Source organism: Enoplosus armatus, chromosome 7 (genome assembly GCF_043641665.1).
Source record: "Enoplosus armatus isolate fEnoArm2 chromosome 7, fEnoArm2.hap1, whole genome shotgun sequence".
NCBI lineage: Eukaryota > Metazoa > Chordata > Actinopteri > Centrarchiformes > Enoplosidae > Enoplosus > Enoplosus armatus.
The window spans coordinates 21,129,688-21,259,782 of NC_092186.1; the positions used below are offsets into that span (position 1 = coordinate 21,129,688).

At 41.7% G+C, this 130,095-nt stretch overlaps 1 protein-coding gene across 2 annotated transcripts; it reads left to right on the forward strand.

Annotated features, from left to right (window-relative positions):
• The first annotated feature begins 1,903 nt into the window (after window positions 1-1,903).
• On the forward strand, window positions 1,904-117,837 carry pde4ba (phosphodiesterase 4B, cAMP-specific a). Of its 2 annotated transcripts, XM_070908242.1 has the most exons (15): window positions 1,904-2,001; window positions 2,155-2,442; window positions 62,743-62,937; window positions 64,484-64,520; window positions 64,803-64,873; window positions 67,927-67,979; window positions 99,658-99,770; window positions 110,448-110,541; window positions 113,976-114,259; window positions 114,396-114,560; window positions 114,908-115,007; window positions 115,124-115,278; window positions 115,403-115,525; window positions 116,231-116,413; window positions 116,543-117,837. In XM_070908242.1, the coding sequence occupies exons 2-15, from the start codon at window positions 2,219-2,221 to the stop codon at window positions 116,966-116,968; spliced, it is 2,223 nt and encodes a 740-aa protein (XP_070764343.1). In that variant the 5' UTR covers window positions 1,904-2,001; window positions 2,155-2,218; the 3' UTR covers window positions 116,969-117,837. The 2 variants fall into 2 exon arrangements, with proteins under 2 accessions (XP_070764343.1, XP_070764344.1); XM_070908243.1 differs by lacking the exons at window positions 1,904-2,001; window positions 2,155-2,442; window positions 62,743-62,937; ... (2 more) ...; window positions 67,927-67,979; window positions 99,658-99,770 and adding an exon at window positions 109,540-109,587.
• The last annotated feature ends 12,258 nt before the right edge of the window (window positions 117,838-130,095 follow it).

The following is a 130,095-nucleotide window of genomic DNA, read 5'->3' on the forward strand; positions in this document are numbered from 1 at the left end:
TTCACCTTGACAACAAGCAAGTTACTCATAAAAGGGCCAAATTGTGGGCAAGTTAACCTTAACACAGTGAGTCCTGTGCCCCAGTGGAAAAGTGCAAGACAGAAAAAAAGACTAGAGAGAGACGTGAGTTTGACTTTTTATTTGTTTTTGTTTTCAATTCTTATGTAATTATTGTATGATTAGAAATTATATAGTATAATGGTTGATTATTTGTCAGTGTTTTGCATAGCCAGTTCACCTATCAGTATTGGATGTTACAGGTCCATCATATTCAATTCTGTGTCTGGTGTTATTTTAACCTCTTTGCTGGAGAAATTATGACTATACGTACTGAGATATAAAATAGGGGAGTGACGAAGGAAAAAGAGCCAGGGAATGCCATGCATCACTGGCTGATTTTAAAACCACTAACAAATGATACACACTCTGGCCTGCTGTGCTCCTATGACGCCTCATATTACTACAAGTGTTTTCTTATTCATATACAAGCTTGGAAAGACTATTTTCAAAGGGTTCATTGGCAAGCTTTTAGTGAGAAAGCGCTCCATGGTTCGCTGGCTCAAAAGCATCAGTGACTCACAACCAAAACAAATCAGTCCACAGAGCAGACGAGCAAGTGCTCACATCACTAATACTCGTCACGCTGCCATTCTGCCTCTTCTGATGTTCCTTTTGGATTTTTCTCCCTCATCTTCTCTGTCTCTCTACCTTCAGGGCATTGCCCCTCTTTTTCTCTCTCGTCTTTTCATCAGTCAGAGTAGCCCTTTGTGTGTGTGGAGATGTATCTGGAATGACTGTATCTATCAATTCTTTCTTTCTTTTTCTTTACATACTGTGGCTACAATCTCATGGTTGGATTGCTTCCATTCAGACAGAATTAGGGATGGCTATAAGTGTGTGTGTGTGTGTGTGTGTGTGTGTGCGTGTTTGTGTTTGAGAGAGAAAATGTCAGATAGATTGTGATGGAATAGACTTTGTATGGTAAGTTAACATGTGCTTGCCTTCTTACAGCAGAAGGACTTTTGTGTGCAGGTATAAATGCATGCGTTAGAGTGTTTATTTGAATCAGTTGACCTTTGAGCAGTGTGTATGTTTCTCCTCACTGATGCCCATTAAGCTGTTTGCTTTCATCCCCATTCCAAATTGCCATTTTTTTTCTTAGCCTGGACTCACCAGTTGCCTGCCTCAATAAAGGTCACAACATCATCAGCAACATTACCACAAATCCTGGCTAAACAAGAAATAAATAAAAAAATCTGACAACCTGTTACTGTGCCTGCCTGCCTGTCGTCACAACAACCACCAGCCAATCCTTAACAAGGGAGGCGTGGCTTACACTCGCTGCGTGCCAGCTCTCAGCTCCTTGTGTATATTCTGAATGAAACAGCAAGTGAAGCGTTTGCCTGCGTGCTGTGCTGTGCTCCGCTCACCGCTCTGACTGTGCGAGTGAAGGGAAATCTGACTTGAGGCTCGGCATAGTGGGAGTCACTCCGTGCCACACCGGGAGTGCCTTTGGGAGAGGTGGGGGGGTTGTTTGCAGAGAGAGGAGGTCAGTCAGGCAGTGGTTGATGGAGGGAGAGCCAGACAGGAGGAGGCAGAGAGCAGTTTTCAACCCTTCTGAATCTTTTATAAGGGAGATCCTCCAACATCAAGCTGCCTGGAAGGACTGAGAGAAAGAGTTGGTACAGAGGTGTGCATTCAGCAGACACCAACAGTGTCAGAGGGACAGAGGAAAGGAGGGAGTGGGGTGTGCACTTTACAGTCAGCAAGACCAGGAGGGAGATGGGAGAGAAGCAGCGTTGAGAGGAGGAATTCTTCTCTCCTGGAAGGAGCTGTATGTGACCCGGCTGTGTGTAAAGCTCCTCTAAAGCACGGTGCATGAGCCAAAGGAAAGAGAGAGGGAGAGGGCACGACTGCTGGCCGGCTAATCCCTGAACGCGTGAAGAACGGGGAAAAAGGGGGTAGGATCGAAAGCACAGAGGCAACACAAACAACAAAAAGGTATGTGTGAGCTGGCCTTCTCGTGGGTGAATGTTTGTGTGTGAGCTCCGCTACACCATTTCAACCCTGTGTAAACTTCTCTGTGTCTGGATAAGGCAAGAGGAGGACAAAATCTGCTATACATGACCAGCTGATGTGACTGAATTTGGACAGAAAGGGGCAGAATTTGAAAGAGGAAGGAAAGCCGGCCATACACGACTCAACCCAGCCTGCAGGGATGTCATCCAATGAGCTGAGCGTTGAGATGGACTCCTGCATCCGCACATTCAAGGAGCACATGCACCTGGAGCTGGAGCCTCCCAAAATCCCAGGTGTGGTGGGAGGGAAGAGGGGCGCCACGTCCCCCAAACTCTCCCCCAGAAGCTCCCCGCGCCTCTTCCGCAAGCTGATGGTCAACAAGAGCATCCGACAGAGGCGACGCTTCACTGTTGCCCATACCTGGTAAGACCTGTGGTTGAGACATATAGAAGAGGGAGGTGGGAGGGGGCTGGAGAAAACATGGAGTGGTCCAGGGATGTGACAGAGGATTAGAGTAAAGAGATAAGATGGAGAGCGAAGGAAACCCTTAATGGGGGTTGAATTGGTGGGGAATTGGGAGAGAGGAGGAGATCGAGAGAGAGAGAGAGAGCAAGTAAGAGTGGGTGGTTGGGAAAATAAAGGCAAGAAGAGGAAGGAAACCGAGTGAGAACTGAGAGATAGACGGAGGAATCATGTGTGAAAAGAGTTAGGGGCGTTAAACAGACAGCCAGCAAGGGGGAGAAAGAGGAGATGTGGAGAAAGGAATATCTCAGAGAATACCTTCTTTGGTACATAAAATGAAAGCGCGATCTTCAAAAGGAAAGTGTTGTGCGGCAAGAGTTTTGACACAATGAGTGGGGTCAAAAATGAATGATGGGGCTGCTGTCTGATGATGTGTCACTGGGTTAGAGGATTACATAATGGAATAAAATCCCATTCAGCAGACTCCCCTGTCCTCCATTTTGATGTGCCCTGTACCTAGGTGAAGTTTGTGTGTGTGTGTTTGCGTGCGGATCAGTCCTTATTTTGGATGGCTGCAGTGATGTGGAGGGAGTGTTAGTTGCGTTATGCAACCTGGTGGTTCTTAACCTTTTTTGGTTCACAACCCCAATGAACAAATGGATGTCTACGTAACACAACGCAAGATCAAAACAAAATGTCAAACACACTGCAGCATCACACAATACGCAATCTGGTTCCATTCACATTTTGTTGTGTCATTCACACTGATGTTATTTCTCTTGGTACATTTCCTAGAAGAAGCCCAGAGGCTGCGAGTCTGACGTTCTCTATTTAAAAAGATCACAGGGTCAACAAAAAGATGACTTCTCATGTTTACTTCTCATGATCCTCATACTCTACTGTCTTATTATTTGCAGCATTTTGCGCCCCATCCCCCACCCGCTCCCCGAGTCTACCTCTTCATTTTGCAGCAGTTAGGCACTATAGTAGATGTGAAGGGAGGGCTTGCTATGTTATGCAATGTATGGATTAGAGGCGAGGAAAAGAGCTGCTGTGATTTGACTACAAAGGCTCAAGGTGACTCTTGTCCCTCAAAAAAACAAACAAAAACAGCAGTGACAGTACAGTTCAGATTAGGCAGTGGCAGACAGAGGTGCTTTGTTTTCTTCATTTCATGGGGTTTGTGAAGGTGAAAACCCTCGACTGCCAAAGAAGGAATTAGCATATACCCACAAACACATGCTGCGCTTCTCTGAGATGTTACATGTATACAAATTTGTGGTAACATGATAAAGCGGGCTTGTCACTGCTTGCGTGGGGTGGGTCGAAAAATAATCAGTCTCTGTTGTGGGATAGGGAGGGGAAGGAAATGGGTCCAGATATGAATCTGCTCCGCTATGTTGTCTCTACATGCTGTGCTGCTGTGATGGAAAATGGATAATATGTTGTGTTGTTCTATGTATGTGTGTCATGTTAGTTCAGTCATAATTGTGTGTGTTTTTTGACACTGTGTGTGTGTCTGTGTGTGTTTTTGGATGCCCATTTGCAAATGTAATAGATGTTTATTCTCTCTTTTCGTCGTATACGTCTGGCTCTCTCCTCCCTCCACAGCAGCAGTCAGAACGGGGACTCATGTCTGTTTATCTCTTCTCTCTCTCATTGTATAGCCTATTTCTGAGCAGAGAGAGATTTGTGGGGGTTGGGAAGGGGAGATACAAGAAAAAGACAAACAAGGAAAATGGCTTAATTTAGAAATCATTAAAGATGTCAGTAGCGTCCTTTGCCGTGTTTATTCACAGCCCACAGTATATGGGCTCGATCCAGGGACGTGACAACACCCATTACGGCCATTAACCGGCAGTCCAGCCCATTAACAGCCACCTTCATGATAAAGTGTCCTTGAGCGAGACACTGAGGTCTACCTGCTCACTCACTGTAATGCTCTAACAGTGACAGATACAAAGTTAAAAATGGAAACGGGGGGGTGGGGGTGGGGGGGAGTCAGTCATCTCCAGAGGGGGAGGTGTGGCAATCAGCACGGCGAGGAGAAAATTAAGGAGATAATGGCACTTGCCAGCCAGCAGCAGGTGTTTTTAACTTGTTTTTCATGCTTGTGTTTTATCAGGCACACAGTACCTGTTAGGTTATAGTTAGATAATAATAAAATAAGTCAGGATTACAAGATTAATCACTGCACTCTGTGCTCTATCCCATGTCATTAAATACACCGTGTACTGCCCCAAAATATCACTATCCCCTTTGCCTTAAAAGAATCACCTGTCCTGGGAATCCTTCAGGGTATTACCGTCCACACACTCTTTCTGGCCTAATTGTCTCCTCACCAGTGCCAGACCTGGGAAAGTTACAAAAAAAGGATGATGAATTACTAATATGTGTTGGCCAGGCCTTTCTACTGTTGGACAAATGAGAATAAAGCTTAATTATGTAATCAAGTTTTTAGCACTGCTTTGATTATTATTGATTATCCTTAGATTTTTTTTTTAACAATTAGAGAGTTCTTGTAACAATGTAAGTATATGATAAAATCAGAAGAATCTTATTTACTGTTGTAATACCAGATGTTAGTTGCTTTTCTAAATATATTACAGTATGTAGCTCTATTACTTTCCTCAATACTAAACTCGAAGAATATTGAAGTCGTAATTTTAAGAATGCAGCTTTATGAAGTTCTTTGATACTATTTTATATTGGTAATTTGATAGTGAAGCCAAAGACAGTTTCCCACATCAAACAATGAAGTTTACTATACCCTGATTGGCACAATCCTTACAGTCGTTGTATTTAAAGTGCCTACAATCAATATTTTCTCAAAAACAACCAAACCATACCATTACATGATTACATCACAAAACAAATGTATTTTTCAACAATAATTTGGTACAATTTTGAAAGAAAATGCTTCTGTATCTCGTTTTAGAGGGCAGAACAAACAACATGTTTTGTCGTTTAAGTTGGAGAACCTGTTGTAACAGCTCCACCAGTGATTTTCAGATGGTTACATTTGAATATTTTTTAGTGGCCTGAAGAGGTAAAACTTTATTAGTATTTCACAAGAAAAAGCAAAAGTCAGAAAGGTCAGAAAAAGCATGTAGCAGAACTATGTTTTGTCGTCTCCTCTATACTGTTAATCATCACCTTAGATGTGTCTTGTATCCCCTTCATGGGGTCCCAAAGCCCAGGTTTGGAACCACTGGCTTACTTCCCACTGGATTATTTTTTGTTATCATATACTGACAAACCTGTATTTGTCTAGATCCGGGCTCAGATTAAGAGTCAACATATACAAGCTGATTTTGTCATGGGGTTTAATCACAGACATACAGAGAAATGTATTATCTGATTCATCATCTGCTCTCAAACCTCAAACATTTTCACTTCACTTCACTTGAAGTGCGTCACACACATGAACTCAATATTATTATCTAGCCAGACAGACTACCTCTCTCCACACACTCACTATTCTCTCTCTCGCTTCTTTTCTCTCCGTCTGTTCAAGGCCTGGACATTGTTTTCAAGCATTGTCTGGAGCTTTCAATGAAAATCTGTTGCCAATCTTGAATCCAAAACATGCGAGTAAGTTGTCCAAACTCTTGTGTGTTCAATTATACATTTCATCCTGGCTAGCATTATTTGGCCCTGTCTTGGACTAGTGTCTGGTGAACTCCTGACCTACTGGCACTCATACAATGACTCTTCTGTTTGAGCTGTTCAGCTGTTGCCTTGTGTCTTTCTCTGTCTGTCTCTATCTTTTACAGTCTCTTTGTCTGTCTGTGTCTGTGTGTCTTTCCTAAGTTTCACTCTCTTTCTGTCTGCTCTTTTCTTTGTATGACTTCCTCACTGCCCCCCCCCCCCCAGTTTTCTCGTGTTTTTCCATGTCTGTCTTTGTTTCTTTTGTAGACATCCCTCTCCCTTTCTATCAGTGTCTTTCTCCTCTGTCTTTCTCTCTTTTGCACTCCAAAGCATCACATGATGTAAATGTTTGATGGCTGGCTGAGGCGTACGATCGCTCGGTTTTCCACTCACACAAAAAGCACATTAAGGAGAGAGAGAGGGAGATTGGAGGGAAGGAAACTACCTTGGGAATAGGACGAAGGGAGAGGAGGGAAAAATGGGACAGAAGAGAGGGAAAACCTCTCTTTCCTTTGCAAAAAATGTGATGTCGAATAAATCTAACTAAATATACTGCATGTAACTGCTAAACATTACTTTACACCCAACTAAAGATAATCACACCTACATATCTGTGAAATGCAAAACACTTAAAGCTGTTTTTATCTCCAGCTACAATAGAAAAGAGTGCTCACTTTGATTACATTGAACCTGGTCTCCTCCTGTGTGCTGACGTCCATCAGATGCTTTCTTGTGGGATGAAGAGATATCAGGGAAGGCAAGAGGGACAGATAAAGCGGTGGAGGGAAGGAAATGCACACGTTGTATATATTGAAAGCGGAAGACGGATAAACAGAAAAACAGACCTCATTTCCCACAGAGGAGGCAGCCCCGGCAAAAACAAACAGAGGTCGCTCTACACAGAGGGTTATTTACCTCAGCTTAAATGTCAACCTAAATATCCATCTCACCACACTATTCCAGCTCTCCGTCTGCTATTGATTTGTTTCTTTCTCCACTCGCCTCTGTGACTCACCCAAAATCATCTTTAGATGGACGTCAGGGAAGGCTTGACGTGATTATTGTTACTGCTGCAGCCAGTGTGTTTATGCCAACTGCTCAGTTGAGTAAGAGACAGGGAGACAGACAGAGAGACAAAGGAGAGATCATTTCATCACAGAGCAAATGGCTAAAACATCTACCATAAAATTGAAATATATTGCAAGTACGTAATGCTCTGCAGCTCTGTGGGAATGTTTTGTTGCTGTGTCATGTATTGCCCCTCTGAACTGTTTTCGTATCCATGAACAGATTTGGAGTTTTGGGCATATATATATATATATATATATGTATATATATGTATATAAAATGTCCTTTTTAATAGTTATCTCTACTGACTCTATTGTTATGCTGTTTTAAGACACCTAAGGATGCAGTGTCATAACAGCTGTCAGAGAAACAAAGGAGAGGCTGTGTTTAATTAACTCAAGACAGATAAGAAATAGGATTTATTGAATACTGAACCTGTTTGACTTGGCTACTAGCTAATATGTGGCTGACGTTTGATGCTACCTAGACATGTTAGCTAACTTATTACCTAATGTTAGACAACTTATTAGCTAATGTTAGCCTTGCTCCCACTTTAAGTCAGCTATTTTCTCATGTTTTATTTGTTTGTTGTTTTTTTTTCCCAAAGACACTAACAAATTAGAAGCCAGTCGCAAAGTCTCTAGTTGGCATACAGAAGGGACCTTTCTTACATGTCATTTCCCATCTCTCTTTTCCCTCATTTTCCGTCATTTCTCTGCTGTCAAACTATCAAAGCCCTCTCTTGTTCTTAGAAAACACAGAATCATCGTGATTGGGTTAAAACCCTGAGCCACCAGGACGCCCGGATGACGTCTGCTGCTATTGTCAGTGATCTAGTAATAGTGTTCATAAGATTTAAGCCAGAATTATACTTCTCCAGGCTGCACATAGGTGAACGTGCACGGCGGTTGCTTGGATACTGTAGCGTGGGGTATCAACCAATCAACTTGCTTGAAGTGCAGGTCCGCACGACTCATTGTGGAGATTTGGGAGGTGTGCATGTCGGCTCCACTGCAAGCCTCATGCGACCTACAGTTACCAACACCCTTCTCTGTGTAGGTCCGCTGAGACGTTTACGTACATCTTTAAGAAGCGTATTTCCAGCAATAAAACACAAAGACCAAGCATATCCTGCACTGGACTTTGTATGTCAAGAATACGAAAGATTTTCTCTTGGCAAAAATAAAATTGCTGAACCATTTGGTAGTTGGCTTGGTAAATGGTGAAGCTCCAGGTCTAAATGTGTCACAGCATTGTAACGTCACCTACATTTGTCCCGCCCACAAAGGTTCTGATTGGCTCGGTTGTTTTTCCAACCACAAAACAGCCATTCACAAGAGCCGCATCAGTCCTGTTTGAGTCACTGATAAATTTGGTCATGCGGGTGGTGATTCAGAGGTCTGGAACCAGGCTACCTCCTCCCGTCTCCTCCTCCTCCGCCTCTTCGTTCTCTCACACTGCATGACTCGGTTCAGCGCCCTCCATCTCCCTCTCCTGTCTCCCTGTACTGAACCAGCCAAGCAGAAAGTTAACTATTACGGATGGGTGAAGGCGTATGATGGCTCAGGGTTGTGTATGTGCGTGCATGCCTCTGTGCACGATAACATGTCTGTATGTGATTATCTTGGCCGGGATTGGGATTTAATGGATGAAAACTTGTGGCCAGTTACGGGTGACATGTTTTGTCTCCCTTTTACATGTTGACGGTGAATGACACACATGGCATAATAGATTCTCATGTTGCTCATGTTGATTTCATAACTGCTCAGTAATTACATTATTTGTCCTGACTGTAGGTTTACATCTACATCCACTCTTAATAAAGCAACGTAAGGGATTCATGAATTCACATTAAGTGACATATTTACAAGGAACAACTCCATGATTTTGACACCATGTGTTAGCAACTTGACTATTTAATTAGCTTGAGCGGTCTTCAAGTTTTCATGCATGCAGTGGTAAAGGGCTGATGGGAAGGTAAGTGCTTGTTCCCTTGGGATGTCCTAGTGGTTGCTTAAAGCTACTGTAAAGAACATACTGTACTATGTACTTACACTGCTGTCAGTTTGAATTTGACTGATGAGGTGTATTGCTTGTCACCCCACCATTACCCCTTTTGTACTTTGCTACATATGGTCTACCAAAGCAGCAATGCAATTCTACCCTAGAGTGTATTGGTCATGATGAAGATGTAAAATACTGTATTTTTCCCTTTGTTCTCTGGTAAAGCCTAAAGCATGAATAGATTGTTAGACTGTTAACGGTCCTCTTGCAGCTACTGGAAAGGGCAAGTCCAAATTGATGCCTTTGACCAACTGGTCCTACAGCAATGCTTTGCATGAATATGTTTTTGTTTGTTTCACTTATTTTCCGTATTCATTACAAATGTTTGAACCAGCTGTAGTGAAAACACACATCAGAATACACATCATCGCACATCAAAACCGTGAGAGAGAGAGAGAGAGAGAGAGCGAGAGAGAGAGAGAGAGCAAAAATGAGAGACTGCAATAAAAAGAGGAGTGAACACAGGGATAGTAATTGCACTGCATGATGCATGAAAGCATCACTATAATGCTTTAATTCTCTGTAAAGGTTACTTTTTAGACATGGTGATAATGATGCGGCAGCAATTTGCAAGTAAACATAAGATTCCCATTGTCCCTCCATAAAAGACCTCAGGATTTGTTTTCGGTTTTCTCTGAATATTCAAAATAGAAAAAATGTGTCAAGAGAAACAGGATTATTATTGTGGCCTGGACATTTATGCAACACGTAAAAGGCTTAAACAATCAGTCAGACAGTCAAGGGATTACTGATGAACCCAAGTATGACTAAATTAATGGAAATGTTCAGTTATTACCTACACAATGCCAAAATCATGCCAAATATTACATGTTTGATGTTTGTACGGCTCCAATACAATTTCAACTCAGAATCAGGCTAATTTCAGCTAATTTCAGCTTTTATACATTGTCAAAACATAGGCTGATGCAAAACAGTGATTAGAGTATATGTAATGGAATTACATGGCTCTATGAATCAGCATTTGTTGTCATTGTAGTGCTGCAGGCACTTGTCCTTGGGTCTCTGGAAAACATGTGGCCTTTAGCACTAGCATTCAGGAAACATCGGAAAACCTATTTGTCTTCATTATATTCTATGCTCTTCCCCTTTTCTCCTACTCTTCCTCTTCCGTCTACAACCCCCATCCCCCATCTCTCTTGCCATCTAGCCTCGATGATAATGTGACATTTGTAAAGAAGTTTGGGATTCTGCAGAAGCCACGTCTTTCTTTCTTGGCCTTATTTAAACAAATAATTTACGACTGACATTCTCAACCATTTTCATGTTTATAATCGAGCCCAAATCATTTTGTTAGGGTGGTTGGTTAGGGTGCTAGTAGTCTAGGCCATAATACATTTCTCTTTCATAGAGACACATAACATTCCCTGTTAGACTGAGGGAAGAGAAACAGAGAGAAACAGCAGGAGTGAATGAGACACAAAGAATGAGAGCAATTAGTTGCCATTTCAGTTCAGAGGTGGAGAATGGCGTTATGTGCTGTGTGGAAAGACTGTGCATCGATTCATACTGTGCTTCGTAGGGCAGCCACAACTGTGAATTTTGTCATTAATATATCCCTCACTGTGTGATTGAGCGAGCATGTGTGTGTTAGCAACATGCACATACTTCTTGGTCTGCGTGCATACCGTCATCCTCCTTACGGGGAATACACCTGTGTCATTGACGTATTACTCCTGATGGTGTGTGTCTTTGTCTTTGTGCATTGTGTGTGTGTGTGTGTGTGTGTGTGTGTGTGTGTGTGTGTGTGTGTGTGTGTGTGTGTGTGTGTGTGTGTGTGTGTGTGTGTGTGTGTGTGTGTGTGTGTGTGTGTGTGTGTGTGAAGTACCAGCTGTATATTCTTTTCAGCCCATTCACAAGCGCACAAGCATTCATTAATGACAAGAGCTCTAAAGCACCATTCGTATGAAGCTGAAGTAAGCGGAACGCAACAGTACACTTCCTCTCTGCCTTTCCTCTTCTGTCTTCTCCGAAAAAGACGTAGCGATTATTCTCCACTTGAGTGCTGTCTGTCACACTGACTGAGGAATTGCGGCAGCATCCTATTTTTTTTCAGCCGGGAACTTTGTGCAACAATGCAGAAGCGAGGCAGAGCTGTATTGTGCTTTATCTTATCGAATGAGCGCAGACCGGCTGCATTGGGAAACTGAAGTTATTGTAGCTGAAGTTATTCAGAAGTTGTTTCAGCTGAGCATGAATTAACAAAGAAAGAACATTTGTCCTCACATAGACGTGGTGACGCATTGAAATGTTCATTTTGTCAACAAAATGGATGCGCAAAACCAAAAACTTTTCATCTTCAACCTGGTGAAACAGATTAAAATGGTTTTGCATCAGGAAAACTGAATTTACTACATTCAGCTAGTACATCTAATGTGTTTTTAAATTTTGTGTTGTCTTTCATTTTCTGACACACACAGTGCATCTGCCTTCAAGTGCAGAGAAGCTCTGAGAAGTGAGCTGTGTCCTATTTAAATGAATAATTAGAAATAAAATATACAAATAAGGGACAGAGAAACACAGAGGCGATTCAAAGTGCTTTACATAAGGTGAAGATATGCATTAGAACAACATTTAAAAACACAATCAAAGCAATATAAGACCAATAAGAATAGAATAAAATTAGGTATTTAAAAAAATGATAAAATGGGATAAAATACAGATAAACAAAATAATAATGGACTCAGTGTACAGTTTATCAAGCTGTCTCTGACAATTCTGCAGTTTTCCTGACGTGACGATCCAGTGTTCATGCCCAGTTCACACAGGGATTGGCCTGGAGTTCTGATTTCGGTTTCAAAATGATTGGGAGGACTGGCGTACATGAAGCTTGTAATGTTGAGTTGCTGGGTTGGTTTCAGAGGTGTTGATTCAACTGAATGATTGTTTTGGAGGCTGTAGACTGGGTTGCTGTTGAACTGCGTTGTGTTATACCCAGGGGAGTTTGTAATAATTAGTCTACCCTCATTGAAGCTGAAATCTTGGTGGTTGATCCCTGAGTGGTTAAGTCTTTTATCTAGCAATTATTCAGTGAAAAGGCAATTAGCTTCTTCCTCACTTGCATTTGTGTCACCAAAAATCACCAAAACAGCACCCCATGTGTCTGTGGCAACCAGCCAGTGTATAGCTGGGCTGTTTGTTTAAAAGCTTTTAAAAGCTATTAAATGACGCCTCAGAGCTCCAGCCATGTGAAAAAGAGTCTGCGTTTACCTAACAGCCGCAAAGCACACAGCTTGAGGAATGAGCTGGAGATGGATTTTGGTGAAAATCCCTTTTAGAAATATCAATATTGTTTGAAAACCTGAAGATGAAAGATGTCACAATAAAAGAAATTTCTTGGTGAAATATTTTTTAGCGAGGGGAAGCTGTGACACAAAACGTCTTTACACTGTAAAACTCTGTAATTATGAGTACAATCATCTGATTCCTAAAAAAAAAAACCATGATTATTGATTGTAGGATTACCCATAACACTGTTAGTTGTGGGATTTGAATGTGAGCTTAACTGTACAAATTTCCACAAAGTTCATCAAACCAACAGGGAAACAGTGTCTGCTGACTGTCTGGCTCTGAGGCGCCCAGTCTGAATCACAGTTGGTACAATAAGATTCGCTGTGCTGCTATCTGATAAACGAGATTCTAGCAACGCATTCACACGTTGTCACATTTTAATCATCATCATCGTTGGCGTCACCTCCTCTTTTGCCCGGTTGTCAATGTTGTCATTATCGTCACTGCTCGTTCCATACTGCCGCTCGGTGTTCTTTGTGTACATCAGTGCAGAGTGAGTGTAGGAATGTGTGTATGTGTGAGTCTGCGACTTGGTGCATGTACAGTATGTCCATCTGTGCCTATGACTTCTATGTGTGTATGTGTGTGTGTGTGTGTGTGTGTGCGCGCACGCCCCCTGTCTCCTTGACTCATTGTCACCACAAGCCTATGGGGAAACCACCACCCACGCACTTTGATATGCAGAGTGTGTGTGTGTGTGTGCGTGTCTGTCTGTGTGTGCATGCACTGATGTGAATAAAATTGGACTTGTAGAGAGGCTGAATGGTTTAGTGTTAGTTTGTGCTCAGGGATAAAAGGATTTGTGCGCATTGTTTGTGTGTGAGAGAGACCCAGTAAACCAGGGAGATTATATGGAGGAAGAATGTGTATATTGGAGTTTGTGCAGTATTCTTTTGATAATTTTAGTTGAAATGGTGAGATTGATTTGACCAAGTTCCAATCCTTTACACTGGCTTACTTTATTAAGAACATGCATATAGTTCAACACAATAGTTTTGTGAAACAAAACACTGTCTGAGAAAGGTTTCCATTCACATCCATGGAAACTTTTGACTCCAAAGTTAGAGATGGTGTTGTTGTACTGAGCTGTATTGTGCTAAGGTGTTATTTTAAACCACCAGCAGTTAGTTTCAGTTAAACATTTAGTTGCCAGTAGCAACCACAACAGTTACCAGTTCTATAGGAGTTTAACTGACATTGTTAAATCCACCATTTTGTCAGATCTGTTACCATGAAAATATTAACTATTAAAGATTTATCTACTCCTCAAATGCCTTTGTTGCCCCATTCTACTACTCTTTTTATTATAGCTGTTTAGTGATTACTGATTTATGATTCAGTAGAATTGAGTTTTTTCTGCGATCAGTTAACTGCTTACCGAACGAGGCATTGTACTAGCTGTTGAGGCAAATGTGTTACTAATGCAACAGTCAGTTTACTGGTGGGCTAACTGATATGTATATTACTCTTTTTACTTTTACTCCTGTGGACTGTTTACTAGATTAATCACAATGTTGTACTTCCTAGAGACTTATTGTTATTCTTCTCACTGGCAGTTTCCTTGTTACTGTACTGATTTTTACAATACGTTTGCTCTAATTCTAGTTCATGTTATCTTTTTCTTTTTGTAATCGCTATCTTTGAATTTGTTGTATAGTCCTTTTTGTGGTATTTTTTTTTTTCTGTGCTGGTTTTACAGTAATTCTTAGTACCCTGTTGTAGTGTATGCCACCTGTGAGATAAGGTACATCCTTTTACTCACCTTGCTTTATGTTAACCTGGTTTACAACTGGAATATTGTAGAAGTGTCCCTTGTCTACTTATTTAAAAAAAAGAAATCTATCTGCAAACAGTTTTAGCAATCAGCCTAAACATTTTTCAGCAGGTTTTCCTTTTATTTCCCCCCGAGCCCCAACAGTATGTGCCCAGCTATTTATATATTAAATGTTATTGAACTAAACATGGCTGTCTTTTCTTTGTCCTGCGCTATTTGTGTGCTGTGTGCACCAATTCAGTATTGTCAGATGACCACAAACAGTACATTTTGGAGCATTTTGGAGAGCTTAGTGGCTGTCTGCCCGTTCGTCTCTTTGCCCTGCCTGCAGGGGTGTGTGTGTGTGTGTGTGTGTGTGTGTGTGTGTGTGTATGCATTAAGTCATGTTTTCCTTAGTTTGTTTATGAGCAATAGTCTTAAACATTGGGGTCAAGCTATGCTCTTAATCATTTGTCCCTGACTGCTCCTTTTTCTGCATGTGTGTGTTAAATAATGGAGACCTGAGGGTCACAGAGAGCCATGTGGCCAGTGTTTATCTATGCTGGGATGTTGGCAGTGAAATACTGGCACCACGTTCACATCCAAAAGTCACTCTCTCTCTCTCTCTCTCTCTCTCTCTCTCTCTCCTGTCTCCATGTGCAGACAGTTGCGCCCAGAGACTGAGTGGGTACCCATGGGTGTGATAATTTTGTCAGATCACCCTTGGCTACTCTCAAATTTGCAAGTGTCCCATTTTACGTTGATGCATCCGGGGTATTGTATCCCTACGGGCAACTGTTTGTTTGTCCTGATATTCATGTTTCAGTCAGGGATAAATGCTGTGAAGTCTTTCCCCCTCTGAATATGGATGTAATAAAGAGCCTCATGTGTCTTCTCGCAGCCTCCAAAGGCCAAAGACTTCTTAGATATTATTTAGCCGGTTATTGAGAACAAGTATGCTAGTTCACAGGGGTTTACCACTTGAGGCCAGTTGAAGTAATTTCAGTCTAATGTTTCATCACACAATAGTATTTCAAACTTTATAGGTCCTCAAAAACTGAAGCCCAGCTCTGCTCTCTCTAAGCTTTGTAACGGCATTCTCTTTCTTTCATGCCGCTTTCCACCTGCCTTCTCCCCTCTCTCCCCCTCTCCATCACGTCTGCCCCATGATTAAGACTCAGTTTGCCTTCAGTCCATTTCTGTTCATTATCCCTGCTCTCCAGCAGCGTTTGTTTAGTTAGTGTCACATTGATTTATACACACACACACACAAACTGTGAAAGGCCTTTTCATGGACTCGTCAGACCTCCTTAATGAGCCTGGTGTCTCACATCCCCAACGTGAATGGCTGGAATAGGTATTTGTGTTCAAGCCAATGCTGCTGGCACCCTCAAGATGGCCACTATTGACCCTTCCAGATGTTTTTTTTTTTAAGAGAATAGAGCAAAGAACAACAACCAGGTGAGCAAACCATAATTACATTCGTGTGCTTCACCGCCATGACCCTCCATCATTTTTTTTCCTTACCACAACCCTTTAGCCCCCAGCCATTTCTTCCTAATCACAATTATGGCTGCAAGATTCCCAATTAACAATTCTACACTTATTTAATATGTAATATACTTCCATGACAATACGATAGCAATATTTACATTTTGTATGTGACTTAACTTCATCCATAAGGATCCCATACAAGCGTTTCCTGAAAGGGATCATTTATAATTCAGCTATGATTCTATGAAAAGAAATCAGGCAGGCTCCATGGATAATATCTGAATATCTTACTAATAATGGCAGCATGATGCATGACAGTAGTTCACACATCCTCAGATCTGGTTCATCAGAAGTACAACCAGGGGGTGTTCTCTCTTTGCCTTTTTGTATTCACCATTATTAGAACTACTTGAATCTTGTAGGAAATGATAAGAAACACTGATTAAAAAGCTACAACAGGTGGTCAGTGTAATGATTCATTTCAATTTATTCTCGAAAGCTGCATTATCAATGTTTTAGCAGCATGGACCGAGACGTGGCTGTTGGGTGTTTGGTCGGTCGGTCCGCCACTTTGGCCAAGATTGAAATATCTTAAGAGAGACTTATTATATCATATGAACTGCAGTTTGTAGAGACCAAAATGAAGCTAAAAGGAAAGTGAATATTAGACTTTCATTCATCAGGTACGGGATCATAATGTTGGCTTGATGTGTTTGTAGGCAGCTGTTTACACTTTAGCCGTAACAACTTTATAAAGTGGTGATATGTCAGGGCTCTGCTCCTGTCAGGGAGTTCCTTATGCCCCCTAGTGGCCAAAATAGATGACTGTAATACAGTTTATACACTTGGACACTTAAACTCTGAGATGTCTTAATCAACTCAGCCAATGCTGCTATCACAGACATTATTTCTGACTTACAACACAAAACCGGACCATTGACCCACCTTATTCCCAGCCACCTTTTAGGGAGTGAAGCGAGTTATCACTCACAGTGGTTCTGTGAACTAAGTGGACTCACCGAGGCCAGCTCAAGACAGCGTGTAAGGGGGTAGTTCTCTACTTGATGGAAACATCATAACTCAGTGGCATGTGGGAGAGATATACATATAGGAAAACATTCCAGGGGAGCGGTGGAAACACACACACACACACAGATATGCAGTCATACATGCAGATAAACACGCTCACACAGAGGTATACTGTACACAGAGACAAACACATACACAAATACACACCCGACACCTATAGATTGATGTTAGGAAGGAAAAATGATAGATTTGGAAAATACATTTGCAACTTCATAGAGAGGTTAATGAGGAACAGATTCCAGTGGAGCAGTGAGATGTGAAGTGTTCACATTCGTTATTGACATCACATGCGGTGGTGTAATGAAAAAGTCACCCGTGTTATATAGATATATTTACCATGAAGTTGTGTTGATGTGAAATGTCTTAGCATGGTACAGTGGTTACCACTGACATGGCACACTGTTGGCCATTTGAGGTCAACATCATGATGCTAAATTTGGAACATTTTGACCCTTTGAAGTTAGTAGGTGTACCTAACATTAGTTTTGCCCTCTGTAAGGCTTGAGTAGATCTCCTTAGGGGTAGGAGCCCACACGTCTGCAGCCCTCCAAAGGCCACACCTTTGTAAGCTCAGTCTTTTGAAAGAGCCACCCTCTGAATTGGGCTATTGTCTCCTCCAGCAGAGATGTTAGCTGTAGGACAGTGGTGCCAGGACCATTTACTGAAGTACTGTACTTAAGTACAGTGTAGTGGGAAAATACAACACGTTCCTTTCTACCCTCTGAGATGCAGTACAGTCAGGCGGGCAGGAGCAACTGACTTGCTGCCGTCCGTCTGCAGGCGTGAATAAAACCACAAGAACTACTCCCTTGTTGCCAGTCTTCTGTTTTCCTGAAATTCCCACGACGATTTGAGTATTTCCACTTAATACTTCAACTCCACTACAACTCAGATTTTTTTTTTTACTTCACTACATTCATCTGACAGCTTTTGTTACTAGTTACTTTTCAGATTAAGATTGTATATACAAAATATTATATAGTTAAAATAAAATACCACACATTGTTAAAGATTAAACCAGTGGATCACAGCCTTTTTTGCTGGTCACCCCTTACAAACAGTGTCTACTTGAGGGCCCATATCACAAGTTTCACAAATCCATTAGTTGTTAGCAGTTCCAGTGATTTCAAACTTCTCAGGTGGTTTCACTTAAATAACTGTTTGTTGCCCAAAGGTGTAAAACTCTCCAATATTGTACAAAAAGCACACATTAGAGAAAGCAATTATTAACAAACTTTAATACAAATGTGTGCTGCAGAATTTTGTTCTTTCTTCTTTCCCCCGGACTTATCTTGTGACCCTTTGGAGGGGCCCGACCCCTAGGTTGGGAACCACCGAACAAAACTACCAAACGTAATGCTCCTTACACATTAATGCAACAGCGTCAACAATCTAACAATGTCATAAATGATAACATATCAGTTATAGCAGCAATTCTTTCTGCAAAACGAGAACTTTAATTACATTTTGTTTTTAATACTCATTTGCTTTTACTTAAGTAGGATTTTACACCTGATCTGACTACTTCTTTCGCGATGCCTGAGAACACAATTACCCCAAAGTTGCCATTGATGCAGCCATTGTTCCCAAATGGCCATTGGGACATCAATCATAGAAATGTATAATTTTATCATTGGCCTGTAATAGGCTATATGGCAGGAACATTTGAGGCTGCCTTATAAACACTAGCTACATTATTCCTAAAGTTTTATCAAATGTTGAATTATTGGTTAAATCATAGACACTGTAGATAACATGCTCTGTACATGAAGTCCTAGTTGTGTCTTTGTATGTTTTCAGCTTGAAGACCCACACTGGTCTCTCCTTCTTTGTGAGCCTCCCTGTGCTATTTCTGTATTGCTCTCCTTGTTCGGGTCCCCATTAGCTCATTGACTGCGAGTCTACCAGGAGTCCTCCCAATCTTTTTGTTTCCACTCTCATATGTAACCTTTCAGATTATTCCAGGAGTCACCGAGCTGTGAGCGAATGAGTCTGGCATTTGAAAGTCAGTCGTACGGACCCACAGAGGAGCCGTGAACCACTGTTCAGACCACGGGGCAGAGGATAATAGATATGAATGTAACACGCACGTACACACACAGGAAACGCATTAACATGTGTGTCTCAGTAATGCATGCAGTCAAACGCCAATATGAATATGCCCATATTGTTTACTTTTAAACTCCTTTTCTCAAGTCTTGGCTGGTGTAGTGATCTTCAGCCTCAGACAGACATTACAGGACACATTTTAATTCAGTCCCTCGTGGTCAGAAAGTTCCTGAAAAGACTTGTTGTACTCTCATCAGTCACAGCTCCACTGTGACCAGCGATAAGCCACAGTTTAGAGGCAAGGAATATTGTTTTGGAGACAAACGACTTGTATTTGTACGGCCTCGCAAAACCTTTGAATTATCGAAGTGAACACTATGTAGAAGAACACGTTTTTATCCTTTTCAAATGAAGCACAAAGCAGCTTGAGCTCCAGAAAGGTTCTGCTCTAATGGCAAAAATACAACAGTGTGTATTTACAATTGCTCAACAAACAAAATGTTGACAGAATAACACCAGTCATTCATCCCCAACCTTGTGTGTGTAAGCCTATTTTTTTCTGTTTACAATGCAAGAGGAAAGGCACAAGCTTTGTGTTGTGTATAATGTGTATTCTGCCGTCAGACACCATGGAAAGCCCTCAAAATCCCTAAATCTGTCGCTCAGTGACGTCTCAAGGTTGGCAACGAAGTGGCAAAACAACAGATCAATAGGTTGGGGAGAGAGGGAGCGTTGAAGGTGGCATGCCGTGATTCTGTTTCACAAAGTACAGCGATGTCACTTTCTCTTTTCTCGCCATCTACCATCCCTTCATTTTTTCATCATCGCCTCAGACTGTTCTGGAGTTTCTCAACTGAACTCGTTGCCAGGGAAAAAGTGACAGTCATAAGGAAGCTGTGGCATGTCCTGCTCGATGTGTATGTGTGTGTGTACCCGTAATTCAAAGATGATAATGTCAAAAGCTGTCAGTTTTACTAATAATCTGCTTTGACTCCGGTAATGTCCTCCTCTTACATCCCAGTTACCACCAAGCTGAGCTCGGACTTTAGATTGTACAGACTCTGCCAGAGTTCTGATGAATAAATATATGCACACAGCACAGGATTACACGGCAACATTTTGGCTTCTCTAAATTGTCAAGGCTTGATTTTACTGATTGCTTTTTCTGTTCAGCAGGATCTGGCTCCGAGCCACATTTCAGAGCTAAACCTCTTTGCTTTTCTGCTATCTCATATACAGACCGTACGTTCAATATTACGCAAACGCTAACAGCCAGTTAGCTTAGCTTTGAATAAAGACTGGAAATTATGGGAAACAGCTAGCTTGGCTCTGTCCAAAGCTAACAAAGTCCTCCTACCAGGATTTGACAGATTCACCATTTTCCCACGTTATACCTTGTTTGTTTAAAGTGTACAAAAACCGACAATTTGTGGCAACCTCACGGTGACGAGAAGTCTCCAGGAAGTCACTGTGCCGAGCCAGGTAATAGTCCCACACATAAGCCCCTGTAAAACCATAAAGTGTCATTTTTAGACTTTGTTTATTGTTGATTAAACAAACAGTATGGGACACTCTGGTGGGCTTTGGCCACGAACGGCAATATACCCGGTTCACGTCATTCATATTCTCTCTCTCTCTCTCTCCTCATTTCCTGCCATTTCTGTACTGTCGCTATCTAAGGCATAGAAAAATCCACTCCCCCTTCCAAAACAAACAAAAAAAAACACATTAAGAAACAAGGCAAGAAAGCGAAAAAGCGTATCTCCCAAAATGTCAAACTTTCCCTTTAAAACGACTTTCCCTCCCACTTCAGAATCCCCTGTCTGTTATTCTCGCTGTTGCTGGCACTGATATTGATGTTTAATTGTTTGTTAACACTTTGCAACAAAGCTAGCAATGTTTTTTTCACAAGCTGCTATTAACGTGCCACTTTCTGCGTGTGTGTATCCCTTGTGATCATGCCTGTGTGTGTCTGTCCGCTCAGACAGTGATCCAGGCCAGTTCGCTGTGCGCCCATGTGTTTACTCTGTGACAGTTGACTGGGATAATTAAATCCTTTCTTTCTGCTTTTCCTCTCCTTTCTGCTCCTTCTTTGCGACACTCCTCCGCTCCTGTCTGTTCTTGTTATGCACATTGCTCCCTTTTCTTCTCACCCCGGTGTTTTCTCGCGGTCGACTCCCCCCTTATTCCTCTGCTGTTCATGTGTCACATGCAGCAGAGTGGAGTCTGCATTGTAGTCATCACTAATTCAAAGCAACCATGGGCCGTTACTTTCCTCTCTGATGCACGATGCATCCATTATTCACACGTCTTTTAAGGTATTTCTAATTGCTGGCACAAACACACATGGGAAAAAAAACCCATACTGTACATATTGCTGTTATAAAGTAAAATTTCTCAAAAAGTGGCAACATCAAGAAAATCTGCTGTGGTTTTTAGATTGACAGTCATGTATTTTTTAATAGATCAAAAGATCTATAAAGGTGCCTTGAATCCTTCATTTTGTGCAAAAGCATGAAAATCTCTAAAATTGGAGTTATGAGTTTGACAGCGGTGATGCGTAAAACAAACACGTGCACAAATGCATAAAAGATAACTCCCTTCCTTTCTGAAAGAAAAACTAGAGCGACTTAAGGGGGAAACTCTTCTTCCACTTGGATCTTACATTTCACTACGAGAGAGTTTAGGGAACTGGTTAACGCATTACCTGCTGCTGCTTTGCGGTGGAGCTAAGAGGAGATTTCATGTAATCTCTCCCTTTCTCACTCTATTTCCTTCCATTTACACCTCCGGCCCTCTCAGCAACAATGGGCTCACTTCACTCTGCCGCACTACATTTGCTCAAGCGGATCATCGACTTTATGTCGTGCATGCTGCCTAATAACAGTTATCGTAATTGAAATCGATAGACGAATATAGAATTTACTGTGGCTGGAGGGACTGGGTGACAGCGGCTTATGTATTTCCTGTTCCTCCACTTCTCTCTTCCTGCTTGTCAGTCTCACAGTGAGTGTTATGCCCCAGAGATAAATGAATCTGAGAACAAACGCTCGTAATTGTAACGTTGATTGATGAACGTTGTTTGTGATATAACTGCAAGTCCTGCCTAGCTTAAAGCCTCCTTGCAGTTGTTTTTTCTCTCCGTGTTTCTGCTGTCTTTGGTGGTTGACAGTAGAGACAGACAGGAAAGATGGGAGGGAGGCGTGAAGACATGTGACAAAGGTTGCATGCCAGATTGGCGGGTACACAGTATGCGCCTGAGTCATCCGAGCCACCACAACGCCATCAAACCCCACGGTTTATAGCACTTGCTCCGGCTCCAAGAGGAATTATTCACATAATTCTGCAGAATAGATGCAGAATTGTGGCGTCTCTTTTATTGCTGCCATGGTGACTTTCCCTCTCCCATTGTTAAGGAAGATTACAACAATAGACCTGACGTAAAAGCCATTAAATTGCATTTTACTGTTTTCACTACTACTACTACTAACTGTTTTTTGTTTTTTGCTGCTGCCATCTGTTTACATGAGTGGTTGACTGATTGCTGGTTCACAGATAACTACAGGCTGCTATATAGTATTTTGCATGTATTCTATATGAATGACACTGTACAGTCCCTCGATGTCTTGAGTTGTTGCAAGTATCGGTGTCCACAAAGCTGAACTACGTTTTCAGTCAGTATAAACCTCGTCAGCAAGTCAATGCAGCAGAAGTGAAATGTCAATTGTTTCACAGCAACAAAGAGTGTATGTATTTGTAAAATTAAGAACATTAACATTATGCACTCTGATGTGTTATTAGATATTTCAATTCCAATATTTGTAAGATTCTGCGGTCAGTCCGTAGTTTATATTTATAAGTTTAGTGTCTTAAGAATTCTTGCAAAACTTGAAGACCAGGCTGAGTGCTTTGAATTTGAAAATCTAAACTTTGTCTTCTGTTTTGCTGATAGCCAAAACTGATGCATGGTTGGTCTCACTGAGCAACCGATGATAATGATAATCCCATGTACGAACATCTAATGGCAGGAATCAGCTTGCTTTCCTTTAATTTGCCTTGCAAAGGACTAAATGCCGTTGATGTCACTAGTGAGGAGTGTGAACCCTGATCATAGCCTCCATCCTTGTACATCTCTTTTAGCCCAGTAGTCTTTTCTCTTTGACTTTTTCTTCTATTATAGTCATTCTATTACGAGGAATCTCGAACCACTAAAACCACCTTTAAATGTCTCTTCATAGTCAACTCGTCCAAAGTTCATGTGTTACATTTTGTGGCACTACAATGCTGCTTGTCAACAGTCCAGTTTTTAAATCCTTCTCTGCATGATCAGTATGACACAACGTCAGCATGACGAGTAAGTGCATGAATAAATAGATCAGATGGATGTCAGGTCAAACTAATTAAACCTGTTTGTAGAAACAAACCTGTAAGTTAAACAGAGAGGACACGCGAGGTTGTGCGGAGGACTTTGCAGAGTCATTTAGTGTCTGCTGCTTTATAGAAGGTGTTAATGACTATGCAGGGTGGCAATGCCCTGGCAGCAAGCTGGAAGCGAGGCAAGCAGAGTGGTGATAACGGGCAGGAAAGGCTAACTAAGCAAGCACAGAATGAAAAATGTACCCTGCCTCGCATTCAAATAGTATGGTGCGTGTGTGTGTGTGTGTGTGTGTGTGTGTGTGTGTGTGTGTGTGTGTGTGTGTGGTAGAGCATTATTAATCTGGATCATTGCAGGAAAGAGCCCAATTGACATGTGTGAAATGAAGTATATAATCCCTCCCTGATAGGTATGACGGTGATGTTGATGGGATTTGTTTTTCTTGCATTCTCAACACGGTCTTAGACACCTAGATCCACGTTGAAACAGCATTCAATAAACGGTGATAGCTTCAGGAAAACAAGCTAGTCTAAGCTCTACGTCTTTCTTTTATTCTTTTATAGAATATACGCCGTGGCCGGAGGCATTATGTTTCTGAGTTTTCCGTCTGTCTGTCCGTCCAGTCGAAAGTCAAGAAAAAATACACTTTTTCAATTTCTTCCAAGTATTACATATATATTATATGAGCCTGGACAGACATGGATGTAAACTGCAACTTGACTGGTTGGTGGAAGCAGACAACCATGGGGCCATGATTTTTTGTCATTGAACTCATCTCAAGTATTGAAATTAGTTTTGAGTGTGTGTTCATCTTTTTATGTAAGCACCTTGCTCGTATGCTAGATTGTGTAAGCTCAATAAATGCAAAGAGCACAGCTGCCAGCTGTTGCTAAAAGGCCAGCGTCCTGTTTACATAATGAATGGAAATCATACAGTTCACTGTTTTACTAGAAACCTGGCTACAGCAGAGATTAGATGGGGGTGTTATGTGACAGCCGCCTGCTATTATCATATTATCTGCATAAATCTGCATTAGATGTACAGCGTGTGTATGTGTTAATGTACACACACACACATACACACACACATTCAAGGGTTATCATGTGTCCATAATGTTCTGGAATTACTTGTCAGTGTATTATTGTGTATATTATATTCACTTTCGTGTGTGTTTGACAAAGCAGCCTCTTGATTTTCCCTTCTGTTCGCATTATAATGTGATATGTTCCACAGTGTTACAATTACAATTGTAATTTTACAATTTTACAATTGTTACAATTTTACTTGTATGTTTCTTTGCTTTTGATGCACTGGTCTGATACACTGAATTGGTACCTACTCCAATACTGACCAAACGGATCAGGTGTTGGCTACACAAGACTGATCCACCAAAAAATAATGAATTTAATGCAGAATTCAATGTTAATTGTTTAATGATTCAGCAGGATCCTATCATAGTGACATGATCGTATCATGTTGAAGTTCCACAAGTTTTGATGTCCAAAGGAAAGAATCACACAAAGTTGTAGTATGACGAGTTTGTGACGCCAACAGTAATAGTGGAAAACAGTTTGTTGTGTACATGTGATTTGTTTTTGTCCAGCCCTATCAAATAGTATTGTATGTATTGTATAGTATGTCCACTTCTGGTAAAGAAATGACTTACAGGCTCATGTAACATTATGAAACGAAGATCCCGATCAGTTCAGTGAAGGAAACGGAATTAATTAAGAATAAAAAGTATTGGTATGAGATTTCTACTCAGTATCAGGATTTCAGGGATCAGAATCAGAGTCAAAAGATCTGTGTGCCCCGACCATGTTTACCACTTCATCTGCGAGCATATTCGGCCACATTTCGTGTACTGTGTGTGTGTGCGCGTGAAGGGGTAATGAGGCGTAAAATTGGACACGGCTGGTCCTGTGTGGTCTTATACGACGGCTTGGTTGTGACACACAGAGCCTATAGGCTGTTCAAACACTAAACACCCTGTGCCTCCCGGGGGTTGGGGTGGAGCGTAACGACATAAACTGAAGTCAGGGGGTCATTTTCTGTAACAAAAACATGAATATATGATAAAATATTTTGGGAGGAACCATTTTCTGAAACACGGCTGCATACAGACACACACACACACACACACACAGACACACCCTCCCTCTCTCCCTGTCTCTGGGTGTGACAGGTGACATGTAAGTGGCCAGGCAGTTACGTGTGGGATGAAGGTGAGGGGGACGGATGGTTTCCACACTGTTCACGGTCATCCTCTTGACTCCCTGAGGGAATAATCACTGCTCAGCATCATTGTGTGTGTCAGCTCTATGAGTGTTTTTGTGTTTGTCTGGACGACAGATTTGGATGTACTGACAGCGCATCGCCGATGCTATACGAGCTTGTTAAAAACGGGGGAAAACTTGTGTCAACATTGGTAGACATGTGGTATCACATGCTCCGGTTCATAGTGTACCATGGAAGTGGTTTCTCCTAGTAGAAGAAAAGCCTTCATTATAGTTTGTTTCCTTTCAGAAAAAGTGAGGAGGATTCAAAGTTCAGTTTGACTTTAATTTAGCTCAGTCCTGACAGAAAAATTGTGTTACGGGTCCTACCCTCAAATGGCACCAATTTGAATAAGTTTCATCCCATTAAACAGTCAGTAAGGATCACTCTGAGTCAATTCTTCCACACCGATCACACCATTACAATTAACTGAGCTTGGAATTACCATGATGATAATGTTACTGCTTCCTTTGTTTCCAATACCCATCAACCGTCACTTTAACCTTGAAGATCAATGAGGTTGATCTTAACTCAGTCTGCAGATGTAGCTAGCACACTACTTTTTACACTAGCCTGCTGCAGCTCATCTCCAAAGAGGAATCGTTGAAAATTGAAGTGACGCTTCAAAGCTTGAGCAACAAATCCAACAAATCCCAGCAAATCTCCACAGTGCAGAACTGAGCTTTTCTTTTGACAACAAACCCTCGGCTGCTAGAACTACAGTATTTTCAGTCAGTCAGTCAGTCAGTCATCTGAATCCTTTCTCTCAGTTTTCTGTATATGTTGGAGTTTTGTAAATCACTTTGTGTGAATGTACTCTGTTGAAAGGCAGGTTTAGTCTTATTGATTCAAAGTGTGCACGTGTTACGATTTTTAGTGTACAAAATATCTAGCTGTTATTTTGTCTTTCAGTAGCACGAGATGTCTTTAAGTTCAGTTAAGTGTGTGGAAGTATGAAGAAGTACATAAGCATTAACGACGCAAATTATCAACAGAGGTGCTGGTCAGTCGCACTGTCAGAAGAAAACGGATTTACAAATTTGCTGATACAAATCCAGGAAGCTAATTGAAAATTAATGGGATGTAATCCAAACACGGACTCTTATTCATTTTCTTCACAAAGCTGCGTGCATACACACACACACACACACACACACACACACACACACACACACACACACAAACACAAACATAATTTCCTGCCGCTCCTCAATAGCAATCTTCTGACCCTTTCATCATCAGCGGAAATTGAATTGGCTCTTGGTAGTTTGGCCCTTGTTCCTCGTGTCCAAACAAAGGGGCCCTAGTTACTGTTTCCAAAGCAACCAGATGATTGACTGGACATCATAGTGGGCCATTTTAAGTCAAAGTTTCAGGGAATTATTCATCGTTTTGCTCAAATATACCAAGTGCTCCTGTATAAATTGTGATTTTAAAGAGACGAATGAATGTAATGAGTATTTACATTTACTCTAATGTAAATGAGTTTAAGTACAATTTGAATGATTTCCATTTTATGCTACTTCATACTTTCACTCCACTACAGTTCAGAACTGAATACTATTTATTTTACATCAATAGTTGCTAGTTACTTTGCAGATTATGATTGCTAATACAAAACATATGATCAGTTTATAATATATGATGCATTGTCATAGATTAAATGACCCAACAATATATAAAGCAGTTAAAGTTAGCTCAGCCTTTTCTGATAATACTCACTACTACTACTACACTGGAAAAGACACTAATAACTCATATTCATTGCTGGAGTCATTTCCTAATATATCTGTTGTTTTAACTCCCATTTTGTTCCACTTGCATCATAAACAAACATGACATCATGTTGCAGAACTCTAAATAATCCGGTATCAGGACAGGACGTCCCACTTTTTAACCTCTTGGGGAGATTTGTGTTTGACTTGTGTGTTAGTGCTGGGGAAATATCTCACAATAACAAACAGTTCTTTCTTCACTCGAGATTTTCTAATGAATTAATGTATAAAAAGTAGAGTATTCCTCATTTTGTTGGAGCACCTCTCTCCCTCCATCTACCCCTGGGGAGTTTCAGACTCCACTTTTACAACCGCTGGCCTAGAAAAGTCACACCAGGGCCAAAATGAATTATAACACTGCAAGTCTTGTCCAAGTCACAATCTGGGCTACCGGTGTCCATGTGTGTAGTAATCAGTGTGCCTCCATGTGTTTATAAGTGCCCCTGCAGTGCGTTTAAGGTTGACCTGTCTGCCAGCACCTTGTGTCAAGTGTGTGTGGCCTAAAAAGCCTCCCTGTGGCTGTGTGCCGCTCTGCCTGCTGGCAGCCGGTGTGCAGCACCGGGGGCCGAGCCCCTGCCAGCACTCGCCATCTGCCAACGTCCTTGCAGTGCTCCTTGTGAGGAGGCCAGGCGGAGAGTGTCGCGCAAAAACAACAGACCACTCTGGAACACAGTAGCATGCACACGAATCTCACACACACGGACACACACGAGTTCCCACGAACACATTCATCTCACTGACTCTTCTCACACCTCTTGCTCATCAACATGCAGCAACTGTTGAGGGTGATGAAACTGGAGAGGACACAGATGATAAATGCCAGTGACTCTGTACAGCCTTGAAGGGTCCAATGAGGGTTAATAAAGACAACGGCAGTAATTATTTGAGGTCATCGGAAAGGGTCATGGTAGTGAGGATGATGACGGTGATGATGCCAACCATAGCAGGAATTAGATTAGTTACAATAAAAAGGCTTCAAATCAAACCCACTCTCTCAGGAAGTTCAAACCCAACTTGTGACACCATGTAGCCCACATCATGGTAACAGAACAAACACTAATCAGCAACTTAGAAGAATCGATCTGAGGCACAGAAGACACATTTTGCACAGCAGCTGATGTAATAAGAAACAAAGACTTCCTCTCATCTGCTATGAATAGATGGAAATGTTAGTGGCTTTGTAGCTCTTCGGGTAAATCATCCTGACTTGTGGAGAAAGCAATCCACTTCCTGCCACCGGGGAGACAAAAAGAGATGAGCTTTTAATTACAGACTTGTTTACTGTTGTCATTTTTATCACCTAAATATGTCCCAGAGGGGTTATCTGCCTCTCTCCGTGTCCCTCTGTCTAACTTCATCTGTCATCACAAACCACTCAACCGGGCTGGGTGCTGCATTTGGGGCAGCAGCAGCAGGCAGCAGTGTAGCCACTCGCCTCCGGCTTGTGTTTTCGAGTCTAGGTCGGCGCAGAAACATCACTGCTTAAAAAAAGTGACTGTAATGGGATCTGGTAAGCAGTGATGATGGCAGACTGTAAGACCCTCTGTGCCGGTGCCCATATTCCTAATGTGCTCCATTACCAGCGTGGAACATTTCAAGACCAAGTTTCTGTCTTGTCTGATTTACATGTGCACTAAGAAGCCTGCCAGCCACCTGTCGTAGCAATGAGTCATGCGATGTATTCTTGATATGACAGTCATGCCGTATGAAGACATGGCTGGCATAATATTCTGCTCATAAATATGCTTCTAAATGAAAGCATGCTGCTTTTACATTTCTTAATATTGACCTCACAAGAGCAGATTGGTTGATAACTTGTACATTGAAGGATAATTCCAGCTTACAAAATATATATCTTATTTTCATCGTTTCTGTTGGTCCTGATAACACTGACAACAAGTTTTATATACTTTTCACTGATAATCTTCCTCCACTCTCATCCAATTCTTCTACATTTTTCTCTTTTTGTGAGTTTTATTCTTTGATATAGCATGTAATTCACAACACAGAATTGACAAACATTTAGTTTGCTTTATTTTAGCCCAAGTGATGTTTTCTAACAGGCTAATCGGCCTGATTTACTCCAGTTTTTCCCCAACAAGCCACCATCCCGATATGGTTGTTATTACATTTGTTGCTGTTAAATCCAATAGAGTGTTGCTGGACCTGGCCTTTTTGGCCTCGTAAAAGCCATTCTTTCAGAGGTCCACATTTAGATAATCAAATCAAACACCCCCGCAGCAGATGAAGCCATTTTCAACCCACCGTCCTCATTCCCTTTACTCTCTGAAGTCATGGACACAGGTGCTGCTATCAGTTGGATAAATTGTGTTCAGCTTGCCAAACTTAGTACATTAGTCTTTTTTTTTTTTAAATACCTCCACTTTTGTCACTTCCTCTTGCAAATTTGATCCTTTACAGCTGCATAGTGGGATCAATTTAAACACAAAACAAGAGTTTTTAGAGATTTGAAAGATGTTCTAGAGTGACAAAACATGTTCTTGGTCCCTGCTGATCTGCATTAAAAGCAATTTTCTTTTCTGGTAGTGCCTCTTCCCTCTGCTTAAATGGAACAAACGAAGCATGAACAGGGCTTGATTTGTAGTGTTTAGGCATAGTAGGTAGTGCCACTGGAGTTGTGTGGTTATTAATGAGGAGTGTTGATTGTCTTACACACCGCGAGTCCCATGGCAGGAGTTTGGCTGTTTGGGTCGTTAATCTTGCGCTACTTTATCTCTGTGGCTCATTAAAGCTCTGAGGCTACAGAGAAAGGAGCACTTGCACAGTCACAGCCATTTAAATTGCTTTTAGTGTGATGGAGTCTGCTGCATCATGGCACAAAACGTGTCTGGGAATTACACAGTCTACCCCACTGCACTATGGATTTGAAGGGACAGGAAGTGCATAAATTCAACCTCGTTATGCAGTTGTTTTTGTGCTAAACTAAGTGCTGTCGTAGGTACTATACAGTCACTGAGTGTGGCTGTGCACACTCATTAGTGCCCATGGCATCATCAAATGAAGAGAGAAAGTCTGTTGTATCTATTAGCATGTGGACATTGTGTGTTATAAGTAGATTATGAGTGATAGGGATTTTTTTAATCTTCTACTACAGTCCATGTGCTTTGGAATAGTTTCAGAATCATCATACCCACCGAGCCAGCATTTGAAAAACTCGTTTAGTATGAATCACAAAAAAGCACCACTAGGAATATGCGTTTTGAATACCACTGAAGGCTTTTAGATGTGGGCTTGTACAGGAGGTGCTTAGGCTTACTGTTAATATTTTGTTAATGACAAATGATTCACTAGAAATAAACTTTACCAAAGTAAAACCCTGCAAAGTTTGTGTACAAGCTATGAAATCTGCCCCACTCAGCTCTGCGACATGCTGATGCAGTGTGTCGCATTAGCATGTGCCTGCTACTGTATCAATTTTGGCTTGTTACGCAGCGGTGTCAGTGCCAGCCTCACAGCTGCTGTAGTGACTGTGACTGTGCTTGTTTGATAATTTATCAGAGCCTGTGCTGTGAAATGAATGCAGGGCAGACCAGAGGTGGCTGAGCTCTGCGGTCCCTCTGCAGACAGTGACTCAGCTGGACGAGCTTTAAGGGAGAAGGTGTATGGTCCCCCCCCCACCCCCCCACCCCACACTTCTTTTTGATGTCTTCCTTTCCTTTCAGTCTATTTTGAATCCCTTTACTCTCTCTGCTTGTCTGGAGCTGCTTTTTCTATCTGGTGACTGTCACATTTCATCTCCCTGCATTCATTCTCTCTTGTCTCTCCTTTCCATTCTTTGCATTTCTCGCTCTGTCCTTCCCATCCCCTTTCTCTTTTCCCCCCAGACCACTGATTCCTTGTCATGTAGGGCTTAACACTTTGATGCAGGCTGTCTCAAAGTATACAGATTTAGAGGCGGCAGCAAATGATTGAAACAATCCTCTAACGCCTACATAGAGCCGCTCCACCACTGGGCTCATCTTCTCTCCCAGCCTCCCCTTGTCTTAAGGATGACTAGGTGTGAATGCCGGCCCGCCATATGGTTCGGACACCTGCGACGTGCCGCACTGTGAGCAAACCCTGATCAGGGCCAATGATTCAGTCGAGTGATTTTCAATAAGACGGGGCGGAGAAATGGTGAAATGCTTCCCTTGATCACATGTTGAAGGCTTTCTGCAGCCGTGTTGGCTAGAGGTGACCGCTGCGTCTGTAGCTCTCAACTTTTGGCCCTCAGTGGCGCATTTGCTCTTTCTTCCTGTAGTGTACAGTCACTGAAAAGTTGCTAAAGCGACAAGCACTCTCCCCTATTAAATAATACAGCAGGAGAAATCCTGGAGGGTAAGGTGAGAGGACAGAGTAGATGATTGAGTGACAGAGGGGAGCCATGAGAAAAGTGGAAGAGAGTGCAAGAAGAGCATGAGAAATGGAGAGGTGGAGGATGAGCGGAGCAGAGGAGGGGTGAAAGAAGAGAAAGAGGCCTGTTCTCCAGTGTGCTGATGCTGCTAAAAGACTGGCCTTTCTTTGTCATTTGTAAACCAGTATGACGTAGGTTTCTCTCTAGTCTGCTCCCATGTGGTGCTGGTGTCATATAAATTATATGGCTCTCTGTCAATGCTTCTCAGGCTTATTGTGAGATAGAGGCCTGTGTGTGTGTGTGTGTGTGTGTGTGTGTGTGTGTGTGTGTGTTTGATATAGAGAACTAGGTATGTGAGTGTTAGTGTGTGTTTGTAAAAAGGAGGCTGGAATCTGATTCCGAGACTCAGGTTGCAGACAGTACGGTTTGTGTGCGTGTGCACCTGCTGGGGGTGAGAATGTGAGTCTACCTTCATACCCTTAAGGCTCTGTGGGACCGAGCTACACAATGGCCACATAGAAAGAGGAGCCCCCCCCCACCCCCCTGCCCGCACACAGGAAGTACACACAAACACACATAGGTCTCTTTACATTGGTGTCACCAGTGACGTCACTGGTACATGATACAGGATAACCTGGCACCTCCAGGGGAGCCTGGCCTGGAACTTGGCCATAGCCCACAGCTTCTAATTGTATCCTCTGGCCTAGACTCTGGAGGTGATGTATGCTCCAGTCTTGTTTGCATTATTCTTATTACCCAACAGCACCATGGTGTGCAAAAACACTTCCTGGGCAATGTGAGTCTTTCTTATTTGGATGAAATAGTCCTCTCATGGCTGAGATAAAGAAACTTACTTTAAGTTTCTTTAATCTGTGCTGATTTCAGGAGGACTGAGGGACTGCAGCTTCTATACTTGAATAGAGATATTGTCAGGCAGTGGACGGAGGAATGCCTGTATCCTCCTTCAACTAAGCAGGAGGCCTTGCCCATTTCTCTAATGGAAGTCCCACATTGGTCTGAGCTTTTGGAACACTTCAGTGAGTGCAGACCCAATTGGTTTGGTTAGTGCAAAATAGTTGACACAAGGAGGTGGTGAAGCGCAGGGCAGCTCCTGCAGTGCCAGTGGTTCCTAACTTTTAAAAGAGGACTGGAGGGTGTACTCCAATTATCAGGGTATCACACCGCTCAGCCTCCCTGGAAGAGCTTATACCAAGGAGGCTCCAGCTGTTTGTCAAACCTCTGAATTGCCTTCAGGTCACACAGGCGTTGTTGTTTGTGTATTAGCCCTGTAAAAGACAGCAGCCTCCGGTTTGCGCGGTGCATGCTGGGATTGGCTCCAGCCCCCCTACACAGGATAAGCTGATGTGTAAAATTGATGGATGGATGGATGGATATGGATAGAGAACCATGAGAGAAGACCGAAAGCAATTAAAGAGAGACAGATGAGTCAGATGAGGTGAAAATAGCCAAGAATGCAATTTGAAGTATACATGCCATGCCGTCTCAGATCATTGTTACACTAAGTGCTGTTTCTCTGCTCAATTCAGACAGAATAAACAACACCTCAAAGAAAGAACTCAGGAGAAGGGAGCAAAATCCCAAGTGGCCCATTTAGTTGTTATTTGTGGGAGACAAACTCAGACAAGACAAAAATAGGCTAAGAGCCCTGGTTTGAAGTCATCACATGATACATTGTTCATCTCCGAGACAAAGATAGACAAAGGTAAGGAGCGGGGCAGCACACAAAAACAAACGTACAAATTGATACTAGAGATATAATGATGGAAAATGAGATAATAGCATGGCACCATAGCTTATATCATAACAAAGAAATGGAGGCTATAAAGCAGGAGGGAAACTGGATGAACAACATCGGTCTGAAGATCAGTCTGTAACCCAGAAATGGAAGATAATAGAAAACAGAACACAGGAGGATGAAAGATCAGCCCAATAAAAATGAAAAAAAATAAAAGCTGTCTCTAACACGAAGCACAAAGAGGGACAGAAGAGAGAAAAGGGGTGGGAAAAAACAAACAAATGACTTGAAGAAATAAAAAGGGAGGACAGAGATGGAAAGGAGATACAGGAAGCTATTTGAAGCTCGGCTTTGTTGAAACCGTCGGCCATGGCAACCAGGCAGAGATGTTTGCTTGTAACTATGTGCGTCAGACTGTCACACACTGACATATGCACACATGTCTACATGTGCACAGATACAGATGGACAGACACACACATGCACACATACACTTGGCCTCTAACGTGTGAAGACCCCGTACACACACACACACACACACACACACACACACACACACACACACACACACACACACACACACGTGCAGAGATGGTATATGTGGTGTGAGACAGGCATAGACCCACACAGGGCCCCGGTGATAATTACATCGTACATTGTTATGCGAGTTGTGCTGATGTCAGTGGTAACCTATGTGGCGTCAAGGATATAATGCATTGTAATTCTGGTTTAGAGCTACAGGAGACAATCCAGAACATTACATTTCTATGTGCTCAAATAATTAGACATATTGCTAATATTGAATTGCAGTTACAGCCAAATCCTTCTCGAACCAAACAGTTTCTTTATCTGCATCTCTTCCTCTGATCACATTGATGCAAATAAGGTAAATCGATAGGAGAGAGTGTCTTTTAGCTAGATTCACCCATCTGTGGTCCCATGCTTTGCACATTCAATGCACTGCGCTCAGCCATTTCACATATTGACTAAGGGCATTTTAATTGGGAAGGAATGGATTTTGTTTTGGTGTTGAGGCAAAAGGTTTCGCGTCCCTCCCCGCCAAGCATAATTTAAAGCCAGCGAAAGTGAGATCAATGCGGCCCCCTGTGGGGAACCATGAAGACATAGAGCCCACAGGTCGATGCTGGGCTGATGGTGGGCCGTGACATGCATTGGCAGCACCAGTGGTGATGGTAGGGGTGGGGAAAGCAGCTAATTTCCACATTAAAACATACTGCTGGTATGTAAATGCACACACTTGATTTACTCTACGATTACATTTGCTCAGATGTTAAAAAGGACCTCCATTACATTTCCTTCCCAAGCGTAATGCACTATTTATAGAAATAAGAATGTGAATGATTTTTCTGGCCTGAATGGTACATTAAATATTAGACAGTAAAATGAGATTTTTTCCCCCCAGACCAAATATGTTCACTCAATAAATACTGCCATCTAATAGTGACCCAAAGCACTGGCCCTCATTATGTTATGTGCTGGTGAATAGAGAATTTCTTTAATCCATCTCTTTGAGATGCTGAAACATGCTCTGGTTTTCTGTCCGTACAGAAAGTTAACAGGTATCTCTAATGTTCTACTAATGTAATTTGAATAAAAACATTGTAGAATAAAGACTCGTGGTACTTTGGTATTTGAGCTAGGAGTTAGCTCTCCTTTTCTCTTCTTTTCTTTTCTTGTTGTTTTCAGCCCTCGCCTGCTTTATCCAGCCAATTAGTCATTCATGCCAATGATCATTTCCACAGCTTTCTACCGTCTAATCCCTTATCACAACACTCTGCCTGGTTTATCTTCTACCTGACTAAATCCTCCGCTCTTTCACTTTCACATGGCCAGCCAACATGGACTCCTAAAATATGGCTTAATTTATATGTACAAGTAATCCAGCTTTGGGTGTTTTTTAAACCACTTTTCTGGGAATAGAATATCAAGCGCACTGTGGATCTTCAGTACCCTTTGCTTCATTGTTTTGCATGATATATATTTAGAGATATATTGTATATATGCAGTATATTTAGAGATGAGTCAGTCACAGCCAAGACTTCTGCTTCTACTATTTCCCATGCATGTTGCGGGGCTGATTTAGGCACCAGAGTGGTTCCGGTGTCTGAATTTTGTTGAATTGCCTGAGACTGAATGAGTTTGGACTGAATTTGGATTGTAAGAGAGTCCTATGACCACATAGGGGACTTTATTACTGACACCTCAGTAATAAGGAGAGTCTGCATTTATATGTGGGTTTTAGTAAGCCTGTGAAAAGGTTGAGAGGTCCATTCTGATCAACATATTCCTTTAGACTAATTCTGCATGGTATATTTGTGAGAGTAGAAAAGAAAATGCTAAATATATTACAAACACAATAAACCAGCATGTACAGTTATTAGATTAAAATGAAATCAAATGTTTAAAAAATATTTTACATCTTAAGTCAGTTGTAGTAATAAAAAACTATTCTTGTAACATTATCATGGCTTTAAAGCCAGACATGTGTAAAATGCTGTCAAGTCATTGCTTCAAGTGTATTATGAATTCTCGGGCTTACTATAAGGTCACAGCTCATTGGTGGAGTCAGGCTTACGAATGTGGTTGCCATGGAAATGTCTCTCACCTCAGTGCTTTTGTCTGTGTTTTTTCCTCTCTCTCATGTTGGTGTGTGTGAAGAATTTCCCAGCTGAGGGGTATTTTACGTCGGTGTGTGTTTTTGTCTACATACTGTATGGTTGTGGAATATTTAGGCTGAGTAATATTTTCTGTCATAGCTCGTTTTTGTTTCAGGATGAGTCGTTGCCTGGCTTTAAGTCTGTGTGTGTGTCTGTGTGTGTGTGTCTGTGTGTGTGTGTGTGTGTGTGTGTGTGTGTGTGTGTGTGTGTGTGTTGCATGTGTGCCTATGAGTTAGCTGAACTTTGAATCACACTCCATCTGTGAGTTTCTTCACCAATAAGCAGGAGGCACAGCAACAGGGAGGGGGACAGAAATACAGCATTTGGTTTACAGTTTTGGGGGTCTAGAGGCTGGATGAGGCCTCTAACGTTTGAATTACAAATCAAATGCCAATTAATGTAACTATTTCCTGCCTAAGAAGAGATTAGGGTAGACAGGATGTAGTCTGTGATAATGTTCTTACCTAAAGTCTTGCCATAAAACATATTAACTTAAATTCAAAGTTTGGATCAGGCAAATGGAGACAATATAGCTCCGAAAGAGATTTAATCCAGTTTGTCAGAGTAAAGATTGAAAATTCCTGTATATCAGATTTAGTAAGCAGACTTCCATTGGAGCTGCACTACTCTACTAATATTTTCACTTGGGGGCAGAAATCCTCCTCCTACTTGTTATTGCTAGAATGTTAACAATTGCCTACTTACATATCCAGTAGACACAAAACAACATTATTGGCCCACTGGAGTTGTGTTTCTGGCCACCTGTTGAATATAAATCCAATATTCACCAAGTTTAAGGTTTGGTTTGGCCACCAACTACTCAAATATCTGGGTCTTACACAGTTTACACAGGCTGCATAGTGAAAGCAGGACGTTAGCAGAGCAGCAGTTTCAATCCAGTTTCAGTTTTTCAGTCAGTGGTACTCGACATCTGACTGAAACGCCTCCTGTGTAGACAAGCGAGCTTTCTGCTCTTTATTGATGGGCAGGCAGCGTACAGTCAGTCTGTGGTTCTTTACTAGAAACAGATGCAATTTTATGTTGGAAGCTTATGTTACTGTGCAGGCTAGAAAACCAAAGCAATAAGCTAAAGAGACTAAAAGCTGCACAGAGCTGCAGTGTTGGATGTTGATTCTCAGTGGGTTTGGCATTACCAGCGACCTGTTCACATGACAGGAAGTCATTTGATTTAATGTTCTTGTGAAAAATTTGAAATACAGGTTAAATCAGGGCTGAAACCTCCTGTAGATGAGGTTTATTTTCCTAGTTCTGCTAGTTGTACTACTTTTTCACAAAATAATCCATTAAGGGTGTAAGGTGTCTGTTCACAGCGTATAGACGTCAGTCATTTCTCATCTTTCATGTTTCTCTCAGTCCCAGTTGTTTGAGTTTTGTGATGCTGCTTCAGCCAGCTCGTAAGTTGTTAGCAAAATTTACATCTGTAATTCAATTCACACATGGGACTGAATGCTATTCTCATTTATTTGGACTGTTAGAGTTTAAGAATCAAGGAGGTAAAACTGCTCACTCTCAAATAATACAACAAGCTTCAGTGCAAGCACTTGACTGTCAGTTGACCATTAAATGATTAATGACTTGTTTGACGCAGAGGTGTGAGATAAATGAGAGAGTGTATCTAAATCTACCTCTGCATTACGGGGCATTATTATCCAAAAACCAAAACTGTCAGTTTGTCCAATTTAAATTCTACTTGATCCATCAGTCAGTTCATCTAACAAATAGCTTTTCCTGGTCAGTCAATAGAAATTATATAAAAGAATAATTTCCTGAGCCCACCATACATGCAGTGAAAAAGTACCAGGTTTCAAAGCAAACAATGGGCGACCAACACAAAGCCATGAGTCAAGTGCTTTCGAACCCACTTGTCACAAGGCAGTTTCACATGCTGTTTTATAGAGGCACTTTGAATGGACTAGTAAAGTGGGCACCAGTGTAAAACAGATTTCGTATTCAGCTGCAGTTGTATGTGTTTGCTGAATGCTATTTGATACGCGCAGTCTCAAGTGTCAAGCGGCACATCGGCCAGTAGTGCCGGCGTTTTGAGACGCGCAGTTCTCGATGTGTGTTGCTTTCAAAAGCGGGGATTGTGTGTCTCGACGTGGGGTAGAGTCGTGGCTGTAGTCCTTATCGCCTCGTACCGTGTGCCGCTGCTCTGTGTAATCAGACCCCATGTAGGTACAATCAGCACGTACAGTGAGACAGACATGGCTGTTGTGACACAGAGAGTGCTATGAAGGAAGTGGTCGGGTAACACGAGAAGGGAAACCAACGAGAATGTGATTCTTCGTGCATGTTGTTGCCAAACGAGGTGATTACTTTACCGCTGGGCTGCTGGAAAGACCACAACTGATGTTAAAAGCATTTTAAATTGTGGCTGATGGTTGGTTGTTCAGTTTACTGTAGACTGAGGTGAGATAGGTACTGTAGATGAACGCCTGTACAGTTGTCGCCATTAAAAAACAGATAAGAAACGTCTTACAGTATCTTACAGCTATCAGCTATCCCATCTTGTTGTTTTTATTGTTCCAGATGAGATTGTAGTTGTTATTAATCATGTCTTGACTTGTAGTTGGAGTAGAGAAAGAAGGGGGATGGAGGCAGCCTACCAATATTTACAGACCGAGGTTCTGAGGAAACAAGACTATTAGCTGAATTAAAACTTTCTTTATTTTGAACCATATTAAATCAGTAAAAGGTCAATCGTTATAATTTGATGGACGAGAAAGCCAGATGGTTTAGCAGTTGTTGTCTTGGCCCATGCAAATATATACCTTGGTTACTCGGGGCTGGGGGATCAAAGATCATCCATGAAATGTGACCTGTATGTGGTCCAGCAGACCTGAACTGAGGCAGAGACTAGGAAGAGGAACAGCGTCAATTTCAGCAGGACAGGGACAGGCAGAGACGTGGCTCTGGGACGCTCAGAGGAAAACTGGCACGGAACAGATTCTGTGATCAACACAGTCGGAGGATTATAAGTGTTTTCATAAAGGAAACACATTTTTATTTTTCTATCTATGCTTTTTTCTGATCGTAGTATCTTGTCTGGTCTTGGTTTTTCAATGCTGGTATGTAATTGGGAGGAACAGGTTTCGGTTGTGCTGCAAATATTCTGCTCTTTCCTGAATGACAGAATGCGGATTGCTTCTAAATTGGCTGGAACTCCCTTTTTGTGTCGTCCTTTTTGCTGAAAACTGCTGACCTGCAGTAACTGAATGAACATGGAGGGTGATTTTCTGTGGCCAGTCTGAGCTACCACCTGCTGCTTTACTGGAAACCGAGAGCAGTTATCAAGTGACGGATGCTGAGATTAACCTGCTGAATTTCTGAAACTGTCCTCAGACGATCTACAGTGGGATTCCAGGATGCGACGCCTGTGTCTCGGCTACTTGTTAAGAAGATTAGTTCAATAACACCAGTGTTACACTTTCATCATCTATGAATCAAACCAAGTAAGTTATTGAGTTGAGACTTGCAGAGAACAATAAACAAGCAAGAAACAAATTGATTCTTGATCACAAGGGTAACCAAGACGATGACAACGACGTCATCCGGTCTGGAAGTTCCCATCAGCCCTTTCTGCTTCCGTCGTCACTCCTGGGTTTGGTATGTGAAGTTAAAGGAAAAGTGGGGTCCCAGCTTTGTTACTGTTGCCCCTCACTGTGTGGGTGTGGTTGTTGGTGAGTGTGGATGAGTTAGTTTGATTTTGTGTCAACTTGAGTGTTCACTATTGCAACCCAGATAATGGTTTTGGTTAACAGTTGATGAAACATATTGTGTTTTGTGCTTTAAGTCACTGCAGATCTTTTCTGTGTTAAACCAAGACACTTATCTGATGATTCCCCAACCCTAACCAAGTGCTGTGAGAGCCAGAACACAACTATAAAAAAACTGTAATAATGCAGTAATCACTACGAGCGCATGTTGTATTGCAAGATTTGATATTTCTGTGGAAAAACAAATTAAATATGTTGTCAATGAACAATATCTTTTGCGACTTGCCAGATACGTTAATTAACAATATTTCCTCATGTTAATAGGAAATATAATCTGGACGGCATTACGTTTCCTTCAAAACATAGTTGCTCTTGCAAATTAGGTGCATGTCAATGTCATTTTTGGATTGGATTGACTGTATGTATGTGCATGTGCTGTTGCATGTGAGCATAATTGCTATGTGAGGACACAGTGTGTCATTCTCATTAGACTCAGTCCTTTGTAGTGGAAGCTCAGCGGTGTACTTTGTGTAGATTGCTGCTGAAAATTGCTGATAACACTTTTCGCTGCAAGAAAATCACCTCAGTGCTTAGGAGGAGCACTGTGGAGTGAAAATGGCCCTTTATATTTTTCTCACCCTTTACTCGCCAGCTACACAGACACGTCCACCAATGTCAACTCACTAATGTACATCTGTACTTAAATCACACTCTCTGTTTGTCCGGCTATACTGTAAGCCAGACTAAACTCTACAGCAAGTGGGTTTTCTGCTTCTCAAGTTGTCTAAGTGAAATGTGATATTACAGGCTTTCATCGACAAGAAATACATTTCCTCTCAGGGGATTTCAGTGGCACCCGATCTAATTTTATGCAATAATGTAAAAGCTCATCCAGCAGAATTAACATGTTTTTGATAATTAATGTAAACCTGGCCTAAAGCAGGATTAGTCGAAATAGAACTGCAAAGTCATTGATGAGCAGTTAATCACTGTTTCACTCATGCAGCATTGATGTAATATAGTAGTATGACTTGAAAGTGTGTGCTTATGTTCAAAAATCAATTCCAAGCTTTACTTTATGTGCTGGTTCAAAACAGAACCTCTCGTGCATGTTCTGAACAGCTGAAGTGTGTGCCGGGCTGCCGGTTTAGTGATTTGGTGAACACTCCCTCATTCACTCTCCTTGATCTGTGAACCTGAAGTGAATCAGTGTTTTGAACCACTTTGCGGATTACACTCCTACGGATCCTGTAGCCTGACAGTTGGAGATGGAGCAGATAAAAAGGTGCTACGTTTAGAAGTAGGAAGGAAAGAGCCTGTGAGAGAAAACTTGGCAAATGTGGGGCCCTGTTACCCGATTCGCTGTTCTTGTGTGTCAGGATCAAGACCTCTCACCCTAAACACCATCCATCATGTTCTTAGCCTTAAATATCCTCACCACAACACACACATGCACGTCACTGATTGGACTTGGACTGCAAAAACGTTGTAAAAACACACCGCAGCATTGCACGAGGACATACATACACACACACTCCTAAATGATAGACTATAATGTAATGTGCGATGTGTCTTTGAAATACTCCAGTGACGTATGTGCTGGGTTTCCTTCGCAGTATATACGTAGTTGCTCTAAATAATTGAGTTTGACCACTGAGGAAGTGAGACAAGTGAATGTGAATTATCGAATCCGGGCATTGCTGCCAAGCATAAACATAACATAAAAAAATATTCATAGCCAGATAACACAACAATTTACTTTGCTTTAGTGTTTCTATTTAATGCAACTTTATACTTCTACTCCACTACACCTCAGAGGCAAGTATTGTTACTAGTTACTTTTCAGATTCCACATTTTCAAACCCTCCCTGCTCAGTGAAAACCATGTATCTCCAAATGTGGTGATTTTAAATGTTTATGTTAAACTGAAGGATAAAGTGTTCCTTTATGGGTTCCTATTTTTTCAGCTATTTAGATGAATTGGAGAATGCATCGTCACAATGCTGAAACAGGGCTGTTTTTCTCATGAGAAGTTGACTTTTTACAGATGTGTGGTTCTCACAGGACAACATATGATGATTTTATAGAATATGATGCATTGCTGTAGATTAAGCTCCCCAACAGTATATAAAGTAGTTAAAATTAGTACCATAAACATCTACAGCAGTAAAATGCAACATGCGCATTATTGCACCAGTAATATTCATCATATATAAAAGCAAAACACTAATAGGGAGCATTTTTATCAGCAAGTGTTGCTGATAACACTTACATACTTGGTAAGTAAGTAAAGTTTTAGTGGAGTATTTTCACACGTCACATATTCTGTATTTAACACATGTAGAAAAAAGCATTTGTTTTGGAGATTTTTGCTGACCATCTACAGCTGGCTTAACGTCAGCAAGGTTCACTCACAAGTCTTCTCATAGACCAGCTGTGTTGTGCTGCAGGTCCCTCTTTTGCTGGTAATACATGTTTAGTAGTGGAGTTACATTCTGCACTGCTTAAAATTCACTTCTTTTTTCGGAGTATGCCCCCTGGTTATCACAGCGTGAGTCCTGCTGACGTCAGATATGGTATGGTGTTGGCACTGAGAGGAGTGCTGCTCTATCAGGGGATTAGGTTAATCACAGGGGGACTGACTGCAGTGCCCTCTTTTTCAGAGAGGGGAATTAGATTTATACATAGAGGGAGAGTGAGGGTGGGGGAGTGAGGGAGAGCTACGCTGTGGTAAGACCAACAAGGCACCCGTTGATCTCAAATTGTTTTTTTGACCTCATCTCTTCCCTTTTCAAACATGCCCCCCTTCTCTCTACCCCTCAGTCAACCTCTCATTCTACTTTCCCACTTCTTCTCCTCTGTTACTGTGAATGGAGGCCACTGGACGCTCTGAGTGATGTGTCAAGTGCAAAGATTGGATGAGTGAAGTGTCTGGAGTGATGCTCATGCTACAGTCAGACCTCCGAGATCTGTGTGTCTTTTGCTCACCGTTTCCGTGGCAACTCAATAATTGCCTCACCTGCGATGTTGACGTGAACATAAATGAACGGAGACGGCTTCAGACTGTGCGGTGTAATCTAAGGAGCAGTAAAAAAAAAAAAAAAAAAGAAAGGGTTGACCTTGGCAATAACAAAAATACACCTGCTCTTAAACACATCAGGGTCCTTTTATCACTGGGCTGAAATCACTGTCAGCGACACTATGAAAGAGACTGGAGAGTTTTCCCAAACAGGGTCCTCCTCTAATCCACTCCACTACCAAGTGTCACTCCACATGAAGTCACACTCACGCATGTGGAGGACTCTCCTTATTAAGTGGAAGGAAGCAGTTGTCACTCGATAGATTCTTTATATATGTTTACAATCCATCTATAATTGTCATCCTGATTGTCCATGCTGTAATTTTACTATCTGCTCTGTACACACGACAGTATATTGCATGTCTGCCCGTGTCGAGGTTTTCCTCCTCTGTTGCTCTTCCTGAGGTGTCTTCCATTTTTTCCTCTGTGAAGTTTGTCCTTATCTGAATCGAGGGCCTAAGGATAGAGGATGTGGTATGCTGTACAGGTATGCAGTAAAGCCCCTAGAGGCAAATTTGTGATTTGTGATTTTGGGCTATATAGATAAAACTGACTTGACTTGACTACATGCTTAGCTTGCTAATCTGTGGTGTCGATTGCTGTTTTGCGATGTCTGCAAAATGGAAAAGTTCCCCAAACCAGTGATGAAATCGTGTGTGTGTGTCTGTGTGTGTGTGTGTTTGTCTATAATTATGAATGATAATAGACAAAGCAGCAAACAGGAGCTTGTGTGATGTATGATTTATATTTGTTTCTTCCATTGTCCTTCAGGTATGTGTCTGTTTAGGGATGGCAGTGTACCACAATTCAGCATGGATACACAATCATTGTCTCCAAGGATTATGTATTCAACTTTTGTTACCCACTAACTGATTTTGGATGGATTTCCATGTGGTGAAGCCCTCTCATGGATGTACTGAAGCAGCGGATAGGACACGGATATAGTGGCCGGAATGAAATTTGGGCCAAAGTTGAAACATCTTCATATAGAATATATACATGTCAAAGGCAATTAGACTTATTTGGTCTTGAAAATGTCTCTCTCGCATGGTGGACATTCACACCTTGATGTTTTGTGATTGTCGCCGAGGTCAAACATGATTTGGTAAGATTAGGGTTGCACTGATCTGACTTTTTCTCTCCTGATACCCTCCTGCAATAACCTCAACTCACGGTATCTGAGGATCCGGATGGCTAGAATTTTTTTTTTTCCGTGGCATCAAAGTTAGCAGCTCTTTTCTTTTTTAAAAAAAAAAATAGCATACTAAGCAAGGAGAATTTTGATTCTTATATGAATCTGTCTCGTAAAATCACTTTATGTCTTTCACACTGTCTAGCTTCCTTTGTCAGCCTCTGTCTTGTAAACGTGTCTTTCTGTCAGTCTGCCCCTCCCAACTCTGTCTGCCTCTCCCTTTTTAGAATTTATATTTAAATAGCTTTCAGGGATCATGCCTGTTGTTTCGATCCTGATTTAATGCGATTGCGTGTGTGTTTGTACAAGAGAGGCAGCTTTCGTGTCAGAGGTGATGTTGTGCCTGTCAGGTTCTGTCAAATACATCTGGGATTCTATTTGCAGCATTTCTTTTTGGTACACTGAGACAAAAGACGTTTCGCTAAAGTTTGTCTTTTTTTTTCCGGTCGCCTCATCTGCAGTGTGATATCGATTTGAATCACAAGGACAAGCCAGAGGAGCAGTCTGCCAGGGACTATTTGACAGGCTACTCTTAAGCTGTCAAATAGATGCCTGATCGATGTTTAATTATGGTCCTCTGCTTCTATGTGAAACCCTGTTGAAGCTGCAGATCAAAAAATGTGTTGCTCTGCATCTACCAGCTTTCTTTTTGTTTGTGTTTGCGCTCAGATTACAGACATACATTATCTCCCCAAACAGCGCTTTACAATCAGATGAATGATAAAAATGACAGACGTAAATCAAAAACAGGGTTGGTGTGTAATTAAGGGTTTACACAGATGTATTGAGTTCCCCAGCATCTACCCACCTATCATCCTAATTCACAAATATGGGTACAGGATGTTGGGGTCACAGGCTCTCATCACTTTGTCACAGTAACTGCTTTACAATCATCGCAACCGTTATCTCTGTCATTCTGATCCAGCATGAAATCATCTTTGAAGGAACTGTTTCCATCCTGTGTAAAGCCAGCTCTGAGTGCTTTCCACAGGGCATGGCTCATCTGGTGGCACATCTTGCACGCCACATCCTGTAAATGTGAGCTTCATGGCTCGGCCGCTGTAACGCACGGCTATATGATACAGTTACACACTGCCACCTTGTGGACGCATGCCTGAAAGACGAGTTTCCATTTTGGAATGAAATGGTGCCCTCTGATGTTCATAGAGGGGTCCTGCCTCATTTTACTTCAGTCTGTGGTTTACCCCTCAACACTGGTGGCTGTGAGCACAAGAGGACTGAAAAGGCCAGAATACAGATCTCTTTAATGTGCTGTTAGACTAGTTTGTGCTGGTGCCCTGTCCAAGAGTGAATAGTTTCACTGGGTGGCAGTGGCTTGGCTTCATCAACAGATTTTAAAACAACGCATACCTCTTGCGTACTATAATTAGAACTGGCGCTAAACACAGTAGTATTTGTTATGCTGCTGAGGTTTTGTTTATTCTAATGCCAGTGTGCCTTGGCATACTGTTTATTATAAAAGGATAGGAAGGACAGGAGCACCAAGCCTTATGAACACCATCAGTCTTTTTGACAGTTTACAGTGTTCACTATTTATTTATTCTCCTTGTAGAAGAAACTCTGGATAACAGTTACTGCATATGAATATTCATGTTGATTTTATCATTTTTGGGTATATTGGATAATATTATAGATCAAGTCAAATCAGAAGTCTCTCATTTTTAGCATGAATTAACTGTCTGATGCAGTTTTATGCCACAGAATGATGTAAGGCCACAGACTTAGATTAAATAGAGAGGGTTTTAAGGTTAACTTTGATGTCAGTATATTTTGCTATGATGACACACATCTGCTGTTTGCATGACATTTAAAAATCTGAACAACGTAAGGTAAAGAGATCCTCTGTACATTTCAGCAGCACTCACTAAATAGTCCATCTGTCTTTGTCTCCCTAAGCACTTACATTTACAGCCACGATCAATTAGTGTTTTCAGAATCTGCACCAGTTACCACTGGTGTGCCATAGAGCTCTTTCTATATGTTCTTCTTCGATGGTTAACCCCCGGGAGGTCATTAGGGGGGAATGCCGTTGTCATTGTTGTGCAGGATACATACAGCCCTGTGGCTACCACATCTTCCGCCACTCCCATTTCTCATCTTTGTGTGTGTGTTGTGAAGCAGTGGGGAGAGCTGCAGTGTGGGAACATAATAGTGATTCAGTTTTGGCCTCCGTGATCCTACTCCTCCCTTTATGTGTTTTTCTAAGTGCTTGTGTTATGTGTCATCTCTCTCAATCATGTCCAAATAAATGACAAGGGAGCTTGCTTGTCCTGTCATGAACGCATTTATTAGAAACTCCTTCAGATGTCAGTCAGGAAGGCTTTCCTTTGGAGTTGCATGACCACTGTTAGAGGAAGCTATGAGAAATAGGAGGGAATTACTCATGCATCCAGTGTCACATTGTCTTTCAAACATTTCATATTTGGATTGTAATTCTTCCGTCAGAGCACTGGAACAGCAAGTTGAAAGTGGTAACGGGTAACCAAGCTCCTTTTTGTCTAAAGGAAAAATGTTGTTGCAAGTAGGCTCTTGCTTACATCCTATAGCTGTAAACAGGATCTTTCTTCTCTGTGCCATTTGGGTTTTACTCTCACTAAAATGACTTTATTATATTTTCCAAAAGCTTTTTATAGTGAAAATGTTGTATAATCAAAAGCTGGACAACATGGTTAGCAATCACCCAGATTTGTCTTGTGCATTTCTCCAGAATGACATCCTACAGTAGCTTCAAATTCAATGTATTTCTAATTACAGGATCTTTTTCCCCACTCTCTTATGTTTCTCATTCATTGTACTGTATGTGCTGCAAGTTATCACAAATCTGTCATCACGGTTATTATAATATATGAGGGCTTGGGTATCAGTATTCTGTACTGTACTGTACTGTACTGTGTCATCAGGCACAGTGGCCCCCTGTGAGGGAGCCAGATGTCACCCCTCTCCACACAGACACTCACTGACAGTTAAGGTAGACCAGGTTGCCAGAATAACAGTGAATCAAAACATTATTTAGTAAGTGGGTTTCTGATCCAGTGAATGAATTATGAGTGAAGAAGTGAGAAGTTTACTTTAAGTCCTCCAATTTAGCATTAATGAGCAGTATTTTCCAGCTATGACAATTTTATATTATTACAACTGTAATAATACCAAAGGTACATTATGCTCATACATGCTAAATAAGGGGACTTACAGTAAAGTGTTACAGTTTTTGTTATTAAAAATAGTTTTAATAATCAAATCTTCACACCTTCATTGTCTACAACAAAATTCATGAATCACTGGGGGAAACATTTTCTATATGATACTGGGGAAAGAGAGTAAATCTAGTTCAAAATAGTTCATTGTGCCTTCTTTTACAGGCTTTTGAGACAAAGTTTTGTCAAGCCATTTGGTGGAAAACAAACTCCCTTAAATCATCATAGTTTGTACAACACAACAGTTATACATATACAGTGTAGTCTTTTGAGTAGCAGTGTGTGTAGCCAGTGTGCTTCTGTGTGTTTTCCCACAGATACACTGTTCATTAAAGCTAACAAGAGGATTGTGACTCCACTCCAGCGACTCCACTCCAGAACTTAGATGTTCCTCCTTACTCTGCCGGGCAGCGCTGAAGGGAACAGAGCTCCATACACACACATACTATATGCACACATGCACACACACCATGGGGAGGAAGTATAGCCTGTGACGAAGAGAAGAGTCCGCACAGAGAGTGTGTGCAGAGTGTCAGAGTGTGAACAAGGACTTAAAGAGTTCCGTGATGTGACGTATGGACGGCTGCTTATGTTGCTGGTGTGTGTGACGTGTGTGGAGAAGGTTTACCTGTATACCTGTTTGCTGCTTTTATTTGTGCTGAGGAGGGGATGGCTGATGGACAATCTGCTGAGCAACTTTTTAAAGGTTTTATAGGTAACAGTCATGTATATGTATGACTGTGTCGCTTGAGCAAGTGATGTATTGCTATTTATATGAGTGAATGTGTGCGATGGTGCTAGTAACTGGTAGATACATTTGATTTCATTTGAAGTGGCTTGTTTGTTTGATAAAGTGTGTGATCTCAGTGTAGTGTATGCATGCTATCGTGCAGTTATCACTACTGGTGCTGACTTGTCAGATGTGTGTATGACATTCATGTGTGTTGGGTGTGAGGTGCCGCGCTTGGGTGTGTTCTAGTTGATCTGTTTGTGTGTTTGTGGTTACGTGTGTGACAGTATGTGCCGGGCAGCGTGTGCATGAGTGCATGTGTGTGTCGGGGCGATGTACCGGCGTTCACCCTGTGCCAGAGGAAGGGTTCATTTTGACTTCAGTGAGGAAGTCATCAGGAAACTCCACGCCACCAACCATGGTCATCCTCACAGGTTAGGACACACGGCTAACCACACACACGTGTTATGCTGTCTCACACTTAAACTTTGAATCTGTCCTCGCAGCGTTTTATCTGGTGTCAGTTTTGAGGTTGTCATTTTCACCTCTGGCTCCAATTGCGGCTCCAAAAGTGTTTCTTCCATGTAAAGTTGTCTTAGTTCAAGAAACTCTTCACTAAGTTCGTTAAATCTTAGTGTTTCTCAGAGTCCTTTAACTCCTCCTCTTGCTGTGTGCGCATCCAGTATATGTGTAGTCTAACTTCCTATTTACATACATTAAGCAGTCCTCTCATGTGTTTCTCCTCATCATAGTAATCCCGAGCTGGAATGTGGTTTTATGCACTGTCACATGTGTGGGTGAGAAAATCCAACTTCAGTAGTTTTTATGGTTTCGGAGCAATGTTTTGAATAGGTTTGTGTGCTGTGTTTTTGCGGTTTAGAGAGCCAAGTAGTTTGCCATGCAAATAAGTCTGTAAGTGTTGAGATGAATTTGTTTATTGTCCCTAGTAGCCACAGTGTGAACATAGCCTGGTCTGTGAGACACAATGACAACCAGACGACCCGAAGGATGTATCTAAAAAAAACCAAAAACAAATCATGACATTGAAGGGTCTCCAATCGTCTCAGCCTTTAGCAACTCTGGTAAATTCCTCCCAGGATTCCTTGTCTGACCATATTAGTTGATGTTTTGAACCTCCAGTAACACCAGTGTCAAACTCTGTCTACATTGTCATCACTGGGGTATGCCTACCAGAGCCGACGCATAAACCTAAAACAGTGGTTTGCAACCTGGGGGTCAGGGGGTGCAAGATAAATCTGAGGAGTTGCAAGATGATTAACAAGCTAAGAGAGAAGAAAAAACTTTTCTGCTACGCAAAATTAAGTTTATTCTTTTTGAGAAAGCAACATCATTCTTTAGCTGAACTCAGACATACAGTGCGCAACCTGCGTAGAGTAGGCATGGACTGAAAACCCAGGAAGGCGCAAGTAGATCCTTAATGGAAATCTAACTCCTCCCCTCATGAAGGACTTTTATGCTTGAGGATGAGAATCAACCTCCAGCTATCTGATTTGCTCCTCAAGTGAGATATAAGCACTGTGGTGGATTATTTGTCTTATCTCACAGTTAAAGTCCCAGTAAGACACAGTACACATCTCTATCGTGACACACCGTCTTCCTTGATAGGCTGATTGTAGTAGAGGGTAGCTTGGATTCGCAAGATCACGAGGGATCATGAGTGGCGTCAGGTTGCCATTTCTAAGAATTTGGTTGAATTAAGTTTTGACCTTAGTTGAGAATGAAAATAAGCAGCAAAGATACCTAGAAATAACCAACACTGATGCTGACATTGATTGTAGGCGTATTCCTTTTTGAATGTTTGAGTTAAGGGAAAAAATAAACCAGGGTGAAGAACTAGGCTGGGTCTCACCCCAGGAGGACTGTGGGTATTCTGGCTCAGCTGGAGAGGCATCAGGCTTCTGGCCTGGACTGTTGCAAAGTGTAGGGAACATCATTCAATGAAACAGAGCAGAGCAAGGAAAACAATGAACAACGAACAGAAATCGAGAGCGGACGTCTGGAATGACCTGACACTACAACAGTAAAATACTACTATTAAAACTACTACTAAAAACATAAAGGTTGCTGAGCAGTTCTTGTGTCATGTGATCTGTCATTCACTAATAGTTTGCTCAGCATGCGTAAATGTAAGGCTAAATGTTTATTTCTTTAATCCTTTGAAACAAAGTAGCCCTGATGGCAGCATCTAATTTGTAATTATGGATGTGTGCAGACGTTGAGCTGTGGAGACGTCGGGCATCCACCTCTGGTTGGGTGGGTTCCACCTCTGTGACCGAGGGTTTCCTGTGGAAAGTACTGGACTATACAGAAGAAAGCAGAAGTGCACAGATGGTGTACTGTACTGTGCTGCATGTTTGAATCATTAGACAGGTAGACTCCATGACCGCTTCCTCACACTGGTGTGTGCATTGTAAATGCTTGTGCTTTTGTTGCAACAGACTTGCACACATGCAGCTGCCCTCTATGGTCTGTGGGTGTGCATGAATTAGCCTATATACTATATGTGTGCCAGAGAGTGTTTCTCACAGCTAGAACAGATAATCTCCTAGAGATGAGCTTAACCAAATATTTGGACAGTAACCCGGATTCCTATGGCATAATAACAAAGATCACCGCTCCTTTTATCTGTGCAGATGGTATTCCTGGGTGCTGGGTCCCTTTTTTATTTTCAAATCATCTCAGGCCAGAGTTACTTCTCAAGTGAGGACTTTTGGAGGAGGGACTTTGTCATAATTCTATCCTGAAAACAGTTTTTTTTATGCACCCAAAACAAACGTGCTCCATTTGAGACGCAGAGTGCAAATAAACAAATTAGACGCCACTCACAGCTATTCATGCTGAGTAGTACACTACATAGGCAGCCTTTTAGGGCAAAGGGGAAGAGCAGCGTTGCCTGTAACATGATTGTGATTGGTCACAACAATAACACACAAAAACAATGCGGTTTGAATAGAGTCTTTGAGTCACAGCTGTTGGCAAAATAACCATAAACCGCCTCAAAATATTATCCATATCTGTTTGAAGCTGCAAGAATTTCAATCCAACACGATGTGTAATTAAACCAAACAAAACTGACCCTGAGGCTGCTCCTTAGCTTCATCTTATATTTTGTTACATGTTAAATAGCTGTCAGCGCTTGAAACCAGATTTCTTTTCACTTTGGTGACCCATTTTTCTCTTCAGCGCAGGACTTTGAATAACAGTGTTTTGTGCTTGCTTGCCCATGGGTGGGGTGCAGCACTGTGTTGTAGAGTTTGTGGTTCAGCAGTATTTCATTTGCAGTGCACTTCTCTTAACAGTATAACAGGTTGTTATGGAGATGGATACACAGACAGATGTGGCGAAGACTTGTAAGTCTGCCGTGGGTTATGCGGTCAGGGTTTTTGATGTCTGAGTGACTGGCCAAAGTTGAATCTAGCCGCCGTAGCTGTGAAGTGGGTTTGATGATGATAATGGTGATTATTTCAATTGAGATAATGACAAGTGATAATGCAGATGGCTGGGAGGATCACAGGGATCCAGAAGGCGGTGACTCATGGAGATGATGATAATGATGATGGTTGGGAGCAGGATGGTAAGGGTTAAGATGATGGTGCCAAGCGTGAAAACAAAATGTAGTTATCTTCAGTGATGGAAGAAGTATTCAGACCCTTTACTTAATACTTGAATGTAAAAATACTCCATTACAAGTCCTGCATTTAAGTCCTATTTAAGTAAAAGTACGGAAGTATTAGCAACAAAATGTAAGTCAGGTATCAAAAGTAAAATGACCTCCTATGAATAATATATTATTATTCATAACAGTATTAGCTAGTTGCAGCTAATGCTGATGCATCAATGGGTGAGGAGCATTTGGAGCTATTTTCTATTAAGTATTTTATATGAAGTTAAGTAGTTTTGTCGTTCCCAATCTAGGGATCAGGTCCCTGCCACAATGTCGCAAGATAAATCTGAGGGGTTGTTAGATGATTCATTTTTTTTTTTTGTGAAATGTTGGATATCTTCACCTTTTTTGTCCTGGAATAATTTATTCAAATGAGATTAGGAGGCGAAATCACACTTTGGTGGAACTGCTGACAACTCATAGACATCTGAAACATGACAAGGAGCCTCACGTACAAACGGATTTATTGTCAGGGATCACAAGCCTAAAAGGGAAACCACTGGTTAAAGTATAATATAGTATAATAAGCTTACCACATATTTTTGTCAATGTAAAATCTTAATCTGAAAAGTAACCTGTAATTCAGATAGTCAGATAAATGTAGTTAAGTAAAAAGTACAACACCATCCTATGAAATGTAGTGAAGTGTCTCAAAACTGAAGCGAAGAACAGTATTTGATAATAAAGGTGCGTAGCTACTTTACACCACTGGTTATCTGTTCATCTTCCTAAAATAATTTGCTTTACTGAATAGAAAGTTGTAACTTCCAGCACACACAGCTGAATGAGAGCAATAGAGAGAAGTCCAGCGACTGTGACCACGAGTATCCTGACTCTGTGCAGACCAGGGAATGTAATGGAAAAGAGATGCCACACTGCAATTTGCCAGCCCAGGAATGTTTTTTTTTTCTCTGTCGTCTTCCTATTTTTCACTCCGTCTCTGCTGTCTGCCAGTTTTCACTCATATTCTCTTTGTCTTCCTCCCAGTTAAAAGTGCGTTTGAGTTCTTCTCTCTTAGTTCAAATACGTGTCTCACCCTCTGCTGTACATAATCTCTCACTTCACCCACCCACTTACACATACACACACTTATGGTTGCTTAGGTCACTTTTGGGGACATTACATTCATTTTCTGGAGACGTACCCTGACCTTAACCATAACCACTATTTGCCTAACCTTAACCACTGACCCAAAAATCAGCTTTTTCCAAATTGGGGACATGGCTTTTGTCCCCGATTGGACAAGCTGTCCCCAATTAACTGGGCTTTAGTCTGAAATGTGTTCCCGAAGGTAGCCTAAGTCAGAAACACACCCTCACACTAAGCCGCCCGTAGCCCCTGCTCCATCATCATCATCACACTTCTAGGCCATTCCTGCTTTGTGTTTCCTCAAATCATGTGAGGCTGTGTATTTAGACTGTAAATGATTTCTAAACGAGAGCATCTGCTAGATGACTTTGTTTCTAAATGTGCATGTATAATGACTTGGCACAAGTCCTGATTACATTAGTGGCCTAATTTCTATGGTTGGATTCCTGTGTTTTCTTCTGTTTTTGTTCGCAGATTACAACAGGCCACAATATTTGATTCTCAGCGTGGTTTTAGCTTTTTTTTAAAAAAACTTATTATAAATTAAAGGTTAGAGCCATCAGTGGTTTATGGGCATAATTCTGGAGGTTCATGTTTTCTTTAGTGTGGTTTGCAGGGCAGGAGAATAGATTCCTCATCTAAGAATACATGTTTCAATAAAACAGTTAATGCAATTTAGCAATAAATCTTGCCAATTTGGGGCAGTGGGAAACAAAATGCAGTATGGGCTGTGGCCAACAAGGTTTTACATAGCATGAGTATTTAAGTTGTATTTATAGTTGCAGTTAGATGTTAAGGGGTTACAGCGTAGCTTCGGAGCCCCCTCAAAAATGTAACCACACGTCAGGGCTGCAGAGAAATCACATGGGAACAGCAGAAACTGTGATTGGTCAGCTTCTTGTGTTTTCTCCCACGCGCTCCTGACGCTGGTAGAGATCGTTAATATCGAAGACGATGTTAAGTAAGTTGAAGAAAGACTTTTCAGTAACACACATCTAGCAAAGTCACTGCAAACCTTCTGCTCGTTATGAATGAATGAATGTAAACACGGCGACTGCACGGCGGTAGTTACCTGGATGTAACTCCAGTTCTATAACTAAATGCACAGCCCACCATCACTCTGTACCACAGTGTGAATGAAGGAATGTCAACACAGTTACTGGAATATAGTAATTAGAGGCCTGATCATGTACAACACATCTGTCTAGTGTTGTGGTGGTGCTAGCTATGGGTGAAATCTGACGCTGAACTCAATACATGAAAACCTAACGCGTACTGTAGGTGTCTATGGTGGGACTCCCCTTAACCCTCTGCATCAAGCAGAAATCCGGCTTTAGGTATCATATCCATCATTTCATACTGACGTGATCAATTTTCCAAGTCTGCAAACTGAGTTTTAGTACTGACGCAATATCTTCAGAGTTTTAAGCTTTTAACATTCCCATTGTGCGTGACAAGATAAATGTCCTGTAGCATTTAGATTTGATTGAGTCCTCGGTTGTTAAAGTTAAATCCCTTTTGTTCCAGTGGATTTCTTTTTTTTTTTTTATAAGTTCATGCGTTGGGAAAAGCCTGCTTCAGCATGTGCATGTTTAGACAAGCCCGGGTTATTAACCTATTTTTACATACTTCTGCTGCAGATTCTTGTAAGGAAATCTTACTGTGATCTTTTGGAGCATAAAATGTCGCTGCTATTTTTGCACGGTCTGATGGGATCACTTAATCAGCTCATCATCCTTGTGGGGCATTTCAGAGCTCTGGCACATTTCACCGAGCCAGCTGGTTACACAGAAAGGTCTTTTTAGGATCCACTCGTCATCTCTCCTTCTCTCCTTCCGTCCCAAACATTTGCAAGGATTGTTTTTAAAGTGTTTGTCTCCAAAACATTTTGAAAAGTTCTACTAGTGATGTAGTGGAACAGATGGTTTTTATCTATTGCATTTCAAGCTACAAGATTGTTAACATTAGTAGAATTGCTCATTTAATGATGGAACAAAATCAAATTCGAGTGTATGTTGAAGAAATAATATTTAAACCTTGGCTTACACAAGGACAAACAGGAGGTGTTGCCATGGCACCTCTGTTTGCACAACCCGACAGACAAATGGTCACTGGTTTCCCCTCACCATAACATGCAGGAAGGAAGAGATTAATTCAAACTATAAGAATGTTCTCTCTCTCTCTCTCTCTCCCTGTCTGTGACACTCTGTGGCCTAACCCTAACCTTTCTCTTCTCGAAGTGTCTGTTTCTTCCTCTCAGTCTGTGGCCAAATTTGAGTAGTTCTCTTTTTTTTGTGTGTTTTAGTTTAGGTTAGCAGTGAGTGGTATTCATGATGCAGGACAATTGAACAGTTAGGAAAAAAAAAAAGAAATCCCCAGTAAACACAGATTTTTGTGATTTGCAGGTCAAAAGACATCTTCATGTCATTTTTTGAAGCAAAACAGACCAACACTTGCTGGTTTCATCTTCTTAAATGTGAGAATTTGATGCTCTTCCTTGTCATACATGATAGTGAACCGAATAGTTTGGGATTTTTGGTCTGTTCGTCAGACAAATTACATTTGAAGACGTCAAAGAGGACGACTTAGGGTGTGGGAAATTATACAGGGCTTTTTTCTCCATTTTCTGACATTTTATAGACAAAGCAACCAAGGAGATGATCAGAAGATGAATGGATATTGAAAATAGTCATTAGTTGCGGCCCTAATATTGTCATATTTCACATCAGATTATGTCCCATGCCCCCAAATGCATCTCAGAAGTTTTTCACAGCCTGTGGGTTACAGTATTATTATCAATCCCCACACACCTACAGTACAGTCACATGACTCAACATGCAGTATACCAGTAAATGAGACTCTGGCCAGTGATTATGTGAACCTCAAACAACATCATTTTCTTATACCTGGGAAGTGGAGTCATTTCCCCTGGAAAAACAAGCACATCATGTTTGTCACAAACCTTTCCAGCCTCCTTTGTTATCTTCACTTTCCGGTACAGACTTTGAAATGATAACTCTTCATTTAAAAAAAGAGTGTTTATTCAGGACAGGGGTTAGTCTGTGTCAAAGAATGTGGCCCCTAATGTCTGCCTTGTCAAAAAATATATTAACTTTTAGAACTGCCGACTTAATGCCTTATTAGAAGGTGAAAGAGCGATGGTGTTGGATAACAAACCTCTACAATTGTGTTATTACCAATACATTTAAAAAAACAAAACACCAATGGGGTTTTCCACAACTTGACAGTTCAGATGTTGTTCTTATTAAACAGTCCATCGGAGGGGTTCTTCATGTAGACGATTTATAACAGACCAAAATTACTTATTAACCATTTATAAAGCCATCATAAAGGTTGCATTAGAAAGTGGCACCTAAATAAAAATGTAGGTAAGGCTTTATTTATATACAGGTCTGTAATTTGTTGATCATTTCCTTGGAAGTTTCCTGGAAAGAAAGAGTTATATGTAAAATACTAATAACACGTTGGTACACTTTCAATTAATTATTTCCAGTTGAATGAGTCTTTTAGTCAGCACACAGCATGTGTATGTGCAATTTGTCCTCATGCAAGCATATAATCCAACATACATGAAGAATAAAGTTTCTGCTGTTTTTACACACTACACAATAATAGACTAAATAACAGCCTCATAACTTTTACTCTGTTTTCCTTTCAATTACTATCAAATTACATCGGGGGGGTTTTCAGGAAATTCTTATGAAATTATAAGAAAAATAAATTACCTCTAAAGGAAAGCTTTACCAACATTGCCTTGATGCTGTATATCAGTCAAAATTAGGCAGCTCGACTTTTTTTTGTTCATCCTGTACTATACTATTACTGATATGCAGGAGCATGACAGACTGTCATGGCTCTCGGTTGAAGCCGGATTACATTACTAGTCTGCTTGTTTTCATGAGGAAAGCTATGTTCGTAGGTATACCTGAATGTTTTTCATCTTTATTGAAGTACTCCAGCCAAACACATACATATCCCTCCCACTCGGTTTGTGGATAAATGTCACAGCCAAGACTAATTTTTTAAAACATACAGTTATGTACAGGGCTTCTGTAGAAAGGAACAAGTTGCCAACCAATATTAGTGAATCAACAAGTGCTTTTATGTATGACTGTCCATGAAACACAGCACCGTAGTTGGTTTTATTGTTGTCATTTGAATGTACAGTGGCGACTGCTACAGCAGAAGCTAATGTGGATCCAATAAAATAAACACATTGAGAGACCCTCTCTACTTATTTATCAGGAGCCTGGCATCCTTTCGACAATCACGCAGTCAGTCTGCTCATCAGTCAGACAAATGCAGCTGGATCATGGGAAAGGAATGTCGTGTCATTATAGCAAATCATTTTAGGGTCAGAGGGAGCACTTCCTGATTACTCTAGTGGAACATAACACCAAAAACTTCAACTTTCAACAACTGATTCACCTTATACAGCACCATAATGATCATAATTCCTTGGAAAATATGTCTATCCCCAAGAAATTCCCAGGAATCTGCGTCCTCTGTAGGTCTTCCGAAGGTTGCAGATGTCGTGCCATCATGTAAAAACATATAAACACAAATGTGCGTCACGAAATCCGGAGACACTTTGATCCTTTTCAACCATTATTCACACTTTGTCAGGTTCCTTTAAGTCATGCTCGTTTGACTGGTTATTTTCAATTAAATTTAATTACATTTTCATTATTTTCCTTCTACCCAGGAAGCTCACAATTGCACTAAAGCATTTGGCCTCTGGTTGTCTTGATCTCTCAGAAGTGTGAATGAACAGTCCTCGTTCTCGTCCTGTCTCTGAACAGGTTCTGGTTGGCGGAGCAAGAACTCGAATTTTGCATTTTTACATTTGTATGTGTTTGCATGTCGAGTAGATGTGTGAGATCCATGTGCTGACGGTCATGTTGTTCTGTACATGAACTTCAAAGAGAAGGCATGGGAGACTGGTGTGAGTGAGAATGGGTTCCCAGACAAATGCACTAATCCACTAAACCACCAGGACACCCCCTTTCAGAGAAAAGGGTCTTTGTTCCCAAGGTCTGTCTTTGTGTTGTTTATCGACAGGCTAAATTCTTGGATATCCCTTCTTTGTCCTGCTAAGTAGACCAAAGTAAAAACACAGCCGTAAGATAAATGTTTTCACCTTTCAGTAATTACTTGAGACCATCACAGAGGAGTTAGACTGTTTTTATTTTGTTTAGCTTGTATGTGACAAAATGAGCAAAGCTCAGAGGTCTGCTGACTAGCTTTTTGGAGCTTTCAACTGCGTCTCACTGTCTTCATTTAGCAAATAGAGCTGTAGGAAGAGAAGCTATTAAGTGGACCTTTGATGGTTTTGACGTATTTTGATACGTATTTTGTTTCCAAAGGTCAAGAATGAACTTCAAATCAAAGATCAAATAGTTAAACATACTGAGCTGTTTTCTTCATGGTCTAATGGGATTTTACTAGTCAGTAGGGGTGCAGTCAGCGCTACCTGGGGACCAAACTACACACAAACATTGGCATCAGTCCGACAGTCACAAGAGAGTCATAAGACTGTCTGTGTTAAAATGTTTAAAATCCTCAAATGTTGGTGTTTTGAAGTGCAGTTCAGTGCAGTTGAGAGACGGCAGCTTTGTAGCCTGAATGTCAACTGAAGCGTTCTTGTTTGAAGTGGTTTTTATATGAGGAATAGTCATTGAAAAGCACTTGCATGTGTTGTTAATCAAGATGTGCCCATACTACACTACTGTACACCATAGTGTAATATAGTAAAGTTGTTCCCAAACCTTTTTAAACCGCAGCACCCTGAGTGATGGGGTTTTTTTTTCGTGGCACCACCTCCCTCTCTGCGGCGTATTTAGCAGGGTTTCTAATACAGTGATAGTGATACAGTGATTTATAGATCAACGGGTTTTCTAGTTAGTTGATGATAAAAATGATCATTAGTTTCACTGAGGCTATCCAGTCATCCAGCAGAGTCAGCCATTTAACCGCCTTTATGAATCAAAGCACAAAGTCCAGTATATCAAACTACACACCTCACTGGTGAAATGAAACTTAAAATTAAAACTAAACTGTACAGGTATTAGAGTAATACGTACTCTGAGTTACAAAAACGCAGTGGACCTGACACAGATAATGTCTCAGCGTGAAGTTATTCTTTTTTTTTAACCTTGACAACTCATTGTGTGTTATTGCTTGCATAACACAATAGTCATCACTCGTAACAGCATGAAGCACCATCATAACACCTGTACCCCGGCTGCTACCGTCTCACATGACACACTTGACTGTAAAGGCTTACTCATGAGGATGTGACTCAGCTGATGGTCTGCTCGGAGCTCAAGTGTTGGTTTAGCTGTACGCAAGAATAACATGAAGCATATGACAACACTGCAGCTTCCTGACAAGGTCCGCTCGCTAAAAACATGCCTCGTGCAGTTATGGAAAGTATCTCAGTGCACTTACTTTTTTTTTTGAATTGAATACGGTTTTGAATGTAGGAATTTTTTGTTGTATTTTCACACTGTGGTTTTACTACTTCTGCTTAAGCAAGGCGTCTGAATACTCCTTCCACCCCTGACCATGTGTGATTTAAAATTTTGAAAGTGGCTTGTAAACTTTGTTCTATATTATATCTTGAATCCCATCCATCTCACCAGTTTTAGCCTTTTGCATGGGGTCAAAAAAAGTAAATCTAAATTCTTGAGAGCAGTCTTGGCCAAAACATACAGACTATGGGTCTTTGCTTTCTTAATGGAAAGCCTTTTTGGGTCTTGGCGGCGGTCCTGTGAAAAGGTTAGCCTTTAGAATTTCCTTGACACTGTACTTCATCTTTATCTGGTTAATGTGAAGCTTTCTGTCGTTTATAGAAGATAAGAGAAAAGATGGCACTGTGGTGAGATGTGTGTGTTGTGGAGGACTACACTCGTCTGCACTGGCTCCAGAATTAGTCGTCTCTACACGTGATCGCTACACACAAAGCAGTAGATTGACCTGAGGGCAGAGCAGTGAAGCATTCAATGCATGGTGCATAGTGCAGGCATGCATGGATAAGGCACACACACACTTTTCATTACCTTTGATCTTTTGTGTTCATTCTTTTTTTCTTTTTTTTTAACTTAACAGTATTTCAGTGCATCATTGTGGCATGTTTAGAAGCAGAAAATTGAACAGGAAGTTATGCATAGAAAGTGCTTTGCACTAATCGTCGTACGACGTCATGAGTCACAGAAAAAAGCAGCTGAATTCTTCTTCCTTAGACAGCACGAGCACAAAGCTTGAAACACATTGCAATCCAGAGCAGCTACCGATCCAAGCCTTTTCTATTCTTTGCATGCCATTGAATTCCTGTAACTGTGCACATATTCAGCATATTAGATGTTGTCACTTGCCTGTATTTGACGGTTCCCCTCCTTTTTTCTTTGTTTTATTACTGACCTGTCTGGGAAGCCTTTTCACCATTTTCTTTGGATTCCACGTCCACGTAATTCAACATAAACATGTCACACTAAAATGTAGTCCTGCTGTGTCACGCAATATTTGCCTTGCAGTACAGATACTTTAACAAAAGAATACGCCTTACTGTGTCTGAATTTAAGTTGAATGTATGTTTTAGCTAAAACATCATTTTTATGGTTTTCTTAGTCAGCAGCAAAGCTTTCAACAAACACAAGACATGGATCACATATTACACAAATGTTAGCTGCTTTCCATCACTCCCTGAGGTTGTACCTCTCTCCACTGGGACCCTCAGCTTTTAGAGTAGGGCTGTCTGACTCAAAGTCAAGGCTGAAAACTAGAGGTGATCGTATTTTTGCTGTTGTTGCTCCAAAATGTGTGCATGTTTTCAAAAATCATATTAAAACTACTGTAACTTGTTATATTTTGCGTTAATCTTGGACTGATTAACTTTAGATTTTGTGGTTTTGTGCACTTTGAGACCGTCTTGTATTTATTATCTTGTCCGTCTTGTTTATTTCCTGTCTTTCTCCGTTCTGTAAGGCAATTTACTTACACTGCGTCAGCCTGTCTGTGTTTTTATTTGTATTACAGATTGAGCCTTTAGCTCTGATGTCATACATGTCGACCCAGATTCCCATCATTTGTATAATAAAAGACGCTCCTTCGCCTTTCACTCACTTTCTCACTTTCCCTGGTGTAAAAAAACATTCCCACCCGTCCACTCCCATATGTCCTACAAATGGTTCAGTGGCTGGTATTAATGAGTTGACACAAGGGCCTGTACTAAAGCGCACCATCTGTGTGCAGCGAATATAATATGTACAGTACATGAAGCAGTAAGTCAGTGACTTTTCAGAATAAAAGCAGGGGTGCATCAGCAGCCAGGTCATCAGAGCTTTTACACCTACACATTGTCTTGTAGGTCTTTCCTGTGGAATATCTGATGCGGGTAGGAGCAGTGATAAAAGAAAAATACACAATATAACTGAGCACTCAGCTGCAAAAAGATTTTTTTTCACCGAAAAACATCAAAAATAAATATTTTTTTCCCAGTAATTATTATGTATTTCTCTTGTTTAAAGATTCCCTCCAGACTTAATATAAAAATACTATGCTTTGAATAATAGTTTTAAGCTAAAAATCCAGAATCTATATAATATGCAAAAAATATTGTTGCAGAAAAAAGTCCATTCTTCGTGTACTGTACTGTCTGTGTGCTGGAAGTTTCAAGTTTTCCCGTCACACTTGTGTAAGTGACTTTAAAACTAGTTGTGATGTCACAAAATCCTGCTCCAAATCACGTTTTGATCTTTCCCCCCCAGCTGATGAATGTGAAAACAGCTTTTTAGTGTCGAGCTCTGCACGTACGTCACTCTGCGTAGTGAAGGTCGAACATCAAAATGAAGTAACAATAAGCAAAACAACTTTGTGAATGGAAAAGGGACTTAAAGTTTGCAGTGTAACCAGCACCCTCTCTGCTGGTGCGTGTTTACTATACAGGAGGGGAAGTGATGACCATCGAGGCAGAACAAAGTAATAAAAGAAAACTCAAACCGCAGTGGAAAATGCATGGAAACAAATGTCACAGGGAGATGCATCACGGGCACTCACTCCTCTTTGATGATGTCTTAATGAGATCCACCTCCACCTTCACCCATTCCTCCACTTCCTCCTCCTCATGAATGTAGGAGCCTTGGCCTCGCTAATTTCCATCAGTGAATGAACACTGTGCACCCTCGCATGTCACTCTGCCCCTTCTTGCCAGGTCATGTCAAGTCTATTCAAGTGAAATGTGTGTATGTGTGCGTCTACCGTACATAATTTTGTGTGAGGGCGTGTGACTGCGTCTTATCTCTTAAGGGTGTGTTGATGTACTGTACATGTGAAAGAAGAATTGCTCTTCCCCTTTTTCCTCTTGCTCAGTCGTTTAAAACCCAATCAAGTCCACGGAGTGCTCGATAATGAAAACGAAATGTTATCAGAAAAAGGGAGATTCAGGAAGATTTGATGGAGTTTTGATGATTTGTTCAAGGTCAGAATAGGAGTGTTTAATGGCAAAAGGCTTTTGATGAAATTACAGGAAACCCAAAATCTTAATCTCAAAGCGTAGTTTAGTTACTTATTTCCTTATGAGGATATATCGTGTAGCTCAGCAGCTGAGAGTCCATAATATTAATGGTATTAGTCTTATTTGAGTTTAATGCTACCAGAAAACGTACAGCAGGTTGTCTTGAATCTTAAAACCAGCTCCAGCCTTCTCCTATCTGGAAACAGTTTTATTTCTCTTTGCTGTATTATGCCGCGCTTCACATCACTAGACAAAAAGCCGCAATGAAAAATTAACGTCATAAAAACTGTGTGTTTGTCTGTTTTCAGTTTCGATGTGGAGAATGGCCCATCTGCCAGCTGCAGCCCTCTGGACCCCCAGGCCTCCCCCGGCTCTGGTCTGGTCCTTCACACCAACTTCCCCGGTCATAACCAGCGCCGAGAGTCCTTCCTCTACCGCTCGGACAGCGACTATGATCTGTCGCCCAAGTCCATGTCACGAAACTCCTCCATCGCCTCTGAACTGTAAATAGAAAACACATGCAAATACACACAGCATGCACACAAGTACTGTTTGTACACGCCAGTTAGACAGAGACATATACAAGAGAAGGTGGCAAGCAGGGTTGCATACACACATTTCTAAGAAGATGCACATTCCTACATACGTACATATGTACATACATTTAAATCAATCTAGCAAATAACAAATTAGGATAACATTCATTATTGTGCTTTCCATAATAGGAGTTTAACCACAAAGATGCACTAACCCTGCATAAAAACATGGATAATGTTGTATTGGCATCTTTACTACAAAGAGCTCTGAGCTGTACTGTCTTATCACTGCGTGTTCAGTTCAAACATCAGAGAGGAGAAAATGAACTATGAATAAAAAAGTGTTGTTTTTTTTGTTGTTTTTTTAACCCTCTGTGAGTGGTGCAGGTATCACTTTAAGGCTGCATACAGCCCAAACAACCTTATCAATGAGGCAGGGCAGCCTTTATAAAGCCTGAGAGGCATAACTGTGGGAAAAAAGACCACCCAGTATTTTTTATCTATTTCTATCTTTGTGTCTGAGACAACAGTGTTCAGAGAGACTTCAGAGAAAATCAACTTGTATGATTTTATCTCCTCAGTCGAGATTTTAGACTCTTAAGCATCACCCCAGTCAGGAGGAAGCTTAAATTTGTGAAGAATTTATAGTAAAATATATAATATAAGTTGCAGGCAGAGAAGTAAAAACCTTTTTCATTCATTCCTTCACTTTTCTCACTCGTGTTACTGTGAGTAGAAGTCATGAGTCAGTGTTTATAGATAACACACTGAACCAGGAGCAGTGGTTCGTCTCCTCTCCTCAGTACCGTTGAGCTGAGTCCATGTGTGTCGCAGCGCAGTCAGCTCAGTGTAATAAGAATGAGCCTAAAAAGAGGATAATGTATATTTGCTGTAAGACGCTGTAATATCGTGGCCGTCATTTTGCAGATGGTTTAAGGGATGATAGATACTTTAAATGAATGAATTAATTACTTGATTTTTACTCATTGTCGTGTCTTTGAATGCTCCGGCCGCACAGTCACAGTGCCCCTGTTGTTTTATTTACCATTATAGTACATCACTGGATGTACAGCAGGCTCTGCCCCCCCGCCCCAGAGGAAGATCTGACAATAGGTACTCTATAGTGGTTGGTGGGTTTAAGGACCCCAGATGTTGCATAACATGACAATGATATGAAACCCCACAAGAGTAATTCAGTATTTTGCCTCGTCTCAACTTACAAAAATAGGTCACTGTTAGTGCTAAGTGCCTTACAAGGTTACATCCCATCAGAACATAAGACTCCTGTTTTTGACCCATGACCGTCCTCCCATACTCCTGTCCCTCTTTGGACTCTTTCAGTTAATTATAGTAATGAGGCTGGCTGGGTCATGGTACTCGTTGCTTATTGTCTTGCTTACCATCTTTGCACTTAGCATATGAGCTTCGTGCAACAGCAAAACCTGATATTTGGTGTTTATCATGTTTGAGGATGTTTCTTACCAACTCTCTCTTTTTGTGTGTGTGTTTCCAGACATGGCGATGACCTGATCGTAACGCCTTTTGCTCAGGTAAATGTCTTACTGTGTATAACCCAAAATGAGTCTGACATTACCACTAATTAAGCAGTGAGGGCTGTTAAGACTACAGTTGCAAACAATGATAAACCAAATGTAAAGATATGCGTTCAAAGTGCAAAGTTCAGGTTTTTTCCAATTATTAACTCTGTATAATTACAATTGTACTCTTTGGTACAACCAAGTAGAAACTGGTTGTACTGAAAAAATACAAAAGCCTTTAAGTAAATATGGTACAAACGATCCTAATGATGACCTCTTCCTCTGCCTCTCTAGGTTCTGGCAAGCCTTCGAAGTGTGAGGAATAACTTCACTGTACTGACCAATGTCCAGTGTGCCTCCAGCAAGTAAGTGCTAATGAACCGACCAGTTTTACGTGGCTTTTTCTCTCTCAAATAGTTACTTCAGTGACCTGCTTTGAGTTCACATTTGATGCAGTTTGCAGACAACGGTAGGAAAATACTTCTGGCAGACTCTTAAATTCACAGGAGCAACTTGATGATAAAACATGAGATTTATATTTTATCATAAGCCATCATGGGAACCTCAAAAGACTATTATAAATCAAGTCAACGTCCACTTAGACTCTCTGGGGATTCATTTTTTTTAGATTCCCCAGTGGCACAGTGCAAAATGCATTTGAAAGTGTCTCTTATAAAGATCATGCAGTAAATCTTGTGGAAGTGAAAATATATCAAACTCCTCTGCTTCTCTAAAATAATTTCGCCTCTTCACAGCTTTTAAAAGCACACAAAAAGTCACGGGAAAAGGCCGATCACTCATTTAGTCGGCATGTGCACTCAGTCTGCAGTTCCGTGACTTTACCACAAGGTGGCGGTGTTGAGCTTCAAACAGACTGAGGTGTGACGTCTGACGCCACAGCTGTTTCCACCACTCACAGCTGAGCAGCTAAAGTAGTGCAGCAAACAAACACAGCACATGTCTTGTACACACTCACAGAAGTACACACAAACACACAAAATGCAGGTTTCCATCAGTGGAGTTTTAAACATTTTAGAGTTTGGATTTAATAACAAACGGAATGTAACTTGATATTACTGCGATGCCAAAATAAAAGCAGGACTGTCATTGTTGAACCATCATCCGCCTCTTTTATCTCTTGATAAATTAAAGAATAGTTTCCAACTATGTGTCAGACAATTAAAATGCTCTATAAGGAATTGCTCTGTTGTGGCGAGGCACAAACACAAAAACACACCCACAACGTCTCACACTGATGGAATGCCTCGTTGGTACAATATGCATTTAAAGTATTTGTTGTCCTCACGGCATTTATTCTGCACTGCTTCAGCGGCCAGTGTTTCACATTTGTGTCTCGCATACAATGAAGTAGAATTTTGAAATAAATGAACATCATGACACAAACACGTCGCACAGAAAACCCAACACTGTTATTACGTGTGTTTCTTTTTTTAAACCTTTCTGTACTTTCTCAAACCAGTGCATCTATTGTCCATGCTGTGCTTTAAGACATTTTATAAAAATCACTTTCTAACATGTTTGTCAGTGGCAAAGCTATTTCCCATTGACAGCTATGTTTGATGATCATTGTCAATTAATCTGCTGATTATTTTTGTCAATTAATCTGCTGATTATTTTCTCAATTAATCTGCTGATTATTTTCTCAATTAATCTGTCCATCGTTTGGTCTATAGAAAGTCACAGAATTTCCCAAAGCCAAAGATGACGTGCTTGTCTTGTCCGAGCAACTATTTAAAAACTCAAAGACGTTCAATTTGCAATAATATAAAACAGAGAAAAGCAGCAACTCTTCACAACCCAGAGGCTGAAACAGTGGAATGTTTTTTGTTTGAAAAATGACAGTAACGATTATTCCATTATCAAAATAGTTGCTGCTTAATTTTCTGCCAGTCGACTAATCGATTGATCGACCCATCCTCTCAGCTTTAGTGTAACGGAAGCAACGCGGTTCTTTAAAGCTGCAGCAGCATCACCTTCAGCATCACACCTCCTGGTGGAGGTAAAACGGCACTGGAAATATGTATGTAGGGCACCTTTCCCTCCACTCTTCATTATGAAGGCTTATGTGTGTTTATGTGTGTCAGTTTCTAAAGATGCTAACAGCGCTCTCCCCTTCCACAGGCTATATTAATGCTCAGTTTGCTCTATTGAATGCCTGAAGCCTGTCTGACCTACATTCAGCTCTGACACCCCCACATAGACAAGAGCAGAGACTCAAACACACACATCCGCACACAAGATCAAGCGAACGATCAATGAGTCCCTACTGAAAGGAAAATGATCAATACACTGTCAGCTGCCCACTCTCCAGCTGTCGCTCTCTCTCTCTCTCTCACACACACACACACACCCTTTTCTGTTCTTCTGACAAGTAATTTTACGTTTTTTATTTATTTCATTTTGTTTTTCATTTTCATATTTTTTGGGGGACATCACCCAGTACCACATATTTATAAGCTAGGCTACAACGCCTGTCCCTGAACTGGCCGTTATGAATGAGGACACTCACATTGAGGTTCTGACCTTTTATTATAACAATGACACACACTTTAGTGTGGCGGTGTGGCCCTGCTAATGTGATGCTTTGGTTAAATCTGAGCAGGCTTGACATAGACTGTCCCTGAGCTCACAACCCGTGAGGATGCCGAGCTCAGCGTCTGAGTATGCAGATAGAAGGATCAAATGTTTATGAGGACTGCCTACAGTCGTGTTACTGATGAGACGTGGACATATGATATGATTGGACTATGAAACAGCACATGTGGCTGCCTAAACTACCACAAGGCTCCATTACAATACAAATACCATAAAAACACAACTAAAAAATGCCACGTGATGAAGAATTACATGTCTGATCTCTCTTCAGGAGCTGAAGTGATCCCATTCATGATCCATTTCACGCCCTGAAGGGTGGGGGTGGGGGGGTGGGGGCACGGCACGGCACCCCATGTTAATTCCCTCAAACAGACAAAGAAGTCTGTCATACTTAAAGACTCAGTTAAAGGAATAGTTCCACATTGCGGGAAATGCGCTTATTCACATTCTTGCCTAGAGTTAGATGAGAGGATGTCTCATGTCTGTCCATGCAATATGAAGCGGGTGCTGGTACAGAGCCAGGCTAGCCGTTTCCCCCTGTTTTCAGTTTTTATGATAAGCTAAGCTAACTTGCTGTTGGCTGCTAGCTACATATTTACCGTACAGACATGAAAGTGGTATCAATCCTGTCATTTAACTCTTGGCAAAAAAACAGAATAACCCTATTTCCCAAAATGTGGAATTATTCCTTTCAGCTCTTCCTGTGAGAAAATGTCATTCCTTATTTGGATGAACCAACCCTTTAAAAATTTAAATTCTTTTTTAATATCTGTCTTTTTCTGTCTTTCTTTTCTTCTTTCAGGAGGTCTCCTGCAGCAACAACTCAGCCTCCAATCACCAGAGTTTGTCTCCCAGGTAAGATGCTGAGAGGAATGTCCTGCTACGTGTCTGACTTCTGTTTTTTTTTTGTTCTCATTATTCTGCCCCCCCCCCCCCCCCCCGCCTCTCTCCTTCGTCTCGTCCTTTGCTCCTGAACTGGCGTACGTGACGACTTTCACTTTTTTCGCCATCTGTCTCCAGCTCCAACTCTGTAGTCCAGACTATTTTGTCATCAAGCTCATTAACCTTGTTCCAACACAATTGAACTGGTAATTCAGACAAACGCTCATGTGCATGCAGACTCACACACACACACACACACACACACACACACACACACACACACACATACACACCCACACACACAGTATGGTCTATTAAAGCAGCTCACTCAAAGATAACAGCGAACCCTTTTTTTTCTTTCGTCACATCAGATGTTAAGCAGCTGTGTGTGTGTGTGTGTGTGTGTGTGTGTGTGTACACTATGTGTGTGCATGTACATGTCCACGCCGGTAAGAGGCAGTGTGTGAGTATGTGTGTACAAGCACAGATGAATTTATGAGCTCTCTACATGTGAGCGTGTGTGGTTTCTTGTGTGTGTTGCTTGAGAACCTTTTTCTGTTTGAGTTTCTCTGTGTGATTCTGGGATCTGTGTCTGCTCACCGGCTCAGCCAAGGCCGTTTGCTGCACACTCAAACTCGCAACACGTTTTACACACATTTTATATGCATCTAAAAGTGTGTTTACAGTTGCATATCCTGAGTTTGTGTGTGTGTGTGTGTGCAGTTGTATTGCTATCGTTTTAAAAAAAATTGTGAGGACATTTCTGCATTGTGAGGACCGGTCAAAGGACTGTTTGAAGGTTGGTTGAAGGACTTGGTATTGGTTAAGGTTGGGGTTAGGCGTTTACTTGTGATGGTTAAGGTTACAGTTAGGGGCTAGGGAATGCAAAACTAAAGGGTCCTTAAAAGTGTGGAAAGACAAACGTGTGTATGTGAGGAGTTGGTCTAACATCACTAGAGTAAGAATAATTCAACTGAATTTGATTTATATTGCACCAAATTCTAACAGAAGTAATCTCTGGGCACTTTTCATACAGAGCAGGAGTAGACCGTATTCTTTGTAATATAATAATGATAAAGTGGCTTTCTCTCTCACATTTAGCCACAGCAAAACTAAAACTAATTTAAAAAGAAACTAAATTGAATGCAGCTATAATCAATATTTTTATAGAAACAAGGTATCGAGTGATAATGTGAAAACAATGTGAGAGACGTCTCTTGTAATGAACCTGCAGGGAATGATCAGCCGGATCTGCAGCTCCCGTCTGCTTTATGGAGCTTTATAGTGACAACTTTACTGTTGTGGTTCACTCTCATGGCGTCGTGTTCTGTTGTCAGTGAAAAATGAAAAATAAAAACACTGTATAGCAGACAGACACACTTAGCGTCTAGCTGGTGAACATAGTGGAGCGTTTAGCAGCTAAAGAGACGGACATTTCAAAAGCTGGTAGAGACCAAAAACAGAGCGAGAAGAGCAAATTGCTTTTACTTCCACCAGATGGCCAGAAACACGACTCCAAATGAATGATAGTGTTGCTCCGTAACCGCTGGATGTGTAAAGAATGTAAAGGATGTGTTTTGCATTATCATATATTCAATCTGAGAGGCATTAATGAATGGTACCTTTAACCTCACGTCTGTAGGCAGATGTTCCCACACTCTAAGCACTAACAGTGCCAAGTGTTGTTGTATAAGGAGAGACAGAGATGAGCAACAATGAAACTGAGAGCAGTGAGCGTAGTTAACCATCAAATAACCAACACATTTCACATGAAACCAACGCTGGTCAGATATGACATCAAAGTAGAAGTAGTGAAAATGAAGCCTCTGCCAGTTCCGCACAAAATAACAATGTTTTCTTTTTCAAAAAACAAAACAAAAACAGGTGTGTATTTTTTATTTCAGCACATTTAATCTGTCCTAACCAAAATACTGCACGTGTCCCTTTACCGACCACATTCTTGTTTTATACATTTTTATTGGTTCGTAGGTGTTATTACTGAGTTCATGTTGTTGAAAAGGAAGCAACAAGCTACTTGGTATGTTTGTATTCTGTGTGTGTGTGTGTGTGTGTGTGTGTGTGTGTGTGTGTGTGTGTGTGTGTGTGTGTGTGTGTGGTGAGTATAAGCAACTATTACAACACTGACGTGTGTATAATGGAGTACTTCATTGTGTGATGGTATTTAATGTTTGAGATTTTGCAGTTGTGGATTGGTAAGGTGTTTGGTTCGAATGAGTGTTTAATGCATCATTGTGAGTAATGTGAGTAATGTGTGTGCGTGTGTGTGTGTGTGTGTGTGTGTGTGTGTGCTGTGGGGAGGTGTTCCTGTGGCTCTGATTGACGTCAGCATGCCTGTATGTGGCTTCTGTTGACTTCCTGTCAAAGCAGATGGACTGAGTTTTCACTTCCTTCTTCAAAACCACAGCTCATCAGGTGCTCTGCGTGTGTGTGTGTGTTTGTGTGTGTGTGTGTGTGTGTGTGTGTCTGTGTGTACTACAGAGTTTGGGAAAATGTGTGAGTGTGTATATCTGGTAAACCAGCTCCATAACGTGCATCGCAACCTTTCTGCCAGGGCAAACAAGGTTATTCAATTATGCGTCACAATCAACTTTTTTTTTTGCAACCCGTCACTAAGTTTAAGCACAATAGACTGCAGGGACTCTGCAAGTAAACACTCTGCTCTTCATCTATATGTAAATGCACAAAAATGAATTTTCTCCGTGTGCACTTCTGAACCTGGCTGAAGATTGACATGAAATTTGAGTGCGGTGTTTTAGGCTTAAAAGCTCATTAAAGGATCAGTCATTTAATCTTTTATTGTTATCAACAAATCCCATGAAAAGACCAAAACCAACACGCCACAAAACTTTTAAAAACACATGAAAGAGCCAAACTGTTCATTTCATTACTATAAACTCAACCAGTGCCGTTGTGTGTTCCCCTCAGCTTATTTAACGAAAAAAAGCAGCGTAAAGATGTAACCTGTGCTGAAGAGCTCCTTCAGAATACACTAAGAAAGAATGTCCAAAAATAATAATTGTATATTTCTCTGTAGCTTTTTATATTTCATAGCCTCACAGTTTGCTTATAGTTTGCAATCTTTAATTTTTCTTTTCTATTTCAGTATTGTTTTATTGTATTTGGTTACTATAAACAACACATGCCTTGCACTTGTTACTAATCTCAAATGGCAATTTGTATGATCTCGACAAGAGTTGAAACGATTCATTGATTAGTCGATTGACATGAAATGAATCGGCATTGGATTAATTGATCAATTCATTTCTAGCAAAAACATTAATTGTTTCCAGCTTCTATTATTTGTAATATGTGACATTAAATCAAAATATCTTTTGGTTTTGGAATGTTGGTTGGACAAAACAAGCACTTTGAAGACGTCTCCTTGGGCTTTAGGAAGTTGTGACTATTGACACAAACATCAACAGCCTCTCTCTCTCTCTCTTGTTCATTTTCAACCTCAGTCCAGTTTTCTTTTGACTCTTTATTTTTCCTTTTCATTCATCTGTTTGTCTCTTTCTCGCTCTTTATCGTCATCGGAGGAGGGGGAGGGCAGGAAGTGTGGGGCAGGAAGAGAAGATCAGATTGTTCCTGTTTTGCTGTCTCTAAACTGTTGTAACTTGACGGAAGCCAGGAGGAACTGTGTGTAGACGAGGTGTGTGTGTGTGTGTGTGTGTGTGTGTGTGTGTGTGTTGGTGTGCATGAATGTCTGTGTCAGCCCACAAGAGAAAAATAGGATGCAGGGAGACAAAGGCCTATTGTCTGTGCCCACACACTGCACAAACATGCACATGCTGACACAATGATATGATACGTAAATACCTGCAGCACTGCACAATCACTCTGCATTACATGTAGCTCAACCTGCTTCACCCTCTCTCAGGGCACACAATTCTGCATACGGACAGATAAATAATATAAAGCCAAAACTGCATATCATGAGAAGCAAGACAGGTGCACCTCCTCCTCCAAAGGCACAAGGACCTCAATATCCTGGCCTCAGTTTTCTACAATAATATCATATATAAGATGTTAGATTTACGTTATATCTAACATGTATTAATTAGTCTACCTTGTATATAATATTATGTAATATTTGATAACGTGATAAACTGAGACCAGGTCATTTTTTAAGTGCTTTAACGGTGCTGCTGTCCCTCATTATATTAATGTTCCTGCTCCTGTTTTTTCCCCTTACTCATACATAAGGACCAATTTGGGGTTAAGTGCCTTACATCTGCTCAAGGACACTGTGACAGCACTGTGACTGTTCAAACGTAGTCAATAAGGAGGAGCTGCCAAAGAAATGAAACATAGTCAGATAACATGTTTTGTGGCTTTCTTTGTACAGGATAGTGGATTTTACTGGTTAAGTTAGATGACTGAGGTTTTAATGCAAAACTAAGAGACATAAAAACTCTTTCATACACGCTGTAATGTTGCAGTGTTACTCTGTGAGAGCGCGGTGACATGTGTACCCATTCAGGACCCACATTTTAAATAAGATTTTATATTTTCGCTCATGATTTAACTTATTTTGATACGTCTTTTTGAATTGCTTAAACTCGTGTCCTTGTTTTTTGTCTCTATTTATATGATGTGCTGTCGGATTTTATCTTGTGTTTTTGTTGCTTCACAGCTGCACAACCTATTGCCCTTTGGGGACAAATAAAGTGATTGATTGATTGAGGCCGAATGAGCCATTTGGCATAAGTGGCACAGCGTAGCGAGCTCCAATGTATGTCAGTGTGTGATATTAAATTTTAATGTTCAAATAGGAAAAGTGTGTATCACATGAAAACAGAAATCATAAACAGGCTCTTTGTAACAATGGGGTTTAGCAACACCAGATTCTCCCAAATAACTAAAAGATCTCGCCCGGATAGGAATTTGTAATGACAACCGTCTGGTAGACGAGTATCATGTTTAGTTCGCATAGTGAATAATGGGGAAGAGTACTATTTAAATCAACCGTTATATGTAAATTAGGGGCCTTCTCTAAAAATGTTCTACCTTTGTTCAAGCAAGTATTGTTGCACTTCAGTCCTGCAGGGTGCAACTGTTGTTGTCAGTATTTTTGTTTGTTGTTTGTACTCCTTGTTAACATTGAGAGATAAACTAAGCAGTAATAAGTGTGTTATGCAACCTGGACCGACTCTATCAGTGAATCAGGTCCCTCCCGTTATTCTTGTCAGTGGTGAGTGGAAATAACCACAGCATGCTGTTAATTATATGTCTGCCAGCACCCGGTGTGCTATTGTTTTACTATTACAGCACAAAGCGCACACACTGTTAAGTTGTCCAGGCTACATGTTCAAATGTATTCTCAAGTGTTAATATCATGCCTCAACTGTGACCAGTGCCTTTTTCACCACACAGTACACCATGGCACCCTGGGTAGGAAAAATACTGTACACTTTATGAGATGGCACAGATAATGTAGATCAAATAAGACTGCAGATGATTTCAACATGATTTGTGTTGTAGGTCAGTCAATTAACAGGATTAAAAGATTAGGTAGTAAGGAATAAAAATAAAATATGATATGATATCCCCTGCAACTTATATTGACTACAACTCACGTTTTTCAGACAGGTTTCAGGCCCTCAGATTTCTGTGTCTTTCAACACTCCAGTTATTGAGTGTAATAATGAGAACCGTAAAGGCGGCTCATTGTTTTTACAGAGCCGTTATTGCGTCACAATCACAAACAGGTTAGTGAGGTCTGCTCGCACATGTGCCGATAATGTCCACATAATGGAGATCCACTGGCTCAAAGCAGCTGTTTTGTGTCATGGTGTCATAACAGAGCATGGAAATATTCTGTCCCATGTCTACGGCGTTTAGCTGTGAGAACCTCACAGAGGTAAGACCTGACTTCCTGGTCGAGTCGACCTCTGTGATGAAATGCTGTCATACAGGATATATGAGGCAAAGGGCTCTTGAACTCTCCCGACCTTATCCACATACGCACTGTGTGTGCGTGTATGTGTTTGGCTGCTCGGTAGTGTGGAAAGGTGTCAACGAGTTGGCTTTTTAAATCCCATTGTGCCTTTCCATTGTGTATGGGGCAAGCAGCCCCCCCCCCCAAAAAAAAAGCCCTACATGTTATTTCAAAGCTAGGAGCTGGTGTTTGGTCAACACTAAACAATAAGTATGAGTTTACTGTATAGGTGAAAGGTATTTGGACAATGTGGAACTGTTATGTAATAGGGTAAAACAACATTGCACATACATTTGCTGTATATGGTATGGTACACACACAGGGGCCAGACTTATGGGATGGACAGTATGGTATATCAACGGCTCTCTCTTTGTCTTAGTCTGGCCAGGAAATTCTTACTGAACTAGTGGGGTGTAAGAGCTTCTTATAAAAACACAAATACCTGCAAAATGACATTCCCATCAGTCTCAACTGTACTTTGTGTTTGGCGCCAATCGGCATGGAACACACTAAACTAAGATGGCGAACACGGTAAATATTAACTTTTCTCCAGGAGGATCCTCAATCTTGTGAGCTCTGGTTTTAGGGATCAGTAAAGAACCAGATCAGAAAATAAAACATGAACAGCGTAATTTTTTATGAGCCGCAAACCCAATCTGATGAATCTGAAAACAGCTGTAACCCCCAACTTTTAAGGTATAAGTTGAATTCTCAGTTGCATAACATCAATTAAGAAATCCAATATTTCTGTTTGTTGTTCTGGGCTGCAGTTAAGAACCAAGAAAAATAATCTTTCCTGCATAATTTCATCAAGTCACGGAAACACAGATTTGTTTCATCTAAGCTTCTCTTTGGGTTTCGCAGAGCAGAGCAAAGGGCAACGACTGCAGAGTACCTCATCTATCTCTTTATGAATGTTATTTAATACAGGCCTTATACAGTACATCCCTGCACCATACAGTGGCCCAGTGCGTGCAGGAATGCACTGTGGAGGTCACAGAGAGGAGGACAAGAGAGACAGACCAGGAGGAGGGATGAAAGGAGGAGATGAGGAGTGATGAGGTGAGAGGGCAGGAGAGATAAGGGTTGCCTTGAGAAGGGAGGGAGAATAAGCAAGAAGGTGCCAGAGAAGATATGATGCAGAGAAAACAGAAAAGAGAGCCGGAGATGAGGAGCTGGAGGATCTGAAACAAAAAACAAACTGAGAAATAAAACAAATTCTCTCTGTGATTCAAAACTCCTCGCAGTACCCCCGCACACCGGTCAGTAGTGTTTACGGTGTGGCTCATTGATGTGCAAGTTTAAAAGTTTAATTTTGTTTTGTGTGTTTGGAGTATGGAGAAGTGTGAATTTTGATCTGTATGCTCTGTATGCTTTTTTTGGGGAAACACTGTTGATATGTGTAGGCTGAGTAGCCAAATCACAGTAAATCTGTCTGTTAACTACTACACATATGTCAAATTTACAAAGACATAAACACATATCATTTAAAGAAATCATCAAAAACTGCTACTACTCAGATTTTTTTTGCGCAGCTCAGGTTGCAGCTTTTACAGGATGGATAGGGATGTAAGGTGCTGTGGCCTACATGTGGAGCCAGAAGTGCAAACCACCAGGGAGTCGTGACGCGCTGCACTCTATGTCTGACATGATAACTTTGGCCGTGCTCTGTGTTTCTTGAAAACAAAGTAAATTCGCATTTTTGTCCTAAAGCTACTACATGAAACAACTGCAGACATCAACCAAACCAATGGGTGATTGTTATACAGAGTTTCAATTGGTTTTTAGACTACCACACCCTAATGATCCATCTGAACAGTCGTCCTTGAGGGACTACGAGCTGTCAGTCAGTGTACTTTGTTGTTGGTCAAAACATGCACAACGCCTCATGTGGTGATCATGACGGTATGCTGCAGGAAATATGCACGTCGCTTCAGAGACTGCTTGATATATCTATTTGCAGTACTGCTGTTTTCTATGTGCTTTTACTCCACATACTACACACACACACACACACACACACACAGAAGCTATGTGCATGCAAGCATTTATATACCAGTATCTCATAATAGGTTGTCATGTGACACGCCCAGCTAAAGCCAGAGGCTTCAGTAGCAATAACTCCTCCACAGCGGTGCACCTGTCTGGGGCTTCTCACTGACGCAGCCCGCCGACTCCAAATAGAGACGAATATCTGCCAGGGTGACCAGTGTGTTCGTCTCACTAACACAAGTGTGTATGCACGCATGTTGACGATATGATTGATTGATTGTTGTTCAAGAGCAATGTATGTTAAAAACCGACCTTGGGTCTGCACTACCACTGCGTATAATCACGGCCTGTCTTGAGTCTTGGGAAGATGCTCTAACTTTATGCTCACTTTATACTTATTTCCAAGAGAAACTATCTTCATCATATCTTCATTTGTTAAGTATGGCATTGCTGGAATGTGGCTGCATCACCCATCAGTCATCAATCAAGTACCAAGATGGGAAAAAAAAAATTTGCCGTCCCTGGAGCTGCCATCTGGAAGCTGTTTACCGAATAAATGCTCGAGGACAGGATTGATAGGAATTTACTAATGCTTTCATTAGGACGCTGGAATCATGCGTCAGAAACAACATCGGCATTCCCTATGGGGCAACAAACCATGTTTGGTTGGTGAGGTAATGCTGGACCATCACCAGCCTCGTGGTCTTGATATGGCATCGGCTCAATAAGGGATATTATGGCAGGGCTAGCATGTCTAAATGTCACAGATACTGTATCTGCCAACCTATCATTCTGTCTCTCACCTCACACTCTGCTGTGCACGTACACAAAATGCCAACATGAGCAGTTGCCATGGCAGCGACTCCCTCCTTTTCCTCCAACCCTTACTCTACTCTGGTCAAAGCAGTGCTCTACCTCCATAACCCCCCTTTTCTCTTTCTTTCCTCTCCTCTGTGCTTTCTCCAGGTGTCCAGGTATTGAGAAACATAGTCTTGGCCCTGTTTCTCTCTGTGCTGGTAGCAAATAGGTCTCAGTATTTCTGTCCCCGGGTGTCTTGTGTTACCTGCCCTCTTAACTACTTCCCGCTCCTGGCTACTTTAACGGCCTCAGTGGGGCTCCCAGAGCAGTCTGGCTACTGTGCAGACCCCCCAAATATTATGTTACACAAGGGTACTGCAACCTCATCCTGCGTCATGAATGAAAGTTTGAGGCCAGGTTTTAGCCCCAAATTGGATTAACTTACATTAAATAAAGACACAAATCACTGGAGGTGTTACACATTTCTAAAGCCCACTCAAACTGCTTCAGGTGTCCAGGCAGAGTGTCCTGTCACCGGGCAGAGTTAGGAGGTGAAACCGTAGAAAAATAACTTATGTGATGGTGAGAAGGTTTGGGTTTCTCTGACTGGAACTGTTTAGACAGCTGACAGGAAAGGCTGTGATATCTGTAGAATAATTTTCAACTCTGATTTACTGTAACTACTCTCTGCAAGGTAAACAGGCAGCATGTAGCGTGTGTTTTGTTTGTCCATGCCTGACTGGCTGTGTGAAAGGTCTTCATGGTAGAGCCCTATGCAGGCAGCATGTGTATTTAATTGTGTGTGTGTGTGTGTTGTTATCGAATAGAGAGAGATAAAGAGAAATTCAAGAGTTTTTTCTCACGTGGCATCTCAGTGTTTTTTTTTGGTTGCACTTCCTGGAAGAAAAATATGGAACAAAACAGCTCCTATCATTGCCTAGCATCTACAGTAGTGTGTGTGTGTGTGTGTGTGTGTGTGTACAGTTGAACAGCCTGTGGGCCTTGGCCAAGATTGTGTGAGCTATACAGTAGGTGACAGGTACATTTGTTTATTGGAAACTAAGATGATTAGATCTTTTTATACACCTCTAGCTGTGTGCAGGTAGCGGCTGCTTACTGACAATAGCTTCAGCCCAGCGTATTTAAAACAAGGGTCTACAGCTGCTATTCATTCACTAATGATAGAGCATCCTTTTCCAATTATTTCACACAGAGGTTATAGTTTTACTACTCCAGCTGACCCAATTCAATCCTGTGTGGATGATTTTTTTTTTTTTTTTACCAATTTAAGGGACTGTACCAAAATGACTGGGGTGGGGAGGAGGGCTGAATTATATATTTCACTTTATAAAAAAGCAATGCCCTCCTCTGTTACTAATATTTAGTTTGAACCCCACCGTTTACTAAAAGCTGTAACACTACCCTCCAACAGTCCAACGGTCTGCACTACCAGTTTATTTAACAATTAATTAAAAAAATCTCCCTTCAGTGAAAAGAAGGATTGTTAAACTCTCCCTCTTATTATTTTTCATGTATTTATTCTTCAGTTTGTGAAGTTTCTGTGAACCTAGATTAACCGAAAAAATATTATCTATTTTACAGATATACACTCAGTTGGCAGTTTATTTGGTGCACCTATAGCTAAAAGTAATGCAGTCTAATACAACAGTCCTGTAATAAATCCTTCATGCTGGTTATAATGTTCAGTTTTTGTTGAAACTCTTTTAAAGAGGTGTTTATTAAACTGTTTGGTCATTTTGGAGGCTGTAGTTTGAGGTGCATTACATTCTACAGAGAGGTGTTTCTGCATGCAGCCTACTCTCATTGACATAAATGAGGTGGACAAAACAATAGAAACACCTGTCAGTGTAACACAGTTAATGTGATTTATGCGAGTCGGGCAGGGCGATGGCAGGTTTATATGAGATGATCGTCACCCTAAACCTGGTAAAGCTCCAGGACCTCCGTTAGTGTAGTGCTGACACTCCAGGGCGTCCCTGTTTTGACTGAGAGGCAGGATGAAGACTTCTACTAACAGAGGACAGATTTGTGTTCACAAATGCGTCAAACTCTGCTTGGCACGTGCATTCTGGATGCAGGTGTGTGTGTGTGTGTGTGTGTGTGTGTGTGTGTGTGTGTGTGTGTGTGTGTGTGTGTGCGCAGATGTGTACAGACGACATAACAGAACTTGTGAAGGCATGTAAAACAAGGGTGTGAGTATTATCTGAATGTGTATGGATCAAGTGTGTGTGTGTGTGTGACTGTCACACAGACACCTTTCTGTCCATGGAAGGAAGTCCACACTGAGCAGGATTGTGACACTAATGAGGAAACAGGCCAGTGGGACAACAGCGACTTCCTCCCACACACACACGTACAGACACACACACACACACACACACACACACACACACGTACAGACATACACACTCCCCCAGGTGTTTCGACACCCCCCACAGGCTCTTTTTCTACAACAGTTCATCTATCTTTCCCCGGAGACAAATGAGTTCCTTTGGCGTGACAGGGAGACAAAGAGCAGACAGGGCCTGACCTGCGTCACAAACCCCAGCATGAAAACCCCGTCATTACTCCATTCATCTGTGACCTTGCTGGCTGGTTTCACAGAGTGGTCTTAAACCTGGCTGTAACCAACTGTATCTCACTCAGCTATTTGACTGTTTTTTAAATTTAGATAAAATTCATTTTTAAAGTGTAGCCTTGATCAGAGACTCTAAAGCAAGTCCTAATTATAGTTTGTCCAGAGTCTTTTTAATAACAATTTTAGATTTGATTCATGACCAAATACCCACAAAACGAATGACATTCCCATCGGCCTCGGCCATTCTTTGTGTTCTGTGCTAATTAGCAAATGTTAGCATGCTAAAATGCTAAACTAAGATGGTGAGCATGGTAAACATTATACCTGCTAAACATCAGCATGTTATAATTGCCATTGTGAGCATGTTAACATGCTGATGTTAGCATCTAGCTCAAAGCACGTCACAGAGCCGCTAGCGTGGCTGTAGACACTTTGTCCTGTTAATGGAAGGTTTCAGTATGTTGTATGGAAAGTTGTTGAAATTAAGTTTTTACTTCTTAAATCGATCAGGCGGAGGTGTTTTCTGCTTGGGGGTCTCTCCCTTCAGCAGCTGTCTTGGTGACATGTATTGAACTTAATTTTAGACCTAAGGGGAAATCCAGTGATTGTTTAGGTTTTACTTCCTTTTTGCATAGAAATCATTGTACATGTGTCTTATTGACATAGTAAAACTACCTTTTTTTGTTTTACATGTTTTTACATGTGGGCGTTTGTTGTTTGTTGCTTAAAATAAGTTGAGACTCTCAGTTTCAGTGCTTGATGTAACATTTTTAAGGTGTACATTCAGTGAACTCAAACGTAACTCCAGTGTTAAGAGAACAATTTACATGACAGATGAGACATCAACAGTAATTACATAGAACGAGGAAACAGTGAAAGTACTAGTGTACTACCTGTCAGGTCTCTCTCTTATGACTCATTGTCAATCAGACATATAGTTCAAATCAGCACATACAGTACAGGACAAAATGTGCATGATGTTGACCAAGCCCAAGCCAACAGTGACTTTTTCATACCTGTGTAAACACTTCATAGCCACAGCTTAAACAGCTGAAGCGCTTAAGTGGCGTATCTTGTGCGGGGTTATGCAAGGCGTTCTCCTGGTCACATAGAAACTGCTTTTGTTCAGTGTATCGACAGAGAAATCGGTGTAGAGAGAAGAGTCTGTTCTCGGCGATTGCAGATAAGGCTGTTTACCTTCAGTCTCTCCCTCTGAGAAAAAGACAGACCTCCAGTGTTTGCTCCACACTGGAATGTGTATATTGTACCCATGAACCCGTTCTTAATGTCTGGCTGTGTGTATACAGTATGTGTCTGTAGATCTTCATCAGTAAAAGTCTCGCTTGCTCATGCTTTTCTCAACAGACAGAGCTCCACAAAGCTGCTTGCTATTGTAGGTCTCGCTTCTGTTTATAGTGTCCTGTGTGTGTGTGTGTGTGTGTGTGTGTGTGTGTGTAAAAGGTGACATAATGGCACAATGAGCCTATCGACCTGATTAAACAAAGCTTTGTGTTTGTTCATTTCTCCCTCCCTGATTGAAGGCGCCAACTAGCACAATAATGCACTTAACATATCCACAATCAGCAACACAAGTCTTTAAGCAGAACAAGTTTGTTGGGTTGACACTTGTGTTGTTACTGTTCATCCTGGAGCACATCAGTTGGGAGGGTTACTGTGACAAATACAATGTTGGTCATGTTCTGTTTTGATCATAACCACAACGTGTTTTCCCTTTTATGTTATTGATCACATAGTGACAGTATCATACTACTACTATAAGAATTTCTTATACGCCTTAAAGGGCCAGTTCACCCAAATCACAAACACATTTTTTTCCTACTTACCTCACTTGGTTTTAGTTTTAGTTTTATTCAGATTTTGAGATATATGTCCGAGATGTCGGCCTCCACCCCAGACATGACCACAGTTTTGCACTGACAAATTACATTTAAAAGATTCAACAGCAGTAAAGAACAGTTACTAGCGAAGTTGTGAGATTTTGCAGATGAATTAACTTTGAATGTCAAAGCCAACTGGGACGAGAAGTTCCTGTTGGCTCAGAAAATGCTAATTTGAAACATCTAAAGTTCCATGACAAGTGTGCAAACTTCATGTGTTGAGATTGCTTTTCCAACAATGACCCAGTTTGTCAGGATAATCTGTATTATTCTGGATAAACACTTTTCTACTTTCTTCTTCTGAAGTAGTTCATAAAACTGTGTTTTGTGTATTATCCAGAGTAACCTGGACATTGCTTCTGGAGTTTCTGGAAAGAAAGGCTGCTGTTGAAATGTTTTTATGAAAATGTTGTCATCACCACATATGACATTCTCGTAATCTGAGATGGATATCTCAAAACCTGGGCAAATTAAGTCTTGATACCAAAACAAGAAAGTGGGTTTGTTTTTTTGTATTTTGGGTGAACCAACCCTTAAACTTAAACTAAGCGAGATGTTATCTCATATTTTCAGTTTATAATTTGCAGTATAGTGGCGGCAAAACAAACAGACAAGCTTTTACTGTGTCATTTTTTGGTTTAAAATGTGCATGATGTTGTCTAAAACAGGGTTGAGTCCCTCCTCCGAACATTCATATTTTTAATGTATGGCTTGTTATCATTTCATTAAATGGTAGGTGACAGGTTTGCCCGCTTCTACACAGTGAACAGTGTACCACATTTAGGAAGGGGACAGTGTCAAGCCCATTATGAGGACCCTGCTGTTTCAGAGGCGCTTGACCTCGGGTCAGTCATTATCCTCTTCAGCCCTCCATTGAGTCCTCATCTCTCATTCTCACACTCTTGCTATAATGTGTGTTTCTGCTCAAATGGACTCTGTGTTTTGCGTGTTCCCCTCACAGATTAGACTTTTGATTCAGGACAATGATCCACTCATGGAAGTGTCCTCAGATAACTCCTCTATACACTGGGGCACAGGGCTGCAGAGAGCAGGACTAATGGGCCTGCAGCAGGTTGGACGGCACTTTGTGTAGTGTGCAGTGAACAGCACATTTCTTGGCTCTACAAGCGGCAGAAACACACTTGCAGATTCCTCTTGGCTCCAAAAGAATCTGGTGCAGGCTAAATGCCTTTATTACTTTCAATCTGACTCACGGCCTTTTCTGCACATTATTGCCACTGACCGCAGAACAGCCAACAACTTCAGGAAATCCAGACAATTCATACAATCTATGCTTCATGTCATCCAAGTTTGAGCTAACCTAAGCGGCTGCTGCTGGTTTATTTCTGAATATATCACTGTCCTTTCAGCATATGTTTGGAACACAGGAAGATTTTAACAGCCAAAAAACTGATGAAATGTCTACAAATGTAGCATATTCACTGCTCTCCATTTATAACAGAGATTGATTTTAGACTCAAAGGTACTGTAGGATTTCTGAATAACATTCCTAAAGAATGAGATCTAAAGTGTAAGCTGATGGTTTTATACAATAGTTAGATTTAAAAAGAGAACAACAGCTCATCATCTTCGTCAGAAGGATACTTAATTCTTCCGGCCACTTGACCTCGAGATAAGTGCATGAGGCTGTCATGCCAAACTGGGATGTGGTACACGCCCAGACAGTTCAGCCCACTGACAAACACTGTTGGATGTTTTAATAACTCAACATTTCCATTACATGGAATTGTTATGAAAGTGTTATGTCATGACATCCTCCATAAATCTAGCAGAGATAATCCAGACTTGTTTGTCAGGATAGTCGGACCACTCATTTATCCCTAAACCCTTGTTTTGTCACTATTCTTTGCTTTGGGAAGGCCAGAGCTGCAGCTTGGTTGAATTACTTTTGATAGATTGATTGTTTAGGTGTGAAGGTTTCTTCCTCAGGACAGCAGCCTGCTACTTTGCTCCACAGGGAGATCTAGATGAAGCATTTACCACAGTTACAAAACATTTGTATCGGGGAAACCTGATCACTAAAAAACAAACAATACTGCTGGCCATTTGCATAAATGCCTAAAACAACCCGTGTTTACCTGACAAGGACTTTATGTGGCAGCACAACTTGCGCAATGATGTTTATGTCTTAGAAGCAAAGAAGTACTCTAGCATCCATTACAATCCTTCCAGGCAGCCACACTGCCTGTCCAAACATTATTATCATCATCTCCACAGCACAGAGAAATACCCGGGAAGCATGAACAGAGTTCAGAAGAAGAGCGGGAACCACGGCCCAGTATTAAACCACAAGAGCCATCAAACTGCACCCCCCCCCCCCCGCTTTGACTATTCCCTGCCAATAACACTGACTCGCTACTTTGAAATGTGATGTGTACACAGTACAAGTCTGGCTGCTTGGACAAATGCACGTCCCACTGTGTGTTCACGTCCACAAGTGTGTGTGTGTGTGTGTGTGTGTGTGTGTGTGTTTACTGAATCCTTGTTTGCCCAAACGCCACCTTGCATCATCAGGTTGTGAGTCTACCTGTGTATGTAAGTGAGAGCCTGCCATCAGTGTGTGTGTGTGTGTGTGTGTGTGTGTGTGTGTGTGTGTGTGTGTGTGTGTGTGTGTGTGTGTGTGTGTGTGTGACAGATGTGGGCAGCTGTATGTTTGCCCTCTGAGAGGAGGTGAGGAATATCACGGCCCTCCTCCAAACCGCCTGCTCTCCCGCTCTGCTCAGATCTAACCGCTGTTTATATGATCCGACTCTTGGAGACAAGCTGATGTCATCAATAATATTTTCTACTGGAGCTTCGGTATCATACATGTTACAGTAAGCGCTTGTCTGTGAATGCGCAATACCAGTCCTCTTACTCACGCCTCACGGCCATATCAGCAGTCTGTCGGTGGAGATTAAAAAAAGCTTGTTATTGCTTGTTGTGGAGACCAGGCTCTAGTGAAAACGAAGGTTTCTGTTTTCCACACAGAGAACAAGCGAGCTGAGGGGGTTGCGGTCACGGCTCTAGACTTTTGTTTGACTCGTTCACATATGCTCTTAATTGCATCCCACCGTCTATCTTCTCCCTCTGTGTACACGAAGATGATGAAGATGAAGCCAGTGCAGAGAATTATCTGATTAGAAATGATGAAAGATTATATTTGTTGGACAGGTGTTTTGCATTGAGGCATATTATCTGTTGTATCAATTGAAGGTGTGTTGAAACCCACAGGATATATGTGAAAGAAATTTCGTTTTTAAGGGAGTCAACTAAATCAATGAAGATGTTTTGGCTCAGTTTGGAGACCAGGATGTTGATATTAAGATACTCCCAAGATGTTTGAGAGCCGGCACTAATGGCTGTCAGTAGACAGACACACAGTAACAGACAAAACGTGATGGGAGGAGTGTTGGTGACGATCTGTCTGTTCACCTGTCTCACACTTCAGAGTAAATTGGCTCCACATTATTGGATGAAATTCAGTACCGATATTCATCGTTCCGAACAGACCTAATGACTTTGGTCAACCACTAACTTTTTTTTTTAATCTAGCGCCACCAATGTAGCATCAGCAGATCAAAATTTCCATTTGTCAGTTTGTGACCGTATACCTCTACTGTATAACTAATGACTCCAGCCTTAGCTGTGTTGTGAGATAAATGCTACATTTACTGCATGCAAACATGATAAAAGTAGCACACCACCATTCAAAATCCTGTTATACTGCCATGCAAATACACGTTGACATCCCAGATAGCAAAACAGGATAAAATCAAATCAGGCAGAAATATTGAATCTACATTAATGCCTGGCTCTGAAACCCAATTGAAAGCGCTCGTTATGCTTGTATGTATGTAATCTGGAGACCAATTCCTCCACGAATCAATAAATCATTTAGTCTATAAAATGTCAGAAAATAGTGACAAGTCACATTTCCCCAGAGTCCTTGTTGTGCCCTTGTTTTGTCCAGAAAACTTGCAAATCCTCACACTGAAGAAGCTGCACGTTTTGGGGCATTTCTGCTCAAAAAATTGCTTAAATGATTAATCAAACATAGTTGCTGATTCATTTTCTGTGGATTGACTAATCCACTTATCGATTAATCGCTGCATCTCTAATGGAAATACTCTGTTGAACCTCTTCAACGTCAGTCCTGGAGGCAGAGATACAGAGATACAGAGGGAAAGTGGGAGACTGTTAGCAGATGTAGAATGTATATTCTAATTTAAGTAGAACCATTTCCCTTTTTGTCATTTCAGGACAATCTATTTGGGTTAGCTTGAATCTCATTTATAAATTCCAAACAAAGTCATTCACATTCATCAGTTTCCTTTTATTCTGACAGCTCAGCCCTGATAGGAAGAGTTACACAAGTACCTTGAAACTGATGTGCTCTTCTGTCCTTTTCTCCTTTCCAGGAATTTGGTGTTTTTGTCTTTTCTTTGTAGTTGGTGATTGATGAGTTGGCGGCCGCTCAGACCCTCAGAGGGAGAGAATGGTAGGGAGGGACGTGTAAGCCTATTTGAACACTGGAAATGTGTTGCATAAGAGCTTACCTCTTTACCACACAGTGATGGACAGACACGCTTATATGTCAGTGCCACTCCTGTACTCTCTTTGTCCTTTTTCCAGCTCTCTGTTAGTCTTGCTCTTATTGGTGGTTTGGGGCTTTGCTTTATTCATTTTAGTAGTTGCATTAGATTATTTGTTGTCAATAAGGTGATGGTACCGCATGCGTGTGATCAAAGAGAGTGCGAGAAAGTGTCTCTTGTGTTTAAGTTTCTTGTTGGCACCTCAGTTGTTGTGATTTACTAAATCGGGTTGCCCCAATAAAAGTTAAGAAATGTCTTGGCTAGTTAAAACTTAAGTAATGTGTAAATCTTTTGAATGATCCAAAGAAAAACATGAAGTTGCTGTAACATCACGAGCCGTAACAGAACTTACAAAATAACTAAGGTTTAAGGGGCGGAACAATATATTAAACTTAAACTTAAATCTTTGTTTCGTCCATATCTGCACATGCAGTTTAGACTGAGAGGATTTAACCTAACTGGCATCATTTGGTTATTTATTATAACGTTTTTTGGAATTGTTTCGTAATGTTTGTAAGTTAATTGAGATCCGGGGGAAAAACAAAACAAAAAGACATCCAACATGGTAAGAAACATGAGCAGTCAGACGATCATATGGGTTTTAAACAACCCACTGAGTTAGTCAAACTTATCTGGAAAACAAAGACCAATGATAAAATTGTTACCTAAAGTGACCATAAACAGCGATCATAGTTTACAGACTTTGTGGCTTTGACCTACCGTACTTGCTGCAGTTTAATGAGGGATTGTTACTGACATTACGAGTGCGCTCACTTTCGGTTTTACCTCACACTAAAGTGTTTTAGACGAATGTTATGTTAGCTAAACTGTTATTTACAGCCTGCCTGATTGTCTGACAGCTCAGACAACTGCTTGTTGTCTTGGACTTACTTATACCACTGTGTTCCTAGATCGTACAAATGACTTTGGTGACTAGGATGTTAGAACCAACTGGTACATACATTATCTCTGCACGTGTGCGTATGTTATGCATGTTGCTACAAACAGGGTTGTATTTGTGTGTGTCAACAGCCGTGTCGTCTCAAATAAGATATAGAAAGGTGCCAGCTGATGGCCATGACTTGTCTAGCATTAGGTCACATTACAGCGTCCCCCTGCCTTCAAACTCTCAAGTGTCAGTCAGGTGCCCTGAGAGGGTTAAAGAGGGTTGGAGCTTTCCATACAGAGTGACTGACATCTTGAGGGTTTTTCAGAATAGCTGGCACAGCCATGGGATCTACTGGGGTCTCACGAAACAAGAGGAAGGAATATATTGCCAAAAAAGAAATCGCTTTGTGTCTCTCTGTCTCCAAAGCATTTCGTAAAAGTCAGGCATACGCTTCTCTTGTGTTAGTGGTGAGTTCATGATTTTATTGAAAGTAATCCCAGCGTTGAGACGCGTCCAGAAACGGCCCGGCCTGGCCCCTGCTCTACAAGTCTCCAGTGTCATAAAAAAGCTGCAGTGCCAAGTATTTACCCTACTCAAAGCTCTCTATACCCGTTGGCACACACTCCCGCGGCTCCCGGCCAAGGGAGATCCAGAGCTGGGTTTTGGGAAAAGACCCACTTGCTTGTCTGGAGGTGTGTGTGTGTGTGTGTGCTTGTATATGTAGAGGCTTGATGAAAGGGTTGGTTGAGACATTACTGTGTTATCAGTTATTCCACTTCAAATTTGATTCTGCTCGTTGATGTTGTTCTTCATCAGTTCTCTACTAAGACAAAACACAAATACTAATTTCAAAATAGGATTAACATCATTCTTCATTCTAGTCTGATAGAACACCTTTTTGTCAACTTTTTCCCAAAATTGTTTTGGCCCTGAAATGCCAGGTCTGTTGCATTTTCCAGCGTGTAAACAAACCTTCCAGCAGTGTCTCTGTGTCCTCTCAGTGAGATTGGTTGACTAAACTCGAGGCCAACAAGCAACGTAAAGAGCACAAATGTCAGTTCAGGTCATGACTTTTATAAAAACCAGATCATAGTCGCTGATTATATTCGACTTCCTGCCTTTGTTTATACCTGCTCCAACAAATTAAACTGTCAGAAGAAAAGTGCTGTAATCGTCCTTCACGTGAAATTAAAATAGATTTATGTTAGCACTTCAGCATCAGCATCTTAATGGGGTAATTTTGGGGTAGCTAATTTTTAAACATGTCGTTAGTTTGTCACAAATGCTTTACCATGTGTGATGCAATAGCTACCTTGTTTTGACTCCAGGTATAAACTTTTTTTCAGTACAGTTAGATTTTTCTCACTCTCCTGAAAGCAAACAGACTTTTGTCTGCAGTCACCCACGGCTCCATCCAATTATGTCATCCTCACTTATCCCACAATGTAAGTCAAGAAGATGTAAGAGCACACAGTCTGAGGGATCCAAGTTGCCATCACCAGATTTGCCCTCAAATTAGCCATAATTTGTTCTTATTGTCATTATTTTTTCATTATGTGTAAGTGATTTAAGTTTTGCTTGTTTGTTTTGCTAGTTAGTTCATCTTGACCCTGTGTTTCTCTGACATTTGCAGTCACTTACTAAAGGAACTACACTTAGTGCCAATCCCACTGAATATATATGTGCCTGTATTGATTATTTTCACGATTAACTTGATTAATTACTTGGCCTACAAAATGTCTAAGAAACTGAAAAATGCTCATAACAGTGTCCTAAAGCCCAGTGTGACAACCTCGCATCTCACGTGATTTGTCCAACCAACAACCAAAACGCAAAACATTTAAACTCACAGCGTCATAAAAGAGAAAAAAAAATAGCAAATCTGTGTTTTTGAATACATTAATTAATCAACATGTGTCAGCTCTAAATACTGTAGATGTGTTTGAGTGTGTTCATTTGTAGGCAAGTCACTGAAAAGCAGGCATACTATTATGCCACCAACACACACATCACATCACGCAAAATCAGTGTCACTTCCCTCTTTCAGGAAAAGAGAATAGCTCTTCATAGACAGGAGTTTAATTGATGTCATTTTGGCTTTCTTCTTCCTTTTTCACTCATAAAAACTATTCACTTCTCGCTAATGGGACTTCTATTCCGTCGGATCAGTTCCATTTCGTTGTCCTGGATGTTGCTCCGCACCTTAGTAATATTTCTCTCTGTGTAAGCAAATATATAATGAAAACAAAAGACTTGCCAATCTGTCACTCGCCTTTATGACGACTGAAGGGCCAGCAAATGAATACCACGTGTTTTTGTGCGATTTCAGCCTGACATGACTCCACTCCTGTTGTTGTTTTGTTATTTTGTTTTACTGGAGTCCAATTCCACGTCGGGTTTTAGCTGCGGCCTGCCACAGAGAGAGAGAGAGCAGGTTCAGAAGGCTGGAAGCATGCACTCTGCAAGTATTTGAATTATGCCATTGACGTCAGCACAGTCATAAAGTAGACGGCTGCCCTTCCCCTGAAGTATTCCCTTGCCAGCAGGCCTGTTCAGCTCAGCACAGATGGATTCAAACGCTCTGTGCTCCACAGACCGGCTCTTTTGTTTGGGTATTTGGGAAGCATTTTCCCCTCCTCCTCCTCCTCCTCCAAAAAACCACCACCATCACTGCCCCCTCTTTGTGGAACAGGACAGAAAGCCGCCTTTTCAAAATAATTTCAACAATAAAATATCCCACTTCAATTAAAATCCTCCTGATTATTATCAACAAAGAAACAAAACATCCCAATCATGGCTTGTTTATCATTACTCTGCGGTAACGTGGCTGATTTTTTGGCAGAGATAGGATCCAGATATCTCTGAAACCACTGTTAGGCCATGAATGCCACATGCCTATTTAGTCGTTCCTTGGGGGGGGGGGTACTTGTATTTAATCTTGATTCAATCAGGAAGTTTAATTTAGCCAATATGGACAAACACAATCAATCTTGTTTTGCATGCTCACCAGGGCCAATAGTCTTTATTGGCTCAATTTGATTGTGTTATGTGGTCTGGGATACACACACAAACACACACACACATGTACACAGATACACTAACACACCATGCTTACCCATCAGAAGGAGGCATGCTGTGAGAGGTCATTTGAGGTTTGTCTCAGCTGGTCTTCATATGTTACTGGAGACACTGATCCTTCGTTGCACGCAAACCCCTTCGTCATAGAACCCCTCTGGTGCCTTTCCTCGCTCCACTCATCAAGTCTGCTGCGTCCCGACCTGGACCAGCCTGGCTTGGCTTCGTTTCAAGGCCTGCACACTAAATACACTCAAGATAATGTTAATAAGACAGCCATGTTTTTCTTGACAGCAGTTCAACAACAGCTGGAAGAGTGTTGGGACCGAGATGATTTCTTGCTTGGCCTCCATAAAATTGTTATTCAGATATCAGAGCCAAGACACAGAGGAAGCATGACACATGAACCGAGCCTGTCTAGTTGCACGTCAGCCCACTGAGGTTGTTTACTTCCTCATTATTGGAATTAAAACCTGTAAAAGTGATCTGAGCCCTGGTTTAGAAAGGTCTTAGAAGCTGCTGGGCCTTCCATGTTTTCAACACTGAACTGATCGCACCTACAGAGCAACATTTGGGAAGCCTAAATACCTGATTTGTCTCACTTTTAATGACAACAGGGACCACTTGAATTTAACAAAGGCTGGTTTTATGCTACTTCTTTCAACCAAACACTAAATGTAATGATCTTACTACCTAGGATGGCAGCTTTCTGTATCCATGAGGGACTCCTTGTTGGTATCTCCTTGGGCAAAACTGTTCTGTGTGTCTGAGGCGCCGCTCCTCCACCCCCCTCGGCTCTTTTGACCCTTCTCGTGACATGTGTATGACATGAGAGTAAATCACTGTGTCTCAAGGGAACATGTGAGGTAACGTGTTCCATCTAGCAATCAAGTACTCGAAACTGCTAAAATGACATAATTCGTACGTTACTTTCTGTGGCAAGCTAAGACCTCATCCTCTCAAGGGGCATAACAAATCACCTTATTACTGCACAATTGTATCCCATTGATTCATCTTAAATATCCCTAAGCCCTCTCTCTCTCCTCCAGCTGCATGCTGTCCCATTCTGATTATGCTAAAGTTTTCCTGACGGTTTTAGAAAGATGTCCTCACCCCTGACATCAGACCCACCCCTGCAACAGTAAGCCTCTGTAATCGGAACTCTAGACGCTACTTTGAAACCTAAAGAAAGAAAAAAAAAGCAGCACCAACAGCGACAGAAGTTTGGCTAACCGGGTTCATGGCTCCTCTGATCCATGCTAATCAACCCGAGGGGTAAATGCCAGTCAGCGTGACAATGAGGCCCATTCAGCCCAGTCAGTAGTGTTGCTCCCAATGTGGGAGTTCAGCTCAGGTAACACAGACAAAGCCTGGCCTGTTGCTGTGTGTTTGTGTGTGTGTTTCTACGTGTACACATGTTTGAGTATATAGAGGCTGAGTGCAAGAGAGCGAGAGACACTGGTGAGAAGGAGTGAATGGGGAGGGGGGGGGGGAGACGACATGTGAGAGTTTATGAGAGCAGGAGTCAAAACAGATGGAGAGAGTGAGGGAGAGTGCAGCTCAAGGACAGGACGGTGTTATACTCACAGGTCCTCTGAGTCGCTGATAGGACGGACAAACAGCCTCATTGACGTCTGTCGGTTTTATCAGAGGGAGCGAGAGAGTTGCAGAAACCAAACATTGAAGATTTTTTACACCGGAACATGATGACCAGTCAGATAGCAGTGAACGCTGCATGTAAGACTGAGGCAGACGCCTCGTGCCTCAGTGAGCCTTCAGGCCCTGTGATGTCAGACCGTCTCTGAGCTCAGTTCACTCCTCACGTTCTCCTCCCACATGCGTAAACCGCTCTGTATCTCTCTGTGTGGGAATAAATGTGTAAATCATGTGTATGCGTACAAGAAGTATCCGCAGTCTAATGTGCGAGGCATGAGTTGGTGGGACAAAAATGGATATGGTTTTTCTCCAGCCATTTCAAACGAGATAAGCCGATCACAGTTCAAATTAGACACAATAGGCCTCTGTGTTGCTCAGGAGTTACTGAAGCCCAATCTGGACTGGATTAATATCGGGTACTAAAATATTGCTACTCAGTAACTAAACGCATTATTACGCATTGCATTTTAGTCATTGCTGAATTACAGGAAGTTGTCTGCAAAATTCACAGTGTCACAAGATTTTCCAAGAAATATTACACAGAAGTCAGATTCTTCATCCTCAGTCACAGGAACAGGACTGCTCTTTGTGTTCAATTAATTAGTCAGTGGGCACAACATGAATCTGCAACCATTTTGGTAAACAATTAATCGTTTATGTCATATTTTTTCAATAATTAATTGGTTCTACTCTTTCAATGTTTAGAATTTTCTGCTTTTCTGTGTTTTTTTTTCTGTAAGCTGAATATCTAATATATCTTTGGACAAATCATGTGAAGATAATTAATCTATAATGAAAATAATAATGAAATATAATGAAAATGTCTTAATGGGACTTAAATTAAGACCAACAAGTACGCCAAAACACAGCAGCTATTTGGGACTGAAATTAATACTGGGGGAGAAAAATCACAACCTGAGAACTTTCAGTTTTCTCACTCCACCTGGGTTTAGACAGTTTGATTAACACGGCAGAGACTTTTACACTGTTATTCCAAGGATTCTGCAAGGGATCTGGTATCACGGTCCACCCTTTGGGAGTTGTTGTGTGCTACTCGGATTTATAACTTTCCGTGTTGCTTTCCCACTGAGTTCTATGGTAAAACAGACAGGAATGTGTACATGTGTATGTTACAGGGAGGACAGGGAACTCTGTGTCCAAGCAGAGTGGGGGGGTAAAAGCAAGCAATAACCATGAGGGGGTCTAACAGACACAGACGCACGCACATGCATGGTTGTTAGATGTGACCCAGTCAAAGCAGAGGTTTGTTAGAGGTTTTGTGGTCAGAACTGACTTTATTGCAGTATAAATGTAAGCAGAAGAGCCACAAGTCAGACTGGAAGTCGCATGAATGTGAATCTGCTTGATTGTTATTCTACCAAGTCAAATTGCAGCGTTCTACATGCCCCCTGTTGCTACACCAGATACAACAAGTTTAACAACACCAAGACCACAAGCTCACCTGCAAACAGACTGGCAAACATTTCCTGCTGCGTGCCCGTAAAAAAAGCTATTTCTGTCATCACAAGTTCAATTAATCTCCATTTTCAAATCTCATTTTTTTAAATGTATTTAACCTTAACGAATAGTTTGACATTTCTTTCTTGTTGAGTTAGACAAAGAAGTTGTTTAAAACGCACACAAACAGAAATGTCAAGTTGTTGTTTTCTTTTTGTGTTTGGATAAAACATGTGAAATACAATATGTTAATAATTAGTGAGCCTTATAGGTGCTGGTAGGCGTGTTTTATTTAAAACTTGAAACAGGGCCTGGCTAGCTGTTTCCCATCTCTGTCTTTGCGTTAGGGACAGACAGCAAATATACAAACGTGCAGCTTAGACATAACACAGACAAGTATGGAAACACGTACTTGAAGCAGTTCTGCTCAAGCTTAATCGCCACATTGCAACACATCAGAATTCTCAATCTGTGAGTCAGGGTCCAAAATGTGTCACAGTGCTGCTTCTGGAGGGCCACCACATGAAAAAGGCACCAGTGTGTGTTTACCGATACTGCATCTCAGAGCGATACATTTACCCATTAAGGCTCCATTGAAGTGGTGGTGAGGCGTGTGCAAATCCTCCATTGCAACAAAATGTCCAGTCATTATTTCTCTCCCTTCTGTTTATAATTCACAACCACAGGGCAACAAAATCCTGATGCCATCTCTAAAAACAGTATTTGTATTACGCCTCCCTGTAAATCAGATAAATGAACTCTAGCGAAACACGGACTCATGTCATTTTGTCATTTTGTCACTTCTCAGAAGCCGACTCACACAAGTGTTACAATCAACACACGTTTCAGGGCCACGTAACATGTTCTTCAGACCACAAACTCCACCACCACCCTTCTCCCCTCTTTTCACAATACTTGTCAATGATGGATTTTGCAATGCCGAGCAGCACTGCAACAGCCCACTCTTTGATAGGAAGTGTTGTGTAACCCCCCGTTTCAGATCAGCTCGATCTCTGTTTCTTGTAAAGCAAGTGATGCCACTAAAGAATGGATTCCTCTCTCTCTGTGTCTCTCTCGTTCAGCAACCTGACACTGCTGCCAATCGGACCTACGTCAAAGTTTGATTTCTTTTTATGTGTGTGGTCTGTTTACGCCACTTCACTGGAAATGTGGCACGTCACCCATTCAAAACCCAAATGTTTACATGACGACTGCTCGGTCAATAAATTAAAAGCGGAAATTAGTATGGGGGGGGGGGGGGGGGGGGGGGGGTTGTCCCCTTCTGACCTCTTATCCTGTTTGTTTATGAGTGTGTGTGTGTGTGTGTGTGTGTGTGTGTGTGTGTGTGTGTGTGTGTGTGCGTGCGTGTGCGCATGTGAGAGTGCCTGCAGGTAATCTCCGCTGATGATTTAACCTCCACAATGCCAAATAGATTTTGGCTGCTGATAATGCGCTGCAGCCCTCCTGCTCTGTTGCATCTAGCATCACATCACAGGAAACTGACTCCATCCCCATGAGAGGATGACAGATGCAGCTGTCTCACTCACACACACACACACACACACACACACACACACAGCTTCAACTCCCCAGCTCTGACATCCCCTGGGCACATTTGTCCTTAAATAATCTGATAGCAACATATGCCATGCCCTGTATATGCAGTAGGCTTTGGGTGTGTGTGTGTGTGTGTATGTGTGCACTCGCTGCTGCTGCAAAGAAGAAGACCATAAAGTCCCGTGTCAATAAATCGACAGATGTTTGAGAGACGAGGAAGAGCGATTGACAGAGAACGAGAGCAACAGCAACACATTTAGGAGCGCCATGAAAATGGGGGAATTTAAAAACAGTAAAAGTATTCCCTGAAATAAAACAAATATTGGAGGACTTCGAAATAGTTGGAAATAGAAAAAAAAATATGTGCCATCTTGGCTCAACCTGAAAGACAATCAAAGAACCATGGATGGAAACAATAAGAGGAACACCTGTGCAATACTGCAAACACAGCTCATTCAACACATAGTTAAGTATTGTAGATTAATCCTGGTTTTTTTTGTCCATCTTGTACATATTCACAGTCATATTCACAGAAAAATATGTATATTCATTTTTTTTTATGTTATTACAAAAGATTTTCAGATTGTTCGTTGTTTTTTTTTTCTTTTTGTACATGCTGGTACTGTTAACTTTGTGTAGGAAACACTGTATCTTAACATGCCAGTGAGGCTTACTGAACTGAACTAAACTGAATATTGAATCGAGAGAGAGAGAGAGAGACAGAGACGGAGAGACAGAGACAGAGACGGAGAGAGCTGATGTCCTTTCCCTCCTTGCCTCCCTCGGCTGGAAAGTACATGTTTGTGTGTGAGTGCAGTAATGTGACATTTAAGTTGGTGTATATGTACAGTACACTGGTGTGTGTGTGTGTGTGTGTGTGTGTCTGACTGGACTGTACATGTGTATCTGTGTGTTTTCCTGTCTGCTCCTGTGGGACAGACACTGTAGGTCTGAGCGCTGATCAGAAAGGTCCTTGTGTCGGGGTGGAGGCGGTGGAAATCCCCTCTTACATCGTGGTGTTAGTGTGTGTGTGTGTGTGTGTGTGTGTGTGTGTGTGTGTGTGTGTGTGTGTGCGTTTTAGTAGACATTTGGCTTTTGTGTGCTGTTTCCCTTCGTCCATCTGTGGCCACGAGAGTACGCAGTGCAGCCTGCTGTAACTAAAGAAATTGCTGGTATGCAGCTAACATGCATGCTTCTTCTCTTAAAACTAGTGAGAATATAAAAGTATGTTTGTTGGTTATAATCAGAGAGTTTGTAACTGTCATTCCTAAACACACGTCTTCTTTTATAAGCAGAAACATTGTGTGGATTATGCACAGGAAGTGTTGCAAGCCATAAAGCAACAGTATGAAAGCAATCTGCCTCTGGAATACAAAGCTGTAAGTTTAAAGAAAATAATGATATGCTTGGTAACAAAATTGTTTTTAACAATTAAAAGTATATAGATTAGCTAGGATAAAAAACAGACACACAAAAAAACAAAGAATCGAGGCAGAAATTCCTCATTGTGGTTTTCCAGCACCACAATCTAATTTGGCTCAGAAAGTTTTTGAGACAAATCTTTATCGTTTTTATTACCCTTTACGGGCATTTCTATTGTTTCAATAATTTTGTCTATAATACAACTTGTCTCACCCTTTAACCCTGCTGATGTTTACACATTGTCAGACTCTAGGATCCAGTCCGCTGCATTATCCTGTTCCCTTGTGCTCAATTAAACGAAAAAGACAAATCCACTTTAGTTTCCTTCTCTGCCTCACAGCAAGTTTATGTGTCAAGTTGCAACTGAAAACACTCACACAGCTAAAAATTAGTTTTTTTTTTATTTTATTTTCTATTTTCCATCACTCAGTTACAATTAAGGTGAACTCAGGAAGAGTGGCACGTGTTCATGTCTTGCACTGATTTCGGTTGAATATAAACAGGGACAGGGTTGTGTTTACTTTATGGCCATTTACGTCCCATTTTCCTCTGCAGGTAAGTATTTAAGACATTGACATTAGATTGGATGGTTGCTGTAACCATCATAATAGTATTGAGAAATACCAGAGTCAATGTCCAATGCCTCAATGCTCAGCACATAAATCTTTGTTTTTTTATTTGACTGGTGGTAAGCACTGGGGTAAACACTGGTATTGGCTTTGCTTGCCAGCAGGGCAGGGATCAGAGTGAAACTGTTATACAAGCGTCACAGTTAAGTGGCTCTGGCAACTACCTAGAGAATGGATTTAGTATGTGGGGACCCACAAGAAGTTGGCCCCGTGACCAGTTTGAGGTCCTGTCTCACTAAACCAGATTTTAAGGCTTTGTACCCATTTTTGTGTGTTTTTGAAATCAAAGCCATGAACGTGGCTAAGAGCTTGAGCAATCATTCCAGCAATTCAGTTTAAGCCCGGATACAGCCTCACTTCAACACACATCAGTATGTGTGCACCTTTTGTTGATCACATCAGCACCCCCCTGCCCTGAACTGTAACCCAGTCAAGTTTTGTAAAAACATTTGAATTAATTCATTTTATGAAGTCATTTTTGAGAAGTTTTTCTGTCAATCTAGTATGGCGACTGGTTCTAAATGCTACAGTGGAAGGAGAGGAATTATACGCGCGTCACGTAGGTGCAAGGCTATCAGGAAACAGTGCCAGCACCTGCACACTTACTCTATACCACAGAAGTTTAGTAATGACGTTTCAATCCTACTTTGATCTTCAACACATCAGAATGTTTGAAAAATGGAAACCACACCTGTATTTATACATCATGCACACCAATAGGCTGACGAGCTCTGTGACGGCAGGTGTGGTTAACCATCCAAACCGCCCAGGGTGACAAACATCCAAAAACAGTTCAATGGAGCACAAAGAGAATGGTACATAGAGAAAAACAGCATTACAAAAGCCATACTTCAACATATCAAACACACATCTTTTATATAAACATTAGATCAGATTCATCATTTCATATATATGAGTCTGCTTCACCTATGTTCAAAAATATATTGTATTACGTTTTTTTACTTTTACTTCTGAAACCCTGAACACTCGAAAAAAAACTCCCCCAACTTTACTCTAATAATAATTCTTCCCCATAAGTACAGAATGACAAAAACAACCTCACCATTCACACCTACCATTAAAAGTGTTGTTAGAATTATTTTATATCATTACTGCACAGGCTAACAATGTGGTTGTGTCATGATCTATTTTAAAGGATGACAATCATAGGAGGTCGACAGTAATCATAAACATGTCCACGCTGTAGGTTATTATACGACTTATCTGACACTTTCTGTCTACGCAGAGTTTAAAAGTTCAAATGAGACAACCGTTACGGGGAAAAGGACCTTTGTGCGCTCCTCAAAAACACAAACCGCCTCAAAAGTGTTGAGGATACACAGAAGACGAAGAGACATCTCGAATGAGTGTAAGCCCTTTTCACATCAGACGCTCGTGGAGTCAAACTAAACACACACACACACTCCCTCTCTTTCTCTCACTCCCCTCATCAGAGTGAGGGAAGGCTGTGGGCAGAGAGCCAGGTGCCTCTCATGTTTGGGAGAGCAAACAGGCTCGTGTCTTTGATGGCAAGGAGATCAGAGCAGGGGACACATTCTACGTGGCCACGCTAAGGTCGCCGCAGTGCACACCCTGCTGCCATGTTGTGCTCCGCAGCTAGGAGACCCGGAGTATACACAATGCAGGGGCAGCAGACAAGTGTGTGTGTGTGTGTGTGTGTGTGTGCGTCAGTCCAGCCCCACCAACCACCTCATCACACACCCCCTCTGCTTTCCACCAAGGCCTCACTGCAACCTTGACGTACAGTTGTAGTTGTCTGAAAAACAGTTCGACCACAGGAACAGGGTTGGAATACTGACTCTTAGTTCGTACAGGAATATTACGGCAGTGGTTACAACACACAACAACATTTCAGTTTTAAAGGAAAATGCCCTCACTTAATTGATAATCATGCTTACTGTAACACAAAAGGTTTCGACGAGTGTAAAATAAGGTTGCTGTGGCTCATCTTCCTGACAGATATTAGAGACTTGGACTTTTGTTTACTCTTTTATTAGAATCCATCTTTGTTTACATTTTACTGACTTTTTTTTTTATCCTGGCTTAAATACACTGGTTTTAGCCTGACATTTTGTCACACTCCTTTGATTTTATTCAGTAGGATTAGGTTATGTTTAAATGTTATGTCTATGTTTCTATGTTGCACTACAGTCACTTTATGGTGCATTTGTTTGCAGGGAAAGTGCCACACAAATAGTTATACATGATTTTAATTCATATTTAACATGGAGCTGAAATGATGAATCAATGAATCCATTAGTTGATCAAAATCAGAAAATGAATCTGCAACTATTTTGATAATCCATTCTTTTTTTTCCCCCTTGCAAAAATGACCATTTTCTGACATTGTATTGACTTATCAGTTCATCAGCAGATTGACAAAATAATTGGCACATTAATCGATATTGGAAATAATCAGTAGTTGCAGCCCAATAACTAAGTTCAGTAACTGTGATACTGATACATGTATGATGATACACTTTTTAAAAAACAGAGTTACCAAATGCTTTCCATTTGAAGAAAAGACAGAAAATGAGCCAATACAACAAAGAACAGCACAAGGCATGAGCACACCACAGCATACACTCACTGACTGTTGCCAAACTTTACTGAAATATTGTTCAGTTCTGGTAAAATTAATACCCAAACCAGTTCCTGTAATTTTGTCTCCAGGCTGCATTTGGGTTTGTTTTGTGGTTGTCTTTACATCTGGTTTCCTGCTCTCGGGGGCTGACTTTAAGTAAATGAGCCAAGCACCTCAGATTGGGGGGTCGAGGGGGGGGCCTGACAGGCACATGCACACAGAGCGAAAAGTTGAGTGCGTGACAGAGCGAGCTACAGTAGCTTAGCTCTACTCTGCTGACAGCTGCGAGTCCCAGCAGCTCACCACAGCTACACCTCCTTATGATGAAGGAGCGCTGCAGCCGGGTGCCACCTCTCGCCGTCCCCCCTCCTCAGCAGCAGCAGCAGCAGCAGCAGCAGGCGACCTGAGCGGGACCCGTGGGTGGATGTTGCCTGGGAGTGGCTGGGCAGCGCTCGGGCTCCATGTGCGCCTTCTGTTCTGACTGTGTGTCTCTGTGTGCCGGCTGCTTGTTGACAGATGAGGCGTACCAGAAGCTGGCCATGGAGACGATGGAGGAGTTGGACTGGTGTCTGGACCAACTGGAGACCATCCAGACCTACCGCTCTGTCAGCGACATGGCCTCCAACAAGGTAGGAGGAGAGAGGCTGCATCTTTTTCTCATATTTTTTCATGCTGTTCCATCATTTGTGCAGAAAATATTCAGGGGCAGAAGACTAAAGGTGCCTTTATTTTGTTTCAATCAATGTTCCATTTATTGCAGAAAAGGCTTTGCTCTTTGAGGGAGCTCTCAAATCTGAGCAGCAAGGGACTCTAAGCACTAATCCTCCAGCATAATAAACACATGAACGACAGTATAGACCCCAGAGATACTGTCGATGTAAACATACATGGACTTAGCATGGCCTTAGCAAAGTCAAAGTATTATCATGTCTGAACATGTACAGTAAGGAGGTGGTTGGTTTGGCAGAGGGGGGCTGCAGCAGTAAGCAGTGTTGGCATGAGCGCTGCCAGGTTTTAAAGGCCGCCTGTACACTTGTGTGCATATGACTGGATGTTACTCATCAGCTAATGGTCTGACAAAAGGAGGTGTTTTTTGTGTGTCTTGGCCTGCTGTGGCCCCCTTTTCATCTTTCCTGTTAAACAACTTTTCACCGTCCACTGGTTATTCTGTTTCTTCTGCGTCATTGATTTAGTGCGTGATGTGCACCAACGTTCAGTTCCTGGTTCTTTATTTAAGTAACCCCTTAACCACATAACTCACTGACAGAGCATGTTGCACTGTAACATATGGCTGTGCCTTTAAGCTTTATTCACTATTCGCTTTATTTATTTAATTGCTAAAAGGAAGTGGTTTGGTGTCTCATGTAGTGTTTGTTGCCCTCTTTCCATCTTTCCCATCAAGCAACTTTTCACTGTCCACTGGTTCTTCTATTTCTTCTGTGTCATTGATTGTGTGTGATGTGCATCAAGGTTTAGTTCCTGCTTCTTTATATAGGAACCAGGAACTTGACAGAGCATGACAGTGAATGGTACCAAGCAATATTTGACCTATCTTTTAGATCCCTTGATTTATTGAGCTTCTCTTGGCACTGACTCCTGATGTCTAAGAATGAATGAGTTGCACTCATGTTTTAACGTTAAGTGACTCCATCTATTTCTCGTGTATGACATTGTAACTTTTATCATTGGAATCATTGTTACTATTAACTTAACTGGTAATGATGTGATTATGGTCTGAGTAGCAGGTGGTCATATGATAAAATCAAATCTTCATGGTTTAAAAAGTCATAATACAAAGAGTAATAATTGTTTGCTGTTTGGTTTTTTTTTTGTCTTTGTTATAATGGGAGTCTATGGCGAAAACACTTTTTGGGACGCATACCATGCACCATTATACCATGGTAAAATGGCAAATGTATCCACGGGCTATAACCATGGATGTATTAAGAGACCTGGATACGGTGCTGCCACTCAACTTTGCTGTCAATTTGTCCCAGTGGACACACTGCAATGAAAAAAATCCTTTGTGGCCCAAAAAGCAATTTCCCATAAACGACCACTATAAGAGAGACATCTGTAAATATTACTCTTTGTATTATGAGTGTTTAATACGTGAAGGTTTTATATTTGTATATATTTAGATCTATAACAAAGATGGCCGAGCATCCACTCATGTTAACAGAACTCAACTGAAATTACGCTGCTGTAGACGGTGTCAGCTTATAGGAAGTTACAGATTTCAGCTTTTTGGTTGACTCAAAACTTTCAATGCTAAACACTTGTTTGTATGCTTTGCTTGTGGCAGTGAAATCCCAGGAAGCTGTTGCGTAGGTTGAGTAGCAGCTGCACGTAAGAGAGCCCCGAAAACAGTTTGTCAAGTGAGCCGAGAGGATAAGCTTGTTATTTCTCATAAAACTGGACAACAGGATGCGAGGGATCCCGCAGTGGGTCAAACACAATAAACTAGAGAGGAAGAGAGAGAACATTTGTGTGTGTGTGTGTGTGTGTGTGTGTGTGTGTGTGTGTGAGTGTGTGTGAGTGTGTGTGTGTGTGTGTGTGTGTGTGTGTGTGAGGGATCCATGCAGACCCCCAGGCAGAGTGACTCTCTCTTCCTGTCTCCTTCCTGATCCCCTGCTCTCTCTCCAGACGACAATAGACATCCCATCATGCCCGTTTGGATGGTTAACGGTCGTGTTTATTATCCCATTGCTGTCGTCATCTGGACACACATCCAACACTGACAGTCAGCTGGACTGGCTTCAGTTACGACAGATGAGGACGACTGAATCACAGAATAAATACTACTAAGCTTTTAAACAAACAGACATTTAGACGTAGACATAAGGCCACAGGATGACAGAATCACACAGGAGAGGCAGAGAGTAGAGAGAAGACACAGTGTGTCCGTTACAGCAGAATGAAACTGGATTTTCCTATTTTCCTAAATGTGGCAAAGCTGCTGGTTTACCCTCATTTGTGGACTTACAGGACGAATCAGCCTTATCTCACTCTCTGTAATTTTAGCACTTCTGCAATCACAGAAAACTTGGCAGGATTGAGCCAAAAGTTATCTGCGTGTGATGATCGAATTCAGGAGCCTCCCCAACTTGAGAAATGTCAAAATATCCCAGTTATTGAATAGTGAAAGCGATAGCTCTACCCTGCTTCTTCCAGAAAACACCGTATTAGACTGACTCCCTTCAGTTGCCAAAGTAATCAGACTGTAACACAATGCAACATAAACAGCAGACAGTAGTTTGACTTTAGAAGATTGATGTACTGTACATGGACAGAGATTTTAATTCATTGTGTCATCAATCAAAGCTAAATTTTACATTATCTCATGTTTAATTGCCTGTGATGAATGATTACCAATTACTGTGGGAGGTTGTATGTTTTTCTCAGTTATCAGAATCTCTCACAAAGTGAACCTTTTAAGTATAATGTAAATTCACATTTGTTTCTTTCAAAATTCTGCCAGTAATGTGAGTTTTTTGTGAAGAGAAATTAAGAGTACTGGACGTGACTGAGCACATCAGGTGGCACAATGTGCTCATAGTGTATTATGACCCTCTCTCATTGGTGTAGCTTTGGTGGGTGGGTGACTGTGTCCCGACACGTAACCGTCTGTGGATGAGATACAGATAAGGAATCCTCCGTCAAGCAGCTCTCTTGTATGCATGAACTGTTTGAGTCTACGTGTGTTATGTGGCTGTGTGTCCATATTAACAATGGGTTAATCCCTCTGATATCCAGGCTGTTTTACTCCTAACCTTGTTTTCACAGTAAACTAAAACATTACACAACTGCCGCCTCTTTGTCATGTGGGGCATTACACTCGACCTGGTTTTAAAACATGCCAGTCGGCTAATGTGACCCCCTGACTACCTGTTGTATTTAGGATGGAAAAACTGTTATTCAAGCTGCGTGAGTATGAAACATGAGTAACAGGGAGGCGAAATGCGAGAAGCTGCTGCTGTGCATCCAAGATGAAGTGCAGGGGTGCTGCTGCTGCTGCTGCTGTCTGACTGTCTTCGCTGTTACGTACGGCTGACGTAGACGGGTCAAGGCCTGTTATGTGTCTGGATATTCTTCTGTGTCAAGGCTGTAGACCCTCTGTTATTTGAAACTAGGGCTGAAACGATACGTCGGGTAATCCATCAGTCAATTGACAGAAACATTTTGGTAACCGACAGTATTAATTGTTTAAGTCATTTATTAAGCAAAAATGATGTTCACCGCTACAGATTTTTCTGCTGATCTATATCATTGCATAATGAATAGCTTTGAGGTTTGGACAGTTTGACAGACAGAACGATTAAACGATAGAGAAAGACTGGAACCAGAGAAGCTGATTTATCAACAGATCATTTCAGCTCTACAAAACTCCACTGTTTTACATCTTTAAGACTTGGACTGTTGGTTGGACAAAACATTTAGAACTGCAACTAATGATTCTGTTGTTTTTACTATCGATTACTCTTCAGATTATTTGCTCTATTCATTGTTTGATCTATTAAACATCAGAAAACTGAAACTGAAAAATTCCCTTCCCAATATCCTGGAGCACATGGTGACGCCAGCAGTTAACCCCCCCCCCCCCAAAAAAAAAAAAAAATTACATTTCCTATCATGTAAGACGGCAAATTCTCACATTAAAGAACCTGGAACCATCAAATGTTTGGCTTTTTTGCTTGAAGATATTCCCAAATTTCATTATTTTTGACATTTTATAGCCATAACGATGAATCAATCAATCAAGAAATGAATCAGCAGATTAAATCGATGATGAAATAATTGTTAGCTGTTTAGCTGTTTGAAACCTGTTGATTTAGCACAGTTGCTGATGGGCCTTTGCTCGGCACAACAGGTGTTCTTAAACACGAGACTCGTGTGCCTGTTGGTTCATTAGTGTGTTAAATGCTTCCTGCGGTGGTCAGTGGACAGTTTGCACTCTTACACTTGGTAGTGGTGGAGAAGTTAAATTAACAACTGGATTGTGGAGTGTTGTGTACAGCCATTCACCAAAGAGCAGCTTAGTGATTTTTGTTCTATTACTATTCTACCACAGCACTCTGGTGTAAACCTTTTCGTAAACTCAAGGACTCTTGAAAGATAGACTACTCCTCTGCCTCTGGCTGTTCTTCGTTGTAGTTCAAGTTCAAGTTCAAGGAAATCCACTGCGTTCATCAAAACAGGAAGTGCTCTAGTCATCGGAGTGATCAGCGTGATATTGGCAGTGTAAACCTCTGCTGGCTGCTGGCTGCAGGAGTAACTAAACAGCAAGCAAGAAGAGCAAGAGGCTAGAGGCGGGACTACCCCCATGAGGGAGTGTGTATGAGGCAGAGGTCTCACTCTCGCGCGCACACACACACACACACTCTCTCAGTCATTGCTCCACATACACAGGGTGTGAGGTAAAGCCGAGTCAGACCTCGCAGCCCAAAGTGAGTCACTAGAGCTGTGGCGTTTCCCGGCGTCAGAGAGCCAAGGCTTGGTCCTTTTACTCATGCTGTAGTCAGACCGAGACAGGCACTTTACCGGACGGCAGCCCCGCTCTGCTCTGCACTCCACACACAGCAACATGGGAGCCTGCTGCTTTGACAAGAAAGAGAGGAAATTAGGGAAGCTAAATGGTTGGAGAAAGGTGAGTTTTCTTGGTGTTTTTGTAGCTTGATATAAAGAGTTTGTAATCACTTTTACTTTTTGTGGGATCTTAATGGACTGTAGGATTCTCTGTCTTGTGTGCCAAACTTTTGTGGCTTGCTTAAGATAAATTTCACATGCTGTGGTTTAAGTCTTTTCAAAGACAAAGTTTCTGCTGATCCTTTTTGTCCTTTGGTGTTGTTAAAAGCGGTCATCTTTAAACACACTTCCTTGCTACGGATGCTGAATGCGTGCTTCGGGGTTTTCTTCCTTTTGAAAGCATGTGATATTTAGGTGCTGTAGCTGTACATTATCGAAATCTTTACTTGTTACTTTTCTATTTCTACACATCTTTTCAGAGGTCCATGCAAGAGGCAGAACCCTTGTGCATCCTTTCATATGACGCTGAATTGAAGCTAAAAAACACAGAGACACAGAGAGACCTCTCTACACCTACAGATCAGAGCTACATTCAGTGCTGATCATAGATGACATTTCTGTCTCTGGATTTTAAGGTTCTGTCCGTCGGTCCAGTTACAACTTTAGTTTGTAGGATTACTTAAACTTTTCCCGCAGGGTGTTGAGAGTGAAGGAATATATGGACATTCTAGAGACTTAAGTTCAGACTCTGTTTCGTTCCTCTCAAGTTATTAAGTGACCTATAGGTGATAGTAATCTGTACTTGGTTGAACTGTGTAGTTAACAGGCGAGGAGAGCAAAAAGCATCTTAGGAAAACTAGCATTGTGTGTTTGTCTTTCTCTAGTCTGGTGTGGTCTAAACAGAGGGAAGGGATTGAGTTAATGAGCAAATTGGATGTGGATTTAAGTCACCTGAGGTCCAGGCTGGTGATAAGTGGAGTTTTTCTTTCTTTTTCTGACTGAGGCCGAACAGTCAGGTCATCTTGGGAAGAAAGAGAGAGGCAGTAGCAATGTGGTTAGATGCTGCTCAGTGGTCAGTTTGTCCAAACAGGGGATGTAGAGATTAAAGGAAATCTCTCTGGGAAACTTTCCAAAAAGGTTATGGGGATGCATGCCGTTACTTTTGTAGTCATATAGAAAGCAACATTTTGAGTGATGTCTTGTTTGTTAGGCTTTCAGAATCATGTCTTGGTGTAATACTGCCTCTGTGGTATTTTACATGGGGGTGCTTTCTGCTTTCGAAGCAACCAGAGCTCAAGCGAGCGCAGTTGTGCAGCCTGTTAACTGCTCTCCTCCAGCCAAAAATGGTGTTGCACGCCACATCTGACTCCGCTGAGGCCTTGAACTGCCGGGAGTGATGGGAATGAATCACTCGGCTGAGAAATTGCTTCCTTACTTTCATCTCTCCCTCCGTTATTGTCTCCTGTTCTTACAGCTGACCGTTCTTTTTCAATACATCTTACCGCATAGGTTGAGAGACACATGAGCACACTCTTTCTCACACAGACAGACACACATTAGCGTGAGTGAGTCAGAGGAAGTGAGAGGTTGTCAGGCCGTCTGTCAGAGTTGCCTGTAGCTTTACCCAACATGCGCACGGTTCATACGTAGGCAGGATCTTTACAGAGTTATGTCACTGCGAGTCTTTGCCATAGCGCCGATGATACCTTCCTGCGTCATATTTTTGCTTAAGTGAGGGGGATATAAACCGCAAACACTGCAGGATTGCTGCTGAAGAAACACTTATTGCACAAGTCACGATCAGCGACGTTGCATGCTGTAAATATGAGATTATAAACTGATATAAATGAACTGAAAACATTCAGTCGGTCAGACGGTAAAGAAGAAGCAAGTTTCATAGTAATTATTATTCATTCTATTTGAAACTTCTAAGAGTTATTAAATGAAATAATAATAATTTTCAGGTTAAAAAGTGTAACCTCAGTGTAATAGCTTTGCTCTTAACTAATAACTTTCACACTCTCAAGTTGAACATTTGTTTGCTTGTTTTTATATTAGATAGAAAAAGGTCTATCCATAAAGGTGTATCCATAAGTCAAGCTGTACATTTCTGTCACTGCGGGGTTAAGGGGTCAATGCTCTCTAAACACTGAGCAGGCTGCGCTACAGCAGACTGAGCATAGTGCACCCACTAGTGGCTCAAAGGCACAACTTCACTGAACCACCTCGGATGAAAATAGCTGATGATTTAAAGCAGGAAAGACCGCCAGACTGATTCAAACCTTACTTGACAATTTTAAGCAATTTTAAGCATTTAACGACGGTGGCAAATTAAAAAAAAGAATCTACACGTCACATTTGTTTTGACACCGAGGAAAAGAGAGTAGGAAAGACGCTTGAGGACGGGAAGAAGCGAACGGATCAACAGAATAAGGATATACAGTGTGTGGGTATGTGGGAAAGAGATACCCACAGAGCTCTAAGACGCTAATCTTCCTCTAGTGTCATGGAGTCATGGAGGCTTCCCTTCTGCCCCTGAATGAACAATAAAATCAAACACACACTGGCGATAACACACTCATACAGACACATATGGGCATGAGTGTGTAAAACATGCGTGTGACATGTCAGCATCAACTGTGCTTAACTGCAGATAATGGCATTTGTAGGCTGTGTGTGTGTGTGTGTGCATGCTCTGAGGCATTTCTTTCAGCCTCTGGGGAAGCGTAGCTCTTCAACACATTGCAGAGAGACATCCCCCGCTGTTATTTCTGGTTTCTTTATATATTATGCAGTGAGCGATTATATAAAGAGCTGCCTCCTCTCTTTCTTATTTATTTATTTTTTTTCTCGCTCTTTTCTTGCGTCCTACCTTCCTGCTTCTGGTTCTTTCCCTCAGTGGGAGGATAATCCGGAATCCTCTCGGGGAAGCTTTGATCTCCCCCTCATCTTTCCGAACTCATACACACACACGCATTGGACTGAGAGGTTCTCTGGGAACTTCTGTTTTCAGTTTCCCATAGATTGGCTCTGAAGTGACAAGAACTATGGATATTTTCTCATTAACGAAACATTGCAGCCATCCTCCTCAAGGGTTTCACAAACAAAAGTCGTGACTACATTGACAAAAGCACATTTGCGCCTCGAAATTGGCCAGTGGTACTGATGTAACAGCATATTCCAGTCAGGTGGCCCTAGCCGTGTACACTGCAGCAGTATCAACACCTGCTCCAAGGACAGCCCATTGATTCTGCCAGCGAGGCAGACAGACAGAGAGATTGATGACTGTGTTGGCAAGTGGCAGCCGGGAGAGAAATTGACATGTAAGTGGTGGAGAGTGAGGGAGAGACGGGGAGGGGGCGTGATTTTCAGTCTGTGCATCGGTGGATGCGAGCAGAGGCGATGTGTGTGGTGTGTCCTCGTGACAGCTCAGCAGCTACACCACATGTCTGCCTGGGAAGGAAAAGGGGAAGCCTCTCCTCTCTCCTCTCTCCTTTCAAAACAGCCTCACACTGGCCGCCTGATGCTGTTGCCATGGCGTTGGGGTGTTCTGGTAATTGCCGTACACACACTTACTTACAGGCAGAGAGAGAGAAAACCGTGGGCGGTTGTCACCTAAATTGAGGAGGGATGCAATTATCTCCCATCTCTCCGTCTTTTTCTTGCCCCCCCCCCCCCCCCCCCCCCCTTCTCTGACCGTCTTCCCCGCTCTCTTTGTTGTCTGTCGGTTGTTAAAAATAGCCCTCCACAGACACCCTGACAGCATCTAATATTATTGGGCTTGGGATGCGGTTAATGAACAGGCTTATGACTTCTCCACAATGGCCACCGCTCTCTGGGATGTCAGGAAACAACAGAAGTCTCAAAGAGGGAGAGGAGCGGATGATAATAGAGATAATGGCGATAAAAATACAGTCACTGTGCATTCACATTCCTCAAAACGTGCTCCTTCCCCTTTCTCTTGTTTTACTGTAGAGGGGAGGCATAGCTGTACGGCTCCATGACATTCCTTCACAATGGCTGACTTCATAAAAAATGGCTTTTAGAGAGAATTACAGGGGCTGCGAATTGAGGAGGATGGGATTTATCTACAGCTGGAAAAAACCAGGAGAGAAAAAGTTACACTGGACTCCAAGTCTGGATATTATATGTCCCCATAGAACCTCATGTATACACCAATGCCAAGCCGTAATTAGGGCTCCCCCCTTCTCCCCACTTTCTGTCAAATCATGTGTTCTGAATAGAGCGTGTTGCTGGGGCTGGCAGACTACAGCAGGGGGAAAAAGAGACAGAGGAGGGAGGGAACGAGAAAGGGAGAAACATGGAGAGAGAGAGAGAGAGAGAGAGAGAAGCAGGGTAGGAGGGGGAGCGAGTGCTACAGCAGTGAGAGCAGCGAAGCAAGACAAATCCAGTGGAGGAACCCCCCCTCCAGTCAGATGAACATCACTGCCTCACTCCCTCCTCCTCCTGTCTCCATCGCTGTTTTTTTCCCCTCCTCCCTTCCTCGTTGCTTCTCCATTATTCATCAGTGCGCTGAGAGACCCCAGCTCACAGCTCCAGCTGCTCCAGCCGAACCACGAGCCTGCTGGATCTCCTCCTCGCCTAGCCTGGCTACAGCGCCTACTTTTTCCTACATCCATCCATCCATCCCCAGGCATGGGGACTCAGAGCTGGCCCTTTTCTGCTGCTGAGAGGGAGAGTGAGCCATCATCGAGCTGCTCTCTTAGCTGCTGAGAAGAGAAACACAAGAGGAGAGAAGAGAGGATTTTTTTGTCCTTTTTGGCGCTGAAAGAATCCTGTTCGTCTGCCTCTATTTCTTTCTATTGGATTACAGTTCTGGCTTTGTGTAGGAACGAGAAAACGGGGTCCAAAATGCCTGAAGCCAATTACCTGCTGTCGGTGTCTTGGGGTTACATTAAGGTGTGTGGCGCTTATCTACGTAGCTTGTCGGGATAAGGCACTCATTTCATTGTACCTTCCTGTGCTGTGTTGTTGCATTAAGGGCCAATTCTTCAGAAATTCAGCATTTTGATATCTATTGTATTTGTTGAGCTTTCCAGGAAACTGTGCTAGCCTAATTGCACCAAAAGATATTTCCATCGTGGTGAGGGGGGGTCTGGCAGAATGGTGTTTTGTGGCTCAGGCTCCATCTTGAGCCCTCTGCAGAGCTGTGTGTCTGTTTGTATATGTGTCAGTGTGTATGTGTGTGCACGCGCATGCATCAGTCTGTCATAAACGGCTGCTACTGCAGTGCCTGGGTCTCTGTGTACTGTCAAATGCATCCATCATTTATCAACTATTTCATCTATTTAAGACTGTTCATAATATGAAAAGTACATGAAAATCACCTAAATGTTGGAACGAAGAGGAACGTAGGGAGCAGTGTGCAGATTTTCCTCTTGACATCATTGAAATGCTTGCACACTGACGCAAGTAAAACTGCTAAATAGGCCCCAAAAATGCGATTCAGTGTAATAAAACTGTAAATTGGTTGCAGGGGGTGAATTGAGGGGCATTAAAAGGTGATGGCCTCCCCACTGGTAACACAAATAATGATCCGCACCCTAATGAATTGCAGGGAAAATGGAGGGGAAAATAAGATGTGTCCCTTCACTGATTTTACGCTGTAATTAAATAATATTCTTGAGCTGGTGGAATAAAACTGCTGTATTTTCCATGGAATCTTGTGCCATAATTTCTCCCAGGTTTTCCTTCAGTGGAAACTGACGACATTTTTTTCTCTCCCCCCCTCACCTCCTCTTCCTCTCTCTCTCTTGCAGTTCAAGAGAATGTTGAATCGGGAGTTGACGCACCTATCTGAGATGAGTCGGTCTGGGAATCAGGTTTCCGAATTCATCTCCAACACCTTCCTAGGTAAATGAAAGTCTTGTGTGCATGCACTCAAAATCACACCAACAAATTCACCAATTTAGTTGTTGTAATCCACCTTAAATCACCACAGACTATAATTATGACACATATGTTCACCAAAAACACCATATCAAATACAAATATCCACAAATATTTAGTGTGTCCCACAGATCCCCACTTCTCTGTTTTGCTGCAATGTTTTTTGTGGAGGTTCAGTCTGGTACATGATGTTAAGCTGTGCAAGTTGCTCTGGCAGGCTTTTCTGTGGGGGCGTACCATAAAACACTGCGCCATTCAGCTTTGTCTAGATGTTTATGGCACTGGGCTCAAAATGGCCATTAAAATTGAAGTAAAAATGTACATTTCTCAAAGTATTAGTGAAAGAAAAGATATATAAAAGTGTCATTTGACTGACAAGGGAGCTTGTTAGCCAGAATCGGAGTAAGTGGATCGGAAGTGGATGCTGTCAGCGTGGGTTGCACATTCAAAACCTGAGATTGGATGGCGATAGCTAAATGTGTATGTATTCATATCATCTTCAGAAACATTGCTTCCTCTATTGTTTGCACCCACTTGTACAAAATGTTTCATGACCCTGCTACCAAACCACACTAAGTCACTTAAGTCAATTAAGTCACTGTAGAGAAAAAGAAAAATCTCAACCAGCACAAGTGAGACAATCAACCGATTTTTCCAAATGGATTAAAAGTTGGCTTTTTGTAAATGTGAGATTTCCACAGAAGCTAGAGGAAAAAGCTCAGGCATAGACAAGTGAATGAGTTAAAGGTAATATAGATGGACAAGCAAAAAGGATAATAGAAGTTACAAAGAATGCACACCGAGGTAGTTAAGATTATTTATAGACACTGTGCTTCCGATCGATTGGCATCCTGATCCGGTGTAGTGTTGTTGGCGGATTCCTCACCGCCGGATCATAGAGAGCGAGGGGGGGGGGGGGGGGTGAGGAGAGACAGGGAAGAAGCAAACAAGGGAGGGAGGGAGCTGACTGCAGTGACGGAGAAAATAGAGGTACAGAGGAACCCCCTTTGCTGGCAGTGAGATGAGCTCGGCAGATTGGGTGACTCATCACCGTCTTAATGCATCTTTGTCAGCAGGGACACCTTGTTGTCCCTCCCCCTCTCGCTGCCCCGAGAACCCAGACAGAGATGACTATCGCTGCGATAAAGAAATCAGGATTACCCTGCTGTCGGTAGAAAGAAAAAACAGGTAAACATTAATGAAGAGTGGGGGGAAAAATGGCTGAAGCAGCACAGCTGGCCTGGTTTGGCCTCGGCTGACCAGTGGGACTGTTTAATCCTTCCATCCATTAAGATTAGTATCACATCTAGTAATGCACTTATTTCTGCTTTATACCATTTTTATAAAAGCATCTATGCAGGCACAGAGAAATCACATTTTCCTGCCATATGCCTGGTTCTGCAGGGGCCATTCTTAGATCCACTGCCAATCCCCGTCACTTCATTGTAGACTATTTGGCTTTTACATTTTTCAGCTGATGGTGAGGCAGACTGTTGCCTGGTAAAACAGTGCTCATGAAGCCTGGATAATTCCCTGGATAAATAAAGATTCCAGAGTTTCTCATCGAGGGTGATTTCAGACCAGGATGTCTGACTTTCCATCTGAGACTGTTGGCCGACAGCATGCTGGCCATTCACGTGTGCCTTCCCCCCGCCACAGCTGTCCTCGCAGCATAAATCTGTCATAATTCCCTTTGATCGGCCAGCAGTGGAACACACCTAGTTTAGGAAATACTGTACACTGAGGGAAAACATGCCCCCCCCCCCATCTTCCCATCTCTCACAGGAGAGCATATGGAGGAGGATGAAAAAGAATCCGATGAAATTGAAATAAACACGGGAGACAACAGAGGAAGGGGCGGGAGAAAAGGAGAGAAAGAACAGAGCAAGATACAAATAGATATTTACTTCATTTTGTTTTTTAAATCAGTGTCTAAAATGAGAAAAGGGAAGACATAAGACAAGTTAAATGCAAAGGAGAGAAGAGTGAGGGAGGTAAAAAAAGAAAAAAAACATGAGAGGGACGATCCATGTGACTGGCTGACACATTGCAGGCCAAACTGCGACAGAGTCTTAATCTGGAGGAATATGGAAACCAGGATCATGATAACAGCTAAAAACCTCCAGAGCAGTTTATCAGTCATATCAGGTCAACTGTGGAACAGAGTGCGTGGTGCGTGGTACTGTATATTGGCGCTTACTTATGTAGAAATGGATGATAAGAATGACACTGCGAACTCTCTCTCTCTCTCTCTCTCTCACACACACACACACACACACAAACACCACACAGCAGTGGCGATACGGATGGCTTGTAATACATTAGAGGGCAATATATTGCTCTTCCACTTGTTTCCCACGCAGCACATGTCTGAGAGCGCTTAATTGCCCATTCTCAATTACCACTGGAGGACTGAAGAGAGAGCGAGAGACAGAGAGAAAAGCAGAGGAAGCAGTGCAAGAGAGAGAGAGAGAGAGAGAGAGAGAGCATGAGAGTGAAAGTGATTATTTGAATTACAGCTGGTAATTGAATAACCCTCCACAGGGGAAGGCTGATAGGCCAGCGATGAGCTGAGTCGAGGCTTGATAGATGAGTGCACGGCTCGCATACATGCCGATAGCCAGTCCCTGCAGGATTTCATTCAATTCTTCTGTGATTGCAGTACACACAAGGGCCTGGCTGCTTATTACAGGAAACTTGGCATGTTTTCTGTGTTTATTTTGGGATAAAGTGTGAAGACTGGCGTAGCATTATTTATAATTGTATTTTTCAAAAGCAATATTACAGGAAAGCAAATTTTCGCTGTATTTTTGGACTTCTTGTTCGCTTTATTTGTGGCCAGACCAAATGTAGTTGAATTGACTTATAAATAAAATACACCAGGCATAAAGATCCCACTCTACACGAAGTGATTTGATAAAACTGTGAAAGATGCGGCGGCTTATTGAATGGCCGACTGCATGGAGCTGCCTTAACTGTGCAGAAGCCCCAGCTCTCAGTCTGTCAATGGACTGACCTATGAGAGTGAAAAGAACAGGAGATGAGATGTGAGCCACCTGCTGAGAGACGGGGGAGGACGGGGGAGGGGGGGTGCTGCGAGGGAGGGAAAGGGACAGAGACGAATGAACAATAGGAGCTCAGAGAGAGACTGCAGGTGGAGGACAGGGAGCATGAATGAACAAATGAATGGAGGGACAGAGGATGAATGAAAGCGTGAATCGATAAATCCCTCTGGAACTAACCAGCTGCATGTGTCTCTGTGGTGCCCCTGGGTCCTCAGGCGGCCTACACGTTTTTCTATCGAGAAGCTGTATGAGGTTCAATTGGATTTTTAACCACTTCTTCCTCACAATGTCCGCACTTTTCTAAATACAACACATTTCCCCCCCCTCCCTCAGACAAACAGAATGAGGTGGAGATCCCGTCGCCGACATCCAAGACGCGGGAGAAGAAGAAGCAGCAGAAGCAGCAGCTGATGACACAGATCAGCGGGGTCAAGAAGGTCTCCCACGGGCCCTCGCTCTCCAGCAGCAGCATCTCGCGCTTCGGCGTCAAGACTGATAAGGAGGAGCTGCTGTCCAAGGAGCTGGAGGACCTCAACAAGTGGGGCCTGAACATCTTCACGGTTTCGGAGTACTCCCACAACCGGCCTCTGACCTGCATCATGTACGCCATCTTCCAGGTATGAAGTTTCCTACTTTATTCCGTATTATACGACACCATTACGTAATTGTTGCCTTTTAATATCATCTTGTGTGTGATTACTACTGAAATGATCCACGCTTATTCCTAAATCGATTACAATGTGGTTTTTCTAGGAGCGAGACCTGTTAAAGACGTTCAAGATCCCCATGGATACGTTCGTGGCCTACATGATGACATTGGAAGATCACTATCATTCAGACGTGGCCTACCATAACAGCCTGCATGCCGCTGACGTAGCCCAATCCACACACATCCTCCTCTCCACTCCAGCCCTGGATGTAAGTTGTGATATAAAGTGAAGTATTTAAGTCTGAGCGTCTTGCGTCTTAGTCACTAGGCAGACAGCTAGCTTGCTAACACTTCTCTGTCCTCGTGTGACCTGGTTTGTCTGCTCTGTTCCTGAAAGGCAGAACATGACAGACACAAACACAACCATTTCTTGAGTTGAATTAAGGTTAAAAATCTGATGTTAGCTGCAAATCCAGTCTGGAAGGTTGTCATGTATCACCCAGGGTCTGTTATCTCTCTCTCACACAATACTCTGGGAATCAATAGTCATCTTTCTGATGCTATTTATATCTTCAGAAATAGTTTAATAATCTTCTTTTTTCCCTCTCTTTCTCAGGCGGTCTTCACAGATCTTGAGATCCTAGCAGCCATCTTTGCTGCAGCTATCCATGATGTTGACCATCCTGGAGTATCAAACCAATTCTTAATCAATACCAGTAAGTCAAAACATTAATTTGTTGCTTTCTTTAAAGATATAAAAATTGGCCAGCCAAATAGAAGTAGTCACAACAAAGGCTAAAATATTAAACATCTCTTTTTAACACCTTTCCAGATTCTGAACTGGCGCTCATGTACAACGATGAGTCTGTGCTGGAGAACCATCACTTGGCTGTGGGATTCAAGCTACTGCAGGAGGACAACTGTGACATCTTCCAGAACCTCACTAAGAAGCAGCGACAGTCCCTGCGCAAGATGGTCATCGACATGGTAAGATATCCTGATTCATATTCTTTCTTCTTCTGCTTCCGTCTCCATTTAGTTGAATCAAAACCCAAATTATCCTGATGCTGAGGATGTTTTTTTTTCTTTTTCTCCTCTCTCTTTTATTCAGGTTTTGGCCACTGACATGTCCAAACACATGAGTCTGCTGGCTGATCTGAAGACTATGGTGGAGACTAAGAAGGTGACGAGCTCTGGAGTGCTGCTGCTGGACAATTACACTGACAGGATACAGGTAGGATCTGGTTTTTGCTAAACAGTTTCTTAACTTAAAAAAACAAAAAGAATTTACATTATATGGACTGTGAGTTTGCGTTTGGACATGCTGTAAGCCCTCCACCTCTCTATTACCTGCTTTTAATAGCTCTAAATCAATAGCCAGTGTTGGCGGAGGCCAATGATCATTACCCGGCCTCCTACATAGCTGACCTCTGCTCCCACTGTCACTCCTTTTCTCACTCCATCCATCTTCTTCTTACCTTTAAGTGCCCCCTCTAATGGTCTTTCTAGGATTTCTTCCTTATTAGACTGTTGTGTAGACCGACCTCCTTTCATAACCAAGTACATTACAGAATAAGCATTAAATGTCTGAGTCCTGCTAAATCTAATTGCTGTAAAGTAATCTACCACACCTGGCTGTATTGTTGATATTGGAATTTACATTGGGGAGGCTCATTGTTTCCAGGTTTTACTAGTTTAAAAAAATAAAAAGTGTTTAATACATTTTTTTTAAAGAAGCTGAATTTCCTGCTGAAACCAAACGTTGTAGCAGTTGACAATAGTAGAGGGTGAATACAAAATGACTCCATGGCATGAATCCATCTAGAAAAGTAAAAAAAAAGTGTATAATAATGTATAATTCAACCTGGACTTTTGTGTTGTATTTCTTATCCAATTTACACTTGACATTTACTAAATTGCAGTTCTGTATTATTTATAGGTGCTGCGTAACATGGTGCACTGTGCTGACCTGAGTAACCCCACCAAGTCCCTGGAGCTGTATCGTCAGTGGACTGATCGGATAATGGAGGAGTTCTTCCACCAGGGAGACAGAGAGAGGGAGAGGGGAATGGAGATCAGCCCTATGTGTGATAAACACACCGCCTCAGTGGAGAAGAGCCAGGTAGGCAGTCAAGCACATTTATTACATTACATTTATAATAGGTTTATAACGGATAAACTCACATATGTGCATCAAAAGGTTGAAAGAATCTCAGTCCCAGTTCTAATTAGTCTCCTCACTCCTTTCTAGGTGGGTTTCATCGACTACATCGTGCACCCTCTGTGGGAGACTTGGGCCGATCTGGTCCACCCTGACGCCCAGGACATTCTGGACACGCTGGAGGACAACAGGAACTGGTACCAGAGCATGATCCCCCAGAGTCCCTCCCCACCCTTCTACGACCAGGGTACGCACGGACACAGTGGAGGCACTGGGGGACAGGGAGGTGGGGAGAAATTTCAGTTTGAGCTGACCTTAGAGGAGGAGGACTTGGATGGAATAGAAAAAGATGGCGAAGAGGAGGAGGACGAAGAAGAGGAGGAGGACAGTCTAGGAGATTCTCGCTCTCCTCCCCTGGACTATTTTGACGGTCAGGAGCACGAGGAGGGCGGCATGATGGAGCCCACGTCGGCAATAGAGATCGTGACACACGAGGCGTCACCCACTGACACATAGGGCTTCCATCATCAGGCTCACATGGTGATTTGAAAGTTTTTGGAAAAAGAGGGGAGATCCTCTTGCAGCTGTGCTTTTTAGTAAGCCCACAGAAGCGAGGGCTTAGTTTCGTCCCGCACAGGGGGCGTCTTGCACTTGGGTGTTTGAAGCCAGACACGGGCGGACAGTTTCAGTGAAGCGGCTTCAGAGTTCTCAGGAAATAATTACTGCGAACATTTTAGTCTTGACGGACAGGCGAGACTGAGGGTGGAACTTGAAGGATTTTGGCCAGTTTGGGAAACGGTTACTTTTCTTTTCTGGACTGGCATTAAATGGACATTGACACTACTGAGAGAAGTTTTGTACCTTAAGACTTTTTTACAGATATGATATGATCTAGAAGTAGCATAGAGTAAGATCTACTGATGGAGACACATTTGTATAGCAAGAGAAAGTGTTTACTTTTTTCCTGTACCATTTGTCGAAGGACTTTTGTGTGCCTTTTTTACTATTGTCTTTATAATAGTTTTTTATTTATTTAACACTCTAGTATGTCTGTGAAATGTTTTTTTTTTCTTATCTGAAAGAGCAAAATCTTTTTTGTATGTTAAAAAGAGAACAGTCTTCCATGTATTGGGCAATAGAGAAATCCAAACAAACGTTGACAAACAACTCTTAAACAAACTCATCTAAATAGGGAAACATTAACACCCACATTATATGCACATTTTGTCACATTTGTTTTTCAATCTGAGCACAATGTTTTTCTTTACACGTGGAATTCAAACGCTTATGCTCACTCATGTTACATGTTTAGTTTGTTGCTCTCTATATCAGATGTCAGTCATTGAATGTTACAGTCACACTGAAATACATCACCTATTTTCATACTCTGTCTCTTTAAACATCTTTTGTCTTTTTCTTTGTAACGGTCTGCAGACCATCGGGGGCTTCCTACCTTTTCACACCAAAACTTGACTTTTAATGCAGAATGCTCAGTGAGGATATGAAATCCTACACTTGCAACTATATGGTCAGGCATTCCTGCTAAATTTTCAGTAAAGTCATTGGGACATTTGACTTACACGATTTTGTCTTTTCATTTTGGCATCCAATTGCTGTCGTGTTGGTGTGAAACAGAGGTTAGTCCAGCTCAAACCCTAATAACCTACCGCCAGATAAAATCAGCAGAAATACGAGCAAGTCTAAAAACAAGCAGCTCTTGACAACAGGCTGCTTAGATCTGTGATGAAATCAGAAATGAAATCCGCCAAGGGCGAAATGCACAACAGCGGTGAAGCTATTTTTAGCCCACAGGTATGCCGCAGTCTTAATAATCCTGTTAGTTGGAGCCGGTCCTGACCCCAGACCCGTCTGATGTAACGCCCCCCTGCCCCTCTGCAATCAGGCCCAGACCAGATGATTAAAGGTGCTCTTACAGCTGCCTGTCTGAAAGGCGCTCTCATGCCCTCATCAGCGCCATTATTCACATGGTTTACAAACCCCTCTGGGCTCCACAGACACGACCTCAAAACAATCAGGCCGGCTATTTCTTCCTCACGATAAAAATCCCTCAAGTGCAGCGTCTGCTCATTGACGTCAATTGAATCCCCCCCCCCCCCCCCCCCCCCCCCTCCACTGTATCAGGTTTCCAGGACAGTTGGGTTATTAGGATTTGGCACAGATGGAATTGCTGGATTCAGCATGGCAGACTGCATCCTTTTGAAAAAAAGCAGAATAATTAGGTGCTGTCGTTTTAAATCAAACCCAAAAAAACAACCCCTCTTTTTATGGTTTTCAAATGGTTTGCAGTCTTCACACTTCTGCTCCTGTGGCTTCCACAACTCATTTTTATGGAAGTTCTAGCTGCATCTATAATCACATCTCTCAATTTTCATATTGGTTTACTGATATACTCAAAGGTACTTCATCTAATGTCACTCCAGCATGCTTAAGTGGCAATCGTTTGTGTGCAGTATGTATGTATGGAAGGTTTTGTATGCGTGTGTGTGTTTCTGTACGTGTGTGTGTGTGTTTGGATGTGTTGACTTTGTCATCAGGCCTTACCCCCATCACTCCACACCTTTGTCTCTACTGTTTGTTGCTAGGAGCTCAAGTTGGTCCTTTTTGCTGTTTATAACAGTGTGTATTTATTCTACTTTAAGCTTGTAAATAAGAAATACTGGTTCAGTGTAAAATCTATTTTAATTTATATGCACTTGCATTACCTGGAAGTGGTGGTGTCTAATGTGTAGAAGACTCTGGATTAGAGTCTTTTTATATAAATATATATATGTATATATATACACATATATATATACATATATATATATATACATATATATATCTGAGTATATATTCGCACAATGTTTTGAGTGCCCAGCAGAGCAGCAGCTAAAGAGACATGTTGTTATATTGTTGTTGTCACATGAGAACCTTGGAACTCCAAATAGCCTTTTTTCTTTTTTTCTTTTTTCTTTTTTACATAAAAGTTGAAATTGTTTCTAATGTAATGTCACTGGCATCAAAATGCATGAATATTAAACCAAAAATGTTCTCACTTTGGCATCACTTTGAAATCTTAATTAACATCTAGGCATTTGGTATTTCTGAAAATTTTAGTTTTGCTCTGTTAAATTTCAGCTTAGTTACATTTCTTTCATAATAGCCCAGATTTTGAAAGTCCTCGTTGTGTTTCTTAGATATAACAATTTTGGTCCAACTGAGTTTTTGAAGCTACAAGGTTTTCATCTGACAGCAGCAATTTGGTAACCCAGAGAGAGAGGACATGTTAAACTGCATAGGCTTGGATATAGGATACACACAAGCTAGCCAAGGAATACAGAAGCTTAGTCAATGCTTGGTATCAAAGTACACAAATAGCTTATTTTCTCTTAGCGGCTTGTCACAACCGAAAGCTTCTCCACCCGGCATTTGAATGCAGATTGCTGATATATGAGGCCAGATACAGGTTCGACTGACAAACACAAAGCGATCGTCTCCTTTTACACTCAACGCACTTCATGTAAAAGTAGATAACACAGGGACGGTATTGGTAGCATGCTACAATACGCCCCGGCACTGACGTGAATCGTTCTGAAATAACAACAAAACATGATCTTATGTAACTGATTGTGCTAATGTGTGAACTCTTTCTGACCAAATTTGTTAGCAGTTTTGAAATTCAAATTTGTCAGTATTAACATTGTTTATCTATGTTAAAGCTTTTTTTGGTCCTAGTTGTGTCCAAATGGTTAGCCAGATTTAGCACTATCTGCATGAGAGATGGGTTTCTTTTTTTTTATTGTCAATATGTTCAAAGTCCACCAGTTGTTGCAGGTGGGTTATTAAATGTTTCACACAATGTATGGTATTATATTGTATATTGTGTTCAAGAATAAATCTGAAATACTTTTTCTATTAAGTGATTAAAAGCAAAGCATGAATATATTCCTTCTGTTTCTGCCATTTTTTCCCCCTCATAGCCTAGTTTTCTTAACTCTGGGTGTGAACAACAAATTGGGTCACAGTCACGCTTCTGGTGGGTTCCCACATGTTTGTCATGATTCATTAGGCTGTGTTCCAATTCAAAACTTGCTGAGCACCTGGGTCCTGTGCGGAAAAAGAATGTAAAACAGTATCAGCAATAGTCTAAAATCCCTGCTAGAGGCCCCTTGAGGGCTGTGCTGCTGCTGACACCCAACCCGACCAAAGAGCTGCGAACCAATTAACAGACCAAACAACACAGCCACGCCAAAAGCATGCAAATATCACAACTCGGGAAGATATCAGACGAAAGACGCAACAACTCCATTTACATGATATGCACATATTTAGGGCTGCAACTACTTGCTATTTCCATTACTGATCGTCTGTCACCTTTTTAATTTATCATCTATAAAATGTCAGAAAATTGAAAAAAAAAAAAAACATCACAAGCTCCAAGAGGTGACGTCAAATATGCAACATGTCAAAAAATGTTGCGTTTCTAATGGGAAGGAGAGTGCTCTAAGAATAAGATATGACTTAGTGGTAAGCCATTTGACAGATGATACTTTACAGGAACACTATCTGAGAGTCTGAGATTGTATTCAGTTGTGGTTCTGTTTTTAAAGTCCCACAGTTAGTCGACCACAATCTAAATAAAAATAATAATAAAGCCACTAAAGGCCAGCGGACCCTGGCCCATCCTGTGAGAAAAAAACCCATCAACCTCAAACCTCAGGACAGCGCTGGGAAGGGAAGTAGAACTAAAATACTATAATAGTGTGTGTGTTAGTATATCTCTTCATTCTCTTTGATGTCACTGCGTTTGCTGCATCATCGCAGAAGTTCAGCCCTAATGTGCTGAGATGGGAACACTGTATGACACAGACTCAGCACCACGGCCCACACACAATCTGACAGGACTGTCCTGATGTGACATAAGGCCCTCACACACACACAAACATGGTGCTCATTTTTGCATGTGTTGAAATGTACGTACACACGCACAGACAAACACACTACAGATGCCTCTTCCCGACATATACGGGAGATGATCATGTCATCTCTGCGTTGATAACGTCAATCATGTTGTTTAAGCCAAACAGCATTCATTCTCCCACTGACTCAAACATCATTTCATGTATCTAATAAAAAGTGTGCTGTGTGGTTGTAGGCGTGTCAGCTGACTGCAACGCTCTCCTTTCTTAAAGATGGAAATTAGTTTTTTTGGGTTTTTTTTCATCTTTTCAGTTTTTAAAAGATAAGCATGACAGTGACTACTCGAATGGCAAGCAAATCAAGGGAGACTAGAAATGTTTGGTGTTTTTTTAATGGAAGATACAAACTTTAAAATTGATGACCTCTACCAAGGACTCAATAAGGGTTTTTTCCTGGCGCAGAATGGGCCTGTGTGTGGTGTGTGTGGGGGGGGGGGGGGGGGGGGGGTGAAAGGCATTAAAACGTGAGTCTTACAGGTAAGACATGAGACTCATGTTGGCTGATATTGGAGTTCAGCTGTGAATTTATTTGTTTCATTTGTTCATTCATTGTTTTTAATGTTTAAAGAGAAATGTAAAAAACCAAATCCAATTTGACTGACGAAATTCGGGTACAGCTCTACAGCCTGACTCTGGACGGTAAAACTGAGTTTAAATACTACAGTTAAAACCACCGGGAGAGTCCGGGACAACAAACCTGCAATCCCATTTAGTGCTAGCTTCACAGCCGAGTGCTCAGGTCGATATAGCGGCTGTGGATGAGAGGGGAGTTGACTGCTGGAAGTCAAAGACATTATGTTGAAGTTTATGTTCTGCGTGTTCGACAGTTGTTTGATACATTGCTATTATTATATTACTATTTTTATTCTCAGTTCTTATCAGTTTGGCTCTGGTGGTTTTCCTTTGGCGCTGGCTTAAACCTCTATGCTGGAAAAACCCTGCGCTTTCAGTCTCTGCGTGTTTGTGTGTTATGTAGCACAAAACTTACTTAACGCAGTTCAGTGAAATTTGGTGACACTTTCGGCCATGGGCCAAGGAGGAACAATTTCAATCTGATGCAGATAGCGCCACCATGTGGCCATTTATGGAGCACTTCACATTTTGGCTCATAAATCCTGAACTGGAGTGTGACTGATTATCTATCTTTACGTGTATTTAATGATATTCCAGATTCAGATTAAAAAGTGCTACCCTTTTTTTTTTTATTCAAATAAGAGATTCGGGGGATTGAGCAACCAAAGTAAGATGTAGGCGCTGCACTTTCTAGTTCCAACTTCAACCATCAACCCGTTCCTTTGCAGTGCCTCCTGTAGTGACTCCCCACTGACATTAACTAGACGGATGTGGATGCTGATAAGTTGTTTTATTGCTATATTAAGTTAAGTTGTTTTATTAATGTGGGACCTTCCACTCAGCCAAGGTGAGAGGGCAAAAATGCCTGATGAAGCCATATTTCCAGGAATGTTCAGTTAGCCCAGCATTTTCCACAAATGACTGGTTTGACTGGAGGGTTTATGGGCTACTACACTTTGGGAAACATCCCATGGAGCACAACATTGTGCTATTAGTAATTGCCTTTTTACTGTATTTACTGCATTAACTTCCGTCCTTAAAAACATAATGAGGCTAGTTTTGCAAAGTGATCACAGGTGTTACAGTCTTACATTGTTCCTTGTGGCTTTTTAGGAAAATTAGTTCAGAGCTGCATTTTCAAAACTGGACATAAGTAGTTAGGTAAGAGCAAATAAGGATATTAGAATATTCCTAAACTATTTTAGGTTGGGTTCCTTCTCCAAAGTCATTAGTGGCTATTTTTACACTTCTGACTAGGAAGGAATTATACAAACCTGATCTAAAAAAAATTCAAGACATGGGTAAGAGGCTTGTGTAATTTCCATCCATGACCCTTCACATCTAATTTCATTGTGGCCCACGATAGAGCTAAGAGATAAGAGCTCTGAGGCTGTCTGCCCTTGTATCCACTCCATCCTTGCTTTAAGAGAGAATCATGAGTGAATTATTTTATTCTCCCACTTTGCACTCCTCTCATTAGCTATTTTCATCTTTTAGCTCTTACCCTTGAATTTTCATACACATGCCTGCCCTTGAATATTTTCCAATCTCCACCTCCATGTCCTACTCTCCCATCTCTCACTGTGGAAGTCTCTCCTCCCCTTGCCTCTGACATAACCTAGTAAAAGCAAGAGACGTGATTTGGTGAAACTACTTGCGTACATATGACGAAAGAAAGCTGGATGAAAGAAAGAGACAGAGAGAGACTGGCATATGGGACAGGTGGCCTCCCCTGTCACTCCTTTATAAAAGAATGGCAGTCCACGGGGATGGCTGGGTTATCTCAGAAAGCTAAAAACAGAGCAAAGCATATCCCACCAGTGGAGGAAAATGACACCACTTAACTTCTCCCCTGTTTCCTAGAGCAGATATTTTAAGCAATGAAAAGGAAATGGTTAGCTTGGAAGATAATAGGGAATTGGCCATTGTATCATCTACATGTGAATGAATGAGAGAGACGTTCGGAGAAAAGAGAACGAAAAAAAAGGAGCGTGTGGGTGTGTACTTCACTTAACTTTCTTTTAAAAAATAAGCCAACAAATCTGCCAATGTGGAGAGAATATTTGACCTCTTTTCAATACAAACTCTGGTTTGGTAATAGTGCAATGATCAATCAAGTGTTCTTTTTTGAGTTGAAAAAAGGGAAGACATTTCTTCAGATGGGGTTTCTTTGCGCACCATATGTCAATGACTATCACAGAGTTTATTGCATTTTAAAAACATCAACCAGTCATGTAGCCAGCAGGGCACTGGGATGTTTACGATGGTTACTTTCATTTAATCACATTAGATAGTGGCAACCCTGTGTGTAAATTACGTTTACACTTTATACTCTTTATCAGTAAGTGTCTGGTTGCTTTGAATGTTATCAATCAGGTGTTAAAAACATTAAAAAGTAAGTTAAAATTCTGTGCTGTCAGATTTTAAGCTGCTGTAACAATTAAGACACATTTAGAGTTATAGTTTGATAAAAAGAAGAAAGACACACACACACAGGAGACAGAGACAGAGACAGAGAGGGGGAGAGAGCAGCTGATGTAACTCCTTTAAGCTGAATAGACGAAGGCCTCATTGAGATGTCGGGTAATTAAATTTAAGGTTCCTGAGCCCACGCGTAGTTATTTCACAATGGTGGATTTCTTAGAGTCTTTATTCTGTTAACCTACGTGGAACTTTCATAGCAGCCTTAAACATGTCCTCGCTTCAACAAAAGTTAAACCTTTTCCCTATTATCATCATCTCAAGACAAAGCAGGGTATTTTGCATGTTTTCTGCAACTTAAAAAGCTTCAAGCACTTAATCACTGTGTGGGACTGGGGTCCCCACCAATATTTGTAATAACCAGTCTTCAAATGCTTCCACAAGCTAAAAGAAAGCCGATTTTCTTCCCTTATTATTCAGTGTTAAACTGTCCAAATCACACTGGATGGTCAAAGAACTCCTTCTGCTTCATGTTGATTTACATGTCAACTAGCAACAGTGAACACAACAGCTTCTTTTTTTTTATCCCCCCGCAACCCAGTTGGGTTAGATTTCATCCATTAAAAGCTTCAATCCTGTGCCTGAAATCAGATGCAAACATGGGTGTCAACAGAAATGTCATTACATAAACAGTGTGTGCGTCAATTGAACTGGGTACAATTTTCCCCCAGATGTTGCTTGTTAGTATTTTAGAGCGGTCTGACAGTAAACACAGCACGTATAAGAGAATGCATACATCTATATACTTGCACAGTATGTGAGTATGGGGCTACATACAGGAACATTTCATTTTTCCAGCCTGTGAAAAAGTCTTAAGGACTTTGTGAAATCATGAAAAGGTGGACCAGAGGGGGTCAAAGACTACTTGCAACAAGGGCAACCCCCTGCTGTCTGTGTGCAGGATTGTAATGTTTTAGGGATTCACACCTTGCACTGATTTGATAACTTGGCTAAATGAAGGAATCGGATCTAAGTGAGAGACCGCACATACAGGGTATATTCACAACCCGGTCTGTTCAGTGTTGGCTTAATGTAACAGCTTACATTTATTATGACCACAAAGGGTTAAATATCTTCTCTTTTAATGCAAATTATGTGGCTCCTGCTTTTGCGTCATTGTGGTTTTATAGCTGGCTGTAGGGCCAGCTGGGTCAAATACTGCTGCTGCTGCTGCTCTCAGAGGAATACACTGTTAAAAATGACAAGCTTGGCAATCGATTTTCATTTGCATTAAGCGTTATCGAGCCGTCTTACGAGATTGGCAGATCATTTTGTAAAGAAAAAGATTATTACTTTGCAGAATGAAACCTCATGACATTGAATGGAATGAAATAAAATAAACAAAATTATTGTTTTAAACTTCCTTTTGCTTTTGTGTTGCCATTAAACATGCAAAGCTGTGTGGTGAAAACACTAAAAACAAACAAACAAATTCATAAAATATATTAGTACAAGTTACATTGGTAGTTGTTGCTACAGTGGTTTCCAGGGAAAAGGCAACATGATGCCCCTCTTGGGTCCCCTGAGGCTGCATTAACCTTGTAAGTGAAGCAAGTAAATCAGTCTCATGATGGATACATGTGGCTATTTATATCCCCCGAGCCAATTAGAGGAGAGATGATGAAGCAGCTGAGGGTGCAGAGAAACACCACTGACAGCCTGTTTAAAGATCCTTGGCGAGTCCTCATTGCACTTGTGAAAGTAATGAGAGAACAGGTGGACACGGCTGGCGGCGTTTTGGGGATATAAGCCACCACTTCTGGGCCGTAACCAGAGCGCTGACTATGACTGCCGAGACATTCAGTGGTGCTCACACACGTCAACCAGAAGTCTCAAACACATCGCAGTACCTCCAATGTTGCACTGGATAAAAAAAGGAACTAAGTTTACCTCAGGCCCCAGCCGGGTAGGAGCAGTGGGGTGGTAGAGGTCGGGGCTGACAGCTCCACAGCCGCCACCTTGTTCCTGAAACCAACGTGCTCTCCCCTTTCTGGAAACAGTCATAACAACACTTGACTGTCACTTCACTTAACCCCTCAGTTTACTGCAGTACAAGGGTAGAAGTATCATAAAGTCCAATATTAGAAAATACCAAAACTACCAACTCAACTCAAATCAACTAAACCTCTGGGAACAGCCAGAACAAAGACAGATGGCTGATGAGATCTATATGATTGTAGGATTTGATCATTGGGCTGAATGATTACACATAAGCCACAAATCCTACCAGGACACAGACAAAACAACGGTCCAGAAACGCAGCTGATACATTTGTATCAAGTATTGATCTTTAGCTTGGATTGTGCTGACTACTTAGTATGGTAAAAGACACACAAGCAGCGCAAGTGACATCAGCACCCCTTTATGCTTCCACAGATTCATGACTGCAACCAACTTCAACCCGAGAGGAGGGAGAGGCTGTGGCGTGACCTGCCTGCCCTGGACCAGTCCATTGAATAGAACTGTCTGTCGATCTCCTAAAACTCGTCCTTTGAGTCACTCACATGAACAGACATAAACAACAGTGAGTAATCGTCTCAATTGTTCACTCCACAGAAAAAGTAGAGGAGAAAAAACTCCTAACTGAGAACTAGAATGAGGAATGTGCGTTTTTCCGTAGCGTGACCAATTTCACAGTCGTTTCTGTTTCCCTCTTCTCTGGTTCTTCCACAGCTGTGTCACTGAGCCCTTTGGTTAGATTACTCCAAACTCTATAAATCATTTGTTGCTCTCACGCACCCTTCCCAAATCACAGAGGTCTGCTGCACATGGGAACAGTTCTTCGGTTTGCCTGAGAGCATGTGTGATGACACGTGTGTGTGTGTGTGTGTGTGTGTGTGTGTGTTTGTGTCTTTCACTTATTGTTCTCCCGTAACGCCATTCCTTCCAGTAATCTCCTGTACTTCAGATCCTTTACAGTTAATGACAGGCACACGCAGGTCAGCTGCAGGGCTTGAACCCGGGTCATCTTGTTTAAGAGCACATTCTCTGACCACTGGACAACCCTACATCACAAATAATACTTTTAATGGGTTTCAAAAGTATTTCATCACATAAAAAAGGCCGGCCTGCTGTTGCCTACAGCATTACCCTGGAGGCTCCAGTTTGTCAAGTCAAATTTATTTAGGCCTATATAAAGCCGAGAGGACTTCGGTACAGCATACAACACTCTATCGACTTCCACTCAATTTAGATCATTTTGAGACTAAAAAAAACTTAAAATTTAAAAATAAATGGGAGAAGCATCAGAAAGTGTGAGAGGAGTGATCCCTCTTCCAGGACAGAAAAACATGCAATAGGAGTCACTTCCATAGAGTACAGAGCACGTAGACCAAAACCCGACCCCCAAGACCCCCGACAAATTGATTAGGGTGTGTTCATGTGTGTGTGCAAGAGTGTGTGCGTGAATGAGTACATGTGGAGAGGGAGAATATAAGAGCAAGAGAGAGAGAGAGAGAGAGAGCCAGACAGGAGACGCAGTGAATTGGGATTTTGACAGGGTTTTTCTCTCACATCCTATCACAGGGAGGACCAAGTCCTCTCTGCCGATCCGGTTGCCATGGCAACTGTGCCAGAGTTGAATACTGAGACACATTCTCTAGACATTTCTCTGTGGGATAACATCTCCACAGTTACATGCAGGCAATGTCTCGTACAGCAGGTACCGACACAGATAAACTCTGACACACACACACACACACACACACACACGCAGATTCATGCTGCTAAAGATCAGAACTGCAAGTATGGATCACAACTGAATATAGAGATATACTTAAATATACTACCGCAGTCCAAGGGCCCAGTTTCAGATAGTGACAACCCTGTGTGTATGTGTTTGGTATAAATACACAATCCAATAATATCATATTATTAGAGCTAAAAGTTGATCAACAGAACTATGAAATGACACTTTATGGACCAAGTGTTTAATCAATACCATGATCAGCAGATTCAGTTATAATAAAAATAAACTTTGGTTGCTGGTCATTATAGATGGTCTCATATTCATATGTATATTTCTAATTGAGCAAATGAGAAAAAATTTAATCGAATTTAAATCTTGATTGATTTCTAAAAAGGCCTTTTTGTCAGGGAAAAAAAAAAACCACAGTGAAGAGATTTGCCAATAGTCCCAGCTGGTCCCCTCTCCTGCGCACACACGCACACACACACACACACACGCACACACACACGCACACACACACACATTGCCTCTAGGCGTAGTCCAACATGCATGCCATGCATACCGACCAAACAGTGACCTGCAGTCGGGTACGCAATGCTTAGTATAAATACTTTGCAAACAGACGACCTTTCCACATGCTGGTCAAACGAGAGGATCATCACGCGGAGCAGGTACAGTTTTGCATGCTCTCGGGCAAAGTCTGGTCTCATACGCTGTTACAAACATTTGGGAAAAAAAGAAAGAAAAAAATCAATGCTGCTGAACAGGGAGAGCCGTCCCTGTTATGCAACAGCATTGGGCTTCACGTCAAAATGCTTTGCCGGAGGAAATTACTTTCCCGGCCTGCTTTGATGAATTATTAACCGGGGGGGGGGGGGGGGGGGGGTCGTCAGGTGTATGAATCAACCAGATTAGTAAAACCCAATTTACACGTGGCATTTCAATCCAAATTCAGCTATTGTGCTTCATCATGGCTGTGAGTAAATACATAACTAACAGGCAGAACGGCACCTACACGACGCACGCAACATGCTCTATGAACGCCACAGGTAAACATGGCAGCACTTTCCTCTCAGAAGAAATGTCGGCGGAAGCGACACCTCCTCGCTCAATTTGTCATGGTGTTCTAAACATGTATTAATTTATACGTAAACATTTTTTAAAAAAAGGTTACAGTAGATAGGTATCGATACATTAACCTGATAACAAAACGTTACAATCAGCCGGCGCGTGATAGGTAGCTGGGGTTGCGTCACTTCCGCAGGCCGTCTTTCATTGGCTGAATTTTCCTAATTGTGCGGGAGTCCGAATATCTTTGTTTTCAACTGAACAGAAGACACTTTTGAAGAATCAAAAGTTGTGCAAATAGCGGTAAGTGTTGTATTTCTCTTGGAGGAGAAACTGTGACTTCAGGTTCAAGCGTAAACATCGATGCAACTGTTTTAAGTTGACTGTTTAGTTACATGTGAGGTCCAACAGAGTTAACAGAAATAACAGTGTTTCATTTAGCCTCAAATGTAAACCTCTTACTGGCTAAAACAATGGACAGGGGTATAGAAAAACATAGAAATAAATGTACAAAATCTTGCCAACTAACTAAGTTAGAAATAAAGTCGCAATCCACCATGGCTAAACATGTAAAGGTGGTAGGATGCTGATCATGATAATGTTGTCAACAAAAAGGTTGAAAATTGACTCGACTTGGAAAAGTAGTAGGCTAGTTTGGCTGCTGGTAGAGAAGTTTTTTTTCATTTTTTTTATGTAGAGTTAGTTAGAGCTCGTAGCTCAACATAAAATGTGAGTCATAAGGGAGAATTAACAAGACTGGAGGAGCACACAGAAAATATTTCATGGGTTTGCTCATTGTAGGGCTGAAAGCTTTTGCTGTGTGGGAATGTATTGTGTCGCTGTCACTAACTATT

What these genes read in the sequence shown, in the direction of transcription:
- pde4ba (XM_070908242.1), top strand. Translation starts at nt 2,219, where the DNA reads ATGTCATCCAATGAGCTGAGCGTTGAGATGGACTCCTGCATCCGCACA. An exon ending in TCCTCCATCGCCTCTGAACT is followed by an intron (nt 62,938 to 64,483) that starts GTAAATAGAAAA and finishes GTGTGTTTCCAG; the next exon opens with ACATGGCGATGACCTGATCG. An exon ending in GCGACATGGCCTCCAACAAG is followed by an intron (nt 99,771 to 110,447) that starts GTAGGAGGAGAG and finishes TCTCTCTTGCAG; the next exon opens with TTCAAGAGAATGTTGAATCG.